At 39.2% G+C, this 144,179-nt stretch overlaps 2 protein-coding genes across 2 annotated transcripts in view; one reads left to right on the plus strand and one right to left on the minus strand.

Annotated features, from left to right (window-relative positions):
* Positions 1-32,198: 32,198 nt before the first annotated feature.
* Positions 32,199-103,921, minus strand: LOC126947460 (X-linked retinitis pigmentosa GTPase regulator-like). Its single transcript, XM_050778096.1, is given in 20 exon segments — positions 32,199-32,859; positions 36,777-36,868; positions 44,783-44,840; positions 46,591-46,776; positions 57,931-58,082; positions 58,698-58,878; positions 61,792-61,857; positions 62,214-62,305; positions 67,775-67,943; positions 69,499-69,684; positions 72,105-72,229; positions 75,482-75,635; positions 86,607-86,776; positions 93,396-93,527; positions 93,530-93,544; positions 94,896-95,054; positions 97,096-97,160; positions 98,962-99,052; positions 99,498-99,623; positions 103,515-103,921. Coding segments are annotated over 20 exon segments (2,454 nt in total). The 5' UTR covers positions 103,543-103,921; the 3' UTR covers positions 32,199-32,652.
* A 23,258-nt stretch (positions 103,922-127,179) lies between these two features.
* Positions 127,180-144,179, plus strand: part of LOC126947461 (ornithine transcarbamylase, mitochondrial-like) — an 18,013-nt gene continuing 1,013 nt past the window's right edge. The window contains exons 1-2 of the mRNA XM_050778097.1: positions 127,180-127,465; positions 142,398-142,536. Of these exons, the coding sequence (XP_050634054.1) occupies positions 127,389-127,465; positions 142,398-142,536 (216 nt within the window). The 5' untranslated portion in view covers positions 127,180-127,388. The remainder of the gene's footprint in view (positions 127,466-142,397; positions 142,537-144,179) is intronic.

Here is a 144,179-nt window from a genome sequence, read left to right on the forward strand (position 1 = left end):
CAGCATGCTGACTGTTCCTACTATGCCTATTTCCCAGTGCTCCACCCCTACCCACTCAAAGCTGCCCCTCTTTTGCCTGCTTCCAAACCTTTTCTTCTGCCTTCCTGTCCACATTGCGTACTCCTGAAATCCTGCTCACATTTCACCAATATCCATTCTCTCTTTCTTTAATAGTACAACTCCTGAGCTTTAGCTAGGCACATGAATTCCCAGCTCAGGATATTTCACCCTCCCTTGCAATCTGATGTAGTCATAAGACTAAGTTCTGGTCACTGAATGTAAGTGGAAGTAATGTATGCTACTTCCAAGTTATTCCTTGATAATGGAAGGTTCACATGCTATCCTGAGCCTCTCCCTTTAATCTTGGCTGGGAGATGAAAACTGGGCAGCCATCTTGAACTATGAAATGGAAGCATGTTGAGGATTGCAGAGTGGCTTTACTAGCCTTGGATTGCACGTTTCTGGACTGTGATCTGAGAAAGAAATATGTACCCTGAATCAGCCAATCTACAGTGGGTCGCTGTCACAGCATCTTGGCATCTACCCTGAATAATTTAACTTCTAATAAGTTCTTAATTTATGAACAAACGTATCTGACATGCCTAATTAATTAGTGTTAATAATATGAAAATATTAATAAAATTAAAACTTTAGGGGTTTTGTAGTTCAAATATTGGCAGACATGAAATGTTTAAATGATTCCATAGCCAAGAGAAGCTGTGCAGACACTGGAATATTTATAGAGTAAGACAGTAAGAATCATGGTATTTGTGTTTCCGTAACACTGAAGAACCATTTTCACCTTGGATCCAATCTAGAAGTTATTTTTTTCCTGCTAAAGCCTAACTTGGATAAAATCCTCTTCTTCACAAATGTGGAGCAGAAGCCATAGGAGGAGAAAACTGAGTTTCCATAGAACAGAGGACAGAGACACAGCACAGAGAATAAGATTTTATTTCCAGAGTTGTACAATAAAAGCAATGGGATTTTTGTAGAATGTTGGAGGAGATGAACTAGCCTAGTAATATAATTGCTACATCTCAAAACTTTAATTTTTGAGCAATTACTCATGTAGACATAGTTTTCTATATGTTTTCAGAAAGACCCTATGGCATAGACATTTACTGACCACCAAATATCTATGTGCTTCTCTACATTTTCTAGCCTTCCTGCAATTAGGTAGAACCATACGGCTGGTTCTGGCTGTGAAAAGTGTGATATATTATTCCTAGGCTTAAGCATTTAAGAGCCAACATATGTAGTTAAAAGCCTCCCACAAAGAAAATGCCAGGCCCACTTGACTTCACTAGTGAATTCTATCTAACATTTAAGGGAGAAATCATACCAATCCTCATAAAATCTTAGAGAAAATTGAAGAGGAGAGAATATGTTCCTCTGTAGTCTATGAGGCCAGAATTACTCTGATAGCAAAACCAGACAAAGACTACAAAAAAAGAAAACTACAGCCCAGTTTCCCTCTTGAACATAGATGTAAAAATTCTTTAAATTTTAGTGAATTGAATCAAGCAATATATAACATAAAAAGTATAATGTATCACAACCAAGTAGAGTTTATCCTAGGAATACAAAGTAGTTTTAACATTCAAAATTCAATCAGTGTAATTTATCACATTAACAGATCAAAAAAGAAAAACAGTATTATCATTTCGATAGATGCAGAGAAAGCATTTGACAAAAATTCAACATCTATTCCTGGTAAAATTTTCCGCAAACTAAGACTAGAAGGAAACTTCCTCAAACCACTAAAGAACATTTCAAAAGAACTGCAGTTAATATCATACTTAATGGTGAAGGTAGAATAATTTTCCCTAAGGATATCTGCTCTTGCCACTTCTATTCAATATTGTACTGGAAGTTCTAGTCAATGAAATCAGGCAAGAAGAGAAAATAAAATGTATTCAGATTAGGAAGAAAAAAATAAAACTATCGATTCAAATATGGCATGATTGTCTATATAGGAAATCCAGGTTGGGTGCAGTGGCTCATGCCTGTAATCCCAGCACTTTTGGAGGCCAAGGCAGGAGAATCACTTGAGGCCAGAAGTTCGAGACCAGCCTGGGCAACATGGTGGACCCTTGTCTATTAAAAAAACCCAAATCCAATAGAATTTACAAAAAAGTTGTTAGAACTAATAAGTAAGTTATATATACCATTTACTATACAAGCAATCAGAATTGAAATTTTTAAAATAATGCTATTTGTAATAGCATTAAAAATATGAGAGATTTGTAGACAAATCTGGCAAAAGCTGTGCAAGATCCGTGTACTAAAAACATTTAAATATTGAGAAAAATTAAATTTCATGGATCAGAAGACTCAATATTTTTGAGATGTCAAGTCTCCCTGAACTGATCTTTACATTCAACTCAGTCCAAATCAAAATCTCAGTAGGCTTTTGTCATGGAAATTAACAGACAAATTCTAAAATGGATATTGAAATGGGAAGAACTAGAGCAGCAAAAACTACTTTGAAAAAGAAAAATAAATTTGGAGAAATAACACTCCCTGACTTCAAGATTTATTAAAAAGCTATGTTAATGAAGATAATGTGGTATTGGCGTAAAGGCAGACAAACAGATCAATGCAACAGAAGAGAAACTCCAGAAATAGACCCACACATACAAGATCAATTAATTTCTGACAAAGGTGCCAAGGCAATATAGTGAAAAAAAGATAGTATTATCAACAAATGATACTGTAACAATCACACATCTATATGCCAATAAAAAGAGCACTTTGATCCATGTCTAGAAGAAAACGTACAAGAAAATCTTTGTGATCTTGGACTAGGCAAAGCTTTCCTAGATATGACACCAAAAGCACGATCTATAAAAGAGGAAAATAATGTGGAATGAACTTCATTGAAACGAAAAATGTATGCTCCTCCAATGATGATGTTAACAGAACTAAAAGACAAGCCACAGGTGGAGAGAAAATATTTGTAAATTACATGTCCAGTATATATGAAGAACTCTAAAACCAATCATAAGAATATAAAGAAGCCCCCAAAATTTGGAATAGACACTTCACGAAAGTAGATATATGGATGACAAATAAGCACAAAAAGATGCTCAACATCATTAGGGAAATTCCAATTAAAACCACAATGTGATATTACTACATACCTATGAGAATGGCTGAAATTTAAAAGGCTGGTTATATATACCAAATGTTGGGGAAAATATGGAGAAACTAAAATTCTCATTCCCTGCTGGTAGGAATATCAAATGGTACAACGACTTGGAAAATAGGCAGTTTCTTTAAAAGTTAACCATACATCTATCATATGAGCCAAATCAGAGTTATGCTGAATGAATGAAGCCAGAACAAAGGGTACATACTGTATATTATTCCAATTCTATAAATTCTAGACAAATTAAACTAACGTATAGTGAGAAAACATTAGTAATAGCCTGGGGATGGAGAGGGGCAGAAAGAGAAGTTACAAGGGGGTACAAACAAACTTTTGGGTGTGATGGATGTGTTCATTATATTGAATGTGGTAATGGTATATATACTTGTTAACATTTGTCAAACTGTACACTTTAAATATATGCAATTTATTGCAGTTCAATTATACTTCAATAAAACCATTTTGTCAAAACTGCTGTAAGGTAAAGATCAGATTAAGGGTGTAGCCCTCAATAAAATCTCTCACCTGTACAACATTACTCAGGGAAAAAAATATAATTAAGATGATGGCCTTCTCTGCCCTCTTCTAGATTCTTTCATTATTAAATCAATAGAGAGAGAAAGACGTGGGATTTACAAAACAGCAAAAAATGTGCCAGATCTGTTAATTATGTTCTCAAAAGAACTATGGGTGTGGCTGTTACATAGCATTGACTACAACCATATTTTAAGAAGTCTAATAAGGCTTTATTAAGTTTATTTTTAAAGTGTCAAATTCAGCGGTTTTAGTATAGTCACAAAGTTGTACAACCAATATCACTAATTCCAGAGCAGTTTCATCAGCCCCAAAAGACACATCATACCTAATTAGCACTCACTTTTCATTCCTCCCTCCTGCTAACCCCGGGAAACTAGTCTACTTTCTGTTTCTATGGATTTGCCTATTTTGGAGATTTCTTATACATTGTATTATATAAAATATAGCCTTTCGCATTTGTCTTCTGTCATTTAGCATAATGTTTTTAAGGGTCATCCGTGTTGTAGCATGTGTCACTGCTTCATTCCTTTTTATGGATAAATAATATTCCATTACATAGATGTACCATTTTTATTAATCAGTTTACCCATTGTTAAGTCTAATAAGTTTTTAAGAATCTTGTGGCTGGGTGTGGTGGCTCAAACCTCTAATCCCATCACTTTGGAAGGCAGAGGAGTGTGGATCATTTGAGGTCGGGAGTTCAAGACCAGCCAAGTTAACATGGTGAAACCCTGTCTCTACTAAAAATACAAAAATTAGCTGGGCAGTAGTGGCGCGAGCCTGTAATCCCAGCTACTCGGGAGGCTGAGGCAGGAGAATTGCTTGAGCCTGGGAGGTGGACATTGCGGTGAGCCCAGATGGGGCCACTGCACTCCAGTCTGGGCAAGAGAGTGAGACCCTGTCTCAAAAAAAAAAAAAAAAAAATCTTGTACTGCTGGAGAAGCCACAGGTCTGGGCAATAACAAATGAAACAAAATAAGACGACTATTCAAGCCTTAAAATCCTCCAAGGACCTTGAGTATATACAACCTTTATTTAATCAATCAAATTTTTTTTTATATAAAACGAAATAGGCCAGGCGCAGTGGCTCACGCCTGTAATCCCAGCACTTTGGGAGGCCGAGGTGGGAGGATCACGAGGTCAGAAGATCGAGACCACCCTGGCTAACACCGTGAAACCCCGTCTCTACTAAAAATACAAAAAATTAGCCAGGTGTGCTGGCGGGCGCCAGTAGTCCCAGCTACTCCGGAGGCTGTGGCAGGAGAATGGCGTGAACCCAGGAGGCGGAGCTTGCAGTGAACCGAGATTGCGCCTCTGCACTCCAGTCTGGGTGACAGAGCGAGACTCCATCCCCCCCCCCCCCCAAAAAAAAAAACAAATAAAACGAAATAAACCATCTTTGGGTCCCCAGTCTTCTAAGGCCAGCAGACAACACTAGATAGACTGAAGGAGGGTATGTATGTTCTTCAGTAACTAGTTATTGCAAGAAGTGGAATAGAAAAAGGAGAGCTGCTAGAGGGCAGGCCAGGGACCACCAAGAACAATGGACAAGAGAGTTTCTTCCAGAGAAAAAATCAGGGCCTGATTTAGAATGTTCTTCACTCTCAGGATGGGGGCCTCCACTCACACACAGCAGAGTTTTGGAACTGCTACATCCGGTAACTGCTGTGTGTCTCTTTCTTTCCCTTTCCAAATGAGAGTGCTTATTTCCACCATTATATGTTAGGTGTGTGTTGGAAGGGGAGGCCAGACAATTTGTTGTTTTCATTAGGCTTTTGGACCAAGAAGAACCAGGACTGGTCCAGAGGTGAAGGCTATCATGCATTGCCCAGAGATGCAGAATTATAAACTATATTAATAGATTACATGGGACTTTGGGTGGCCTCCTTTGGGGAATGGTGGAGGGTATTCTATACATGGGAATGTATTTAGATCAGGAGGAGGTTTCCCTTTGGCTAAAGGACAACTTTCCAGAAAAGGAAGCAGCTGTGAGCCACTGGCCAACACTAACAGCAGCTGGGAGATGTATGCACCTGCCTGGTGAAAGTCATCAAGGTGGGGAGCACCAATAGCATCTACTACAGGGTTAATGGAAGCAAGGGGATATTTGGTAAACAGAAGTGTGGACCGTGGCAGAAGCATTTAGTGCACATTGAATATCCATGTGTTTCCCCACATTTCCAAGCCCTCTTTACAAATAAATGGGGTCATGCGGCCAAAGTGCTTGAAGAAGTAAAATTTGTCACTTTCAAGGCAAAGCATTTAAGAGTCTCCTAGTTCTTCTCTTTTCCTGCCTCAGCAATCATGAAGCTCAAATGCTAAGATATCAGCGTCGGCACGATGGCTCACGCCTGTAATCCCAGCACTTTGGGAGGCTGAGGCACGTGGATCACCCGAGGTCAGGAGTTCAAGACCAGCCTGGCCAATATGGCCAAACCCGGTCTCTACTAAAAATACAAAAATTAGCCAGATACAGTGGAGCACGCCTATAATCCCAGCTACTCAGGAGGCTGAGGCAGGAGAATCACTTGAACCTGGGGAGTGGAGGTTGCAGTGTCGCCTGGGCGACAAAGCAAGACTCCATCTCAAAAAACAAACAAAAACAAAGATGTCAGCGTCTCCATTAGCCTGTGTCGCTATGTGGAACAGAGCTACCCGCAATGCTCACCTTGTTGGCCCACATTTAACTTATATCCTGAGCTCAAAATAAACCTTTGTTGTGTTAAGTCACTTGTTTGGATGTGTATTTGTTATATTTTGAATTGGTTTATCCATTCGAGTTGGATTAGGAAAGCAGAGATACTGTAAGTGATATGGAATTTTGAATTTATGATAAGGATTACATCTTATGGAGTTGTGGAAGCTGGTGAAGAACCATATAGAAAGCTGTTGTCCATTGAGTACACAAAGAAGGAAGCAATAGATACAGGGACCTCCTTGAGGGTGAAGGGTGGGAGGAGAGTGAGGGTTGAAAAACTACATATCAGGTACTATTCTCACTACCTGGGTAGCAAAATTATCTGTGCACCAAACCCCCAACATGCCAACATGTAAAAAAATTTAGTGTACCCCCTGAACGAAAATAAAAAAATAACTAATAAATAAAATCTGCAGTGTACCCCCTGTAAGCAGGGCCAAAATCAGAAAAAATTGATATAAAGTGGGAGAAAGCAAGGCCAAACTGGAGCCCATAAGGACAAACTGGAAACCATCCATTACTGACCGTCTCCAGTTTCAATGATGGCGTGCTGCAGAAGATGGCTTTTGTCAAGCTGCATATGCATCTGGCCAGCACTTTGGGAGGTCAGGAAGGAGGTAAAGAACTGGGCAGCTGTTGTCCCGTATCAAAGTGACCCAGCATATCCCAGCGAGTACATCGCAGGATTGCCTGGCCACACTGAGCTGCTGGCTACTACCTCACCTTTACCTTCATGTGCCAAAACCCCAGGGAAGGAAATTCTGAGAAAAAAAGCTAAGTTGACTAAAAAACTACATGTAGCCCGTAATACAGCGAAAAGGTGGCAGTGTGACACCCAGAACTTGAGTAACACAACAAAGTAAGAAAAAAATCAAAAGACAATTATCTCAGCCACACTTGGCTAAAAATATCCATCAATTCATAGAGAAAACAATTAAAAACTAAATGTAGGAAATCAAATGATTATAGTCAGTGCTGCACACAATTTAAAGTATAGTGATTAAGAGCACTGATTTTGTAAAGTCAAAAATCCATTTACAAGGGAGGCGGAGCTTGCAGTGAGCATAGGGTTGTTGGGTTAAAAGAGTTGTAAAAATAAAGCCCTTGTAAGATGCATAAGTTGCATAAGTGTTATTACATATAACCCATGCTTTAAATGAGATATTACATATAACCATGCCTTTATGTAAGATACCACTGTACTACCAGCCCATGTGTTATGGGATAGGACTTGGAATGGGGAGAGAGTTGTAAGAGATGCTGTTGTCCAGAATGGGGAAAACCGTCTGTAGTCTCTCTTGCAGAATGCTTCCCTTTCAAAAAAAAAAATCTAAGCTCAGTAAAAAGATAAATACATTAATAACTAATGCAAAAATTAAAATTCAATAGCGACCAAAAAAAGTTTACGTGTTATGACATGGGGCCTCTGCATATCACATTCTGTGATCGAGAGTGTGAAGTCACTGTAGGTAGCAGGGCCAGAAGTCAGAAAGTACAAACGACTCAATTCTTGGATAATAAATTTGTGTGTATGTGTCTGTGCACAAGAGGGGAGAAAGCAAGGCCATGTAAAAAACTGGAGCCCATAACTTTGGGAGGGACAAAGGCTAGGGAAACCATCCATTACTGACCGTCTCCAGTTTCAATGATGTGCGTGACCTGCAGAAGTTGGCATCTTTTGTCACGGAGCTGCATATGCATCTGGCTCAGAACTTAAAGAAACTGAAGGAGGTCAGGAAGGAGGTAAAGAATCTGTGGGTCCAGCTGTTGTCCCATATCAACAAAGTGACCCAGCACCGGGGAAGCGCAAGGGGGAAGGGAATCCCTTTTCCTAGCCAGGGGAACTGGGACACACAACACCTGGAAAATCGAGTAATCCGCAGCGATATGTACAGCCTGCAGGATTGCCTGGCAGCTTACACTGAGCTGCAGAGAATAATGGCTACTACCTCACCTTTACCTTCTAAATTCTCATGTGGCCAACCACAAAAGAGAACCACACAGGGAAGGAAATTCTGAGAAACATAGTTCCAAGTTAGCTAAGTTGACCTACAAAACCACTACATGTAGCCTAACATCATACAGACTCAGAAAAGTGATGGCAGTGTGACACCCAGAACTTGAGTAACACAACAAAGTAAGAAAAAAAAAAATCAGAAAATGAAATTCCAAAAATAAGACAATTATCTCAGCCACACTTGGCTGGAAAAATATCCATCAATTCATAGAGAAAACAATTGAAAAAAAAAAAACTAAATGTAGGAAATCAAATGATTATAGTCAGTGCTGCACACAATTTAAAGTATAGTGATTAAGAGCACAGATTTTGTAAAGTCAAAAATCCATTTACAAGCTGTATGATATTACACAGTAACTTCTTTTCTCTGTGACTCATACTCCTCGAGAAGAGCAACTCCAAGACACATAATTGCCAGATTCACCAAAGTTGAAATGAAGGAAAAAATCTTCTAAATCTATAAAATGGGGATAGTAAAACTTTTCTCATAGGGTTGTTGTGAAGATTAAAAGAGTTAATAAAAATAAAGCCCTTGTAACTGCGTTTGGTGCATAAGTGCTTATTAAATGTTAATATTTTAGTTATTACATGCCAAAATGTAAAGACCAAGGCTAGGAAGAAACTGCATCAACTTAAACCAGTTAATATCATAATGGCAGGATGTTCACACATAACAATCTTAACCTTAAATGTAAATGGACTAAATGCTCCTAAAAGACACAGACTGGCAAACTGGATAAAGAGTCAAGACCCCTCAGTCTGCTGTATGACATACATAGGCTCAAAATAAAGGGATGGAGGAAGATTTCCAGGCAAATGGAGAACAAAAAACGGAGGTTGCAATCCTACTCTCTGATAAAACAGACTTTAAACCATGATCAAAAGACACAAAGAAGGCCATTACATAATGGTAAAGGGATCAATTCAACAGGAAGAGCTAACTATCCTAAATATATATGCACCCAATACAGGAGCACCCAGACTCATCAAGCAAGTCCTTAGAGACTTACAAAGAGACTTAGACTCCCATACAATAATAATGGGAGACTTCAACACTCCACTGTCAACATTAGACAGATCAATGAGACAGAAAGTTAACAAGGATATCCAGGAATTGAACTCATCTCTGCAGCAAGCAGACCTAATAGACATCTACAGAAGTCTCCACCCCAAATCAACAGAATATACATTCTTTCAGCACCACATCGTACTTACTCCAAAATCGACCACGTAATTGGAAGTAAAGCACTCCTCAGCAAATGTACAAGAACAGAAATTATAACAAACTGTCTCTCAGACCACAGTGCAATCAAACTGAACCAAGATCACTGTCTCTCAGATTCAAACTAGAACTCAGGATTAAGAAACTCAATCAAAACGGCTCAACTACATGGAAACTGAACAACCTGCTCCTGAATGACTACTGGGTACATAACGAAATGAAGGCAGAAATAAAGATGTTCTTTGAAACCAATGAGAACAAAGATACATCATACCAGAATCTCTGGGACACATTTAAAGCAGTGTGTAGAGGGAAATTTATAGCACTAAATGCCCACAAGAGAAAAGGAGGATCTAAAATTGACACTCTAACATCGCAATTAAAATAACTAGAGAAGCAAGAGCAAACACATTCGAAAGTAAGCAAGATAACTAAGATTGAGCAGAACTGAATGAGATAGAAACACAAAAAACCCTCCAAAAAATCAAGTCTGTGAAAAGTCTCTCTAATAAAGAAGAAAAGAGAGAAGAATCAAATGCAGAATGCTTCCCTTTCACAAAAGATGTCTGATATTTCTATACTCTCAGTAACATGAATTATTATCACTTATATATTAAGTTGGTGCAAAAGTCATTGTTGGTTTTGCCATTGAAAGGGTAATTGCAAAGCCGCAATTACAACTTTTGCACCGACCTTATCGTGCATATATGTTTATGTGTGTCATTGACATGGGCTTCTCACCTAGCAAACAGTGATCAATATTCACATTCTGTGAATAATTCGAGAGAAAGCAGAGACCATCAATACTTTGATGGAACGTACCTCAAAATAATAAGAGCTAAAAAAAGAAATCATACTTCTAAAATTTTTCCTGTGTCTTCTGTTAAGGCATCCTCTTAGGTAAATAAAGCCAGTCAAATTGTCCCTCAAGATAAACAGGTATTTCAAGCAAGCAAATTGTCCCTCTTTGCAGATGACATGATTGTATACAATTGTGGTTTATCAGACTCAATTCTAGAACATACCTGCTGATAATTTTCCCTCGAACATCTGTATGTATTTGTGTGTATGTGTCTGTGCACTGGAGGAGAGGCTATTATCAAATCAGAGTTTGTATTAGTAGATGTTCACAGCCAATTTGGTTGATGGCATTTTGTTAACAGGTATAGAAAGCTGCTGGGCTTTTCCAATTTCTCTTATATGAAAAAAAAGAAAAAAGGTATTCAATGACATGTAAAAACATCATAGAGATGGTTAGGTGTAGTGGCTCACACCTGTAATCCTAGAACTTTGGGAGGCAGAGGCAGGAGGATCACTTGAGGCTAGGAGTTCAAGATCAGCCTGGGCAACATGGCAAGACCCTGACTCTACACTTTTAAAAAAAAAAATTTTTTAAAATTAAAAATTAGTGGAGCAAGCTGAACATGGTGGCACATTCCCATACTCGCAGTTTCTCAGGAGGGCTCAGGCACAAAGGATCACACCTGAGCCATCAGTGACAGATTGGATTAAGAAAATGTGGCACATATACACCATGGGCCATCAAAAAGGATGAGAGTTTGTGTCCTTTGTAGGGACATGGATGCAGCTGGAAACCATCATTCTCAGCAAACTATCACTAGAACAGAAAACCAAACACCGCATGCAGTGGGAACTGAACAATGATCACTGGACTCAGGAAGGGGAACATCACACACCGGCGCCTATCATTTGCACTGATGTAAATGACGAGTTGATGGGTGCAGCCAAGGCACAAGTATACATATGTAACAAACCTGCACATTATGCACAGCTTAAAGTATAATAATAATAAATAAATTAAAAAAAAAATTTGGCTGAATGATTAAAGAAAAAAAAAAAAATCATACAGTTGCATTCATTGAGACTTATGTCTGCATTCTTTTCAAGGTCTCTAGGTAGTGAGTGGGCTCTTCCTGATTGTCATGGTTGATTCCATGCCATCAGCCCTCTTGTCTCCAGGGGACCCATATGGAAAAAAGTTACCCACATTCCTCTCTATCTGACCATGCTGTTCAACTTAAATCAGATCAATGTAGATTTTTTTTAAACTGAAGGATGTGTGGCAAATAATTCTGTTTAATAAGAGAATCCTGATTTTTAGCTAGGCATATTTCTTCTAAGAATAAAGGACTACATTTTCTGGCTTCCCTTGTTGCAGAAATGTGATCAAGTTCTGGCCAATGGGATTTAGTGGAAGAGGTGTGTCCAACCTTTGGGAAGGCTGTTTAAAGGAGCTAAGTGTTTAAAGGAGGGCTTTTTGCTTTTCTTCCTTGTTCTTTCCTAGATGGAATACAGATATAATGGCTGGAGCTCCAGCATCCACTTTGGGATGTGGGATGACCTAAAGGACAGAAGTTGCATGGTAAGAATGGCTAGGCAAAAAGTTGGGATGATCGTAGATTCCCGATGACTTTGTGAAGTTATCATACCAATTGTCGTCTGTATACCTATGAGCTTGTTTTGTGCAAGAGAATAAACTATTGTGTTTTTAGCCACTGTATTCAAGTCTCTGTTACAACTAGCTGAATACAATACTTAATACAATCAGGAAGTCCTGGAAGGTTTTTAGAAACATTTTCTTTGTCAGAATGGTATCTCCTATGGATCCTCCTTCAGTTCCAAATCTAGCTTTCCCACCTCAGGTTGGTGACAACTGCCCAAATTCAAATGACCATTGAATTCTCCCTCATTCCTTTCTACATGAGGAACTTCACCCTGGGGTCCCTTAAAGCATTAAGCAGTGTCTTTGATTTCAGCCAATAGGCCTGGACAGAGACTAGCTGGTGGCTCCAGCACAATCCTAGTTTTATAAATGATGATAATGTGGATCATCCATTCTAGTTTAGACATCCTATCAGTGACAACTGCAGAGTTGATGGCCCATTTAACTATGACACCAACTGTGTCATGTCAGTTTAGGCCCTCTGGAAAGCAGATGTCAATATGGAGTTAGATGTACAGGAGATATATTAAGAGTAACACCTGTAAAGGATAAAGAGGAAGGTGAAAACCCATAGATTTTGCAGATATAAGTGGTGGGCTTAGTTTGTAATAGATGGGGAAAGCCTCAGCTTTGCTTGTTTCCCAAGGCTGAGGTCCTGGTTCGAGGTGAATGATGATTGCAGCCATATATTTAACGGGAAGAGTCTGGAAGTCAGAGAACCATAGAAGTGCTGAGATAAGCTCTCCATACTTCCAGGTGGATGGCCAAATTAAACACATGGGAGAGACCCAAAAGATCCTGGGGAAAAGTGAAAGCCAAGGGAAACATGAAAACTGGCTGCAACTTTGAATACATTTTTTAACCACACATAGTTCGATCAGCAGAGGGTAGAAGCCTTATAAGCTCAAACTGTTTCAACACAACCTCAGCCAAATTAATTGGCAATCACTAAGTTATTCAGAGATGGGGGCAATCTTTAGAAAGTTGGGCTGAAATGTTAAATAAGAATTAAAAATGTGAGCAGAGACATCAGTGACTGCATACTAGGAGTGAGGTGAGTGAAGGCAGATGCTGCAGTTTAAGTTCAGAAAAGGTGTTAAACACCAAACAAGCAAAATAAACAAAGAAAAAGGCTTCAGAAAAATAAAACAATCGAGAATCATTATAATATATTCTATAAAATATTATCTGAAGTGTTCAATTTTCTTTTTTTCTCTCTCTATTTTTTTTAATACTGCTCCTTGCAGAGCAGGGTTACCCTATAGGCAGTGTGCCGAGAGTAGCCTGAAGTGTTCAATTCTAAACTAAAAATTGATAGACATATAAAGAAACTGGAAAGTGTAACCTAAACGCAGAGGGAAAAGTAGTCAATAGAAACTGACTCTGATTGAACTCAAATGTTGGATTTAGCAGAGACTGTCTTCAAAGCAGGTATTATAAATTTGCCAAAGAAATTAAAGAAAACTATGTTTGATAAATTAAAAGGAAATATGTTAATAGTGAGTTAACAAATAGAGAATCTTAATAGTGAAATAAAAAAATTCTAGAGTTAAAAAGCACAATAACTGAAATGAATTTTTTACTTTTTATTTTACTTTAAGTTCTGGGATACATGTGCAGAATGTGCGGGTTTGTTACATAGGTATACGTGTGCCATGGTGGTTTGCTGCATCTGTCAACCCATCATCTAGGTTTTAAGCCTTGCATGCATTAGGTATTTGTCCTAATGCTCTCCCTCCCCCACCCCCCAACAGGCCCCTGTGTGTTCTGTTCCCTTCCCGGTGTCCACGTGTTCTCATTGTTCAACTTCCACTTATGAGTGAGAACATGTGGCATTTGGTTTTCCGTTCCTGTCACAGTTTGCTGAGGATGACGGCTTCTGGCTTCATCCATGTCCCTGCAAAGGACAGGATCTCATTCCTTTTTATGGCTGAATAGTATTCCATGGTGTATATGTACCACATTTTCTTCATCCAGTCTATCACTGATGGGCATTTGGGTTGGTTCCATGTCTTTGCTCTTGTAAATAGTGCTGTAGTAAACATATGTGTGCATATGTCTTTATAGTAGAATGATTTATATTCCTTTGGGTATATACCCAGTAATGGGATTGCTGGTATTTCTGGTTCTAGATCCTTGAGGAATCACCACTCTGTCTTCCACAATGTAAATTAAGCTAGTTTACATTCCCACCAACAGTGTAAAAGCATTCCTATTTCTCCACAGCCTCACCAGCATCTATTGTTTCTTGACTTTTTAATAATCGCCATTCTGACTGGCGTGAGATCGTATGTCATTGTGGTTTTGATTTGCATTTCTCTAATGATCAGTGATGTTGAGCTTTTTTTCGTATGTTTGTTGGCTGAATAAATGTCTTCTTTTGAGAAATGTCTGTTCATATCCTTTGTCCACTTTTTGATGGGTTTGTTTTTCTCGTAAATTTGTTTAAGTTCCTTGTAGATTCTGGATATTAGACCTTTATCAAATGGGTAGATTGTCAAAATTTTCTTCCATTCTGTAGGTTGCTTGTTCACTCTGATGATAGTTTCTTTTGCTGTGTAGAAGTTCTTTAGCTTAATTAGATCTCATTTGTCAATTTTAGATTTTGTTGCAATTGCTTTTGGCATTTTCATCATGAAATTTCTGCCCACACCTATGTCCTGAATGATATTGCCTAGGCTTTCTTGTAGGGTTTTTATGGTTTGGGGTTTTACATTTAAGTCTTTAATTCATCTTGAGTTAATCTTTGTATAAGGCATAAGGAAGGGGTCCAGTTTCAGTTTTCTGCATATGGCTAGCCAATTTTCCCAGTACCGTTTATTAAATAGGGAATCCTTTCCCCATTGCTTCTTTTTGTCAGGCTTGTTGAAGATCAGATGATTGTAGATGTGTGGTGTTATTTCTGAGGTCTCTGTTCTGTTCCATTGGTCTATATGTCTGTTTTAGTGCCAGGACCATGCTGTTTTGGTTACTGCAGCCTTGTAGTATAGTTTGAAGTCAGGTAGCATGATGCCTCCAGTTTTGTTATTTTTACTTAGGATTGTCTTGGCTATACGGGGTCTTTTTGGTTCCATATGAAATTTAAAGTAGTTTTTTTCTAATTCTGTGAAGAATGTCAGTGGTAGTTTGATGGGAATAGCATTGAATCTATAAATTACTTTGGGCAGTATGGCCATTTTCACAATATTCATTCTTCCCATCCACGAGAATGGAAAGTTTTTCCATTTGTTTGTGTCGTCTCTTATTTCCTTGAGCAGTGATTTTTAGTTCTCCTTGAAGAGGTCCTTCACTTCCCTTGTTAGCTGTAGTACTAGGTATTTTATTCTCTTTGTAGCAGTTGTGAATAGTTCATTCATTCATGATTTGGCTCTCTGCTTGTCTATTGTTGGTGTATAAGAATGCTTGTGATTTTTGCACATTGATTTTGTATCCTGAGACTTGGCTAAAGTTGCTTATCAGCTTAAGGATTTTTGGAGCTGAGATGATGGGGTTTTCTAAATATAGAATCATGTTGTCTGCAAACAGAGACAATTTGACTTCCTCTATTCCTATTTAAATATCCTTTATTTCTTTCCTTGCTTCATTGTCCTGGCCAGAACTTCCAATACTATGTTGAATGTGAGTGGTGAGAGAGGGCATTCTTGTAATGAAGATTTTAACAAAGCTGTTTAAACTGTCAGTTTGGTCAATTTATTTGAGCCCTATTTTATTTTTTTGGCAGCTGTAAAGAGTAAATTACTTAATGACATACTGTTGATCTCTGAAACAGAGATTATTCATAAAAGGCAGAGAAAATAATTATTTTCAAATGTTATTATGCTTCTGCTTTCTTTCTAAAAGGTTTTTTGTGATTAACAATTAAGTGTTGAAATATAAGCCAGGCACGGTGGCTCACCCCTGTAATCCCAGCACTTTGGGAGGCCGAGGCCAGTGGATAACCTGAGGTCAGGAGTTCGAGACCAGCCTGGCCAACATGGTGAAACCCCGTCTCTATTAAAAATACAAAAAAATTTGCTGAGTGTGGTGGCGGGTGCCTGTAATTCCAGCTACTCAGGAGGATGAGGCAGGAGAATCACTTAAACCTGGGAGGTGAAGGTTGCAGTGAGCCAAGATCCAGATGGTGCCATTGCACTCTAGTCTGGGCAACAAGAGTGAAACTCTGTCTCAAAAAAAAGAAAAAGAAACAAAAACTATTTGCCAACTCCATTGAGTCTTACATAAATACAAGAACAATGTTTCCTGCAGTTGTTTATGGAAGGTTATATTTTTACTCTGGAATTATTATTGATAACATAATTCATATTATTTTCAGATACTTGGTCACGACAGGCAGTTGCTTTAAGCAAAGTGTACTATGTTTGCTTTAAAAAAACAAGTTTCTTCAGTTTTTTCAGCTGTGCTCAAATCCAGATAGTTCAGAGGGAGGTCCATGTTTCTCTGTGTTGTTTGGATTTCCATTTCTTTCAACCTTGGCCATTTCAATCCCTTCAAGATCTCTTTTTAATGTGTCCTATGGTTTACTTAATGTCTAATTTCTTCCAACCCATCACATTTCTCTTTTATGGTTATTTCCCTTGGTATTGGATACCAACCCTTAGGAAAGTGCTCTGCTAGGTCTCGAGAATGCAAAGTTTACATCATGGAGGAACTTTAGAGAATAAGTAACATATAGGCATGTAAATTATACACCCACTGTCTAGTTGACATCAATTTTATCAGTTTACACATGTACCTTCTTACTCCTTTCTGCATTGCTTCACCCACACACTCTCTGAGCCCTGTGTCTTATATTTCAATCCTTGATGAAAGTAGACTTTGCTGGTTTTATAAATATGAAATCCTGTCACTAAGAAGGCATAATCTTATAGTTCTGACACTGACCCCATGCTGAAGACTGGGGTGCAGTCTTTTGGAGTATTTTCTCTTCTGACTCCTGAAATCACTGACTTAGATATATTTGTGGCCTGAGTAATCCCTTTACTAATGATTGTGAAAAATGACTAAAATATCACCCAATTATGATGCTCTATTCAGGTTTTCAAGAAGAAGGCATAAAATCCCTTGCAAGTCATCTAATCTTGGAAACAAAACTTGCTTTCAAATAAATTCAAACATAGTCTGTTACAGCCTTAGGGAACAAACAGAATGCATTGATTATTCCATTTATTTGATGTTTAGGCCCATCTAAGAAAGTAGTGATAAATTCATGCCTTAGTAAATTGTAGACAATTTCCATTATTCTGTTTCCTCCTCTACCAACCCCTTCCCACACATACCCACTAAAAATGTTGCTGCCACCACTATCCTAAAAGCCTAAGAATCATTTTTTGTAGCACTAAAGTGGAGCGTGAAGAATGGGATAAAGGGTATTCCATGTGTATGCCATTTTCTTGGAGTAGTTCTGTGATACCCATCCCACGGCCCACATCCAATTTACTGGATGTGATAAGACTTAGAGTACATATGTTACGGTTAGGGATAATATTTGTACATACTGTAATAATGAATGTGCACTGCGTGGATTTTTTTGGAGTCCACACTATTATCAGTATGGGAGGTGAAGAGAAAACACATGTGTTTGGATCTTCACTGAATACTCTGGAGAAGAGAAAGAGCTGATGAACAAAACATGGAGAACAAAATCGTTCACTCGGGTACAAGAGAAACAATCGGGGTGATGTTCGCAGGTCCTTGTGATCAGAAGTAAGAATGGGGAGGGAGGCTTCTAAATATTTTTAAAAGAGAGTTATAGCTATGGCACCAGTCTTTGAATATATAGGAAGACCAAATCCTGGGTTATTAGAGGTCAAATGGGGGAAACTTACTGGGGATGAGAAGGGAAAGGGTCAAAGAGCCTTGCCAAGTTGTGTCATCATATGATGCTAGAGTGTACTTACATTAGCAAAAGGGAATTTGGGACTCAGTTAAGCTCTTTTACATATTTTTCTCCTATTCTTAGGACTACACATGTAGTGAATTTTTATACTATGTTGTCTCAGCATCATTTTGAATATATTGGACTTTCTCATACCAGAAGCAGGGCTTAGTCACCCTTGACACAGTTTCCAGCTCTCCACCTCTTCCCTGTTCTTCAATGTGGTCGATCCAGATATCCACCTTATACAGTCACCTGCTGGTGACCACCTCCCTACGGGACAGCTAGATACAACCTACTTGACTGGCCCCATTGACCCCCCACACTCTGCATGGGCCGCACGGATCTGCCACAGTGACCCCTTCTCAGTCACAGCGTGCCTCCGTGGAACTCCTGCCTGCTGGCTTTCAACCCACCGAGGAGAACTCCCCACGGGAAAGCGGCCTGGGAATGCCTGGACCCGGATTAAGGCCTAGGCCCACAGGGCCCTCACTCTCTCTTGCTCCCCACCTGCTGGCTAAGCATGGATGGCCCAGAGGGTTTCTTCCTTCCTGCTGGCCCTGAGAGGAATCTGTAAAGAAGACGCTGCCTCTGGTATTTCACGCGTTCTGTGGAGCTGCCTCTCTGTGTCTCACCCCACCCGCACACCCGGACCTGACTTCCTTCCCAGTCGGCGTTCTCCTAGAGAGTGGCTCTCTTGGCAGGAATACACCGGACACAGGTCAGACAAGGGTCACAAGGGCGTCTGCGACTATAAACAACTTTCTTGTGAGAGGGACACCTGGTCATGAGTTGATCACTTAGGAATGAGACTGTCTACCAGGATAAAGAAGTGTCCCGAGGCCCCGTCCCCACTTCAGGGGCGCTCGCGCTCCTCCTCTCCACCCCTCGCTGTGGGCTCACGCGGCGAGGGTCGTGGTGACCTGGGGGGCATGGGGCCGGCGAGCTCTGGGAGGTTCGCACCCTCGGGGACTGGCAGCCCAGTGCCCGGACCCAGGCGAGGCCCCCAGCTTATGACCCGCCCCCATCGCCGTGATCCTCAGGGCCGGGGACCCCCGACTCCACGCGACCGTGACCACATCCAGGTCGCCCCAAAAACACAGACACGTCCTTTCTGACCTGATGATTCCACTCCCGTCATCTCAGAGACTGTCCAGCACCCCCCTCCCTCGGCCTGGGAGTTTGTCATGGCAGTGCAGCAGACAATCCATGTACACACGCACGTCTGGCCTGGGTACACCTGAGGTCACCTGACCACATAGAACTCCTCCCCATCTCTTCTGACCCGAGGATTCTCCCACTCGCTCTCCCTGTGACGGTGTCTGGCGTGGGGGAGGGGGGTTGTCCCTTTTCCCCAACCTGGCCACGATGACCTTGGCATTGGGTTTAGCAGAACTCCCTCCCACATACACCAGCCCCCGTCAAACCCCTGTGACCAGTTTCACTACCACCATCTTGGTGAGTGTATGTCTGACCTCTCCAGAAATACACATCGACCCCTAGCCAGCCTGAGGACTTTGTCACCTGTGCTCAAGTGATGGCTCCCCTTCTCTTCACACCCACCTGACCTGGGGACACCTGAGGCCATTGTGACTCTATCTAGGCCTGCCCCCTAACCTCCAGCACACATACACCTGCTTTCTGATCAGTCCCACCATATCAGTCCCTGACATCTTGTCATCCTAGATCAGCACCTGTCCCGCTCCACACACACCTGGCCTGGGAACACTGTGACCACATGTAGTCTCCTGGCTTTTTCCCTGAAGAGCCTGGTTTCTAAATCCTCTGGGCTGGAGGCAATCAGATTTTCAAACCCTGTGAACACCACCCCCGACCCATGATCCTTTTTGTGTCTTTCTTGACCCAGTAAAATGCTTTCAGGTAAAAAAAAAAAAAAAAAAAAAAAAAAAAAAAAAAAAGTGGTGTCCCATGAAAAGCTGTTTGTAACCTTCCCCTGGAGTTCTGTCAGGGCAGGGCTAGAATCTATAGCCACTCCCCAGAGAGATTCCTCAAGACTGAATTAGAGGAAAATCAAAACACATTTACGCTTTGGAGAAAACTTGACTGTTTTATGCTGTTTGAATTGTCTTCTAAAAATGAGTTTTAAATTATAAAAAGTATTAAAATAAATATTTCATGTTCCTTCACTGAGTTAATTGTGAAAGCATGTGGATTTGCTCTTCACTGGCACACAGAGTAGGTATATTCCATTGTGGTAGTTTCCTTGTTTTTCTGGGATCACAACTAGCCTACACTTTCCAGTTTCCCTTGTAGTAAGTTGGGCACATGTCACTGAACGCCAATGGAGTGTGGGCAGAGTGATACATGCCACTTTCAGGCCTCGAAAATGCCAAGGCCCAAAGAAAATGTTAAAGCCATGAGATGATACATGCTAAGGTCCCTGAATGTGTGGAGCAAAGCCAACTACTCACCCTTAGAGTACTATGATGTGAACAAGAAATAAACATTTATCATTTAACAACTCGTATTTGGAGTATCTTTGTTAGAGCAGTTAAACTCCCAGACTAACACAACCGTGACTTTCAGAGAATATAACCTGGAAATTTCTGCTAATTATTACCAGAAGCTTATTTGCAAGAAATAACATTCTGAAGGTGTATAGTAATTTTTAAGTTCAGATCAGTTATTCTCAATTCTTAGTGTTGTATCAGAATTACTAGGAAGCTATTTTAAAAGACGTATATCCCAAAAGACTAGCCTTGACCTAGTGAATCAGAACTAGATAAGACATAGGCAGTTATATTTGAAAATCTTCCTTGTGTTTTACATATACCCTTGGCTAGGAATCACTAAGATAACCCAGATTTTATCTTTAGATGAAGCCAGATTATCTGACCTCATTGTTTTGGGGCCATATAATTTATTTTCCTGGATTGGGTTGTTTTAAAGTATATTTTGATTGTACTTAAAAAAAACTAACATGTAATAACACTGATCTTTTTGTGTAAACAGTTCTACAGTTTTATAAATTTTACACATTTACGGTTTCATGCTTTATCACAAAAATTAGGACACAAACCATTCCATTATTTCAAAACACTGCCTCATAATACTCATTTGAAGTCACACCCTTAACCCCTTGAAACCACTGATCTGTCATCCATCATTAACAGTTTTGTGTTTTCGCGACTCTCATAGAAATGAAATCATACAGTAGGTAAACTGTTGAGATTAGTTTCTTTCACTCAGCATAGTGCCTTTGAGATTTATTCAAGTTGCTGCAGATATCAACAATTTATTTCTTTTTAAGGCCGAGTAGCATTCCATTATACAGACCTAATATAGTTTGCTTTCCAATTACTATCGAAGGATATTTGTGTTGTTTCCTGGTGTTGGAGATTGTGAATAGAGCTTCTATAAAACATTTGAATACAAGTTTTTGTGTGAATCTAAGTTTTCCTTTCTTGAGGGCAGGCATTTTTAACTTCAGTATTATTAACACTTAGGAATGGAAAAGTCATTTTCAGGGTTATCCTGTGCATTGTAGGATACTGTGTCGCTGGCCTCCACTCACTACATGCCAGTAGCATTCTCCTCACGACCTCCCCACTCCAAGTTGTAACAACCAAATATGTCTCCAGATATTGTCAAATGTCCACTGGGGTGGGGAGAGGGAAAATCTCTCTGGTTGAGGAATACTGCCTTAAAGGTATTGAAACATCTAATATTACTTTAGTGTGAGACTGCTAGTGACAAATATCACCTTTTGTATTTAAAATTTTTACTGATACATATTTGTGAATATTTATGAGATACATGTGGTATTTTATTACATGCTTAGAACGTGTAATGATCAAGTCAGATTTAAGGGATCTATCACCTTAAGTATTTATCATTTCTATGTGTTGGACACATTTCAAGTCCTCTCTTCTAACGATACGGAAATATACAATACATTGTTGTTAATTATATAGTCACCCTACTCTACTATTGAAGATTAACACTTGTTCCTTCTATCTATATGTTTGTACATCTGATGTCTATATGTTTGTATCCATTAACTGACCTCTCTTCATCCTCATTCCATGCACCTGTCCCAGCCTCTGGTAACAATCATTCTACTTTCTATCTCTATGAAATCAACATTTTTGTTTCCCACACACGAGTGAGAATATGTGAAATTTGTCTTTCTGTGCCTAGCTTATTTCACTTAATATAATGACCTCCAGTTCTATCCATGTTGCTGCAAATAACAGGATGTCATCCTTTTTGGTGGATGAATAATATTACATTGTGTATATATACACCACATTTTATCTATTCATCTGTTAATAAACATTTAGGTTGATTTCATATCTTTGCTATTGTAAATAGTGCCACAATAAACATGGGGGTGCAGGCATCCCTTTGAAATATCACCTTTTGTTTTAAAATGTTTCTGCTACCTACATTTCTGAAATAAATTTTCTCTGGATCTGAAATTCTAATTCGGCAGGGGTTTTTTTTTTTTTTTTTTTTTTGACAGGGTCTTACTCTGTCACCCAGGCTGGAGTACAGTGGCATGATCTTGGCTCACTGCAGCTTTGACCTCCCGGGCCCAAGCAATCCTCTCATCTCAGCCTCCCAAGTAGCTGGGACTACAAAAGCACACCACCACTCCTGGCTAGTTTTTGTATTTTTTGTGGAGATGGGCTTTTGCCATGTTGCCCAGGCTGGTCTCGAACTCCTGGGCTCAAGTGATCCTCCTGCTCTGGCCTCCCAAAGTGTTAGGATTACAGGCATGAGCTACCACACCTGATCTGTTTTCTTTCATTACATTAAAAAATAATTACATTACCTTTTGGCTTTCACAGTTTCTGTTGAGAAGTCGGTTTTGTCTTCATAGTGTTCCTTTCAATATGCCATTCTTCCTGACAGCTTTAAATATTTTTATGTTTGGTGGTGCTGTGGTCACCTCACAGAGGTGAAATGAATTTCCCCCCAACACAAGATTTACTTATGATGATGTCACATACACATCCAGAAGGTATGAAAATGTTTATTACATACATGATGAGTCTTACTGGGGAAAGCAGGCATGCACGCATCCTAAGCTGGTCGAAAAACGTCTTGAGAAAATAGAGAAAGAAGACTGACTTGGGATTTTTATGGTAGTTGAGGGGTGGGGCTGGGATAAATGTTCCCACATGCAGGCTGAGGCTTGAGTGTTTTGAACTTCCAGATACTACCAAAGGAGGGAGCACCTGGGCTTTCTTATCAGCTTGCCCAGATGTAGGGCAGAGGAAAACAGGGAGGAGTGGGCTTAAAAATTGTCAATGAACATCACCAATGGAGTCACACTCTAGCACAGGTGTTAAGTAATTTTATTATGGATTAGTGTTGTTTTATATTTTTCTTGCTTGGGGTTTTTAGTGCCTCTTGAGTCTTTGGGCTATGACCTTTCATTTTGAAAAGTTCTCAGAAATTTTTCTTCAACTATTGCTTTTGTTCCATTTTCTCTTCTCTTTTTGGGATTCTAATTACACATATATTTGACCATGTCATACTACTACAAATATCTCAACAACTCTCTTTTGTATTTTGCATAATTTTGTCTCTCACATCATATTTTCTTCTGGACTCTTTCAGTTTACTTTCCTTCCATCAATATATGAGTAAATCCACACATTGATGTCTTCATTTTACTGTTTGTATTTAGTTCTAGAATTTAAAATTTATTATTTTTTCCACAGCTTCCATTTTCTACTAAAGTTCTCACTGTTTTGTATTAATTCCTTGAAAATATTAAACTTCAGAAACAACCAATACCTCGTGGTGAAAAGCAGCCCCATGTGCCAGGCGCATCTCTTTGGGCTTCATTTCTCTCCCAAATTTTGACCTCATAATTCTTCTTCTTCTTCTTCTTATTTTTTTAGATAAAGTCTCGCTCTGTTGCTCAGGTTGGAGTGCAGTAGCTTGATCTTGGCTCACTGCAAACTCCGCCTCCCAGGTTCAAGCAATTCTCCTGCCTTAGCCTCCCAATTAGCTGGGATTACAGGCACATGCCACCACGCCTGGCTAATTTTGTTGTATTTTTAGTAGAGACAGGGTTTCACCATGTTGGTCAGACTGGTCTTGAACTCCTCACCTCAGGTGATCCGAACCTCATACTTCTTTACTGTTCTGATAGCATTCAGATACTTTCAAATTTGTTTCAATAGATATACTTTAGTCCAACTTTTCTACCTGTTCCCAGTGGTAGGATGGTCTGGGCCACTTACTGGGAATTATTAGAAATCTAGAGACTTGCTTTTAAATTCATGATTACATTTTACAAGACAACTGTCCCTATTTGTAAAATGTCAATGCCATGAAAAAAAAAATGGGAAGAGAACTCTTTTAGATTGAAAGAGACTTAAAAGACTAACAAACAAATGCAGGGCATGGACCTTGATTGATTTCCAGTTTAAATGAACCAGCTTGTAAAAGACATTTTGAGAAGAGCAACGGAAATGTGAATATGAGATTGGGTAGCAGTTGACATTAGAAAATTATTGCTAAATTTGTTAGGCAAGATACGAGTATTGTGGTTACACAGGACAATGCACAAAATGTCATTTGTTGACATGCATCCTGATGTATTTAAGGTTGGAATGTCAGGATGTCTAGTTAAAACATGAAGCAAACATAGCAAAGGATAAGTGAAAGATCTATGTGATGGGTTCTTGGGTATTTACTATATTATACTTTCTTGTATATTTGAAATATTTCAAAATAAAAAAGTTTTTAAAAACCACAACAGACTAATTTTAAACAAACAAGTTTAATATTTACAGTAAATTTTCCAGCTTTAATTTCTAAAGTCTTATATTATCTAGTAATTACTGAGAAAAACAATTTATACGTCTATCTTTTGCTTAAAGTTTTCTCCAATTGGTTTAAACTTTTATATTAATTTTCTAATTAATTGCTATATGCAGTAAATTAAATAATTGTAATAATTAAGAAGTGAATATAAATCTGATGGCAAGTTGTAACATATGTTACCTATAAATATAAAATCAAATGTTCACATGCACAGAGTTTTAATGATTTTTAAGTAATTATAGGCTAAAAACAATACAACAGAAAACTTTTCTGCTGTAATAACCTTTGTGTCCACAGGGAAAATTCTGTAAAATCTTTAAAAGTAGTGTACTACTATTTTGACAGGTTCTGAACAAATTACTTGGACAGACTGCTTCTAAAACTCAAAAGATTTTCTAGAATATTAAAAAGGTGAAAAGGTGTTCACCTTGGGACAGATTTTTTTTTTTTTTTCAGATGGAGTCGCACTCTGTCACCCAGGCTGGAGTGCAGTGGCGCGATCTTGGCTCACTGCAAGCTCCGCCTCCCAGGTTCACGCCATTCTCCTGCCTCAGCCTCCCGAGTAGCTGGGACTACAGGCACCCTCCACCATGCCAGGCTAATTCTTTTGTATTTTTACTAGAGACAAGGTTTCACCATGTTAGCCAGGATGGGACAGATTTTTACCACTGAACCAGATAAGATCTTTCTTAAGTAAAAATAAAAAGTGTCTTATTGTCACTTACACATTCCTTAGAGTTAGATACAGTTCTCTAGCCCACTGCTACTTAAGACATTTCATCTATTATAATAAACACAGTATACATACCAGATGAAAATAGAAGCAAGTGGAACTATTTGGGAATGCAGCTTGCTGTGGCCAGATACGTTTTCACGTTGTAGTTTTAGTGAATATTTTCAGGGTTAGGATAACATTTCCTGATGTTTTTGGTGATTAGTATTGTACAGTAACACTATGCCAAAGTACTCCTCTGTCACAATTGTTAGAGGGACTGCTTATCAAGTCTGTCTGCTGTCTCTGAACTTTCCTGTAGCTTCTTCCAACAGAAACATCCTACTTCACTGTTGAATACAGTTGCACTACCTCATGATCCTGACTCCCCACACTCCAAAGGCTTAGTATGCATCTGTATGCAACAGGAAACTTCAATTACCTTAGTAGAATGATCACTTTTCTAGTCAATTCTTTAGCTCTCATTTCCTGCTTAAAATCTGAGATCAAATTAGGAAAGATTACAACTGAGATAAATCCAGGGTCTATTTCAACATGTTTTTCTTGTAAACTACTTTCTCTTGCCAAAATAATGTACGTTGTTTAAAACAGAGGTCACAACTTGGCCCCCTGAGAGCCAAATTCAGCCTGTAGTTATGGTTTGGCCCTAAGTTTACACACACACACACACACACACGCATGCACACATGTGTATGTGAATGAGTTATCCATATAAAAACCCAGATTTCCAGCTTCTTTTTAAAACAGCTGAGGGGCTGGCAATCAGAGCACAATACTGGGAAACAGAGCAATTGCCAGCTAGAACAGACTGGCAGCAGCTCCAATGTGCTTACCTGCCCAGCCACTGAAAACAATTTAGTCATGTGATTCCTAGTTTAAATGCATTCTTTGTTCAATTCAATAAAGTATCTCCCTCATTCCTGAGAAGATTTTTCCAACCTTTTGATTTGCCTCCTCTTTTTAGTTACTAGTTTCTTATTCTTACAAGGTAAAAAGGTAAAGCACATGTTAAAGTTCTGTCTAAAAAGATACTCTAAGCCTTTTTTTGTTTTTTTGAAACAGAGTCTTGCTGTCACTCAGGCTGGAGCGCAGTGGTGCGATTTTGGTTCACTACAATCTCCGCCTCCCAGGTTCAAGCAATTATCCTGCCTCAGCTTCCTGAGTACCTGGGATTACAGGCGAGCACCACCATGCCTGGCTAATTTTTGTATTTTTCATAGACATGGGGTTTTGCCATGTTAGCCAGGCTGACGTCAAACTGCTGGGCTCAAGTAGTACCTCCCCCTCGGCCTCCCAATGTGCTGGGATTACAGGTGTGAGCCACCACGCCTGGCGGGTATTCTATGCTTTTTAAAGAACTACTATCAGATGAGAAATCTTTAAATCATGGGCCCCAGCAAAAGGAAATATTAAGTACAGAAATACTTTCAATTTTGGTTGCCTCACAAAATCAAAGTGGGCAGAAAATCTCTGAACTGAAGTTGACGAACATAGTACAGAAATCAGTACGGCTCTGTCCCATAATGCGTATTCTGCATCTTATCTCTAATCCTGTGGCCACTTGGGTCTCCTGTGGGTAGCGGTCTGTGACAATAACTTCTTTTTTGTTGCCACAACCCTGATGATTATAATACTAGTTGACCAAATATTCCCCTTTTGGATGCCTCTGACGGTGTTCTGTTGGAACAGACACGGTCTTCCCTGCTCATGGAAAGATTTTGTTTTCCCTCTATGGATTTATAATAGCGTATGGGTAACAGAATTGTACCGCAATGAAGCATATGGCAAATATTTTCAAAAATGGAGTTTAACCTTAATGCATGTGTGCACAAATCTCTGAGAAACAAATCCTTGTCCAAACACTACAAGTGTAAATGTGATCATTTGTTTAGTCATCACTTAACATTTAATACTTGCTCATTGTGTCTAGGATACTGAAAAAGATAACCCTGGCAATTCCTGCCTTGATGTAACTGGAGATACATTAAATGAAAGTTTTAACATCACAAAGTGCCTCCACGGGAGACATATCATTAAATATCCAGGATTTAGCAAGAGTTTCTAGCGAAAGAATTTAGGAGACCAGACACTATAAACAATTGAAGGGTTTTCTTGGTATGATGTGTAGCTGTCAAACTGAAGCACTGATATGGGCTGAATTTTGTTTCCCCCAAAAAGATATGTTGAAGTCCTAACTCCCAGTGACTCGGAATGTAATCTTATTTGGAAACAGGGTCTTTAGAGAGGTAATCAAGTTATAAGGGAATACTTAGGGTAGGTTCTAATCCATTACGACTGGTATCCTTATAAAAAGAGGAAATGTGGACACAAATACACACAGAAGGAAGACAGTATGAAGACAAAGGACTCCAGTGATACATCTGTAAGCCATGGAATGCCTGAGACTGCCAGAAGTTAGGAGAGACACCTGGGAGAGATCCTTCCCTGGTCCCTTCAGAGGGAGCATGGCTCTGCCAACACCGTGACTTCAGACTTCCGGCCTCCAGAACTGCGAGGCAACACATATCTGCCGTTTTAAGCCACCCAGTTTGTAGTACTTTGTTAAGGCAGCCCTGGGAAACTAATATTATATAAAAGCACCTTTCAAAACTACATTTTCTTATTGTATAAGGAGGAACTTTTTGAATACCAAATTTTCTTTGATCTTAAATGTTTTGACAAGGATTTGCATGCTTTTTTATAAGACCTAAAAACTTATCACTGCTGATATTTAAAAAATTAATACCTATTTAACATTTGATCCATAATATATCGGAACAATGTCAATTGTTCATAATATATCTGAACAATGTCAATGATTCCCTAATGCTCAAGTCAATGGATTCTATTTTTCAGGTCCCATTAAGGTCAGTAAGAAAGTGTAAAGTCATACCATTATAGAGAGGAGAAAGGAATGAATAGGAAAGATAACAAATATGAATAGTTTGGGGATTAGAAGAAATAATTTAACTTTTTGTAAAGCTATAAAGTTATCAGTAAGGGCAGCCAGGAGCGGTGGCTCACGCCTGTAATCCCAGCATTTTGGGAGGCCCAGGCAGACAGATTGCTTGAGCCCAGGAGTTTGAGATCAGTCGGGCCAACATAGCGAAACCCCAACTCTACAAAAAAATACAAAAATTAGCTGCTTGTGGTAGTGTATGCCTGTAATCCCAGCTACTTCGGAGACTGAGGTGGGAGGATCACTTAAGCTCAGGAGGTAGAGGTTGCAGTAAGCTGAGATCACGCCACTACACTCCAGCCTGAGTGACAGAGCAAGACCCTGTCTCAAATAAGTTATCAGTAAATGCAACTCCATTTATTTTTGAAACTAGTATAAATTGATCATTATGTTCAATTCTATCGATTATCTCTTCTGTGTTTTTAAAGAGTTCTCAGATATATTTTAAGTTTAGTGTCCATTCATTTAGAAAATAGGTTTTTAAATTGCCATAATATCTCTTATTGATCATCAGAGTCACACCCCATTTTCTTCATTTCACTCACATGTAACTGTAGCTTTGTTTTCTTAGTTTCTGGCATATAGGAGATACTTGGTATTTCTTCAATGTAAATGCCAGATAGGGAACCAAATCTAGAAAAGAAATATAATACAAGTATTCAAAGCCCAAGGGCAGATGGCTGGTATGTTTTTATAGTGGTTTTTATAAAAATGTGTACCCTTATTATTAAAATGATCTCTTGGTGTTGATGATTTTCAACAAATCACCTTATTAAAAAGTATCCATTGTTTTGAGGCCTCTAACAAAGCAGGGAGACTTCATCTTCTTGGTAAGGTTTGTCTCATGCACCTCCTCCAAGTGTCTGGACTTAATCCTTTCTTTGGAAATAAGCTATTTGCCTAAAAGCTATTTGATTTCCTTGGTCTCTAAGCTGTCCCTTTCTCTCTTTGAATGACTGGCCAAATGACCAGTACAGTGGGGAGGTTCTAAGATGATCTTTATGATCCTTGCCTTCTGGTATTCATGCCCTTGTGCTATTCCCTCACTTTGAGTGTGGGTGGGACCTGTGACTTGCTTCTAGCCAGCAGAATTTGGCAAAGATGGATGTCGCTTTCATGATCATGTAACCTAAAATTATGACCTCTGTCTTGTTAGCAGAGTCTATTGACCCTTCCCTGTTGGCTTTGATGAAGGAAGCCACCATACGGACAGGTTCGGTCCCATAATACAAGTGTTATTAGTTTGTACTGCTGCACAATAAATTACCATAAATTTAGCGGACAGATACATGTATTTATTATCTCACTGTTTTTATGGGTCAGTAGTCTGAGTACTGCCCAACTGGGTCCTCTGCTCAGGGTCTCGCAAGGCTGTAATCAAGGTGCCAGCCAGGGCTGTGGTCCAATCTGAGGATCAGGTTCCCCTTCCAGGCTCACTGGGTGCTAGCAGAATTAAATTTCTTGCAGTTGTAGGACTGAGGCCTTCCAATCCTAAAGGTTGTACACCACTCCCTGGCACATGGCCCTCTCCATAAATATGGCAGTTGGCTTCTTCAAGCCCAACAGGAGAGCATCTCTGTTGTTTTGAATCTCTCTGACTTCTTCCATGTCAGACCTTTAGAGTCTCTTAGAAAGGGCTCATCTGATTAGGTCATGGCCACTTAGGAGTATCTCTTTTTTGCTTAACTTCAAGTCAACTAACAAGGAATTTTAATTACATCTGCAAAATATTTTCTCTTTTCCACAATATGTAACCTAAGCAAAGACATGACATGCCATCATATTCACTGGTCCAACCCACACTCATGAGGAAGGGATTATTGAGAGCATGTGGCACCAGCAGGTGAGAACCTTGGGGGTCATCTTAGAATTCTGCCTACCACAACTGACATATCTTACTACCACTTGTGAGCTTTACTTCAACTTGACTCCTGTAGTTTATATTTTAGTATTTTTGCAATATTGTACTGTCATTGCAATAGCCACTTTTTATTATATTTACCTTTAATAAAATTAAAATTCTACTAAATGTAACATTTACACAGAAGACTACTTTTTAAGATTTCAAAATCACATCTATTCTGAATTAACATCCTTACAACCCCTGTGCATGAAATGCAAAGACAAAGTTTCTTTTTCTTTGTTTAAATGGAGCAATGGTCACTGTGACTAAAGAAGAAAATGTTCTATTCACAAGTTAGAATGGGGAAAATGAAGATAGTTTGCTCCATTGAATAAGTAGTACCTGAGAGCATAAACAAACAATGTTTCTATCAGAGTAGACCTGATATGGTTTGGATGTTTGTTCCCTCTAAATCTCACCTTGAAATGTAATCCCCAATGTTGGAGGTGGGTCCTGGTGGGAAGTATTTAGGGTCATGGAAGCAGATCCCTCATGAATGTCTTGGTGCCTTCCTCTCCCATAATGAGTGAGTTCTCACTCAGAGTTCATGTAACATCTGGTTGGTTAAAAGAATGTGGCACTTCCACCCTCTCTCTCTTGCTTCCTCTTTCGCCTACCATGTGACGTGCCTGCTCCCGCTTTGCTTTCTGCCATGAGTACAAGCTAACTGAAGCCTCACCAGAAGCTGAGCAGATGCCACTAAGCTCCCTGTACAGCCTACAGAACCATGAGCCAATTAAACCTCTTTTCTTTATAAATTACCCAGCCTCAGGTAGGTATAGCAACACAAAAATGGAATGACACAAGACTTAGGAGCTTTATCATTCCTATTCTTTGTGGCAGAGCACTGTGTGACTGAACCAAATGTGGTTACTACTGTCAATGCCAGAGACAGTTGAAATGAGCAAGCCTAGCTATGTTCAACTCTCCTATGGTGGTGATGGGTGGAATGGTCAAACGCTCCAGATGATACCACATAATCTGCAATGTTTTCATGGCAAATCACTTCCATAAAGAAAGGAGTAGGGGCTGGGCACGGTGGCTCACGTCTGTAATCCCACCACTTTGGGAGGCTGAAGCAAGCGGATCACAAGGTCAGGAGTTCGAGACCAGCCTGGCCAATATGGTGAAATCTTGTTTCTACTAAAAATACAAAAATTAGCTGGGTGTGGTGGGGTGTGCCTGTAGTCCCAGCTACTCGGGAGGCTGAGGCAGAAGAATCGCTTGAACCCGGAAGGCGGAGGTTGCAGTGAGCTGAGATTGTGCCAGATGGGTGACAGAGCTTCTGTTTAAAAAAAAAAAAAAAAAAAAGGCCGGGCGCGGTGGCTCAAGCCTGTAATCCCAGCACTTTGGGAGGCCGAGACGGGCGGATCACGAGGTCAGGAGATCGAGACCATCCTGGCTAACACGGTGAAACCCCATCTCTACTAAAAAATACAAAAAACTAGCCGGGCGAAGTGGCGGGCGCCTGTGGTCCCAGCTACTCGGGAGGCTGAGGCAGGAGAATGGCGTAAACCCGGGAGGCGGAGCTTGCAGTGAGCTGAGATCCGGCCACTGCACTCCAGCCTGGGCGACAGAGCCAGACTCAGTCTCAAAAAAAAAAAAAAAAAAAAAGAAAAAAAGAAAAAGAAAGGAGTGGGAAGCAAAGAAACTTCTGCACTCAGTTGTCCACAAGATGTATTGTTTATACAGTTGCAATGAAATTTTCTTTACTCAGGGGTAAATGCATTTTGCATACGTCTATATTTTAAAATTATTTTTGCCCCCATTTTGTCAATTGCTAATGCCAAGCACCTCGTAATTTTATTAATACTCATCAATTTTAACAGTGGAACTGACCAGATACAGGTTATTAAAATATGTTCATTATAAACAATTTTACCTCAGTTTTGTAAAAACTGTAAATACATCAAAAACTGTTACAGTGTCATGAGATTGCAAATATTGCCTTATAAAATTATAAAGAAGTCAAATTGTTTAGTAAAAACTATGAAATATCTTATTTCAATTTTCAATGTATAAAAATATATTTTTTATTGCAACACCGAACAGTTAGGGCCACAACACTTGAGGGAGAAATTGAGATACACATATTTTGAAACAACTTGTTAAAAATATTAGCATAAATAAATATCAAAATTGGTCACACTGATAGAAGCCGAATAAAACATGTTGACTTATATCTTTAAAAGATTACCATCAGAAACTTTCCTTCATAAATTATAATGTTTTTCAAGTATAAATTACAGTACACTTGGTGACTGTGAAAACATAAATATATATTTATTGTATTGTACAGGATTTTGATCTTCTCTCTGTATTTGCTGGTGGAATATTCTGATGATTCTGACTCATGTGGTTCTGGTCAGCATCTTTATTATCGCTTTTTAAAATGATCTGCTCTCCTATGGATTTTATCTCTGAGAGCGGCTCATCGTTATCCTTGACCATCTTTTGATTCATTGAGGGGACCCTTTTGAATAGAAAAATCTAGGAAAAAAACACACACACAAATACTCATTTCCATAAGTGAAACATTCACTTAACAGTATTTAGGGGATATCATTTTCAACAAGTATGAACATGATTTCATCATCTCTTTATGGGTTACCACATGTATTAAGGTGCATTCTTAGCACCTGTATTTTTCCTTTCACCAAAAGGCAGTCAGGATTCCACCCTAAAACCACAAGACCTCTCAGGGTCTAACATTCAACACCATCAACACCTTGGTGATATATTATCTTTTTCTTCAAAGAACAAATTTAATGTTTCACTTTGTTAAGTTTGTAAGAGAAAAAATATATTAAAATTAGAATATTACCTATTGTAACTTTTCAATGTATCCAGGAGGGGTAATTTTCAGGACATGTCTGTGATTCTCAGTGTATGGCAGCTACAGTGAATTTCTATTGTAATATTCTGAAGGAGAACAATGTACCTCCCCACTCCTGTAGATGAGAACTTCTGGCAAAAAGTTAGTGCTGCTTGGCCCGGCGCGGTGGCTCACGCCTGTAATCCCAGCACTTTGGGAGGCCGAGGCGGGCGGATCATGAGGCCAGGAGATCGAGACCGTCATGGCTAACATAGTGAAACCCCATCTCTACTACAAATACAAAAAAAAAAATTAGCCAGAGGTGGTGGCGGGCGCCTGTAGTCCCAGCTACTTGGGAGGCTAAGGCAGGAGAATGGCGTAACCCAGGAGGTGGAGCTTGCAGTGAGCCAAGATCGTGCCACTGTACTCCAGCCTGGGCGACAGAGCGAGACTCTATCTCAAAAAAAAAAAAAAAAAAGTTAGTGCTGCCAAACGATGGCTGTGAGCCTGTGTGTGTGGGTCTGAGTAGGCAGTCGAATATGTGGAGCTGCTGCTCAGGGGAGGCTGGGGCTACAGATACGTAGAATATAAGCAAGAGATGAAAGTAGCCCTGATAACCCAGAGATTCCAGGCAGGTAGAAAACAGAATATAAGAAAAGAGACAAAAAGAGCAGAGTGAGAGGCAGGCAGAAGAGGAGCTAGAACTGAGGACCAAGGTTTGTACGTACAAAATCGGGAAAACTAGGCAGCTCTGAAGTCAGGAGAGAAAAATACATCAAGAAGGGAGTGGCCAACAGGGCCACATGCAGAAGAGATGAAGGTGACAAAAGTTTCATTTGATTTAGGCCCTTTGAGAATGTAGCCAGGAAGAAAATAGGATTCTTGAAGAGCGGTAACACAAATAATGGTTTTGACAAGATGCCAAAACAAAAAGCAGGAAACAAAAACCAGGTGAAAATTTGGCTCTTCCAGAAATAAAAATAGTGCTAATGATAATAGCTTACCTCCAGCTTTAAAGAGTGGAGAAACTAGGGCAAAAAGTGGTAAACCAAAAAGTAAGAGTCTAGAAAAAGGATCTATGGATTAAAATGGAAGAACTCCTGTTCTTGCTATGGTGAAGAAATACACAACTTCAAAAGGTGAAGAAATATACAACTTCAAAAAGTCTGCTACTATAAAATACCAAGAAATGCTGATTAAGTATAAAAAATAAAATTTTATAATGTGCAGGCAATCTCCCCAAAAACTAAGGGAAATTCTTGTTGACCAAAAAAGAAAGAAGGAACAGGAAGCCCCAGAGGTGATTAAGAACTGAAATAGCGGGCCGGGCGCGGTGGCTCAAGCCTGTAATCCCAGCACTTTGGGAGGCCGAGACGGGCGGATCACGAGGTCAGGAGATGGAGACCATCCTGGCTAACCCGGTGAAACCCCGTCTCTACTAAAAAATACAAAAAAAAAAAAACTAGCTGGGCGAGGTGGCGGGCGCCTGTAGTCCCAGCTGCTCAGGAGGCTGAGGCAGGAGAATGGCGTGAACCCAGGAGGCGGAGCTTGCAGTGAGCCGAGATCCGGCCACTGCACTCCAGCCTGGGCGACAGAGCGAGACTCCGTCTCAAAAAAAAAAAAAAAAAAAAAAGAAAAGAAAAAAAGAACTGAAATAGCATCTGCTGACTCATAACTTAGACCTTTAACTTTGAAACAATTTGATCTCACAAAATGAGGGGAACCTTACATAATGTGAGGACCTTCTAAGTACTATGCCCTTAATATAAGTCTACCTACAAACATTGTGGTCAACCCTTAAATGAGAAATGAACTTAAAGTGGTCCCTCAGTCACTCCAGAGCTAATAAAGGCTAATGCAAACTCTCTAGAGATGGATTTACTCTGAGGCCTTAAAGGATTTCCACAAAAAAAGTCCCAGTGAAACATGAACTCACAATACAAATTTCAAAACACATATGGAAACAAATCACCATTAGCAAGTCAGCCAAAGCAACACACATGTTTAGACTCCTAAGAATGACATTGGAATGACTAAATATAGAATGTAAACTAAGTGTGCTTAAAGGACTAGAATTAAAAAAAAAAAACACACACACACACACAAAACAAGATACTGATTTTAAAAGACCAGATTGATTTAAAAAAGAACAAAAATACAACTTGACTTAAAATGTGAAAGATGTTGTCACTGAAATTAAAACTTAATAGGTAGGTTAAATAGCCAAGTAGTCTCAGCTGAAGAGAAACTATGGAATTGATGAAGGCCCTGAAATTACCCAGAATATCACTTACACATAGAAAATATGAAGGTGATATTAAAAGACATGTACCATAAAATAAAAAGTTTTATATCAGAATTTGAAAGGGGGGAAGAGAAAATATTCAAATATATAATGGATGATAATTAAAAAAAAAAATGACAAATGACATGAATTCTCAGATTCAAGAGTCATAATAAATTCCAAGTAAGTTAAAATTTAAAAATCCATATCTGCTGGGCATGGTGGCTCAAGCCTGTAATTCCAGCACTTTGGGAGGCCAAGGCAGGCAGATCACCTGAGGTCAGGAGTTCGAGACCAGCCTGACCAACATGGAGAAACCCCGTCTCTACTAAAAGTACAAAATTAGCCAGGTGTGGTGGCATATGCCTGTAATCCCAGCTACTTGGGAGGCTGAGGCAGGAGAATCGCTTGAACCAGGGAGGCAGAGGTTGTAGTGAGCCAAGATCGCGCCATTGCACCTCCAGCCTGGGCAGCAAGAGTGAAACTCCGTCTCAAAAACAAAAAACAAACAAACAAAAAAAATTCCATACTCAAGCATCTCTCATAGTGAACTGAAAACATCAAAGACAATCTAAAAAGCAGCCATAGAGAATGGTAGGTTATATACAAAGTTATCAGCAATTATACTAAAGCGAAATTATAGACAGCAATAATGGGAGCAGATACTAAGAGAAAGTAACTGTCAACCAGTCACACTATCATTCAAGAACTATGGTAAAATAAAGATATTTTCAAGTGAACAGAAACTAAAAGTTTTAACTATCAACAGACACCTGTGATAGGAACTTCCAAAATATTTCTTCAGGAAGAATAAGAATTCCAGAAAGGACAGCTGAGTAAAAAAGTAGTATAAAAATTATTAAAAACATATGATTTGTGATGTTAAAAAATTTTAAATACTGGGTAACATAACTTCTAAAATAAGAAAGAAGAGGTGATAGGCAAGAATATTCTTCTAAGGTCCTGGCATTATTTGGGAAAAAAGATAGGAATACTGATGAGCTTTAGATTTTAGGTATGCATGTTAAAAATGTCAAAGACAAAATCCAGCTGTATAGGTCATTTACAAGAGACACATGTAAAACATAAGTTAAAGTAAAAGGATGAAAAGAAGATCTTCATTCAAATGCTAACCAAAGGAAAGGTAGTATATTAAAAATATGTGACATCACCTGAAATTCTTCAAGTTTCGGGGCCATAAAAACTCATATTAAGATAGTTACATTATGTGGATCGCCATATGAAAAGTAAAAGGAACAATTCAATACTTTGGTCTTAGCATTAAAAAAGACAATTTATTTCACTTACCTTCTGTGTTTTTTTCATGTCGTTGCTTGGTGTTGATTCACTATTTTCTAGGATTTCTAATGAACTGCTCTCTGCATCACCAAGCATGTATCCTACAATTGGATCATTCAGAAATACCAGTTTTAACGAATAGGGAAAAGAAAAGACCTGATGCTCTCAGTGAAAGTCTATGAACCCTGAGTTGTGGGGTAATACGAAAAGAGCTCACCCCTGGAGTAGTGGACAATATCTACACTGCATATTTCCTGAAAAGTTGAGGTAAAGTGAAAAGCCCAGAATGACCTCAACAAAGTTGTAAATGTTTAGATGACCAGTATCCAAATACAGCTACAAAGGTAATAGTAAATGTTAGAGACTTCTGTAAAATACGAATTACTTTAAAAATTAACCTAGTTATAATTACATTCTTTGTACTCAAATGGATATGCTATTTTTTGTTTCAAATTAATCCACATGTTCTATATCTGAATAATTATCTTTAAAGTATACTTGTGAAGCATATGCATTGTTTTAATTTTATATTATCAACTACTTAAAGCTTATATTTAATTTCTTTGTAGTGCTTTAGGCTATATGTTAAGTATACTTACAGGTGATACATTTTATAACACTTGCTTAAAATATTGTATAACTCTTGTGGCAGAAGTTAAAAGGAATAGGATTAAGGAAACTATTCATTCTTCACTTAAGTTTAGATCAGATATCCAATATTACAGATAGTTATTTATTTTTATTTTTTTAACTGGGTTATATTTTTTATTTATTTTTAATTGGCATATTTAGACCATCTGCATTTAAGGTAATTTGCCATTTTATTATTTGTTTTCTATTTGTTTCTTGTGGTTCTTATTCCTCTGGTTTTCTTTCTTTCTTTTTTTTTTTCTTTTTTTTTAAATTTATTTATTATTATTATACTTTAAGTTGTAGGGTACATGTGCATAACGTGCAGGTTTCTTACATATGTATACTTGTGCCATGTTGCTGTGCTGCACCCATCAACTCGTCATTTACATCAGGTATAACTCCCAATGCAATCCCTCCCCCCTCCACCCACCCCATGATAGGCCCCGGTGTGTGATGTTCCCCTTCCTGAGTCCAAGTGATCTCATTGTTCAGTTCCCACCTATGAGTGAGAACATGTGGTGTTTGGTTTTCTGTTCTTGTGATAGTTTGCTAAGAATGATGGTTTCCAGCTGCATCCATGTCCCTACAATGGACACAAACTCATCGTTTTTTATGGCTGCATAGTATTCCATGGTGTATATGTGCCACATTTTCTTAATCCAGTCTGTCACTGATGGACATTTGGGTTGATTCCAAGTCTTTGCTATTGTGAATAGTGCTGCAATAAACATACGTGTGCATGTGTCTTTATAGCAGCATAATTTATAATTCTTTGGGTATATACCCAGTAATGGGATGGCTGGGTCATATGGTACATCTAGTTCTAGATCCTTGAGGAATCGCCATAGTGTTTTCCATAATGGTTGAACTAGTTTACAATCCCACCAACAGTGTAAAAGTGTTCCTATTTCTCCACATCCTCTCCAGCACCTGTTGTTTCCTGACTTTTTAATGATCGCCATTCTAACTGGTGTGAGATGGTATCTCCTTGTGGTTTTGATTTGCATTTCTCTGATGGCCAGTGATGATGAGCATTTTTTCATGTGTCTGTTGGCTGTATGAATGTCTTCTTTTGAGAAATGTCTGTTCATATCCTTTGCCCACTTTTTGATGGGGTTGTTTTTTTCTTGTAAATTTGTTTGAGTTCTTTGTAGGTTCTGGATATTAGCCCTTTGTCAGATGAGTAGATTGCAAAAATTTTCTCCCATTCTGTAGGTTGCCTGTTCACTCTGATGGTAGTTTCTTTTGCTGTGCAGAAGCTCTTTAGTTTAATGAGATCCCATTTGTCAATTTTGGCTTTTGCTGCCGTTGCTTTTGGTGTTTTAGACATGAAGTCTTTGCCCATGCCTATGTCCTGAATGGTACTACCTAGGTTTTCCTCTAGGATTTTTATGGTATTAGGTCTAACATTTAAGTCTCTAATCCATCTTGAATTAATTTTCATATAAGGAGTAAGGAAAGGATCCAGTTTCAGCTTTCTACTTATGGCTAGCCAATTTTCCCAGCACCATTTATTATATAGGGAATCCTTTCCCCATTTCTTGTTTCTCTCAGGTTTGTCAAAGATCACATGGCTGTAGATGTGTGGTATTATTTCTGAGGACTCTGTTCTGTTCCATTGGTCTATATCTCTGTTTTGGTATCAGTACCATGCTGTTTTAGTTACTGTAGTCTTGTAGTATAGCTTGAGGTCAGGTAGCGTGATGCCTCCAGCTTTGTTCTTTTGACTTAGGATTGTCTTGGAGATGCGGGCTCTTTTTTGGTTCCATATGAACTTTAAAGCAGTTTTTTCCAATTCTGTGAAGAAACTCATTGGTAGCTTGATGGGGATGGCATTGAATCTATAAATTACCTTGGGCAGTATGGCCATTTTCATGATATTAATTCTTCCTATCCATGAGCATGGTATGTTCTTCCATTTGTTTGTGTCCTCTTTGATTTCACTGAGCAGTGGTTTGTAGTTCTCCTTGAAGAGGTCCTTTACATCCCTTGTAAGTTGGATTCCTAGGTATTTGATTCTCTTTGAAGCAATTGTGAATGGAAGTTCATTCCTGATTTGGCTCTCTGTTTGTCTGTTACTGGTGTATAAGAATGCTTGTGATTTTTGCACATTAATTTTGTATCCTGAGACTTTGCTGAAGTTGCTTATCAGCTTAAGGAGATTTTGGGCTGAGACAATGGGGTTTTCTAAATATACAATCATGTCATCTGCAAAGAGGGACAATTTGATTTCTTCTTTTCCTAACTGAATACCCTTGATTTCTTTCTCTTGCCTAATTGCCCTAGCCAGAACTTCCAACACTATGTTGAATGGGAGTGGTGAGAGAGGGCATCCCTGTCTTGTGCCAGTTTTCAAAGGGAATTTTTCCAGTTTTTGCTCATTCAGTATGATATTGGCTGTGGGTTTGTCATAAATAGCTCTTATTATTTTGAGATACGTTCCATCAATACCGAATTTATTGAGCGTTTTTAGCATGAAGGGCTGTTGAATTTTGTCAAAAGCCTTTTCTGCATCAATTGAGATAATCATGTGGTTCTTGTCTTTGGTTCTGTTTATATGCTGGATTATGTTTATTGATTTGCGAATGTTGAACCAGCCTTGCATCCCAGGGATGAAGCCCACTTGATCATGGTGGATAAGCTTTTTGATGTGTTGCTGAATCGGTTTGCCAGTATTTTATTGAGGATTTTTGCATCGATGTTCATCAGGGATATTGGTCTAAAATTCTCTTTTTTTGTTGTGTCTCTGCCAGGCTTTGGTATCAGGATGATGTTGGCCTCATAAAATGAGTTAGGGAGGATTCCCTCTTTTTCTATTGATTGGAATAGTTTCAGAAGGAATGGTACCAACTCCTCCTTGTACCTCTGGTAGAATTCAGCTGTGAATCCATCTGGTCCTGGACTTTTTTTGGTTGGTAGGCTATTAATTATTGCCTCAATTTCAGAGCCTGCTATTGGTCTATTCAGGGATTCAACTTCTTCCTGGTTTAGTCTTGGAAGAGTGTAAGTGTCCAGGAAATTATCCATTTCTTCTAGATTTTCCAGTTTATTTGCGTAGAGGTGTTTATAGTATTCTCTGATGGTAGTTTGTATTTCTGTGGGGTCGGTGGTGATATCCCCTTTATCATTTTTAATTGCGTCAATTTGATTCTTCTCTCTTTTCTTCTTTATTAGTCTTGCTAGTGGTCTGTCAATTTTGTTGATCTTTTCAAAAAACCAACTCCTGGATTCATTGATTTTTTGGAGGGTTTTTTGTGTCTCTATCTCTTTAGTTCTGCTCTCATCTTAGTTATTTCTTGCCTTCTGCTAGCTTTCAAATGTGTTTGCTCTTGCTTCTCTAGTTCTTTTAATTGCGATGTTAGAGTGTCAATTTTAGATCTTTCCTGCTTTCTCTCGTGGGCATTTAGTGCTATAAATTTCCCTCTACACACTGCTTTAAATGTGTCCCAGAGATTCTGGTATGTTGTATCTTTGTTCTCATTGGTTTCAAAGAACATCTTTATTTCTGCCTTCAGTTCGTTATGTACCCAGTAGTCATTCAGGAGGAGGTTATTCAGTTTCTTGTAGTTGAGCAGTTTTGATTGAGTTTCTTAGTCCTGAGGTCTAGTTTGATTGCACTGTGGTCTGAGAGACAGTTTGTTATAATTTCTGTTCTTGTACATTTGCTGAGGAGTGCTTTACTTCCAATTATGTGGTCAATTTTGGAGTAAGTACGATGTGGTGCTGAGAAGAATGTATATTCTGTTGATTAGGGGTGGAGAGTTCTATAGATGTCTATTAGGTCTGCTTGCTGCAGAGATGAGTTCAATTCCTGGATATCCTTGTTAACTTTCTGTCTTGTTGATCTGTCTAATGTTGACAGTGGAGTGTTGAATTCTCCCATTATTATTGTATGGGAGTCTACGTCTCTTTGTAAGTCTCTAAGGACTTGCTTTATGAATCTGGGTGCTCCTGTATTGGGTGCATATATATTTAGGAGAGTTAGCTCTTCCTGTTGAATTGATCCCTTTACCATTATGTAATGGCCTTCTTTGTCTCTTTTGATCTTTGATGGTTTAAAGTCTGTTTTATCAGAGACTAGTATTGCAACCCCCGCGTTTTTTTGTTCTCCATTTGCTTGGTAAACCTTCCTCCATCCCTTTATTTTGAGCCTATGTATGTCTCTGTGTGTGAGATGGGTCTCCTGAATACAGCAGACTGATGGGTCTTGACTCTTTATCCAGTTTGCCAGTCTGTGTCTTTTAATTGGAGCATTTAGTCCATTTATATTTAAGGTTAAGATTGTTATGTGTGAACTTGATCCTGCCATTATGATATTAACTGGTTATTTTGCTCGTTAGTTGATGCAGTTTCTTCCTAGCCTAAATGGTCTTTACATTTTGGCATGTTTTTGCAATGGCTGGCACCAGTTGTTCCTTTCCATGTTCAGTGCTTCCTTCAGGGTCTCTTGTAAGGCAGGCCTAGTGGTGACAAAATCTCTAAACATTTGCTTATCTGTAAAGGATTTTATTTCTCCTTCACTTATGAAACTTAGTTTGGCTGGACATGAAATTCTGGGTTGAAAATTCTTTTCTTTAAGAATGTTGAATATTGGCCCCCACTCTCTTCTGGCTTGTAGAGTTTCTGCCGAGAGATCTGCTGTAAGTGATGGGCTTCCCTTTGTGGGTATCCTGACCTTTCTCTCTGGCTGCCCTTAAGATTTTTTCCTTCATTTCAACTTTGGTGAATCTGGCAATTATGTGTCTTGGAGTTGCTCTTCCTGAGGAGTATCTTTGTGGTGTTCTCTGTATTTCCTGGATTTGAATGTTGGCCTGCCCTACTAGGTTGGGGAAGTTCTCCTGGATGATATCCTGAAGAGTGTTTTCCAACTTGGTTCCATTTTCCCCCTCACTTTCAGGCACCCCAATCAGATGTAGATTTGGTCTTTTTACATAATCCCATACTTCTTGCAGGCTTTGTTCATTTCTTTTTCTTCTTTTTTCTTTTGGTTTCTCTTCTCGCTTCATTTCATTCATTTGATCCTCAATCGCAGATACTCTTTCTTCCAGTTGATCAAGTCGGTTAGTGAAGCTTGTGCATTTGTCACGTATTTTCGTGTCATGGTTTTCATCTCTTTCATTTCGTTTAGGACCTTCTCTGCATTAATTACTCTAGCCATCAATTCTTCCACTTTTTTTTCAAGATTTTTAGTTTCTTTGCTCTGGGTACGTAATTCCTCCTTTAGCTCTGAGAAGTTTGAAGGACTGAAGCCTTCTTCTCTCATCTCGTCAAAGTCATTCTCCGTCCAGCTTTGATCCGTTGCTGGCGATGAGCTGCGCTCCTTTGCTGGGGAAGATGTGCTCTTATTTTTTGAATTTCCAGCTTTTCTGCCCTGCTTTTTCCCCATCTTTGTGGTTTTATCTGCCTCTGGTCTTTGATGATGGTGATGTACTGATGGGGTTTTGGTGTAGGTGTCCTTCCTGTTTGATAGTTTTCCTTCTAACAGTCAGGACCCTCAGCTGTAGGTCTGTTGGAGATTGCTTGAGGTCCACTCCAGACCCTGTTTGCCTGGGTATCAGCAGCAGAGGCTGCAGAAGATAGAATACTTCTGAACAGCGAGTGTACCTGTCTGATTCTTGCTTTGGAAGCTTCCTCTCAGGGGTGTACTCCACCCTGTGAGGTGTGGGGTGTCAGACAGCCCCTAGTGGGGAATGTCTCCCAGTTAGGCTACTCAGGGGTCAGGGACCCACTTGAGCAGGGAGTCTGTCCCTTCTCAGATCTCAACCTCCATGTTGGGAGATCCACTGCTCTCTTCAAAGCTGTCAGACAGAGTCGTTTGCGTCTGCAGAGGTTTCTGCTGCGTTTGTTATTGTTTACTGTGCCCTGTCTCCAGAGGTGGAGTCTACAGAGACAGGCAGGTTTCCTTGAGCTGCTGTGAGCTCCACCCAGTTCGAGCTTCCCAGCAGCTTTGTTTACCTACTTAAGCCTCAGCAATGGCGGGCGCCCCTCCCCCAGCCTCGCTGCTGCCTTGCCGGTAGATCACAGACTACTGTGCTAGCAATGAGGGAGGCTCCGTGGGTTTGGGACCCTCCCGGCCAGGTGTGGGATATGATCTCCTGGTGTGCCTGTTTGCTTAAAGCGCAGTATTGGGGTGGGAGTTACCCGATTTTCAGGTGTTGTGTGTCTCAATTCCCCTGGCTAGGAAAAGGGATTCCCTTCCCCCTTGCGCTTCCCAGGTGAGGCAATGCCTTGCCCTGCTTCAGCTCTCGCTGGTCGGGCTGCAGCAGCTGAGCAGCACCGATCGTCCGGCACTACCCAGTGAGATGAACCCAGTACCTCAGTTGAAAATGCAGAAATCACGGGTCTTCTGTGTCGCTCGCGCTGGGAGTTGGAGACTGGAGCTGTTCCTATTCGGCCATCTTGCTCCGCCCAGATAGTTATTTTTTTATGAGAACACAGTAAAATGCATACTGCAGCGTGATGGTGTGGAAACAATGTGGGAGTCGTACTACAGAAACACAGATGATTTGGGTCTAGATTATATAGATCGCAAGGGCAATCACAGTTGCTTCTATTCTACAGCACCTGTTCTCTGACACTAATAGGTAGGCTTGGGAAAGGACTTCTCTTCAGTGTTTACGGTAAAAGACTCAGGTCTGGGCCCTCAGGGGTAAATAACTGGGTGGCCATTGTAGCTTTAGGCCAGCCCAGTAGTCCCAACTTGGTTGGGCAATGGAATCTGGCAGTGTGCACTAGAGATACAAATTGGAATTTGGGGCAAAATCTTGATTTAATAATACTGATTCAATAAAGAGAGAAAAGGTAGTAAAAAGGCTGCTTAAATTCCTTAACACCAGCTGGGTACGGTGGCTCATGCTGTAATCCCAGCACTTTGGGAGGCCGAGGTGGGAGGATCACCTGAGGTCAGGAGTTCGAGATTCGCCTAGCCAATATGGCGAAACCCCATCTGTACTAAAAATACAACAATTAGCCAGGCGTAGTAGCACGCGACTATAATCCCAGCTACTCGGGAGGCTGAGACAGGAGAATCACTTCAACCTGGGAGGTGGTGATTGCAATGAGCCGAGATCACGCCATTGCACTCTATCCTGGACAACAAGAGTGAAACTCTGTCTCAAAAAAAAAAAAAAAAATCCTTAACAATGACACATAAGTAGCCATGAATAATGCAAATATTTGTATGTGAAGAAGCTGTGGTGGTTATATATAAGAACAGATAAGTCTGTATCACATATTTCATAGCTTGTTATGAGGATCATATGACAGTAAAAATTATAACATATATGTAAACTTACATGTAAGCTTATAATTACTCAATTATGGCATACACACACATATATATTTATGCATGTATGTATGTATGTTATCAAACATGCTCATACCTTTTGGGTTTTCATTGTATTCACAAATGGCCCGTTCCTCCAGGTTGGCTTTTTCTTTCTATAAACAGTAACAAAGCAATATAACAAAAACCATTTCTGTGCTGTTCTAGAAAACTTAGTCTGAATCTTTAAGCAGGTTCCAGAGTCCGCCTCTAGCTAACGACATAAACATGTGACAATTACTTCACTTTGCTGAGCTCTTGTAAAGCGAGGGGTCTTAGATGCTGACTGATTCCAAATGTCCTCCTGGCTTAAAATTGTGTGATTAAAAGCACTGTATGACTCAAGAATTCTCCTCAAAGAAGATTCATGAACGCTAATTGGCATATGACTCGTCTCAACATTTTACAGTGTCAAATTGGTATTTAATGATTGCTGTGTTAAATAATCTTAGGGACCACCCTAACCTGAACTCATAAATGTTTCCTATAAACAGAATCATTTTCTTCTTCTGAAAGAAAACAGTAACTGCTAGAATATTTTTTTTTCTTAGTGAGAGAAAGGAGTCTTGGATAAAGAAGGAACCAAGGAGAAGAATGACCTTTAGCACAATGCCAATTTGTAAATTAAACATGTATGCACACATGTTTCACAAATACACATTCAAATAAAACGACAAAAATGTTTCAGTGGTTGTCTATGTTAGGGAAAAAGGGGAAGGGGAATGGAGCTAAAAGAGAATACATTTACATGAGAAGAGCCTTGCACAGACCAATGATGACAGTGTTTCATCAACTAGAAGGTATGACTAACTCAGTGTTCTGCATGAGAGGCTAAAAAAATGAAAACAAAAATGAATGAGTACAATGTCATTCAGTTTTGGTTGCGGAATTCCATACTTCTGAAGTTAATCCACAGTAATGTTAGCAAATAAATGATTTCAAACCTACCAACTATCTCCTAGCAAGGTCACTCTTGGTCAAAACTGACAATGGAAGAGATTATGTTTTGGGCATCTCTAGCTCCACTTTCAGGGTGATTTTTGCTTCCTTAGTGATATCTTCTCCTATTCCTTCTATACATACTTTTTTTTTTTTTTTTTTTTTTTTTTTTTGAGACGGAGTCTTGCTCTGTCACCCAGGCTGGAGTGCAGTGGCCGGATCTCAGCTCACTGCAAGCTCTGCCTCCCGGGTTCACGCCATTCTCCTGCCTCAGCCTCCCGAGTAGCTGGGACTACAGGCGCCCGCCACCGCGCCCGGCTAGTTTTTTGTATTTTTAGTAGAGACGGGGTTTCACCGTGTTAGCCAGGATGGTCTCATCTCCTGACCTCGTGATCCGCCCGCCTCGGCCTCCCAAAGTGCTGGGATTACAGGGTTGAGCCACCGCGCCCGGCCTTATACATACTTTTGTCCAGGCTGCACCTTTGAAGAACTGATCACAACTTCAAATACTGCTATCACCAACTTTCATTCATTCACACATGAAAACATACACAAGTGTGCATACACATACACACCCATTTCTGCCACCAGTGCCAGGGCTCCTAACTTTGCACTTTCAACATTTCAAGGACTGAGTGTTGAACTTCTTGGTTAATTTCCCAATACTGTACTATCCTGGCCCATACCACTCTACTTCCACTTATGCAGGAGGCAGAATGCTACCATGCAGCATTCTAGAAAGTGTGCTAGAGACAAAGTTTGCTTAATTCACAAATAAGACAAAGCCTTTCTCCTATGGCACATGAATGAAGATATTCATGGAAGTATTTCTGATTCCAAAGGCAACTGGGATCTGTCCTCTGCAGAAACTAGAGAACCTGTATGTTTTCTCCCAGGATGTCAGGATTTAAGCACCTAGCATCATACCTTTTCAATGGTTTCAGCTGAGCTACCATCACTGGTTCTTTCTGCTCCTTCTGTTTTACTGTGGGAACCTGTAGGAACACTTTCATCATCTCCCACAATTTTCTTCTTGCTTTCCAGATTTTCAGCATTAATTTCCTCATCCACATCTTCCAGTTGTAGTTCCTCAGTTTTAGAAAATTCATCATCCTGTGACAAAATTAACCATCAGAGAAGAGTAAGACTTTCTTTTTAAAGAACTAGGGATTTGATATTGCTGTCATAATTTGTGTCATCTAAAAAAACCATAAAAATATTAATTCAAATATTGAAGCCAAAGAACACTGCATAATCTATCCTGAATATCAAGTTACTATATTAACAAGGATTTTACGCATGCCACTCTATTTCAATGACTAGGATTTCCAAAATTCTTATTAGCACCCATGCCAAGGTTGCAATGGAAAAAAAATTAAATACTCTTTCTTGGTTGTCTCAGAGTGCTTTTAACCTTGAGAAAAGTTTAAAAAGCTTTCTGTCTACTGTAGCATTATAACATAATCATATCTATATATTACGTTCATTTTCCAAAATATAGGGATTTAGAATCACTTCAGAAGAACAATTCACTGATAGTCATGAGGAAGGTAAGTATAATTATTTACATTCCAGGATAAAAGACAAAGGAACATAGATAGTTTAAATGGTTTGCTCATGGTTATTAAAAACAGAAGGAAAACCAGACAGAGGCAGAAATTGTTCTATCTGGCTACTGGCCAGCTAATCCAAATGATAAAAGAAGCTGTCTATGGATTTGATAGACTGATAGTAAATCATGGAATGCTTATTAAATATAGGCAGAAAATATTAGTTTTAACCTTTATTCTACACTGAAATTTTTTTTTTAACTTTCAAATTTTGGGTGAAATACTCTTATTGTCATTAAAATATTAGGTTTCTCATTAGATTTCCCCCCCATACTTTTCATTTACACACTTAAATTATAACTTTATTTATAGTCTATTATAACTGTTTCCAAAATATGTGAAGCAGTAATCAGTGCCATTTACTCCTTCAAATAACATTTGTACAAAGTTCACCTCGGCAATATTTGCTTCAGACCATATCCCCTTCAACGCTGTAATTAGCTTTCGGTGGTCAGCTTTCTAGTGGCTGTTTGGCTAAGGATAAAGCCTGATTGATACTTGACAGAATCATGGTTGGAAAACAATGCCTCTAAAATTTACCTCACCTTTCTTCTGGTAAAAATATAAAATGCGAAATTCCAGGCTAGGAAGAGGATGTTTACATAGTACACCTTAGTAATAAACATTAGTGTCATCCTCAGGCCAATTTGCAAAGGCGTGGCCTAATAGCATTCCCACTGAGGACAGGAAGTCCTAAGTAAGTGAAGCTTTGAGATTTTAAAAAGAGTTTCAGAAGTTACTCAGGAAGAACTAGATTTAGGTTAATCCAAGGTCATGGGGCAATGTATGCAAGAGAGGAATGTGGGAGAAAGGAACATGGTACCAGGGCAGACAGCTATTTCAAATGATGATTGATTAGACTGCGTAGGGTTAACACGAGGTAGTTACTATTTACTTTTAAGCTTTGTTTTTGTCTGCATGATTCCAACCGCCCGTTTTTTGTTTTTGTTTGAGACAGGGTCTCGCTCTGTCACCCAGGCTGGAGTGCAGTGGCACAATCTTGGCTCACTGCAACCTCCACCTCCCGGGTCCAAGTGATTCTCCTGCCTCAGCCTCCCGAGTAGCTGGGATTACAGGCACCCACCACCACACCCAGCTAATTTTTGTATTTTTAGTAAAGACGGGGTTTCGTCATGTTGGCCAGGCTGGTCTCAAACTCCTGACTTCAGGTGATCCTCCTGCCTCGGCCTCCAAAAGTGCTAGGATTACAGGCGTGAGCCACCATGCCTGGCCTGATTTTCCCCTTTGAGTGACTTGTATTGTGTATCATGCCTAGCCAGGTATACATTATGGGTAGCTAAAATTATCAGAAACAACTTCACTTTGAAAGGGAATGGGAAGATTACTAGATTTAAGACTTATGACTGATAGTTGTCTTCATAAATATACGTAAACGAAAGGTTAACTAAAAAGAACAGTGCTCCTGAGACAAAGGATTTCAGATTATGCCCCTCTTTTCACAGAGGGAGGGATCAGTGAGCTGTGTTCCCAGCATAATCCTCAATTACTTGGAAAGCTTGGCTAACCTAGCATCTGGGTAAACTCCAACCGGGCTTGTTAACTGAGGTATTCATGTAACCACAGGATAATATCATGCTATTATAGAAAGACACTTGGGAGTTTTACCTTATTTTAGAAATAAGTAAAACACTCATAACAAACTACAATTTTACTCATTAACTTTAAGAAATCTATAACAATGAAGAACTTTTGGAACTATATCATTTTCTAAATTTGAGAAAGCTATTAGAAAATGACATTTTTACTAGAAATCACATAGCACTCACACTAAGCACATTTAAAATTATTCTAAACACATCTGGACGACTACTTGAAATCACAGAAAGCACTTACCTTTAAACTGAAACAATTTGGGAGTGACTGGCAGAATACTGTCATTTTATAAAAAGAAAGGGTAAAGTTTAAGTACATTCTGGGCACTAGAACCATATAAGACGTAAACAGGTAGTCTGAAATGGTCAGTATGCATCTGTGTCTTGTGTTAGGATCACGGTAAAGAAGTGAATGGGCCTGACCTCTCACAAAAGGACCCTTTGTTTCATTGGACAGGCATGGCACAGTCAGGTGCAGACTCTGGTCTGGTCCAAGGCGACACTTTTCATATTTCTTAAGGAACAGATCAAGAGAGCAAAGGTTCCTACTGAGGTTTCCCTTTACTTAAGAACACAATTACTTTGCATGCTTTAAGAAGGAGAGATCGCTGGGATGGGGGCTGGGGGGTGGGGCTGGGAGTGGGAAATGACTGATGGGGGTTTCAGTGGAGCTTCTGGGGGAGCTGGTACTGTTTTTTCACTTGATTTGGATGCTGATCAGTTTGTGATGGGTGTGTTGACTTTGTGAAAAATACATTGAGCAATACATGTATGAGACAGGTACTTCTGTCTGTGGGTATTATAATTTTTTTAAGTAATAAAACAAACCAGAACTATAAAGTATAAAATTTTGTGTTATAATTCAGAATTTCTGGTATGCTTCAATGTCATATAGGGTAGAAAATGTTTCCCAGATAGGTTAATATACCATAAAACTTTGTATTTAAGTTATATCAGGTAGAAAAACCAAAATTTCAAGCTTTTTTTTTTTTTTTTAGGACAGGAAAAGTTAACATTTAAGTTCATGTTTTAACTACACTGAAAATCATGGAAGCAGTAGTATGCGGTGGGAAGGGCATTAAATACAAAGCCCTAAGCACTGCTTTCTAAGCCTTAATCTAATCACTCATGGCCTGAGCATGGCACCCAGTGAATGTATTTTATAGTCTACCTGTAAAATGGAAAAATAACATTAGCAATACCTACCTCAGACGGTTTGTGTAAAGATTAAAAAGATTACAGAGAAAAGTAACACATGAGCAAATACTAAATATTTGTATGTAAGTATAAATAATTTTGTAAAGGCCCCTCCATAAAAAGTAAGATAGAATTCTTAGTGTGCGACTGTCGAAAAACAAAAAGTTTGGACTTCTTTTTCCCCATAATGTCCCAGATCTTATCACTGGAAAATAGTTCATTTAAAATATCCACTTATTTGTTTTTGTGTCCTCTATACATCCTTTTATTGTGAGCCAGGAGCCCAGCATCAAGGCCAGTGAGGGAAGCAGCCATGGGAACTGGGGAGAGGGGGGCCAGCCTCAGCTCAGCTTCAGGTCAGTGTTGCCACAGAGTTCGATGCTCCCAGACCCAGGCTTTCCAAAAGTCCAAGAAACATTATTATTGAGATGGGGCCTCACTCTGTCACTCAAGCTGGAGTGCAGTGGCACAATCACAGCTCACTACAGCCTTGATCTTCAGGGCTCAAGCGATCTTCCCACCTCAGCCTCCTGAGTAGCTGGGACTACAGGGCGCACGCCACCATGCCTAACTAATCTTTTAATTTTTTGTAGAGACAAGTTTTTATCATCTTGCCCAGGCTGGTCTTGAACTCCTGGTCTCAAGCAATCCTCTGGCCTCAGCCTCCCAAAGTTCTGGGATTACAGGTGTGAGCCACCATGCCTGGCTGAGAAACATTTTTTAAATGTAAAATCTCCTGACATTTCAATGTTGGCAACCAATATGATTAAAAAAAAAAAAAAATTACTGCACCAAACAAAGTAAGTCTCCAGGCCAGATTGCACCCATGGGCTGCCAGTTGTGACCTCCAAATTCTTGGCCGATACTACTACCTTATAATCTCTTAAACTCTTCCTTCTTTCTAGGCACCACTCCCTTGTGTCATTCCTAATCCTGTATTCTCACCACTGAATACATTCCAGTTTGACTCTGATAGGCAGGCCTACACAAATAAATGTTCAGAGTATAGAATATCTTGCTGGTAGGCATTTTTATTCTCATTTTCAGATTTATGCTTTATTATTTCTCCTCTTTTTCCGTAGAAGATTTTCTTGCTGTCCATAAACAAACGCATGATCCACAACTATACCTTATGTGCTAATTATTTTTATTTTGATAACAAGGTGAGGACACAGAGGGAAATGTTCAGTGACAGAAAACAAACCTACATTTTAGGCTAACCACATGAGTGTGATCAGCGTTTCAATACACTTTAAATATTTAGGGGCATTTATTGACTAATGTATGGTGTGTAATAGTTTCACTCCACCTTATACTTAAGCATTATCATTATTGCAATCTACTTTATTCCCACAGATCTATTTCTAAGCCAATTTATATTTTGCTATTATGTTACATTTAAACAAAAGTCAGGTTCACAGGACTAAACTCATGCAAATCAGTTAGTGACCTGGAGATTCATGAGTGTAGCTTTGCACCTACCTTTGTGTGACCGCAGAGTATAATTAGAGTGATACAGGTTACCATTTGCTGAGTGCCTATGTTTCTCGTGTTAGGTAATTTAATCATCAAAAGTCCCTTCCTTTATCAAACGAGGGAAATAAGACTCAGAAAGGTCAAATAACAACCACCACCACCACTACCACAACTTTTCTAGGGGTCCACACAGCTAATCAGTGGAGGGCTAGGATTTTAACTCAGTTCTACTGGACTTTGGAGGCCATGTTTCCAAACCTCCCCATTTGAGGATAATAATGGCTGTTCTCACAGATCTTTTTTTTCTCCGTCTCACTAACGTTTAAAGCATTGCAGATTTTTCTTTTGGTTCATAAGCTCACATCAATAACACTCTATTCTTAAGTATATAATTATGAACAAAATTTATCATCTTTTCCCCAGAGTACCAAAGTCCCTGGAAAACACATCTCCCTTCCTAAATTGAGAAATATGCTTAAAAAAATTAAATATCTTAAAAATTAAATATCTCTATCTGATATTTAATTTTCACAGTTCTGATTCTGTTTCTCTGCAGAGCAGATTTCCTGGAGCTCATTCTTTCCTGGCAATGTGGGTTCTGCCCCTGGGCCTCTACTAGGCTGCCTCTGAGAGGCTCTCTCTGCAGCTACTAGCACTCCTTCCCCTCTGAAACCCCTTCTTTGGCTTGGGTGGCATCTCTCTTTCCTAGTAAGTGTGCTCCCACACCTCCTCAGACTTCACTTTTTCAACCTCTCCCTTACCTACTGATATTTCTCTGAATTCTGTCTTCAATTCTCCTCCATTCACACTAGGAACACTTCCTTTCAGTCAAATCCAATTTTAACTACATCTACGAGCTGTCGATACTCAGCAGTCTCCGTGAGCTCCAGGTCCATACATGTATCTGCCTCCTGAACATCTCCTACAGACAATCTAAATTCAACAGTAAAAAACTGCCTCCCAAACCTGCTTCTGCTCCCTTATTCTCAATCTTGCTGAATAACACTCTTTCTACTCAGTTCTCCAGGTCAGAAACAAGACAAGCTTGGCTTTTTCTTCTTCCATGGTCACATGTTATTTTTGCTATGTAAGTGTCTAGCAAGTTTCTCTATAGTGACATAGCAGAAGACATGTCAGTTGCACTCACCTGGAGTGCTGCTGTTCAGCAGCAGCAGCAGAAGTTTGTGTGGTAGGTGATCCTTTGCAGCTTACCTTAAAGTCTTTTTTAGCCAGAGTCCTCATTAGGAAATGTAACTCAATGGATTCTATACATACTACTCACACTTCCCTCAATAATGATCAGTGATAAACTACTATAAAAGCCTGAACAACCAGCAGATGGGAACAAGAAAGAAGGAACCAGTTATTTTAATCTATGTAACCAAGTGTTAATTCATGAGGGACAAAGTGGTCTCATTCTTAAGCTTCCTTTTTTTTTTTTCTCCTGAGATATATAAAATTTACAAACATGTAAATCACTTCTGTCAATGAAAGCCTGGCTAGACCTGGGTCTTTTGTACCCCAACGCACCCCTAACCCACAATACACTCCTCTCCATAAACTTTTTAAGGGTACTAGACCTGCCACATGTGATTAAATAAATGTTTGCCCAACAGTGGGCATAGAAAGTTAGTGTGTGCTTAGTAGTTTAGGACAACTGCTTACTTCAGTATAACTACTAGTTAGTTTGAATGTGGGGTCACTTTGGTGACGACACTCAAGATTTTTTATTGAGGAAAAAGGAACTGCAGAAAATCTGGGTGTGACAGAGCTCTAGCTGGTAATGAACAACTGCCGTTCCTACAGAATCCCTTAGGTCACTCATTCTCATTCTATAATTTTCCAGATGAAGAAATTGAGGACTGCTAAGCTAAGAGACTAGCCCAGGTTCAGACAGCTCAAAAGTGCAAAACCAGAAGAAGGGCTTTGGTCTCAAAGTGACTAGGGAGGCCAGTGCTCTCCGCAAGAAAACAATGCTTGCACGAACTACCACTTCTAAAGAGCACAAAACGTTTTTGGTCAGGGAAATGTGAAGAAATGCTATTTAAACATGGACATACAGACCAGGTTTAATACTGAGATGGGCGTATTTTAGAACGTTGTTTCAGTATTACTGGCTGATTATCTCTTCAATAGAAGATGAATGCCCATAGCTATTACATTAATAACTTGAGTTTAAGAGTTTCTCATTTCCCTGGAGGTTTTTTTCTTTATGAACTCTGTGTCATCCATCTTATTTAATCATTTTAAGTCTACTTTTTAAATAATCATGTTCGGCATATATATTTTTATCATAGTATTAATTCTTTTCTACTAACCCTTAATGAATGCAGTTGAATTTAGTAAAGCACTGCAATGCCAAATCAGTACATTTGGTTAGTTAGGGGAAGCTGCCAGAGATCCTTGCAGCTAAGGTAAAATTTATAATTGCTCCTAGGAAATACTTTACTTAATATGATTCTAGACTTTTCCTCATATTCTTTCTCACCCAGAGAATCAAATGTGCAAAGAATTCAACTACATAAAATTCACAGGAAGTTTGTCATCAAAATCCTCCTTAATAAAACTAAGTATAAGAAATATCTCATGTCCAGGATATAAAAGGGACTATGAAAGGAAATCAGTTGAAAAAGGAGCCACACACATATACACCATGGAACACTATGCAGCCATAAAAAAGGATGAGTTCATGTCCTTTGTAGGGACATGGATGCAGCTGGAAACGATCATTCTCAGCAAACTATCACAAGAACAGAAAACCAAACACTGCATGTTCTCACTCCTAGGTGGGAATTGAAGAATGAGATCACTTGGACACAGGAAGGGGAACATCACACACCGGGGCCTGTCGTGGGGTGGGGGGAGGGCGGAGGGATAGCATTAGGAGACATACCTAATGTAAATGACGAGTTAATGGGTGCAGCACACCAACATGGCACATGTATACATATGTAACAAACCTGCACGTTGTGCACATGTACCTTAGAACTTAAAGTATAATAAAAAAAAAAAAAAGAAAAAGGAGCCACAAATAATCAGATAAATTAGCTGCATTGTGTACATGGACAATTTTAAGGGACAATTGTAATTACTCTAGTGGAAATCTAGCCTCTCTAAAATTCAGTATCTAATACTAGACGGTTTATCTTTTCACAAAGAATTTCTGACTATATACATTTAATTTTTTATTTTACTTGAAACATTCTGACAAGCAACAGACAAACTGAAATTACAGAATAGTCAATGAATACATTGAGGGCATATAACACATACCGGAAATGAAGGCTCTGATAAAGTACAGTTAAAGCTTGGAAATGACAGGAGTTTAGAAATAAAAAATTACAGAAGACAAGAGACATTAAAGCTGTCATAACTTTTCAAGAGTAAAGAAAACAACTGTATAGAAAACTAAATTAATTTTAAAGTGTAATTTTTCTTCCCTAAAACGTTTCCTACACGAATAACAATGATAGAGTAAATCTGTGAGAATGAAAAGAATTTAAGAGTTAGAAGGGACTGCAGTTATCACATCATCTCATCCACTCCATTTTAGAGATGAGGAAACCGAAGCCCAATGAGTAGCTTTGCCTGGACAAAAAATACTTCAAGTTTTACATATTTCCAGATTATACATTTAAATTAATCACCATTTCATTAGGTATACTGCCATCTGGCCAGATACTAACTAAAAGAGATCACGTTTTTGGGATCTAAGCTCTGAACACAGCTGTCACTTTGTAGATTTTTGCAAAAAGAACATATAAAAGGTAAAAGACAATACTTTCTTTAAAATGTGAATGCCTCAATTGAGTTTCAGAATACCATTCATTATTAGAAAATTATTCTATACAGCAGGTAAACTGTAATCACTAACTTAAAAAAAGTGCTAACACATTTATAAGAAATTAGAAGTTTTTATAGCCCTTAAGCATCTGTGCCATTTAAAAATGGAATGATTTATACACACAATCAAAACACTCTTGTAGTATATTCTTATTTCCTAAAGCTGCCTTTAATGAATATATAATGTTAATAATCTGATATGACCTTTTAATATTTTCTAGCTATGGTTTTATAATTTGGGGGTGAAATACACCAAAATTTTAGTCTGAGAGAGGCCAAAATTTACCAGTGCCTCCTGTTGTCTTTGGCTCCTTAACACAGCTGCATCAGTTGCTTTTTTTTACTACACATAAAATAACTGACATAAAATCAGTTTAACAACATGTAATGAGTGCCTGTTATATGCAAGGCATTTAAATTGTTTGGCTGGCCATAATCGGGTCACATTTAAGGTTTGTTACTTCAATGCCAAATAATGTGGTAATACATTATCCCAGAACTTTTTGGAACCTGGTGGCCCGTTTTCTACAAGTTGTTTTGACTGCACTGGCATTTTGGACCTCTGCTCTTTCCCATTTCCCTGTGTGTTAGTAATTGACTTTTTTTGATATGTTTTATGTTTGCCATATTTCACAGATCCTTTCATTTTGCTCACTTTTTTGTACTCTTCTCCATTCTGCCTTTCCTGCCTTTCATTCTCTTCTTCGCCTGTCTCCTGGTATTTCCCCTCTTCTTCCTCCTCCTCTTCTCTGTTCCTCCTGTTTTCTTCTCCTTCCCCCTCCTTTTCCCTTTCTTCCCCTTCCTCCTCTCCTTCCTCTTCCTCTCCTTCCACCTCCCCTTCCTCCTCCCCTTCCTCCTCCCCTTCTACCTCCCCTTCCTCCTCCCCTTCCACCTCCCCTTCCTCCTCCCCTTCCACCTCCCCTTCCTCCTCCCCTTCCACCTCCCCTTCCTCCTCTTCTCCCTCCCCTTCTTCCTCTCCCTCTCCTTCTTCTTCCCCTTCCTCCTCTTCCCCCCCTCCTTCCTCCTCTTCACCCTCCCCTTCTCCTTCCTCTTCCCCTTCTCCTTCCTCCTCCCCTTCCCCTTCTCCTTCCTCCTCTTCCCCCTCCCCTTCTCCTTCCTCCTCTTCCCCCTCCCCTTCTCTTTCCTCCTCTTCCCCCTCCCCTTCTCCTTCCTCTTCCCCTTCTCCTTCCTCCTCCCCTTCCCCTTCCTCCTCTTCCCCCTCCCCTTCCTCTTCCTCCCCGTCCCTCCTTCCTCCCCTTCCTCCTCCTCTTCCCCCTTCCTCCCTTCCTCCTCCTCTTCCCCTTCCTCCTCTCCTCCCTCCCCTTCTCCTTCCTCCTCCCCTCCCCTTCCCCATCCTCCTCTTCCCCTCCCCTTCCTCTTCCTCCCGGTCCTCCTCCCCTTCTCCTTCCTCCCCTTCCTCCTCCTCCTTCCCCTTCCTCCCCTTCCTCCTCCTCTTCCCCTTCCTCCTCTCTCCCTCCCTCCCCTTCTCCTTCCTCCTCCCCTTCTCCTTCCTCCTCCCCTTCCCCATCCTCCTCTTCCCCCTCCCCTTCCTCTTCCTCCCCGTCCTCCTCCCCTTCTCCTTCCTCCCCTTCCTCCTCCTCTTCCCCTTCCTCCCTTTCCTCCTCCTCTTCCCCTTCCTCCTCTTCTCCCTCCCCTTCTTCTTCCTCTTCTTCCCCCTCCCCTTCTCCTTCCTCCCCTTCCTCCTCCCCTTTCTCTTCTCCTTCCTCCCCTTCCTCCTCCCCTTTCCCTTCTCCTTCCTCCTCTTCTCTTTCTTCCTCCTCCCCTTTCCCTTCTCCTTCCTCCTCTTTCCCCTCCTCTTCTCCTTCTTCCTCCTCCCCTTTCCCTTCTCCTTCCTCGTCTTCCCCCTCCTCTTCTCCTTCTTCCTCCTCCCTCTCCCCTTCTCCTTCTTCCTCTTCCCCCTTCCCTTCCTCCTTTTCCCCCTCTCCTTTCCCCTCCTCTACTTCCCCTCCCTCCTCTTTTTGCTCCCCTTCCCCCTCTGTTTCCTCCTCTTCCCCTTCTCCTTGGTCTCCTTCCTCCTCTCCTTTCTCCTCCTTCCCCGCTCTTTCCTCCTTTTCCCTCTCTCCTTCTTCCACCTCTCCTTCCTCCTTTTCACCTTCTCCCTCCACTGCTTCCCCTTCTCCTTCCTCTTTCCCTTCTCCCTCCTTCTCCTCCTCTTTCTCTTCTTCCTCTTCTCTGTCTTCCTCCTCTTCTTCTCCTTCTCCATGCTCCTCCTCCCCTTCTCCCTCCTCCATCTCTTGGTTTCTTTCCTTCTGATGGCCTTGCTCCCTCTCCTTTTGCTCCTGCTCTTTCCCATCCCTCTTCTCCCATTCCTCCTCCTCTGCTAGGTCCTTCTCTCCCTCTCCCGGCCTCGCCATTTCTCCTCCACCCTTGTCTTTCTCCCCCTTCTCCTCCCTCTCCTCACCTTGCCAGTGTTCTGCTCCTGAACTACCCTCCTCACAGGTTCCATCCCCTCTACCTTCAGGCCCATCCTCTGCTTCTCCCGCTGACTTTGCCTTGCCTTCACTCACCTCTGCTTTGTCTGTAAGGTCATCTGATAGGATCTCTGTTTCCTCCTGTTTTCCTCCATGCACCTTCACATTTTCCTCATTTGCTTCTACCTCTTGCTCCTCTATTCCATTTCCTTTTGAATCCTCTGCTCCTTCCTTCTCCTCTGGGATCTCTGACAAGCAATCACATTTAAAATCATACTTTGCCATGGATTTGGATATTATGGGTTTAGTCTCTTTTTCATTTCCTTGTTCAATCAATTTCCTGCCATACCATATGTTTTGGTCAGTTTCCACTTCATCATCCTCTTTCTCTCCACTACTAAATTCTATTGCCTCCGGCTGCTGGAATCCCATCAGCTATACCCTGCTGACTCTCACTTGCACCTTCCATGTAACGTCTGGCTTTTCTACTGATTCTCTTTCACTGTCAAAGATCACATCTTGCTTGCAACTTTCCCTTTTCTTAACAAAATCTTTATTTTCTTCACTCTCAGTATTCATACCTCTATCTGGTAAGTTGCCAAAGAAAGAACTCATATTTTTTGCACTCTTTTCCCTTTTTCTTAAATCCTTCATACCTGCTATTTCTGCCAGTTTAGTTTCCTTCTCACTGACTATTTCTTCTGCTTCTGATTCCTTCTGACTGTGTCCTCCATCACTTTCCTTTTCTATTTCCTTGGCATCAAGTTGATCAACACCATTATTATTTTCATGTCTAAATACCTCTTTTTGTAAACCCTCTCCATCAGTGTCAGCCTGAGGTCCCACCTGGCCTGAGTCATTACCTAGTTCCTCATCTGAAAATGCTTCGATAGGTGTAGCTGGTTGCGTCATGAAAATCCCTCGTGACACATGTTGCTCACATGCTTTCCCTTCTTTCATTTCGGATATTTCTTCATATTCATCACTATCATCGTTTTTAGTAAGAGCTGTATGCTGCATCAGTTCTCCAATTGTTTGTTGTTTCTGTAATTTTTTGAAGTAATTATCATAGTCATACTACTATTAGTTTACAAGGACACCTTATCTACTTTAAGTACTGCCAAGATTTTACATTTTTATAAGTCTAGGAGAATAAAAATAGCAAATTTTACCAGATAGTTTGCTGAGGTTTTGTTTCTTTAAGGATCATTTGTGCCACTCTCTAGTCTGTGATACATCTAATTTTGATTTAGTATCTGTGTTTAATTTTCAACTCGTACTACCTGCCTTAATTTTGCCATTAATCACAATACCATCAATATTTATTCTCTGCCTCTTTTCTCAATCCGAATCAATCCTTACATAAAACTTCGAGATTAATTTTGCAAGATGCTATTAAAAAATGTATACTTCTTGGCCTGGCACAGTGGCTCACACCTGTAATCTCAGCACTTTAAGAGGCCAAAGCGGGTGGATCACCTGAAGTCAGGAGTTCAAGACTAGCCTGGCCAACATGGTGAAAACCTGTCTCTACTAAAAGTACAAAAATTAGCTGGGAGTGGTGGCACATGCCTGTAATCCCAGCTACTCGGGAGGCTGAGGCAGGAGAACTGCTTGAACTCGGCAGGTGGAGGTTGCAGTGAGCCAAGACTGTGCCACTGGACTCCAGCCTGGGCAACAAGAGCGAAACTCCATCTCAAAGAAAAAAAAGTACGCTTTTCTTGTACATAGTACAGCTTAGTATATTTTTCCCACTTTCCCGATCATCTCTCATTTTCAAATTTTTTTTCTTGCGACGGAGTTTCATTCTGTCACCTAGGTTGGAGCTCAGTGGCATGATCTCAGCTTACTGCAGCCTCTGCCTCCTGGGTTCCAGCGATTATCTTACCTCAGCCTCCTGAGTAGCTGGGACTATGGGTGCGCGCCACCACACCCAGCTAATTTTTGTATTTTTAGTAGAGAGATGAGGTTTTACCATGATGGCCAGGCTGGTCTCGAACTCCTGACCTCAGGTGATCTGCCCATCTTGGCCACCCAAAGTGCTGGGATTACAGGCATGAGCCACCACGCCAGGCCTAATTTTCAAATTTTCATTTGTCTTTTGAGTCCACAAAATTCACAAAATAAATAAAAATGTAAAATTTGAAAAAAATGACTAGTCCACTCCTAGAACTGAAGAAACTGCACATGAAATGTTTTTTATCTATAAACTAAATAATAACGAATATATTTTTCTTTTCTAAACAAAACCTTCATATGCGCTTTCAAATTTTTGACCTTCTTCCTTGTACTGATTATATTCTTTAATTATAATAATTTCTATAAATGAAAGAACACTAAGAGGAAAGACTATTAAGTGTAAAATGTAAGATTTGTATAAAAACTATGAAATCAAACACTGACATTTGAATAATGTATTAACAATATAAAAGTAATTTCCTGCTGGACCAAATAAGGCAAAACCAAATTGCTGATCTAAATTCTACAAACAAGCTAATGGATGCAAATATCTAATGAATTTGGGTCTCTGGATAGTAAAAACTCACTAATTCAAATTGTATAAACCGTGATGATTAGGCCTAGGAAGAGGTTCCTATTGTGCCAAAGAGATTATTAAAACATGACAAGTTAAAAATTAACAAGTTAATACACAGAAATAGTATAATAAATCTTTTATCATTTACTAAAGTAGGCCTGGTAGGGCCTACACTTAAAAGGACTATAGAAAGTATAAAATATATGTCAGCTTAAAAGCAATTGCTTTCCGTTTCTGGTTGTTCTTGGTCTTGCTCTTTAAAAAGTCATGATTCTTTTAAGAGCCCTAAGAGAGGAAGGCCCGGTTGCCAGAACTGATTTCTAAAGGCACATGCCTTTCTTTCCCTAGCACAATAAAGCAGCCCAGAAGACGGAGAGCCTGGAGTCTAAGGGAAGAGGAAGGAAAGAAACAAGAAAGGTGTCTACTTGGAAGCATAGTCAGTCAAAAATCAGTCAATATTCATTGAGCTTCTACAACTGTGTTCAAACAGCTCTCCCATATTCAAAGGAATGCTGTTATTCACCATGCCTTTCAGTATTACAGATAGAACGAATGAGGACTAGTTCTAAATTTTAACAATTTGGCATGATTCTCCTGCACTTCAGTGACTTCAATGTTAAGAGTTTTAAACTTGAAAACATGTCAAAGACCCTACAAATAGAAATTAAATATTTTTTTATAGTCTTCTTCCCTCAATTTACATTTCTCCAATTTATTTTCCTAATCCTCAAATCCCTCATTCATTCATCACACTAGTCCTTAAAGCCAGGAAAAGCAAAGGATTTCAGGGCAGGCCTTTATCTCTCTACGGTTGTGAAAACCACAGCCTATTCCCTTCTTTTGCTATTTGTTATTCATTAAAAGTCTCTCTTTCCTACCCATGAACAGTCTCTAATTTCCAAATGTTTAATCTTATTTTTATGCTATCAATTTCTTGATAAATTAAAGCCCAACCAAATATTGGGAAAGGTTATCAAACATTTTCACTAAAATCACAAAATTGTAAAGCTAAAAAAGGTATTAATATCATTCAGTAAAGTCAGCATAGTAATTCATTCAAAGTCATACTCAACCAAAGTCAGAGAGCCACTCTATCAATAAATGGTAGTCTTTTCCTACACATAAGAACTGCAATCATAACCTATGGCTTGACAGAAGGAAAAGTATGGCTAGTATAACTTAAGTTAGTGATCCCAAAGAGCAAATTTCAGCAATAAAATGCTTCCACTCTTGTTTCTTTACAGAAAATACATAACATCAGAACACGGCAAAATGGAGGTTATCTACATTGTATCCCTCTGTCTTTTAAATTCTAAAGTAAGTAAATGCTTATGTTTCTTGTGTTCTTTCCAAAAACCATCCAAAAAATTAACTTAAACTGCTCTTATCAACAATAATGAAAATAAATCTCCATATTATACCTTTTGTTTCTGAACTGGTGATAATTTTAGTGACTTTTCATTGGAATTCAGGCTCATAATGTGTGTCTGAAATAAATAAAAAATATATATTATAAAAAGAATACAGTATATATACTATGTTTGTACTATATATATAGTACAAATTTTATATATATGTGTGCATATATACATATATAATGAAGGGAAAACAGTTCAGATAGTAATAGAATCCACTCTCAATTGCCATACTAATGATGTGAGGATCAAAACAAATTTTATATGTGAATTATATCTCAATATAGTTGGTTAAAAATAACAAACAAAATAAGAAATAAGAAAGTGGTTTTCATGCATATAAGAGTATAGGAAGTATACACACATTCACATACACAATGAACTAAAATTCAAACTCATATTTAGATAAACAGATAGGAAATCATTACCATATTCAAGATATCAGTAGTTTCTCCAAGGCTTTCTACGGTTGAAGAATTATCTATCTCTGCTTCTTTGGTCATTTCATCTAGAAAATAATCTGAATGATTAAATGGGAAAAAGGAAATCCAGATTTCAACAGAAAAGTAAAAGGCAACTGGAGAGAAAACAGAAATTATTCTATAATATAAAGTGTAGGTATAATTTTACTAAAAGTCCTTTAGCCTCATGTCAGGGAAACTGAAAAGAATTCATTCACAGTGACACAGGTTTTAACATCTTTGTGAAAGTTTAAAAATGTTGACACCAATTAGATTACAATTGTTTCATTCATATGAACAGGCAAACACTATTCCTTTGGGATAAATAACTACCCAGGTATCGAGCACTGTAATAGCTAATCCTAAGAAGGGCCCCAACGACTTACATCCTCCTGGTGTTCATCCTCTTGTGTAGTTCCCTTGCACATTATACCAGGTTGGTCTGTATGTGCACAGCCAGTAAAATAAAGCAGACGTACCTGTGATAGCATTATAGCTTCTGTTTTGGTTATACACATGTATGCACCCTTGTGCTCGCTCTCTTGCTCTCTCTCTCCCCCTCCAACCCTGGCTACATATGTGTACTCTCTCTCTTTCTCTCCAATCACTTGCTCTATAGGAGTCCATGTTGTGAGCATCTCAAGGAAATGAGGCCTCCTGCCAATGGCCATGTGAATGAGCTTGGAAGTGGATCTTCCAGCCTCAGTCAAGCCTTCAGATAACTGCAACCCCATCTGACAGTGTGACTGCAACCCTATGAAAGAACCTGGGCCAGAACCACCCAGCTAAGCTCCTGCTGGACTCCTGACTCTCAGAAACTGTGTGAAATAATAAATGCTTTTTGTTTTAACCTGCTAAGTTTTAGGGTCATTTTTAAAATGTAGCAACAAATAACTAGTATAAATACCTAGAACCTTTCACAGAAAACTTTACATCATAAAGTAGATAATTAAAAGTCATAGGCTCTACTTGACTTTACATTTTTCTCAATTTCTCACTATGCCTTCATTGACCACTGATACATTTGGAAGTAGCTCCGTAATGAAGTCTTCACTAAAAAATGACAGTCCACACTGATCCCTCCCCTTTAAATCCACTGAATTGAATGAGCAAATAATCATTTGGTATTTATTCCATGTGCGGTAATATGCAGAATAGCAACCTAAGTAATTGCTAATTCTTTTTTATTTTTTATCATCTATATTTAAGGTATAAAACAGATGTTTTGATATACATATAGTAATAAGTTTATTAAGTATTAGCAATTACAATTTTGTTGTTTGTTGTTAAAAAATTTTAACTGCCATGAAGTTATAGTCTATGAGAAATTACATCCGTATGTTGGGAAGCAGGAAGAGTTTCACTATGGAGGTACATAGAAGGATAAGTAGAATTCTGAGAGGCAGAGATGGAGGTGTAAGGGGAAGACAATGAAGCCCATTCCTAATAAAGCAGCAGAACAGTAGTCTGAGCAAATGAGCAGATGAAAGGAGTTTGTCTTGAAGGCTTACCAAGTGCCACAAACACATGCTTTTATATATGTTACACTGAACCTATGACAACAAGGAAGGTTAAGTATTATATTCTCATTTTGTAAATGAAGAAATTAAGTTTCAGTGACTGTTGGTGTCCAGTGTCAATCTTAGGTGTGTCTGACTCCACAGCCCTTGTTCTTTCCACTAAGTTAGACTGAAGAGATCAGTCTGATCAAAATTAAGAATCAGCAAACTTTTCTCTAAAAGGCCATATAGTAAACATCTTAGGCTTCCTGGGCCATATGGTCTCTGTCCTAACTAACCTATGACATTGTAGCAGAAAGCAGCCACAGACAATACATAAAGGAATGGGTATGGCTCGGTTCCAATAAAACTTTATTTGTAAAAACAAGTGGCCAGCTAGATTTGGCCCAAGAGCCACTGTTTGTAGACTATCATAATACATTACTACCATAAAACTACCTATTACCAAATGAAGATTGTAAGGAAAAGAGTATTGAGAGATAAAGCTAGAATTGGGAATTATATAGGAAAATTAACACTTATTTTCATAATTAGGAATTCACTGAAGACACTGGAGCACATGTAAACTGAATTGCACCTTAGGAAGATCACTGTGGAAAGTGTTACGCAGGACAGATTGGAGAGGGCAGAGAATATAGGTTTGGAAAATACACAGCAGATTATTTAAACTGATGGCCTTGTCTCAGATTTGACTGAGAAAACAGAAGTCATCATATCTGATCCACTTGATCTCCTCACCAACAAACATACACAACTACCTATATTTGTACCCAAGTTCTCATTTGCCTGTTAAAATGTAGGATGTGTTTTTCTTGTTACCAAAGACCACTCTCTATGCTGGCCCCTCCTGTTTTGCAAGAGCTTTACAACTTTGGTTATACTTTCTCTCCTCTGTGCTATCTCCCTCTCCAGGACTACTGGCTCATTCATTACCATACAAATGTGCTCCAATATTTTCTATTGAGCCCACATCCCCCTCTAGCTGCCAGACCATTTCTCTGCTCCACTTCATTGGCAAATACACAAACGAATTATCTGCTCATCTTATCTCCTCTTCATTTCCTCATTTCCCATTCATAACTGACTCTTAACACTCTGGCTTCTTCCCTGATCTTCCCCTAGAACTGCTCTTGTCGAGGTCACCAGTAAACTCCATTATACCAAATCCACTGGATACTTCTTTGAGCTATTTTCCCTTGATCTTTGAGCAGTACTTTGCATTCACGACACTACACTGTCCTAATTTCCCACCTCCTGCCTTACTGGCTGACAAAGCTGAGGAAGGCTTCTTTGCCAGCTCTTCCTTCTCTACCTCTCAAATATTAGACGTTCTTAGGGCTGCATTCTGGGCCCTCTTCTCTTCTGACTCGACTCTCTAGCAGGTGATTTCACCAACATCCATGGATTTTATTATTATTTTAAATAGAGAGAGGGGGTCTTGCTATGTTGCCCAGGCTGGTCTCAAACTCCTAACTTCAAGCAATCCTCCCACCTCAGCCTCTCAAAATACTGGGATTATAGGCATAAGTTACCATGCCCATCTCTTTTAAATACCATCTCTATGTTGATGGCTTCCAAATGTATATTTCTAGTCCAGGGCTCTCTTCTAAACTTTAGGCTTGTGTTTCAACAATCAGCTTGATATTTCTACTTGGATGCCTCACACATATCCAAGGCTTGGTTCTTAATTTTATTCCTCAAATGTGTCAAGCTTCCTCTTGCTTAGAAATCATCCTTGATTCCTCACTTTAATTCACACCTATGTGTGGTGCATTCATAAGTTTATCAAGTCCGGTTGGTTTTTATGTCTATAATGTATTTCACATCGTCCCTCTTCTCTTTTCTTTTTCTTTTCTCCATCTACGCTGCAAACACCTTGGTCCATACATTATCACCTCTTGCAAACGGCTCACAAGTACTCTTCCTATTTCTAGTCTGGCCTCTGTATAATCTATATGGAGGTAGAAGTGATCATAATCATCTTAAAGTGGAAATAGGACTGGAATACATTAGTCTACTGCTTAAAATCTTTTAATGACTTTCTATTGCACTTAAGAAAAACATTCATATCAAGTAGGTCTTCATGGCCTATAAAACCATAAATAATTTTTCACTGTCTCTTTCTCCAATACCGCTTTGTCTTACCATTTCTCTCACTTTCTAGCCCCACTGGTTGTCTTTTTCTTCTTAACTGCCTCCAAACCTTTGCCTATATTATTTTCTTTGCCTATATTATTTTCTTTGCCTGAAATACATCTATTCTCCTTGTGTAGCCATCCCCTTCTTATCCTTTAGCTTAAATGACACCTCCTTAGTAAGACGTATCCTGATATACTTTTCCTCCATTATAAAGACTGAAGTCTGTGAATGATTTAGAAAATGTCACAGTATATGTTAGACACAACTTTCAAAATAAGTTTTATTAAGAAGAGAGTGTTAGCAGTCACAAGAAGACAAGAAAAGATGGCATTTCCTTTTGATCTAGCTACAAAATCATGCATATTTTCACATTCAAATCTCTGGGACTGAGAAACAATTTTCTCCAAACCATAAATGTCTTTTTTCCTTGTACACACTACACATACTGCTTGTCAGAATCTACTACTTTTTCCATGTCCAGGGCTGAAGAGTACCATTAGACACTGATTCTTATTTCAAAAGAAAACATACAAAAGTTGTGGGTCAGGTGCAATAAATCAGCTCATTACTAAGGTCCTAGTTAGATATAATATCCCATTCCCATAGCCCACAATTCTTACCTGAGTTCCCAATCCTATATTACCTCAACCCTTTGCCTAGCTTCCGGATCTCAAAGATACAAAAATTATCTGTTTCTAGACCCTGATTCTTAGTCCCTGATGACAGGTTCATCTTCTTAATTTCAAATTTACTACTTACTTTCTGATCTCCTGGTCCTGGTTTCTTGTCCTACCCCTATCAAATAGAGAAGTATGTTGGCTATTACACATAAAACTGCTATGAATCTTCAAAAAAAAAAATATGTTTTGAAACTTCCAGTAATTTTCAGAAAAGGAATGTCTCCTTCAAAAATTATTTGCCATTTACTTCAAAAAATATATGTCATTGGAACAATAATTTTAAAACACACGAGAATCCCTAAATTTGATTAAGAGAGACTATTCCCTCTTTAGACATCCTGCAGTAACATACCGACACTCCTAAGATACACAAATATCTGTAAAGAAAATTAGTCAGAATAGGTATAGCATAGTGAAAGAGCTGGGATTACAACTTAAAACGTGAAATCTGTATCTAACAGGTAGTGAGGTAAAGGTATTAATATTAATCATAACAACATTTACTGAGGTGTTTCTAGAGGTGCTGGGCTCAATGCTAATTATTTTATATGCCTGATCTCACTGAATCCTCTTAATCACTCTCTGAAGTCAGTATTATTAAATCAATTTCAAAGCCAAGGAAACTGAGGCTTAGAGAGGTTAAGTAACTTCCCCAAAGTCAGTCACACAGCTAGTAAATGTCAAAATTGGCATTTGACCCCAGATCAATTTAACTCCATATTCCATGCTCTTCACCATTATGTTATACTGCCTACATATAGAATTTCACATAGATCCAGAAGACCTGCATTCAAATTCTGACCACTTCATTTATAAGCTGAGTGACCTTGAGCAAGTCACTTGATCTCTCCAAGCCTTGCTTTTCTCATCTCTGAAATGAGGACTGTAACTCCCTCCTAAGTTCATCGAGTGGTTTCAGGGTTTAAAGGGGATACAGTTAAGGAAGGTGCTACGACTGTTACCCACTGCTCTATAAAGATATGCTGCTGTGGTTACGTGGCAGTCTTGGGGCACCGATGGTGCTTTCTATTTGTAAGGATATTCCTGGATTTGAGTTCAAATGAGGGATGTTAGGCTCTAACCAGGGAGAGAACAATTTAAATAACTGGAGAAAACATCTTAAGAAAAACATAAAAACAGGAATAAAAGGCACATTTATCCTGAGAGCAGACAGAGTAGCAAATGTTACCTGGTTCCTCTGGGCGCATGAGGTCCTGTTCAGATAAGACGCTCGGTAGGAGGTTACTCTCAGAACAATGTGCAAAGACCGAATTGGGGGGAAAACAAGCAGAAAGGCCAAGAGTCCCTTCTATTGGAGGTAGTGTTCTCATCATTGAAATAGAATCTGGAGACCTCTCCTTTAAAATAAGCAGGTTAAACAAACTATTAAATGATGTTATAGATTTAATATTGATATAAACCTTCCTAAAAGTTGCAAAAATATTTAAGAGAAAGAGTTCAAAGTATGCCAACACTCCACAGCATTTACTTCTCAATTCCCAAAGGCTCAAAAACATTTTGTTCTGTTGTCTCTGTATCTTAGTTGCTCTAAATTTCAATTTGGAAGCTTTATTTTTCACATAACGGGGGAAAAGTGTGTGTGCATTTTCTCCACACTCCCTAAGAAACAAAAAATTACTTAGAAGATGTAAATTAATAACAACTACAAAACACTGATGGGGTATTTGTCAACTTTTCCATATATGCTTTTTCAAACAAAACACCAGATTTAACCTTTTTACTTCAAAAGAAATATGTTGGCTATTACAAATAAAACTGCTAGGAACCTTCAAAAAAACATGTTTTGAAAAGAGTAATTTTCAAAAAAAGGAATGTCACCTTCAAAAATTATTTACCATTTACTTTAAAAAACATATGTGCCATTGGGGCGGGGCTTGATGGCTCACGCCTGTAATCCCAGCATGCTAGGAGGCCGAAGCTGGTGGATCACTTTAGGTCAGGAGTTCGAAACCAGCCTTGGAGAAACCCCATCTCTCCTAAAAAGACGGGGTTTTTGGTGAAACCCCGTCTCTCCTAAAAATACAAAAAAATTAGCCAGGCATGGTGGTGCGTGCCTGTAGTCCCAGCTACTCAGGTGGCTGAGGCAGGAGAATTGCTTGAAGCCAGGAGGTGGAGGTTTCAGTGAGCCAAGATTGCGCTAGTGCACCCCAGCCTGGACAACAGAGTGAGACTCTGTCTCAAAAAAAAACAAAAAACAAAACAAAAAAACCCCAAAAAACAAAACACACACACACACACATATATATATGTCATTGGAACAATAATTTTAAAACACAGAAGAAAAATCTCTAAATTTAATTAAGAGGGAATATTTCCTCTCTCTAATTGAAGTTCCTTTGTTTTCCCATTTCATTGTTTATAGTGTACAATCTTCCACTGCTCATGAGGCTTAACTGAAAGACAAAAGAATGTAGCATTATATAAGTCCTACAGAGTTCTGAACAACGTAACATTGTACCTATAGTCAACGATACTGTATTGCACACTTAAAAATCTGTTAAGTGGGTATATTTGTTGTATTTTTACTACCATAATAAAAAAAAGCATATAAGAAGGTGAAATTCAAGCCACATGCAGTTGAAAAAACAATTCAGCATTCAATGTGAGGTGATAAAATAGGACTATAAAAGGATGCTTTTATAACACCATTGTCTATATGCAAAGGTTTTCTATAATTTAAATTTTCCAGTTTGTGTCTTTAAAAAAAGCATTAAGCTTTTCTGAATTTTTCTGAATTAACTCTAAAAGTTTGTAAGCACTTAACTCTAATAATTTTATTTAGCAAATTTATCTGAGAAGACCCTTTGATTTAAAAAGAAAACAGATTTTTTTCTTCCAGTTTTCTTTGCAGTGCTAGATAATACTATTACACAGAATAGGCCACCACTGTACCCTCTCTCTTCGCCGCATACGTGCTGATAGAGTTCTCTGCAGTACATTTCCTGAGGTTAAACTGCCATACGGCAGAAAAGTCGCCACAGATAAGCAAGTATCACTTATTTCATCGAATTCAATTTCTTTTGCCACACCACGATGAGGAGCAGCAAAAACTACCATGTGACATCCACCACAAGCAACCTGCAGCATAAATCCACAGAAAAACGAATCAACATTGGCTTCAACACAAATGAGTTTTTAACAGTTATCAGCTGTAAGACATTTACTTAGTGATAGGCTTCCTAGACAGACTGACTTGGTGAATCTGTCTATATGTATGTGTGTGCACAACGAGAATGTGTACACAATATGTATAAAATAAGTACACAATTGGCCGGGTGTGGTGGCTCAAGCCTGTAATCCCAGCACTTTGGGAGGCCAAGGTGGACAGATCATGAGGTCAGGAGATCGAGACCATCCTGGCTAACACGGTGAAACTCCGTCTCTATTAAAAATACAAAAAATTAGCCGGGTGTGGTGGCGGGCGCCTGTAGTCCCAGCTACCTGGGAAGCTGAGGCAGGAGAATGGTGTGAACCCAGGAGGCGGAGGTTGCAGTGAGCCAAGATTGCACCACTGCACTCCAGCCTGGGTGACAGAGCAAGACTCCATCTCAAAAAAAAAAAAAAAAAAAAAAAGTACATAATTACCATACATATTCTTTAAACACTGTGATTGAAAATTAGAAGAAGTTTAATCCACCATTTAACTTTTAATTTAAAATAATATAGAGAAAAAATACTTGGCAGATTACATTTCTCCTTACAGTTAGAAAATGTTATTTTAATCTGGGAAAAACATTAAAAACGTGAAAAATTGCTCAGAGAAGTTCTACTGGAAGAATTTTTTTTTTTTAAAGTATAAATCAGTCTCTTGGGCTAATTATGTCTCTAAGCCCTCTTTATATGAACATTTTCTAAGTTTAATGCTTAAAAGTAATTCCTTAGAGGAAAATAAATGCAAATATGTATGATGACGGAACAATAAAAAATGAAATCAGCATTCAAAGAATTTTGAGAAATAAGTCATTTTCAAGAAAAATGCTTAAAAAACCCCATAGTGCAGTATTTTCTGTACATAGGTTCTAGATACTTTATAATGTTCTATTTTTCCTTCATAATACTTTAAATTTTAACATTTATATATATTTTTGTATATCCCTTTTAAAAATTGTAAGACTATAATGAATAAGTCCTCAATGAATGAGGACATGGTTATTTCATTCATCACTGTATACAGTACTTTGTATTTCTTTTTTTCTTTCTGTTTTTTTTTTTTTTTTTTGAGATGGAGTTTTACTGTTGTCGCCCAGGCTGGAGTGCAATGGCACAATCTCGGCTCACTGCAACCTCTGACTCCCGGATTCAAGCAATTATTTTGCCTCAGGATCCCAAGAAGCTGGGATTAGAGGTGCCTGCCACTATGCCCAGCTAATTTTTGTATTTTTAGTAGAGACGGGGTTTCGCCATGTTAGCCAGGCTGGTCTTGAACTCCTGACCTCAGGTGATCTGCCCGCCTCGGCCTCCCAAAGTGCTAGGATTACAGGTGTGAGCCAGCGCACCTGACCAGTACTTTGTATTTCTTATACTTAGCACACTATCTTACCCATAGTAGGCTTTCATTAAATGACTATCAAATCAATAAATGAAAGTGGTCCATATTATCAGACACTGAGTCTTTGGAGGACAAATTTCAATATTATCATCAAGTCAACAGAATTTTCAAAAGTCAAAACTTAACTGGCAAAAATATTAAGAAACAATACAGGTATGATGCATGATGGTGATGTGACACTGAAATAATACATCCTTAACCTACGAAAATTTAGCCCAAAAACCATATCTTCAAAACTCTTTATTTTTTTTTTTTTTTTTGAGACAGGGTCTCACTGTCACCTGGTCTGGAGTGCAGTGACATGACCTCAGCCCACTGCAACCTCCACCTTCTGGGTTCAAGCAATTCTCATGCCTCAGCCTCCCGAGTAGCTGGGATTACAGGCGTGTGCCACACCTGGCTAATTTTTGTATTTTTAGTAGAGATGGGGTTTCACCATGTTGGCCAAGCTGTTCTTAAATTCCTGATCTCAGGTGATCCGCCCGCCTTGGCCTCCCAAAGTGCTGGGATTACAGGAGTGAGCCACCGTGTTCCACCAAAACCCTTTGTTTATTATCAGACTTTCTGCTGAGCAGGATTTGAGAGTCTAACATTTAATTCAGCAAATATTTACTAAAGACTACTGTGAGCAAGGTACTCTGCTGGGTGCTACACAAGATACCAAGTTTGCAGGCATGGCACAGTCCCAGCTTTCAACAGATACATGACAACGAAGCAGAACAGTCAAGATTTCAGCAAAAAGGAAGATGCTAAAGGAGGACAATTAGGAGCAACACATTTTCTGACTGGCATAATGTCTGACATTTGGCTTCTAGGAAACAAGTATATTTATTCGATATATCTATGATACTCTTCCATACAAACATAAAAGTACTTATTTTCTATGAAATACTGAAAGATTCAAATACAGTAATATGAAAATATAAACAGGGAAATGTGATAGCCTTACCAATTTAACTATAAACCTCAAAAAATTAGAGCACAAAGTAGGAATGAAGTGATTGGTAAAATTCTCCAGTCCAAGTCCTAATTTTCCGTGGCGACCAACTCCAAAAGTATACATAAGGCCGATATCTAAAATGCAAAAATAATGAAGAGAATTATAAAAGTGTTACTTGTATGGATCTACTTGTAAACAGATAAATATGTTAACTCATACTGCAATTCTAATTATCCCCCTCAAATTCTGCATTGAATTTACTCTATTGATCTTTCCACACTCTCTACGGTCTCTGTGGTTCTTCATGTAACATCAGGCAATAAATATTCTGAGAATAAATCAATTAACCTTGGTGGTTTGTGAAGCTGATGATCTGTCATGCAAGGCAGTGTGTGGAGCAGCAGCAATACAGCATGAGAGCCTGAGATACACATCATATATTCCAAGAGAAGGAGAAGGAGATGCTTGTATTCTGGTCCCTACATCCCAACAGTCTTATTTTCCTTTTTCCTGAGGTCATTGATAGATCAGAGTTTCTCAACTTTGGCATTATTGACATTTGGGGCCAGATAATTCATGGTCATGTGGGTCTGTCCTGTGCACTGTAGGATGTTCAGCAGCATCCTTGGCCTCTACCCACTAAATGCCAGTAGGACAACTCCACTCTACAGCCATGACCATTAAAAACTGTCTCCAAACGTTGTCATGTGACTTGGGGAGTGGGATGTGCATAAAATCTCTACAACTAGCTTAGCGTAACTAATCTGGCTCCTGGGCTGTGGAATACTGTTGAAGTAAATGCCATAAGTGAACAATGCTAACTAATTCCTATACCAAATCTTGGGTCCCCTCTGAAACTGGGCCCACAACGATGATGAGTAATCTTGTCACTTCTCACCAGTTAGCCCTTTTGCTTACTGACATAGCAGCTACTACGAACCTTCACACTCCTTTCTTCAAGCCGCTCCTTCATATCCTCCATCTCAACTGGGGTAAGTGCCAGGGAAGCAGAAGTAAGGGGGGGCGTTAATATGGTACAAAGGAGGGGAATTTTCCTCTAGTCTGGGGATTAGGGAAGGCTTTCAAAGGGAAACCTAAAGGATGAGTAGGGTTTAGCGGCACGAGGAAGGCAGCAAAAAATCTTCAGGCAGTCAGCAGTACATAGAAAGCCTCTGAATCAAGAGCAAATGTGGCTTGGGCAAGAAACTGAAAGGCAACTAACACGCCTGGAGCACCAGAGTGGTAGGAGATGAGTCTGAAGAGGTGAAAAGGGAGTGTCCTATTAGTTCAGATGAAGAATTTTTGAACTTTTATCTTAAGGACATTAAGAAGGAAAATGAATGGTTTTAAGCTGGGAAACAATTGGGTCACCTTTGGGGACCTCTGATTTAAGATGGCAAAGTGACTGCATACTAAGCAAATCCAAGAGAACTGACTGAAAGATCATTAGAAATAATAATATAATTCAGTAAGGTGGCAAGTATAAAAATAAATTTACAAAAATAAGTAGATTCCCTGTAAATATGTAAATAAGTGATATTCAGTGTTTGGACTCTTTATTTATTTTTTGAGATGGAGTCTCGCTCTGTTACCCAGGTTGGAGTACAGTGGCGCGATCTCGGCTCACTGCAACCTCTGCCTCCTGGGTTCAAGTGATTCTCCTGTCTCAGCTTCAATAGCTGGGATTACAGGCACGCGCTGCCACGCCGGCTAATTTTTGTATTTTTTTTTTTAGTAGAGATGGGGTTTCACCATGTTGACCAGGCTGTAGACTCTTATAATTCTTACTATTAAGTATTTATGTCCTCCTTTTATATATACTCCTTATCATCTTTATCTCTTCTTTCCTCCTTCTTTTCAACCCGATTTCTTTACCCAAATGTTTTTTTAAAGTTTGCCTTTTAAATTTGATTGTCTTTTGCCTGAAAAAAACAAACCCTGATCCAAGCTGCCTGATGGCACTTCCAACTTCAGAGAGCTTTTAAAAATATGAGCCACTGGCTATAATGGGGAACTGGCAAGGCCTTGCAGATAACTCACTACGTACTTCTCATTAGTACTAGATGAAAAAAAAAAAATTCCACACCACTTGCTCTTTAGGGACGACTGATGAACAAAAAGGCAAACAAAGTTAATGTTCAATGATTTGTGCTATAACTCTTTTTATCAGGAGTAAAGGTACTATGAAAATTTAACTAAATAATCAAATTGTATGTTAGATGACAGATTAAAAACTATGTATTTACTATCAGTGGCAGTTTAGAGTTGATGAAAAATGACAGTAAGGACAGAGAAAGTGACACTAGGACCCTATAGTTAAGGGATACACATCAACAACTCTTAGTAGATGACGAACGAATAATACTTTTCATATTCTATATAATGCTATTTCATGATATGTTCTCAAGAGCATTGATACTTGATAATGAGCAGGTCATCCTCTCTGAAAGGTTCTCTGGGGAAGAAGGAACAGTGTATCTTGCATTTGCTGATTCCTAGTTTCCCTAGCCAGACACCATTAGACGAGCAGTACCTTTTTCAGGAGCTTTTTCATAGTGGGAGCTTTTCAGAAAGAAGGGAAAAAAGTAGAAATGCTAGTACATGGATTATGTCAATATACTAGATGATTTCTGACTTTCCGATGATTCACTCCATTTTTAGACAGAAATAGTGAAATTATACACCCTTTTGTTACAAAGCATTGAAAACTGAGGACTATATCCATTACCTACATATATGTGACTGAATCATTTAGGGGAGAATCTTTACTGAGTCCTACATTATTAGCAGCACATAGTTTTGAGGCTGAGAAGTGGGCTCAAAGGAACATTTCCCTGCATGAAGGAGATACCACATTGTGGAAGAAGGTATCCACTTACTGGTCTCTGAGGGGCCTTTCTCTCTAACACTGTAGAAAGAGAAGGAAAGGAGTCATTCCTGAAAACGCCTCCAGATGGCAAAAACATGAGAATCGACTCGGCCTGAATGCAGCTCTGTCAGACTGAATAGGAAGAATGTTTTAAAATAAGTTTCTGCTTGTGGGATTTTTTCCTTTTGGCCTGAGCAGAGTTAAGAGCCTTCAAACTGATATAATTTCAAAAAGATTCCTGTTTTCTGCCAAAGAATAATACTATGGTCTAACTTCTGACATCAGCAGGCTATTATGAGGTTCTAAATCTTGGGATCATTTACATGTATTCTAAATTGAATTAAAATAATAAAAAGGAGCTCACGACTTTATACTTTGGAATAGTAAACATGGAATTCCATTTTTCTCAGTCATGAATTCCTTTACTTAAGTTAGATACATTCATTCCAGATATAATTTATTTTGTAATAAAATACACCCCGTTCTATAAATATATAACAGAAATTCTAATCCCTACCTGTTATCAAAACTGTGTGATTTTCTCCACAAGAAATATAACTTATTGTATGATCCCTAATATTCTCAATGACTTTGGGTTCTGAAGTTTCAAAAAGAAAAGTGCCAAGACCCAGCTGACCAAACTGTCCCAGGCCAAAGGTATACACAGCATTCTCTGAAACGAAAGGGGCAAATACAAGAGAATCATTATGGAAGCAGACACTGGTACCATCATATCTGGAAAAATTGTGACATTCAACCTTTTCTGGTGAAGGTTAAGTGCCTCTGGGGGAAAAAAAATCCATTTAAGAATACTTAACATTGAAGTATAAATCTTTCAATGACGAAGGAAGAGAAAAATGAAAAGGTACATAATTATAAAAATTATGACATGGGTATGATTTTATCTTTTATACATAAACATAAAAGTTAGGTAAGTAACAGGTATGATACAAGGCATATAAGTCAGGGAACTACCTGAAACGTCCCCATAATTACATCGGCTCAAAAAGTACCAACTATCGGCCGGTAGCTCACGCCTATAATCCCAGCACCTTGGGAGGCCAAGGCGGGTGGATTGCTTGAGGCCAGGCTTGAGACTGGCCTGGCCATCATGGTGAAACCCCATTTCTACTAAAATTACAAAAATTAGTTGGGCATGATGGCACGCATCTGTAATTCCAGCTACATCGGGAGGCTGAGGCAGAAGAATCGCTTGAACCCAGGAGGCAGAGGTTGCAGTGGGCCAAGATTGCACCACTGCACTCCAGCCTGGGTGATAGAGCGACATTCCACCTCAAAAAATAAAAAAGAAAGTACCAACTGTCATTAAGCTAATTCACTATGTCAAATAAAAAGTGAAGAGTGTCTCCTACAGAAAAACTTCTTCCTTTTAAAAGTAGTTTACGCATCACCTAAGGTCAGGAGTTGGAGAAGAGTCTGGCCAATGTGGTGAAACCGTCTCTACTAAAAATACAAAAATTAGCCGGGCGTGGTGGTGTACACCTGTAATCCCAGCTACTAGGGAGGCTGAGGCAGGAGAATCGCTTGAACCCAGGAGGTGGAGGTTGCAGTGACCTGAGATCACGCCACTGCACTCCAGCCTGGGCAACAGAGCAAGACTCCATCTCAAAAATAAAATAAAACAAAATACAAGTAGTTTAATAATCTATTTTATAAAACCCAATTTCAGAGAATTGTCTTGAGAATTAAAACTGATAGTACATATGCTACATTTATTCACAGGTAAAGCTTCTTTACTAGGAAATGCAACTATAATAGGAGGGGAAAAGCTTTTCTTTATATTGATATTTTGAAGTGATTCCAAAGGACTTCCAGTAACTCATTAAATATTATGTCATATGTTTTCTAGAAATGAAAAAGTACAAAAACAGGATACAAGAGTGGTGATGAAAGGGTCCTTTTAGAGACATGCTCCTCGCTGCTGCATTAGGACGCGCAGTGTCGATTACATTAGTCACGTCTCCTTAGTACACTCAGTTTAGTACATTGAGTTTCTCCTATTACAGGAGGAAGGGTAAGCGCTTGGTATTCATGCCAGAACCCAAACCTTCATTATTACTAGCTGTGGCAAGCAGGTGAGTTACTTAGATTCTCTGATGTTATAATCCCTATCTAATAGAGTTGCTGACAGGATTAAACGAGAAAACATTCAGGCAGATTTGAAAACATAATATGACATTCTGTTGTAAAGAACATTTTTATAAAAAGTATCTAATCAACTCATTCTGTCAATAGGGGTTACAAATGAAAACCTAACTGTCTATGGCCATGTGGTTTTATAATTTTTTCTAATAAAAATGTTTGCTTCATAAATAAGACAAATAGATATTACTCCTTAAAGAAAATATGCTGTATTAAGGATATGAAGCCATATTGAGGCAATGGCAAAACAGATCTTTATTTTAATATTAGAAGGAAAACTATCAAACAGGAAGGACACCTACACCAAAACCCCATCAGTACATCACCATCATCAAAGACCAGAGGCAGATAAAACCACAAAGATGGGGAAAAAGCAGGGCAGAAAAGCTGGAAATTCAAAAAATAAGAGCACATCTCCCCCAGCAAAGGAGCGCAGCTCATCGCCAGCAACGGATCAAAGCTGGACGGAGAGAATGACTTTGACGAGAGATGAGAGAAGAAGGCTTCATCACCAATTTCCTTTCTCCATCAAATTTCTCAGAGCTAAAGGAGGAATTACGTACCCAGCGCAAAGAAACTAAAAATCTTGAAAAAAAAGTGGAAGAATTGATGGCAAGAGTAATTAATGCAGAGAAGGTCCTAAACGAAATGAAAGAGATGAAAACGATGACACGAGAAATACGTGACAAATGCACAAGCTTCAGTAACCGACTCGATCAACTGGAAGAAAGAGTATCTGCGATTGAGGATCAAATGAATGAAATGAAGCGAGAAGAGAAACCAAAAGAAAAAAGAAGAAAAAGAAATGAACAAAGCCTGCAAGAAGTATGGGATTATGTAAAAAGACCAAATCTACGTCTGATTGGGGTGCCTGAAAGTGAGGGGGAAAATGGAACCAAGTTGGAAAACACTCTTCAGGATATCATCCAGGAGAACTTCCCCAACCTAGTAGGGCAGGCCAACATTCAAATCCAGGAAATACAGAGAACGCCACAAAGATACTCCTCGAGAAGAGCAACTCCAAGACACATAATTGCCAGATTCACCAAAGTTGAAATGAAGGAAAAAATCTTAAGGGCAGCCACAGAGAAAGGTCGGGTTACCCACAAAGGGAAGCCCATGAGACTAACAGCAGATCTCTCAGCAGAAACTCTACAGGCCAGAAGAGAGTGGGGGCCAATATTCAACGTTCTTAAAGAAAAGAATTTTAAACCCAGAATTTCATATCCAGCCAAACTAAGTTTCATAAGTGAAGGAGAAATAAAATCCTTTACAGATAAGCAAATGCTTAGAGATTTTGTCACCACTAGGCCTGCCTTACAAGAGACCCTGAAGGAAGCACTAAACATGGAAAGGAACAACCGGTACCAGCCATTGCAAAAACATGCCAAAATGTAAAGACCATTGAGGCTAGGAAGAAACTGCATCAACTAACGAGCAAAATAACCAGTTAATATCATAATGGCAGGATCAAGTTCACACATAACAATATTAACCTTAAATGTAAATGGACTAAATGCTCCAATTAAAAGACACAGACTGGCAAACTGGATAAAGAGTCAAGACCCATCAGTCTGCTGTATTCAGGAGACCCATCTCACACGCAGAGACATACATAGGCTCAAAATAAAGGGATGGAGGAAGATTTACCAAGCAAATGGAGAACAAAAAAAAGCAGGGGTTGCAATACTAGTCTCTGATAAAACAGACTTTAAACCATCAAAGATCAAAAGAGACAAAGGAGGCCATTACATAATGGTAAAGGGATCAATTCAACAGGAAGAGCTAACTCTCCTAAATATATATGCACCCAATACAGGAGCACCCAGATTCATAAAGCAAGTCCTTAGAGACTTACAAAGAGACTTAGACTCCCAAACAATAATAATGGGAGACTTCAACACTCCACTGTCAACATTAGACAGATCAACGAGACAGAAAGTTAACAAGGATATCCAGGAATTGAGCTCATCTCTGCAGCAAGCAGACCTAGTAGACATCTATAGAACTCTCCACCCCAAATCAACAGAATATGCATTCTTCTCAGCACCACATCATACTTACTCCAAAATTGACCACGTAATTGGAAGTAAAGCACTCCTCAGCAAATGTACAAGAACAGAAATTATAACAAACTGTCTCTCAGACCACAGTGCAATCAAACTAGAACTCAGGACTAAGAAACTCAATCAAAACGGCTCAACTACATGGAAACTGAACAACCTGCTCCTGAATGACTACTGGGTACATCACGAAATGAAGGCAGAAATAAAGATGTTCTTTGAAACCAATGAGAACAAAGATACAACATACCAGAATCTCTGGGACACATTTAAAGCAGTGTGTAGAGGGAAATTTATAGCACTAAATGCCCACAAGAGAAAGCAGGAAAGATCTAAAATTGACACTCTAACATCGCAATTAAAAGAACTAGAGAAGCAAGAGCAAACACATTCGAAAGCTAGCAGAAGGCAAGAAATAACTAAGATCAGAGCAGAACTGAAGGAGATAGAGACACAAAAAACCCTCCAAAAAATCAATGAATCCAGGAGTTGGTTTTTTGAAAAGATCAACAAAATTGACAGACCACTAGCCAGACTAATAAAGAAGAAAAGAGAGAAGAATCAAATCGACGCAATTAAAAATGATAAAGGGGATATCACCACCGACCCCACAGAAATACAAACTACCATCAGAGAATACTATAAACACCTCTACGCAAATAAACTGGAAAATCTAGAAGAAATGGATAATTTCCTGGACACTTACACTCTTCCAAGACTAAACCAGGAAGAAGTTGAATCCCTGAATAGACCAATAGCAGGCTCTGAAATTGAGGCAATAATTAATAGCCTACCAACCAAAAAAAAGTCCAGGACCAGATGGATTCACAGCTGAATTCTACCAGAGGTACAAGGAGGAGTTGGTACCATTCCTTCTGAAACTATTCCAATCAATAGGAAAAGAGGGAATCCTCCCTAACTCATTTTATGAGGCCAACATCATCCTGATACCAAAGCCTGGCAGAGACACAACAAAAAAAGAGAATTTTAGACCAATATCCCTGATGAACATCGATGCAAAAATCCTCAATAAAATACTGGCAAACCGGATTCAGCAACACATCAAAAAGCTTATGATCAAGTGGGCTTCATCCCTGGGATGCAAGGCTGGTTCAACATTCGCAAATCAATAAACATAATCCAGCATATAAACAGAACCAAAGACAAGAACCACATGATTATCTCAATAGATGCAGAAAACGCTTTTGACAAAATTCAACAGCCCTTCATGCTAAAAACGCTCAATAAATTCGGTATTGATGGAACGTACCTCAAAATAATAAGAGCTATTTATGACAAACCCACAGCCAATATCATACTGAATGGGCAAAAACTGGAAAAATTCCCTTTGAAAACTGGCACAAGACAGGGATGCCCTCTCTCACCACTCCTATTCAACACAGTGTTGGAAGTTCTGGCTAGGGCAATCAGGCAAGAGAAAGAAATCAAGGGTATTCAGTTAGGAAAAGAAGAAGTCAAATTGTCCCTGTTTGCAGATGACATGATTGTATATTTAGAAAACCCCATTGTCTCAGCCCAAAATCTCCTTAAGCTGATAAGCAACTTCAGCAAAGTCTCAGGATACAAAATTAATGTGCAAAAATCACAAGCATTCTTATACACCAGTAACAGACAAACAGAGAGCCAAATCAGGAATGAACTTCCATTCACAATTGCTTCAAAGAGAATCAAATACCTAGGAATCCAACTTACAAGGGATGTAAAGGACCTCTTCAAGGAGAACTACAAACCACTGCTCAGTGAAATAAAAGAGGACACAAACAAATGGAAGAACATACCATGCTCATGGATAGGAAGAATCAATATCATGAAAATGGCCACACTGCCCAAGGTAATTTATAGATTCAATGCCATCCCCATCAAGCTACCAATGAGTTTCTTCACAGAATTGGAAAAAACTGCTTTAAAGTTCATATGGAACCAAAAAAGAGCCCGCATCTCCAAGACAATCCTAAGTCAAAAGAACAAAGCTCGAGGCATCACGCTACCTGACTTCAAACTATACTACAAGACTACAGTAACCAAAACAGCATGCTACTGGTACCAAAACAGAGATATAGACCAATGGAACAGAACAGAGTCCTCAGAAATAATACTACACATCTACAGCCATTTGATCTTTGACAAACCTGAGAGAAACAAGAAATGGGGAAAGGATTCCCTATTTAATAAATGGCGCTGGAAAAATTGGCTAGCCATAAGTAGAAAGCTGAAACTGGATCCTTTCCTTACTCCTTATACGAAAATTAATTCAAGATGGATTAGAGACTTAAATGTTAGACCTAATACCATAAAAATCCTAGAGGAAAACCTAGGTAGTACCATTCAGGACATAGGCATGGGCAAAGACTTCATGTCTAAAACACCAAAAGCAACGGCAGCAATAGCCAAAATTGACAAATGGGATCTCATTAAACTAAAGAGCTTCTGCACAGCAAAAGAAACTACCATCAGAGTGAACAGGCAACCTACAGAATGGGAGAAAATTTTTGCAATCTACTCATCTGACAAAGGGCTAATATCCAGAACCTACAAAGAACTCAAACAAATTTACAAGAAAAAAACAAACAACCCCATCAAAAACCTACAAAAGAACTCAAAAATTTACAAGAAAAACACAACCAACAAACAACCCCATCAAAAAGTGGGCAAAGGATATGAACAGACATTTCTCAAAATAAGACATTCATACAGCCAACAGACACATGAAAAAATGCTCATCATCACTGGCCATCAGAGAAATGCAAATCAAAACCACAAGGAGATACCATCTCACACCAGTTAGAATGGCAATCATTAAAAAGTCAGGAAACAACAGGTGCTGGAGAGGATGTGGAGAAATAGCAACACTTTTACACTGTTGGTGGGATTGTAAACTAGTTCAACCATTATGGAAAATAGTATGGCGATTCCTCAAGGATCTAGAACTAGATGTACCATATGACCCAGCCATCCCATTACTGGGTATATACCCAAAGGATTATAAATTATGCTGCTATAAAGACACATGCACACATATGTTTATTGCAGCACTATTCACAATAGCAAAGACTTGGAATCAACCCAAATGTCCATCAGTGACAGATTGGATTAAGAAAATGTGGCACATATACACCATGGAATACTATGCAGCCATCAAAAAGGATGAGTTTGAGTCCTTTGTAGGGACTTGGATGCAGCTGGAATCCATCATTCTTAGCAAACTATCACAAGAACAGAAAACCAAACACCGCATGTTCTCACTCATAGGTGGGAACTGAACAATGAGATCACTCGGACTCAGGAAGGGGAACATCACACACTGGGGCCTATCATGGGGAGGGGGGAGTGGGGAGGGATTGCATTGGGAGTTATACCTGATGTAAATGACGAGTTGATAGGTGCAGCACAGCAACATGGCACAAGTATACATATGTAACAAACCTGCACGTTATGCACATGTACCCTACAACTTAAAGTATAATAATAATAAATAAATTAAAAATATATATATTAAAAAACCATCTTAGTTTAATTAATAATCACATGGCATATTTCCAGTTCTAAATGTTCAGCTTAACCGTAGAATACTGGGTACATTAAAACAACTATCTATCTCTAGCTAACCAACAATTACTCTACATTTCTTAGGCTGTCTGACTTCAATTAGCCTGTGAAATGAGGCTGTTTAGGCAGTCTGAATCATGTTACAAAAGTTTTGTTCCGTATCCTGGTAGGTTCCCATTCAGGTGCTTGGATATTAGTGATGACAGTAGTTTCTATTTTATAAAAATGATCTAAGGTGCTCTTATTTAAGGACATTATATTTAACAACCAATAGAATTTTTGGCCATATCACCTTTGTGACATTTAACAACATAATTTAATGTTAATAAGTAATATTACATTAGGAAAACAGATTTGATCAGTTAGCTTCAGATCAATATTACTGTAATTTCACAGAATATATTTGATTTCAGAACGAATAATTTGTTAACCTGTAGAACACTTAAGTTTATCCAAACATAATCTTAGAAGTTAAGATAAATTCTCATTTGCCTCAGGACCCAGACTTCATTGTGAACCCCATCTTACAACTGGCCTTTCTTATCTGTTGGTAACTGCTGTGGATGACTTACAAAATTACAAATATCACTCTGCCTCACTTAGTCTGTACCAAGTTCCAGCCTCAGACTTTTTCCACAGTGGTCCATGGTTTCCCTGATCCCAAGGCGAAACTATAATCACCCTATCACTACAACCAGTTTTATTTTCTAAACTATCGTGGTCATGTGCAAATATTATATTTGAAATAAATTCATCAGATATGAACTAAATTGTTTTAAAAATAGTTTAATGAATGATCCTCTAATAGATTTTAAGGTAAGAGTTACAGACATATAGAAAAACAAGGCTGGGAAGGCCCTTCATAGAATAATCTAATCCAAGTGCTTTTCTTTAGTGAAAGAAATTGGAACAGGTGATTAGCTATTCTTTCCTTAAGGTCTTACAAAATATTCCATAACTCTCTTAGCAATCCAGTTTAGTATTTAGTCACACTGATGATCAATATACTCTTCAGGTCCATTTCTTCATCACCGAGGACTAAATATTTTTAATATTCTGCCTATACTGTGTTCCAGAATCAGGTTCCTCACCAGGGCTGGCTCATAATAAAGCTTGCACAGGTCCATGGAGAAATGTGAAAAACAGGCAAAGTAGTGAAATTTCCATACAGATACATTTATACAGTTGAAGGAGGTGTCCTTTATTATACAATTAAGAGCTTTCTATTTTGAAAATATTCCTTATTTTATGATATGATAGTGCAAACAGTCATTTTTTTCAATGCCCATATTTAGGCAAATGTGAATCAGAAGCTGACAACCATTTATTGGTTCTCATAATTTTTTAAACTCAAATTTTAGGTTATTCTCTGGATTGTAACACAAGCTCTTCACTGTTTACAAAATTATTTTATGAATTGTAAAAATTCTCTCTTCATGTTTTTTTCCCTGTATTGCCAAGTTTTTCTCCTGTATTCCCCCATTCAATGTTGGCTGCCACAATCAGACAGGAAACGCAAGGACACTTCTTTCTTGCATCTGCAGTGGAAATCTTAGTGGCAAACAATAACTATTCCAGGTCTGTCAAATAGATGCATCTCATAATTTAAAAAACTTTCCTGGTGTATGAGATCCCAAAGCTTGCAAAAATCTGGAGAGAGCAATCAGTTTCTGGAAAGATTATACTTAGGCTCAGAACAAAGACCACAGAAAGCTAAATGTCTTTAAAACCACAAGAAAACATCATCCTTAAGTGTGTTTATTTTAAATTAAGAATATAAAAGAATTAAGCTTTCATTAAAAGTATCATAGATTATCTTGTTGCTCACTTTATAGAAAAATATTTTATAATGAATGGTTGAAGACACTATTATTATACAATCAGCATCTGTATCTGTTAAAATAACCCTGAATGACCTATTCATTCTTTCTATAATCTTTGCATAAACTAGAGAAAATACGTAACACATCAAGTTGCATTTCTGTCTATAGAATGAATTTTCAGATAATGTTTAAAAATTAATTTCAAAGTTTAATTTTTAGGACATTTTTGAAATTATATAAAAATTCACTTTTTCAACAGGAATTCAAAAGAAATCTTAAACCTCAGAATTATTTCCAAATTTAGAGTATAAGTTTTGAAAAAAAATATATTCTAACTTAGAAAAGATTCCATCTAGTAACTAAAGCTTAATAACCATGACTGGGGCTGGAACAGGAAGTTGAGGAAAAGTAACATCAGAGAGAAAAATATAAAGATAAAATATTCTTCACTTACCCGGCAACATTAGGCATATCATCTTAGAATTGGATATTATTCAAAATTTATCTGCAACATTTCTAACTTTGGGCTACTAAAGATTAAGTGGTGACTTCACAAACTATTAATTTTTGTGCAAAAAATATAATAATTCACTACCTAATTTTATTATGTACATTACTCATCTAAAATAAATCTAATGTCAAAAAAAATTTGGAAGCATCAATTTAGTAAACATATTAGCAAGTAGTGAGTATATTTCAATACAGTGATTAGAATTGTGAGAAATGACATGTCATAACAAATATGAAATTCAGATTCCAAAAGTAACATCACTATTAAGGTCCTAACTTTATTTTAGTATCTGTAATTTAAAACCTTACCACTTTTTAATAAATTACTATAACAGAACATACAACTACAAAGAAATTCCCAAGTTATACACTGTAAATATCACAAAAAAAAGAATTATCAATGTCATGTAGAAAATAGCTTGAACAAAAAGCTTCTCCAAAAGAAGGCATTTCAGGAAAAATGTCGATTTTAGATAAATATAGAAAACATATATATAAGAAAAATTGTTTGTCCCTGAAAATGAGCTAAAAATAATGGAATATGTTGCCATTAAAAATGTTAAGGTCAGGCCAGATGTGGTGGCTCACGCCTGTAATCCCAACACTTTGGGAGGCCGAGGCGGGTGAATCACCTGAGGTTAGGAGTTCGAGGCAGTCTTGCCAACATGGCAAAACCCCCTCTCTACTAAAAATACAAAAATTAGCAGGGCATGGTAGTGGGCGCCTGTAATCCCAGCTACTCAGGAGGCTGAGGCGGGAGAATTGCTTGAACTCAGGAAGCAGAGGCTGCAGTGAGCTGAGATCGGGCCGTTGCACTTCAGCCTAGATGACAAGAGTGAAATCCGTCTCAAAAAAAAAAAAAAAGTTAAGGTCATGAAAATATAAATTACATTAGCAGAATTCATTTTTTTCTACTTAAAAAAATTATTTCATAGACCAGAAATATATATTAAGTATAGAAATAAAGGGTGAGAATCTTTTTGGGTTTTTTTTTTTTTTTTTTTTTTTTTTTGGAGACAAGGTCTAGCTGAGACCACACCTGGCTAATTTTAGTAAAGTTGGGGTTTCACCATGTTGCTCAGGCTGGTCTCAAACTCCTGGGCTGAAGAGATCTGCTTGCCTTGGCCTCCCAAGATGCTAGGATTACAGGTGTCAGCCATTGCACCAGGCCCCAAAAGTGAGAATCTTAATAGAAAGAGATGCAAAGCCACCTGACACGAGGTGTCTAAGAGTCAAACTCATAGAGGCTACGAACAGAATGGTGGTTGCCAGGAGCTGAGGGGAGGCGGGAAAGATGAGTTACCGTACAGTGGGCATGAAGTTTCAGTTATTCAAGATAAGTTTCAGACACCTGCTGTACAATAGTGGTGCCTACATATAAAAATACTGTATTATACACTTAAAAATCTATTAAGAAGGTAGTTCTTATAGCAAGTATTCTTACCACAATAAAAAAAAATGAACACTAAAAAAATTTCATTAGTCTCCACAGAAAGCAGGGAACAGAACAGTGGACTGCATCCATATCTGTGAGAACCACAGTGTGCTCTCCGCCACAAGCTACTTGGATCACCTTCTCAGGAATTTCAGACACCAGCTGGGGTGTTCTGTGATTGCTCAGGAGCTGATTAGGAAGACCTAACTTCCCATTCTCAGGTTCTCCAAACATATATAGCTCACCATCTGCTATTGAAGGAAAAGTACAGTGATTAGTGATGACATACATATGAACAAAAAGCTGATCTTACCTTCAAAAAAATGTTTTGACAAGGATAACTTAATACATTTGACCTTTCTTGAGATATTTTCACTGTATGATAAGGAAATAAAGCTAGATTTTCTTTTCCCCTTGATTATTTTAATCCAGTAATTTTCATGAAAAATTCATGACTACCACTACTAATAAACAACTAGAAATCATTTTAGTGCTTTCACAAAAGTGAAGAATATCTTGTGTCTTCTACTTACTTAAAGCTCCCATAAAAACACGAATTTTGTCTTGCTCCCTACGGTATCCCCAAAACCTAGCAGTGTCTAGAACAAGCATTTAATATTTGTGGAATAAATGAATAAATAATTGCTTTATATGAAACTGGTTTAGAAAACTCACTTATGTGTGTAGTAAATATGTTAAGTAAATCCTAACATAGCAGATTTTACCCATTTAGATGGTATTTCCTCCAAAGACGCTTACCAAAGAGTTCCTGACACTTAATCACTGCCCTGTCCATACTAACACTATTAATTTGCTTCTTTATTACATTTATCACATTGTATTATGACTGTGAACTTCTTGAAAGCAAGAACTTTCTTATTCATTTCTATGCAATTAACTGAGTTCTATAAAGTAGAATTTAAAAATCTTGTGTAAGTATATGGTCCAATCTCAAGAATGACATAGAACACATCACCATTGGTATCAGCAAAGAGACAACAGAGCAGATCTGCTTGCTTATTCTTTGTAAGTCTCTGAGAGAACCATGATTGATCCTTGCCCAACCCCTGAGAAGGTGGCCCCTGGAGTGTTCTTTATATGAATGATTAATGACTTTGTTATATATACCAGAGCAATGAACTATGCCAGATTAGGTTTCTCAGGGCTGCTTGCACAAACATTAACATTGATGATGCGCACCTGGCTTCATTATTGAGGGTCCTGAGTTTCAGCTGCTGTGGCCAGTTGCTAGCAGGTGGTGCCTATATGACCAGCCTGCTAAATCCCCTGGAAGCACCAGAATGGGTTTCCCTGGGCAGAGACATTCCACACATGTCCCTGTAGTTCACTGCTAAAAAGAAAACATGCCCTGTGTGGTTTCCTAAGAGAAAGTACTAGGAAGTCCAAGCACGACTTCTCTGGACTCCACTGTAGATGCTTATCTTTTCCCCACTTTTTCTTTTTGCTTTGTATCCTTTGCTGTAATAAATCTTATTCATAAGTATAATCTGCTATTGAAGACTGTGAGTCCTTCTAGAAAATCACAGAACTTCGGGAAGGTGTGGGACAGCCAATGCACAAGATATGCACCACTTGAAACTTGCTCAAATACTGTAAACACAGCTATATTGATTTTCTGAATTGATCTGCACAGAAAATGAAGTTTTATGGACCACAGTTTTCTATGAAGTATTTAGCAAACACTGACACAAAAGTGGTGTCCAGTAAGTTAGCACCCTTCCATTCTCCCATGCTTGTTGCCTCCCATAGAAACTGGTTCCTAAGTCCTGATGAGTCTCTCTCCATTTCTGTCTATAGATGGATTCCTGATTCCCTTTACACCTTAACATGAATTTTCACCTGGACCAAGTTTCTCAAATGTCTTTCCTACCTCTAGTCTAACATATCCACACAATATCAGATATATCTTCCAAAAACAAGGCTCTAATTATGACACTTCCAAATAATAAAAAAAAAATACATGTATCAAGTATAAACTGCAGACTGTTACAAGAGACCTTCCATATTAGGTCCCCGGACTACTAACCAGTCATATTTCTATCTACTCCCAAGCTGGTGACTCTCTTTTGAGTCACATCCTCCCTTGAGAATTTGATGACAGCTCTATAAAAAAAAGTACACATCCCAGCAGGGTGTGATGGCTCACACCTGTAATCCCAGCACTTTGGGAGGCCGAGGCTGGCAGATGGCTTGAGTCTAAGAGTTTGAGACCAGCCTGGGCAACATGGTGAAACCCATGTTTCTACAAAGAATACAAAAATTAGCCGGGTGTGGTGGCATGCATCTTTGTCCCAGCTACTCAGGGGAATGAGGTGGGAGGATCACTCGAGCCCAGAAGGTCTAGGCTACAGTGAGCCGTGATTATGCCACTGCACTCCAGCCTGGGCAACAGACTGAGACCTGGCTCAAAAAAAAAAAAAAAAAAAAAAAAAAAAAAAAAAAAAAAAAATGCACCTACCAATTTTAGCATATCATTTTAGGGGTTCACATTCCTTTAGGATCCATGATCCCTAACCTCTAAACAAACAACCTCTAAACAAACTCAACTATGCAATAATCTCCAAATACATGATTTACTTTTCTGTCTCTTTATCTCTGCACATGTTTTTGTCTCTGCCTGGATTGTTCTTCCCTCATCTCTGTCTCTCTCAGAGTTGCTTCCATCTTTCATGGTTAATCTCAAATACCACCCTTTCTCTGAAATATGTCCTGATGTCCTTAACAAGAAATAGTATTTTTTCTTTCTTGATCTCACGTAAGACTCTGCTATCAAATGTCTTATGTTACCAATCATGGTCTGCTGTATATTGCAGTTATTGGTCTAGCACAGTAGTGAAAAGTATGTGCTACCGAGTCAGACTGCCTTGTTTGCATCTGGATTCTGCCACTTACTCAATCATACTGAGCAAGTTGTTCAATCGCTAGGCCTGTAACATGGGGATAAAAGTGCCTATGTGATAGGGTTGTTTCATAGGAATAACTGAATTAATGCATTCAAAGGCACTTAGAACACAATCAGTGCCTGGTCATTAGTAGCTGCTACCACATCCTCCTCTTCCTCTTGTACATGGAGAGAAACTGCATGTCAGTAGAAGTTGTTCTGGCTTTTAGAGCTGGAAGACTGGAGTTCAAATTCTGATTCTGCAACTCAATTGCAGCATCACCTTGAATAAAGCTGTGTTCGAATCCTGCCTGCATATACGGAATCAGAGATACCACCACCTCTCTCTCAGAGTGGTTGGGAGATTAAATGAAATCTATTTGTACTTGAAAATGCTTTGTACATGGAAAACTATACATCCTATAGTTTGACTGTAAACTCCAGAAGGGCAGGTACTACATTTTAATCAACTTGGTATTGTAAGAAATAGCATTTAAAATGACTTTTACATAGTAAGTTGCTGAGGTTTCTCACAGTGTCAACTTTTTAAAGTAAAATGTTTTACCTATAAAGCAGGGGTGTCCAATCTTTTGGCTTCCCTGGACCACACTGGAAGAACTGTCTTCGGCCACACATTAAATACACTAACACTAACGATAGCTGATGAGCTAAAAAAAGAAAAGGTCTGTGCATAAATCTCATGTTTTAAGAAGGGTTACGATTTGTGTTGGGCCACATTCAAAGCCATCCTGGGCTGCGGGTTGGACGAGCTTGCTATTAAGGGTAAGAAGATATTTTCCTGTAGCTTATCAGTAGGACCTTCCTTAAAGGGGAAGGTGAGTGCTTTTAATCCATATAAAATGTTTTATTTAATTTCAAGGTCTTTTTCTTATTTATATATAAAAAATAAAATAACATTTATCATGAAGAACAAATAGGTCATTTCATATCAATTATATCTACTTCACTTAGGTCTATTAATTTTTATAAAATCTGGATTCTTCAAACTATCTACCTGGCTCTGATAGCTACCTTCCCCAGGATTCTGATCTTAAGCACACTGCCAAGTCTCTATTCTCCAGTCTCTGAAGATTGCTCCACAAATTCCTGCCCCCAGTTCCCATGACCCCAACTCATTTGCTTATATCCCCTATTGTACTACACCTAAATCAGTGAATCATTGGTTGAAATGCTCAGACCCAACCATTAACATATCAGATGAAAAGACACAGAAATCAGGGATAATACCTGAAAACTCCATAGATTTTACCTATAACATCTAAAAATTGAATATTTTATATAATTTATAATATGAACTTGAATTGAGAACATGAATTTAAAATACGAACATGAGCATTTAAACATACTAGTAGGTGAAAAATCTGTAGGAAGTCTTAAACGTAACTATCTTAGTAATATGTTCTGCATTTTTATTAGGAAATAAACTATTCTGTTTGGAGGTTCCTCAAAAAACTAAAAACAGAGCTACCATATGCTCCAGCAATCCCACTGCTGGGTATATACCCAAAGAACAGAAACTGGTATATCAAAGAGATATCTGCACTCCCATGTTTGTTGCAGCACTGTTCACAATAGCCAAGATTTGGAAGCAACCTAAGTGTTCATCAACAGATGACTGAATAAAGAAAACGTGGAGCTGGACGCGGTGGCTCAGACCTGTAATCCCAGCACTTTGAGAGGCCAAGGTGGGCGGATCACCTGAGGTCAGGAGTTCAAGACCAGACTGACCAACATGGTGAAACCCTGTTGCTACTAAAAATACAAAAATATTAGCGGGCATGATGGTTGGCGCCTGTAATATGAGCTACTCAGGAGGCTGAGGCAGGAGAATCACTTGAACCCGGGAGGCGGAGGATACAGTGAGCTGAGATTGCACTACTGTACTCCAACCTGGGCAAAAGAGCAAGACTCTGTCTCAAAAAAAAGAAAAAATGTGGTACTTATCCACCATAGAGTACTATTCAGCCATGAAAAAGAATGAGATCCAGTCATTTGCAATGACATGGATGGAACTGGAAGTCATTATGTTAAATGAAATAAAACAGGCACAGAAAGACATATACTGCATGTTCTCACTTATTTGTGGGATGTAAAAATCAAAACAAACTCATGGAAATAAAGAGTAGAAGGATTGTTACCAAAGGCTAGAAAGGGGAGTGGGGTGTGTGTAGGAGGGTAGGTTAATGGGTCCAAAAATTAGAAACAATAATATCTAGTATTTGACAGCACAACAGGATGATTACAATCAAAATAATTGTACATCTTAAAATAACTAAGAGAGTATCATTGGATTGTTTGTAACACAAAGGGTAAATGCTTGAGGGGATGGATACCCCATTCTCCACGACGTGATTATTACCCATCACATGCCTGTATAAAAAATCTCAGGTATTCCATATATATATACATAAAATGTACCCACTACATATATATATATAATGTACCCACTATATATATATATATTATGTACCCACAAATACTAAAAATTAAAAATAAAGAATCTGCTTTTTCTGATCTACAAATTCAACAGAGAAAAAAAATGCTTTTCTATGTAACACTTTCATCTATCATGAAATACATATTAAGTAAAACCCCTTATACATGAGTTATTTCCAAAATTTGTAAAAAGTTGCTTTAAGTGATTAAAGTCATAAAATAATGGCTAGTGTGAAAATTACTGACAGTTCATATCAGCTGATGTAAATGAATCTCAGCAAAATGCTTGGTATAAAAGTTCATTTTATGTACAAACCTGTGAATATGCTAAAAAACATTCCATCATCTACCTTAAATGGGTGAATTGTAGGGTATGTGAATTATACCTCAATAAAGCTGGGTTTTAATTTTTTTAAAAAGCATAAAAACACACCAAAAAAAAAAAAAAAAGCTCAATGTAATGCCTGTTGGTTAAGATGAACTATTCCAAAAAAAAAAAAAAAAGCTCAATGTAATGCCTGTTGGTTAAGATGAACTATTCCACTTGTTCACCTAATGGCTAATGCAGAGTTCATTCACACAATTCATTCTGGCAGTTTTCTTAAAGTCCAAATACAAAACAATACTTTTGCTTGGTATTTTTATCATTTGGCTGCCTTTTTTTCCCATTTGTGTTTTTGTTTCCTGTTTTTTGTTTCATGAACAAAGCAAGTACAGACTATACCAACCCCAGGAGCCAAAAGTTGCCAATAAGTTGGTAGGTAGTGTTGCCCCAAGGAATGCAATCAATTCATCATTCATTCACTTTCTCCTTCATTCAATAATATTTATTGATTATCAGTTTGTTCAAGACACCAGGGATGCAGTGGTGACAAATACTGACAAAGTCAGGTTTACTCTCTCTTGGTATCATGCTGCTGCCAATTCACTGGTAACTTTGGGGGGCACTGAGATGGGTGAATTACCACTTTCTAACCCCGAGTCTGTGGTACATGAAATAAAGAATAAATGCTTAAAATAAATCTTTAAAGATTTGTCTAAGAGGGTCCATAAACTATTTCCTCTAGGTATTTTTACTATTAAAAAATCCCATCAATTAGATGCAAAGTCATAATCACACTTCCTCTGTTATTACTAGTGTAGATATAGACTATAACAGCTAGAGCCCAACATTTCAAATATTTTAACTAAGATAGAAAAGGTTGCCAGTAGGTCCAGGAAAGGGAGAAGTTGGGAATGCTGAGAAAGTCCTCCCAAAGGAAACCATATCCCACGCTGAGCTCTCTATATTCACCTAAAAAGTGATCATGTCAGACACAGTTTGAAATTATGAACTCTTATTATATAAATGGGGAAATACTGTGACCTAAAACAGACCAAAACAATTTCATTACATGAACAACCATGGCATTATTTCTATAGAACCAGAGAATATGTTACATCATTTCATTATTAATTTAATAATAACACAGATGTGGGAGATAACATGATGACTTCAAAATGTGTCTTACTTGTTACAAAAGCTGAATGGTAATATCCACAAGAGATCCAGGAGACAGGTTTTCCAATGGTCACTTGATGAGGGACACCGACATTAGTTACATTTTTTAAACCAATTTGCCCTTCAGAATTGTCACCCCATTAAAAAGTCTTCCATCCTCTACAAATAAAAATACAAGGGGGAGAAAAGGTTTTAAAAGGTAGTCAGGCTCTGAAGCTATTATACTTCCAAAAGACCATTTATTTTATAGTTCATAAAAATTATGTATCTTAACAATAAAGTACTACTAAGACATTTACACCAGTTAGCTACTTAAGAGTTCAATTTATATTGTGAAATACTTCTATAATGATAAAGAACACAGAACAGCCTGATTGTAATCACTTTAGTCCTGGCCATATTTTTATCTCAATAGCAAAGACAGAATGCCCTTTCCTACCATCACCCTTTCCCATTCTAATGTCTCTAAACAGAAATGTTCTCCTCCTTCCAAGCAGTCTACCTGCAACTGAACTGAAAGACAGCACAGGTCACATTAGACACCTGCAGGTCAAAAAAGCCTGGAAGACCTTGCTCTTGAGAGTGCTGTGGAAATGTTTTGGAAAAAAAGAAGAGAAGAAATGTATTCCACTACATATTTTTTTCCTTACAATTTAAACCTGAAAACACAGAAGCTAGCCTTAGAGGATGAAGATATAATATCATGTAAAACATCTCAAAAATAGGTAACTTATATAATTTCTGATAAGGGTTTTGATGTCAGAAAAAATCTAGGAAAAATATTTTAGAAAGGAATTCTCAAGATTTATTTATATATTTTAAATAATTTAAATTTTGAAGTGGTTTAATAATGCAAAACAAATAAATGAAAATAACAACTGAAAGGATGTCAAAATGCTAACTTAAGGGCTGACAAAATCCAAAGGATAGAGCTTCAGATACAACTCTGACTTTCCTGATAGAGTAACACCGGATGTTACATAGTCTCCTGCTTGAAACAAAGCAGCTAACCAGCAACTTCAGTGAGATCAAGCTGATCTTGGCTCCAAATTTTAAAGAAATGTCTCATATGGGCTTTTGGTAGGGAGGGTAGAGAGGTACAATGACTGTTACAAATCACATTTTAACACCATATGCTGCAATAGATTTCTGTGGATGTTTCTGATAGCAACTTCAGCTAAAACTGTAAGTAGAACTTTAAGAGCACACAATGAAAATAATATTTAAGAATATCTAAAGGAGTAGATGGAGAGCATAGCTTAGAGCTTATTTGCCAATTACTTTTAAAATGTATATTTAAATAAGCACAAATAAGCATAAAATAAGCATAAATAAGCATAAAATTGCAGTATGTCAAGATTTAAAGTTATATTTTAAATGTTTTCTGAAAACACATAGATAGTCAATGAAAGAAAACTAAACAGCAATGCTCCCTTCAGTTTACTGAGTTGGCATATATTGATCTACAGGAAAGGAATGTGTCCCAGACTGAAAAAGAAACAAGCCTCACCAGTTAGGGGAGCTGAAGTATTAGATCCAGCAGAGAGCTGTTTAATCTTATGCTCGGATGTAAAAAAGCTAATTACATGAAAAGTATTTCTTTCTTCAGTGTCACCCAGCCCCAACTGTCCTTCATCATTTCCACCAGTTGCATATACATTGCCTCCTTCTGCACATGGAAAAGAAAACATCAACAGACTATAGAGTCCCCCTTTTTATGAGACAGGTCAGTGTATAGCAGCAATTTCCTCTTTTAACAGTGAAGAAAGTTGAAAGCTATCATTATCCTATTATTTGGGAGACAACTTCATTTCATCGTCAAAATACAACAAAACAAGCAAGGTCACATATTTTTGTGAGATGTTAAAAATCAATCTAGAATGTAACTAGCAACTGAAATGAACAGAATGAATGGAACGTATTTCTTGCTAATATAGTACTTTATTAATTCAGAGTAAAAACAAGGAAAGTAACTTCCAAACTAGTTTAAAATGCAAATCTATTTTAAAAGAGATGTGTCCATTAATTTTAACTTCTGTACCCATTAAAGCTAAGATATAGTATAAATAAGTAAAACGAGGCAAATCCAAGAAGAATCTAATTAGAAACATGATAATTCTATGTTGTATTCATTTTAACTTCCTAGCTAAATAAGAAGTCACTATAGCACTCTGTTTAGGAGGAAAGACTCCAGAGCCAGACTGCTTGGGTGCAAATTCTGGCTTACCACTTACCAAAGCTGTGGGACTTTGGGCAAGCCATAACCTCTGTGTGCCTCATTTTCCTCATCTATAAAATGGGAATAATAATAGTACCTACTTCATAAGAGTTGTTATGAAGACTGAATTAGCTGAGATTTGTAAAATTCTTAGAACAGCATTTGCCTCATTTAAAGTACGTAAAAATGTTTGTTAATTACTCTGTTAATTAAATAAAAAGTACATCATGCCTAGATTATACACATTTCCAGTAAGTTGTAAATTAATGAAGATTTTTAACACATAATTAGTTAGCTACGTCATAAACATATACACGAAGTTAAAGCCTTGCTAAATTATAGGGTAAAATGAGGGCAGAATCAGCCTGAGTTAGTAAAAATTTTAAAGTTATTGTTATTTTTATTTTTTGTTTTTAAGAAAAGAGGAAACCTAATTGGGGAAACAAGATTAGCTTTCAAATGGAAAATACATACAAGGTCATGAGAAATTGGAGTGCACAATTTAACACACATGGAGCAAACCAGAGTTGGTGAGATTGAAATAATTCAAACAAATAAATGAACACAACGTTGAACAGTCACAAAATGTTCCATGGAAGAAGTAACACTTAATGGGATCTCAAAAGATAATCTGAAAAGCCTAAGAGAAAGAGAAAAGACACTTCAGAAAGGGAAAGGTATGGAGAGGTGGAGAGCAGCTGACACAGTGAAAACATCCTGAAGACAGAATAAGTGGTTGGGGGCGCGGGGCAGGGGCAGGGGGAAGGTGGTAGGAAGAACTGCTCAGTGGTCAGGTCCTGGAGGTCTAGTTGTTACCGCAGCATTTGCTGAAGATACTACTCTTTCTCTATTGAATTTCGCATCTCTGCCAAAAATCAAGTGGGCATATATATACGGGTCTACTTGCAGACTCTATTCTGTTCCATTAATCTTTGTCTATCTTTTTGCCAATACCACACCGTCTTGATTACGGCAGCTTTACAGTGAGTCTTGAAATCAGGTAGTCCCAGTCCTCTAATTTTGTTATTTTTCAAAATTGTTTTGGCTCTTCTATGTCAATTGTTTTCCATATAAATTTTAGAAGCACTTTGTTAATTTCTACAAACACACATACACACACAAAAGCTGGTATGGGTTTTGATGGGAATTGTGCTCGCTCACATCAACAGCCTTCCGGGTGCCTTCCACTCAACCTTAGTAAGGAAGAGTTCTAGAAGAGCAAGAACAGGAATAACCAGCCCCTAAGGTGGACACACAGGTTAGGAGATGCTGTCCCATGATATAATCCAAGAAAAGAAGCTTTTTCTTCAGCCATTTGACATTTATGTGTATATTTGCAAAGGCAAATGTGTACTAGCCATTGACATTTTCAAAAACCCTAATTTTACTGTTGCCAAAGTATAATCTCTATTAATTTTACAAAACCACGTTACTGGAATGAGACCTCAGTTCTCAAAGTCAGGCAGGAAATCATACAGGTTGAGCACTATACCTGTTGACACCAGGGTGTGGTTCCTTCCACAGGCAGCTAATTTCACCTTTTCAGGTTTTAGAGCTAAAAATATTTAAAAATGGGACAATTATTTTACAGCAATGAAAATGAACAGTAGTCCAGGACAAATGGTAACTAAGTGATAGAACCGAGATTTAATAGCAGGCTTGTCTGATTCCAAAGTCAATGTTCTTAACTAGCAAACCAGAGGTTTTCAGAACTGGTTGTGTACCATCATAACCAGTGGAGCTTGAATACAATATAGATATCTTAGCCCCATCCCTAGGGAATCTGAGTCAGTGGGTCTAAAGTAGGGGCTAGACATCTATATATGTATATTTTTAAACTCCACAGGTAGGCCAGGTGCGGGGGCTCACACCTATTATCCCAGCACTTTGGGAAGCTGAGACGGGTGGATGGCTTGAGCTCAGGAGTTCCAGACCAGCCTGAGCAACACGGTGAAACACCATCTCTACAAAAAAAAACACAAAAATTAGCTGGGTGTGGTGGTGCATGCCTGTAGTTTCAGCTATTCGGAGAGGGGGTGCTGAGGTGGAAGGATGGCTGGAACCCAGGAGGTTGAGGCTGCAGTAATCAGAGATCACGCCACTGCACTCCAGCTTGGGCAACAGAGCGAGACCCTGTCAAAAAAAAAAAAAAAAAAAAAAAAAAAAAAAAAAAAAACAACTTCACAGGTAGTTAATATGTGCTGAGACTCACTGTATTCTATTATGCTTCCTCCTCACCAATCTAATCCCTTACCTAACCTGCCATCACCGTTATCAAGCTCACCTTCTACCACATTCAATGAAAAACTGAAAGACCAATATTGATAGGTATACACCTATGAATCAAAGTTGTTCATTCATTCATCTACATATTCAAAAAACATTTAAAGAACATCTCCTAAGTGCTTGGCATAGGGGCTGCAAAAAGATGACTAAGATAGAATTCCTGGTCTCAAGGATCCCATAGTCTAAACAATTCTGTTAGCTTCTCTATTAGATAAGATATTTGAGAGTAAGGGTCATGGTCACTGTGAATATCCCCAAGTGCTTAGACTGTGCTCAATAAATACTTTTTGAACACATGGAATACTTTAAAAGTTCCATAACAATTCCCATAAACAGCATGAATATGACAAGCTACACTGATATTTTGAGCTGAAATTGAAATTTAGCCAGGAAGATAAAAAATACTGCTCTTACTACATCTCAAGGAATCTCCATCATCCTTTCAAGTTTAGCTGATGTTCACAGGTTATACCCAAACAGAGGTTTTGCATATAACATCCAGAAAGCTTTGTAAGGGTATTATATATCTAACATTTTCTGGAACACTCCTGATTTCAAATATTTTGTCCTGTTGTTCTTTTACACTAGTACTAATCAATCCCTAGTCTCGATGTTTTGTTTACTTCACCTAGTGACTATATAAAGCGGATAAGTATGTTTTATAAAACCAGCAACTAAATAGAAGCATAATGTCCACAACTCTATTAAATGAGAAAAGCTCAAAATTCTAACATACGTTTGTTCTCTATATATACAATAACAGTAATATGTAAGTAGTTTTACAAACAAGCAAAAAAAAAAAAAAAAAGGAGGGGGGATGTTCAAATGCAATACTGTAAAATCATTACTTCCTTTGTGGTGCCTGGACTTAAAATCAATCTGATTTTTAGACCCTAACATACAAAAGCAGTTCTGAATATCATATAAAAGATAAGTTAAATGCTAATAATATTCAAGCAAATGTCAGAAAATAAACAACTAGAGGCTTTATTATTTATGACATTAAAGAAGTACACAGTCAACATAAAAACACTTTATACAGTTTGTGAAAAGGTAAAAAGATCTCAAATCTTTGACACATGTTGGCTTGCTGATGGCTGACTTTGATCCTAATCCTAACTGACCCCAGTTGTTACTACCAAACACGTAAAGTTTATTATTTCCTGGTGGGACGGAAAAAGAAATAATCAACTGAAGCATTTTTCACACAATGTAAGATGAGTCATCACAAAGCAATAAAAAGCTATACTTTTTAAATGTCACTGCTTTTCTGTGTTGAAACAAGTTACCTTGTTCATCTATGTATAACCAGAGTCTATTAGGTGGGAAAGAGTTTCTAAAATTATACAGTAACAGTTTTTTAATTATATTGAAATAGATTCATTTCAAGAAAGTTGTGTGTATAGAAAATCATACTTAAATATACTAAAGAAACTTAAAATTTAAAAGACACTCCTGATGACTTATTTTGTGAAGAATTCTCTGGCAAAGTAAAAAACAACACTTATGATATATTTTCAACATGTTTAAAACACAGCAGCGTATCTATAACATTATATTTAGAATTTTCTAAGTATTACTGTCCTCATTCAGGATTGTAATACTAACCGGTAACAACAGCAGTATGTTCATCTCCACATGAAAAATGTACAGGGACATCATTTTTAAACCAGAATTTACTGGGATTATTTTCAGCAAATTTACTTTTCCCAAATGTAAACACAGCACCCGAATCTGCAAATATAAGATGGTCTCTATTTTATAACTTTTACTATGTTGCCTGTTATTTAAATACCTTTTCAGTAACTTATCCATACAAACCTCTTGTTTCATGACAGCTTTGCCCCCACTCTGGCAATGTTTAAGCCTTCCTTCTTCCACCTTAATTCAGTCTTTCTTATTCCTCAGACTCCATTATAGTTTTACCTCTGAAATCTACTAGATTGAACATGTATTACTCATATACTGGCACAAAGTAAGAAATACACTATCACAAGGAAGGCAGTCATCTATTACTAATAGTTCTGCTGTCACCAAGTAGATGTCTATTCCCTGGAATGAAATGGTACAATTTGTGCTAGTCTTGCTCTGGTTAACACCTCATGGTCTGGCCTCTGACTGAGAGCTTTTCTCAAAACACAAAAACAGGACAGTACTTAGCTTCCTCATTAACTTCATCAGGATATCTATGGGGAGAGTCTCTATCAGTCAATTTGGATTTTCTCTGGTCCAGTTTTTCCAAGGAACCTCCAGCTGTTCTTATGCAAGGGAAACGACGTTAGCCCAAATGGTGAACTCTTTTTATTTTTGTTGAGACAGGGTCTCACTCTGTCACCCAGGTTGAAGCGCAGTGGCCCAATCACGGCTAACTGCCGCCTCGACCTCCTGGGCCCAAGCAATCCTCCCACCTCAGCCTCTAGAGTAGCTAGGACTATAGGCGTGTGCCACCATGTCCAGCTAAATTTTGTAATTTTTGCACAGACGGGGTTTTAGCATGTTGCCCAGGCTGGTCTCAAACTCCTGGGCTTAGGCTCAGGTCTCAAACTCCTGGGTTCCTGCCTCGGCCTCCCAAAGTGCTGGGATTACAGGCGTGAACCACGACAACTGGACAAAATGGTGAACTCTTACTTTCTCTGTTGGTAATCCCAATGAATACCCATAAAACCAGAGACAGCACAGAGAGAAACAAATTACTCCACCACTATCTCTTTCATTTGAACCAAGGGAAAGCAGCTAGGAAAAAAAAAAAAAAAAAAAAAAAAAAAAAAAAAAAAAAAAAACAGGCTTTAAAGGCAACTAGGTATTCAAAGGTTGTTGTAAGGATTACATGAGATGACATGAATAAAGAACTTAGCTCAGGGCCTAGCATCCTCAAAGTGGTAGCTCATAGCTGCCTCTGTAAACTCTTCTTCCACCATAAGAGTTGGAAATGATCACTGGCTTCTCTGAACTATGTGATTTGTAGAATTTATATGGCAAATAATTGTGCTACCTAGCAATCTCTCTAATTAAACTGTTACACAAATCAGCAAAATTACAAATCTCAGCAAGATTTGTGTAACAGTTTGATTAGAGAGCTTGGTAGGTAGCATAATATGTAAGATGAGGTCCTCACAAAGCAATAAAAAGCTATACTTTAAAAATGTTGGCCAGGTGTAGTGGCTCACGCCTGTAATCCCAGCACTTTGGGAGGCCTAGGCGGGTGGATCATTCGAGGTCAGCAGTTTGAGACCAGCCTGGCCAACGTGGTGAAACCCCGTCTTGACTAAAAATGCAAAAATTAGCCGGGTATGGTGGTGGGCACCTGTAATCCCAGCTGTAATCCCAGCTACTTCGGGGGCTGAGGCAGGACAATTGCACAAACCCCAGGGGCGGAGGTTGCAGTGAGCCAAGATAGCGTCATTGCACTCCAGCCTGGGCGATAGAGTGAGACTCCGTCTCCAAAAAAAAAAAAAAAAAAAAAAAAGTCACTGCTTTTCTGTGTTGAAACACAGAGTTCACCATTTGTTACCCCAAATGTTGTTTTTTTCCAACTATTTTCTAAGGTTACAGAGGGTATAAACTGTCTGCACTACCCATACTGCCTAGCACAAAGTAGCCATTGTGTGTTCTACTTTTCACACAGAAAGGGTCCCCCTTACACACATGTATATTCGTAACTGTTCAATGTTTTGTTTAGGAATTCATCATAATGGTGAGTAGGTAGTCAAATATAACTTTCAACATTGTTAATATAAAAGACAGGTTACCCAAGTCGTCAGCAAAGGAGCACTTCAGCTTTTCCTGATTTCTGAGAATTCAGAATGTTTAGGGATCCAGTATAAAATGAAAAGATCCTCTCAACACAGCTACTCAGGAAGTTTCTAATTCTCATCTTACTCATGCACTACAGTCAGTCATAGAGATGTCTTTTTCTCTTTCCAGAAACAGTACATGGGAAAGGATGGTTTATCCTTCCCCCCAAAACAACATCACAAAATGCCACAGTCCTAGGAGATTGGGAGAGAAGTACACGGGGATGTTGAGATTTAACATTCTTACATCAAGTCATTACCTGATTTGAGTAGTATTCACAAACTGTTGTGGCACAGGATCATTTTGAAGAGAGACTAATTAGCAGTTCCCAAAAACCATTTAAACACACACATACACCAAATAGTAGGCCAGGTCCAGCTTTTGGGGAAATCCCAAGGGGGGTGATCACACATAAACTAATTTGCACCAGAAAGGAAAACATGGCGAATATAAGTATTAATAATAAATATTAATATGCAAGAGACTAGCCACTGTGGACAACTTTTTGAGAACCATTGTGAGGCATCTCAGTTCGACTAGGATCTAGAACAGACTCTGAGTTTCCCCAGAATGAATTATTTTAACATTTTAACTGTTTTGTCCTGGCTTCCCTGGCTTCCCTGATACCCTCATCCCAAGCCAAGGTTTGGTGGCTTTGCTCTGGCCCTGTAACATCTACTGTCAATTTGTATGGTCATTTTGTTCACCTTCCTGTATGTCTCACTAAATTGTGAACTGCAGGACAGGAATCTAAGTTCCGGCCAGGAGCATGGAAGAAAACATACATATTTCAGTGAGGGTATAATTCTGCTCAAACCCAGTGTTTTTTCAACATGGTCATGACCTATTAGTGGGTCAGAAAATCAATTCAGTGGATCACTATCAGCATTTTAAAAGAATGCATTATCAAAAAGCTGTGTGCGGAATCTAAGTGGTTAGAACAAGGACTGCATCACGAGACATCTATTTCTGTTACACGGTACGTATGGGGTATCGGGTCACAATGTCAAAAGTATTTCTAACTATAGAGCTCAGAAAAAAAGGCTAAAAAACACTCGCTAAAGGGTCCCTCTTCTTCCTCTTTTCCAATTTATTTCCTGTATCCCCTTTTACCCCGCAACCCTGATCACTCACTCTTTACCGCATTCAATACATAACCGGGAGCTCAGGACCTCCAAAGTGCACAAGTCTGGAGTCTGCACTTTGGGGAGTTTACAGATAGGTAAAAAGTGTCCCTGCCTGGCCGGGCGCGGTGGCTCACACCTGTAATCCCAGCACTTTGGAAGGCTGAGGCGGGCTGATCACCTGAGGTCAGGAGTTCGAGACCAGCCTGACCAACATACAGAAACCCCCTCTCTACTAAAAATACAAAATTAGCCAGGCGTGGTGGCGCATGCCTGTAATCCCAGCTACTCGGAGGCTGAGGCAGGAGAATCGCTTGAACCCGGGAGGTGGAGGCTGCGGTGAGCCGAGATCGCGCCATTGCACTCCAGCCTGGCAACAAGAGCCAAACTCCGTCTCAAAAAAAAAAAAAATTAAAAATTAAAAAAATAAAAAAAAAGGTGTCCCGCCTTCAAGAATCTCATCAAAAGCTTATTTTAAAAACATAAGAAAGTCAGGCACCCTCTTTCCCGTTCTCCTCCATCCTGTTCTTCCCGTGCGGTCCTCTGCCCTCAGTCATTCGTGGGAGCGCAACCAGCGATCCCGCCCCAGTCCGGTCGCCAAGCCTCGGGCCTGTCCCCTCACAGGGCGGATCCGGAGGCGGGGCCCGCCTGCCGGCCCGCGGACCCTCCCTCCCGGCCTTCCGCCACCGGCGCGGGCGCGACTCACCGGGCAACAGCTCTTCGGGCTCCTTCATGCCAAGGGCGGTACGGGCAGCCTGCGCCTGGGACAGGAGGCTGTAGAGGACGGTTTGGTCGAGGCTAAGGCAGCTACTCCGCCCCGACGCGGGCCGCAAAAGGCCCCCAGTTACGCATGGCGAAACTCCGTGGATCAACTACAACCGCGCTCCCGGAAGTCAACAAACAACCGCTAGGGGCAACGGGGGCGGAGCTTGGGAATGCAAGGCGGGGCAGGCGCCGCTGGGGAGGGGAACGGAGGCCGGGTGGCTAGTAACGGGTAGCCTCAGGCACAGCGGAGGGGCGGTAGAGACTACGCGCCCTCTGGCGGCCTGGAGCAGAGAGGCGGCCACGCCGCGCAGTGATGCCCTGGAGTCAACGCCCTCGTGCCGCTGGAGGTCCAGGCGCCGCAGGGACCCTGCCATGAGTGGCAGACGTCACAAATCTCATACCCCGTGACATAAGCAAACATCGACACATAATTATGACACTACTAGTAATAGTGACCAGCTGAAACATTAAAGGAGATAAGCACTCTGCTAAAGGCATCCCCAGCATCTAAACCAAGGTCTGGCCTATATTGAATGCTCATTACGTATTTATTGACCAAATGAGTACTATTACAACCCTGTAAAGTGGTTAATGTCACCCCTGTTTAAGCATGTGGAGATTATACAATAAGAGATCTGGAGTCTAGCGCAGCTAGTCCAGCCTGTAGTCAACAGAAAGTAAAAGCTGAGGTGTATGTGGTCCACTACTCACAGAACATGCACAAAGGGGTTCACCAGCAGCACAACATCATTGCTGTAGAATTTGCTCAGCGATGTTATATGATGCAGGGCTTCCCGTGCATCAACATTTGGCTATCATGAAATAAAGAAGCAAAAAGCCATCTTCCAGGATGAGCAGATTTATGTACACTTGGTAGTTGTGGACATGAGCTCTAGAATCAGACACAACTGGATTCAGAGATCCCTGAATTACTCGTGTGTGTTACCAACTCTTTCTCAGGAAGTTTGCATTAACATGAAGAGGGGACATTAAGCTATTAGTTACACAAATAATCCTTTACTTACAAAGCAATCTGGAGGTTACGAAGGAAGTGTTTAACAAGAAGCATTGACCTGGTGTAGAAGGTTAAGAAAGGCTTATCTGAAGAAAGAACATTAAATATAAGAACTGGGGAAAGAGAAGCCAGGAGGGGAAGAGAGCTCTTGGCAGAGAGTAAATTGTGTATAGAGGTTTGTAAGGAGCTTGACTCTTTAAAGGAACACCAAGAGGCGAGGCTGGTTCCTAGCAAGGTGGCAAGGTCTTGGGCCTATTAAGGATCTGAGATTTTATACTAAAGGCACTGTGAAGCCACTGAGAAGTTTTAGGCAGTAGAACAACAGAACAGGATCAGTTACGTGTGTCCCTGAAATCATTCTGCTTGGTCTGGATGCTATGTAGAGAATAAACTAGAGCAGTGAGAAGGGTTCAGAGGCTATTGCAGAATTTCAGATATGTGGTCAGGATGACTGGGAGTACAGTTCATTGGTGCCAGAGAGGAGTAGAAAGATTTGAAAATATTTTAGGTTGTAGAGTCAACAGGAAATGGTTTCTGACTATTGACTCCTAGACAGTGCTGGACTACCAAACAGTTCTAGAACAACAGCAAAGATGGGGCCCTAAATTATTTTGAAAAGGATTTGATATTCATTTTTAGAGCATCATAATTGTTACTATGGGAAAATTGGAATTTTTAAAGATTTACTTTATGATACGCAGTCATTTTTTTTTATTTCAAAATACAGTAAGGCACATTTTGGTGCTAAGCATCCCAGAAGATATTGATGCAGCCCTACTCCAAGGTTTCCAACATAAGCAAATAGCAGGAGGGGGGCACTATTTACTGAGATGGGGAACACTAAAGAAAGAACTGGTGACATTGGAGTTAGGTAAATGGGGCAAGAAGATCATAATGAGTTCATCCTTGAGCACACTAAAACATCAAATTGGAGGTGCTGAGCAGGTAATTGGTGAGCAGAAGCCCCAGAAGAAAGCACATATTCGAGGAATGACTGGGTCTATATAGTGAAAGCAGGCTTGAGATACTTGCAACACTGGAAAGTGACTGTAGAATTGAGGCAGTAGAATAGCGTTGGGAGTCAGGAAACCTAAGGCCAATTCATGCTGACTTCCTAAAACTAAATCAAAAGGAAAACCCCAACTTTCCACACCTAAGTAACAAAAGAACCAGAGGCTACTCCCTTTTCAACCACGACCCCCTTTTTTGCGTGGCAGACAGAAAGTTGAAAGATCTCCTGACCTCGTGATCTGATTAGTTGCTTTTTGCAACCAATCAGACAGTTGCTTTTTGCAACCAATCAGACATTTGCATAGGAGTATAACGCTGTAACTTCACTTTAGCCTCTGATTGGTTGCTTTCCACAACCAATCAGATGCTTGAATAGGGTGTAACCTTTGTAACTACACTTCAGCTTCTGATTGGTTGCAAGGCCACTACTTCATTTACATAGTAACCAATGGGAAATGTACCAATGGTTACTTGGGAATGGCACCAAGTAACCAATGGGAAACCTCTAGAGGGTAATAAAACCCCAGAAAACTCTGTAAAGGGACTCTTGAGCCCCTGCACTAGGGCTTGCCCCCACCATGGGGTTTTGCCACATTGCCCAGGCTGGTCTTAAACTTCTGAGGTCAAGCAATCTGCCCACCTCAGCCTTCCAAACTGCTGGGATTACAGGCGTGAGCCACTGTGCCTGGCCATCTATACTATTGATATATATGATCCAGAGCTATATAATATATATTGCAACCCCAGGCCATGAATTGGCACTGGTTCATGGCCTGTTAGGAACAGGGCTGCAGAGCAAGTGAAACTTCATCTGTATATACAGCCACTCCCCACCACCCAAGCTCCACCCCCTTGTCAGATCAGTGGTGGCATTAGTTTCTCATAGGAGTGTGAACCCTATTGTGAACTGCACATGGGAGGGATCTAGGTTGTGTGCTCCTTATGAGAATCTAACGCCTGATGATCTGTCATTGTTTCTTATCACCCCTAGATGGGAACCCTCTAGTTGCAGGAAAACAAGCTCAGGGCTCCCACTGATTCTACACTATGTTGTATATTTGTATATAACATCATGTATGCCAACATACATTTGTATATTTCATTATATATTACAATGTAATAATAATAGAAATAAAGTGCACAATGAATGTAATGTGCTTTAATCATCCCAAAACCATCCCCACCCCTCCCCTCACGCCCCATCCCCGGTCAGTGGAAAACTTGTCTTCCACAAAACTGGTCTCTGGTGTCAAAAAGGTTGTGGACCACTGATATATATATATATATGATATATATATAGCTATGCTGTAGCCCTAGATTTTTATATATATATATATATATATATATATATATATATATATATATAATTATAATGCTATCGTCTATCTCAGAAGGTGGTTGTGAAATATTAGGTAATGCATGCAAAACTTGTAGCTTGGTGCCTGGAATGATGGAGCACTCAACAGTGTTAGCTATTAATAAGGCAAAGGCAGCTCACTGTGTTAGCTATTAATAAGGCAAAGGCAGCTCACTGTATTCGTCAGCATAACCCATGCTATGCTGCAGCTCAAACAACACCCAAATCTCAGTGGCTTGACACAAAGAAGTTTCTTTCTCACTAATGCTACATTTCCAAAGTCAATTGGAGGATCTGCTCCAGCTGCTCAAGCAGGGGCTCAGGCTACATATAGAAGTTCAACTACCTTGTAGCAACACCATATACAACTCATGACCTCTTTGGTTGCTGTAGCAGGGCAAGAGAGAGAGGAAATTAGAAATGAAATGTTTAAGGCTGTGGTGCATGGTGGCTCATGCCTGTAGTCCCAGAACTTTGGGAGGCTGAGGTGGGTGGATCGCCTGAGGTCAGAGTTCAGGACCAGCCTGGCCAACATGGTGAAACCCTGTCTCTACTAAAAGTACAAAAAATTAGCTGTAGGGTACATGTGCATAACGTGCAGGTTTGTTACATATGGCCATGTTGGTGTGCGTGGTGGTGGGTGCCTGTAATGCCAGCTACTCGGGAGGCTGAGGCAGGAGAATCACTTGAACTCGGGAGGTGGAGGTTGCAGTGAGCCAAGATGGTGCCACTGCACTCCAGCCTGGGCAACAAGAAGAAAACTGTCTCAGCAAAAAAAAAAAAAAAAAAAAAATAGAGAAATAAACTGAAATGTTTCAGGCCACAAGTAACATGTTTCTCCTTCTCACAACCAATTGGCTGGATTTAGTGTCACGTGCCTCTGTGCACTGCAGAGAGGCTGGGAAACGTGGACATTCAGTAAGTAGTAAACACCTCTGCCACAATCCCCGCAGTCAGATGGTTTCAGCCTGTGGAGCCACCTCCCTCGTGTTGGAGAAGGCAGGTATAATTTTACATATATTTACATATCTTAACGGTCATGCACGCTTTTGATGTCCCCTTCATACACGGCCAAATATTCCTCTGCTCCTTAGGAAATCATGTTGATACACAGAAGCCATGACAAGTCTGACAACATGCCCAAGTCTTAGCAATTTCCTCTATTAATTCAAGTTGTTATTCATTTCTGGAGCATTGTATGTCAACTAGGAATAGAGGTGTATATGAACAAGGAAGACGTTTGATGGATTATGCTTCCTAGCTGTATTTGTTTCTTTCTCGACAGCATTCAACAAAACGTCCAAAGCTTGCAATTTTGAGTTGCATTACAGTGCAGCTGCCATCGCTGTTTATTTCTCTATGTGGAATCAGATAAACAGGTGTGTCTCTACAAACTCCACTGGGAAATCCCATAAACATATATATTTACAAAACAGATTCTAATTACCTCTTTGATTTCTAAACTTTTTAGTGCAGTTCTAGGATATATGATTTGAGGACTCACAGGTCCAAAGCCAGGGGGTTTTATTCATGAACAAGAAACAGATGGCAGGTACAGTCTACTGCACATTTTATTACGCCAGAGAAGAAATTTTGCACTTTCCTTCCTCAGGATAGAGTTTTTTTTTTTTTTTCTTTTTTTGAGATGGAGTCTCGCTCTGTTGCCCAGGCTGGAGTGCAGTGGCCGGATCTCAGCTCACTGCAAGCTCTGCCTCCCAGGTTCACGCCATTCTCCTGCTTCAGCCTCCCGAGTAGCTGGGATTACAGGCGCCCGCCACCTCGCCCGGCTAATTTTTTTTGTATTTTTAGTAGAGACGGGGTTTCACTGTGTGACCTTGTGATCCGCCCATCTCGGCCTCCCAAAGTGCTGGGATTACAGGCTTGAGCCACCGCGCCCGGCCAGGATAGAGTTCCAAAAGAAGAATTTTGAGGTATCTGTGACAGTAGTTGTATGAATAGGTAATGTCCTGAATGACTACTTTGAAGGACCATGTACTATGATGATAATGGCTTAGATTAATATCTCTTATTACATGCCAGATATTGTTCTAAGCACTCTATGTATGAACTCTTTAAATTCCCATATTACGGAAGAGAAAACTGGCATGTAGAGAGAGGTTAAGTTGCCCATGGTCTCTCAGCGAAAGCATGGCGGGGGCTGAGAGTTGAACGCAGGAAGCCTGGTTCCAGAATCTATGTTCCTAATAACTATACTCTACTGCGTCTTGAAAGAGCACAGAACAGTAGTCTTCAGACCTTTTAGCTTACACATCTTCATTTATAATCAACCAAAAGCCAGAAGACATGAGAGCTCATTAATGTAGCCCATGCAAATCAGCTTTCCTGGGTAGATATCTAGCACTAGAGGCGATCAGCTGGTGCACAGACTCAAGTTAGAAGATTGAGGAATGAGGCTGAGAAAAAAAGGCAGAGATCAAGGAAGATTACACAGCAGAAGCAATACATGTGTATTTATATATTTGTATGCATGTGCTACTGTACTACTATATTGTGTATATTGTAAAGCATACACAATAAACAAAAGATTTTAAAGGGTGTGATAAATAAACATAACTAAAAGTTATATTATTTGTTTTGATCCACCAAGATGGATTGTCTTGAGCATTTCCTAGGGCAGGGGTCCCCAACCCCCCGGGGCTGCAGACCTCTACCAGTCTGGTCCATGGCCTGCTAGGAACTGGGCCACACGGCAGGAGGTGAGCAGCAGGAGAGCATTACTGCCTGAACTTCACCTCCTGTCAGATGAATGAAGGCATTAGATTCTCATAGGAGCACAAACCCCATAGTTAACTGCGCATGTGAGGGATCTAGGTTGCCCGTTCCTTGTGAGACTCTAACTAATGCTTAATGATCTGAGGTGGAACAGCTTCATCCGAAACCTTCCTCATCCTCCCAACATTCCCCACCCTCTGGTCCGTGGAAAAATTGTATTCCAAGAAACTGATCCCTGGTGCCAAAAAGGTTGGAGGCCGCTGCCCTAGGGGACATGCACCCCAATTTAGAGAATAGGCTTTATCACTTACTGCTTTAGTAATCTGAGCAAGCTGCTTACTCTCTGTCTCTGATTCTTCATCTGGTAAATCAGGATGACACCTCCTAATTTGCAGGATTGTTGTGTGGTTTAATTGATATGATGTGTACAAAACTTGCAGTGCCTGGTTTTCAGCAAGCTTTTTACTTATTACTTAGTTTCTCCCAGAATTTTGATTCCTAATATTTGTGTTTCATGGTCTGTGTTTTTAAAATTTCATTACTTCCTACCCACTCCTGTAATTAAGCTGCAGGCAGCCCTGCAGTTAGACGTGGTGCATCTAGATGGAGCCAGATTAATAGCTTTTTTCATGCTGCATTATTGCAAATATGGCGCAGCTGTGTCTCTGACAGAACAGAAAATTGAGGAGGAGATATCTGGAAAAACCTACGTGCATTTTACTTTGTGCAAAGCACTATAGGAATTGGGAAGGGGGGAGAAAGGGAGGACTCACTGACTGTCAGACACTTAAAAATGAATGGCCCAACTGTTCAGCAATTGTATATCTGTGAACAGAAGCTCCGTTTTACATCAGCTCTTAGTTACTGCCCTTTGTGAGTGGGAATCAGGCTTGAAAATTCTGAGTGTACTTTGAGTCATTTTTATCTGTGCCTTTCTGTGGGGGACTTTTTCCTAACAGGGTCCCTTGAAAATATTCTGTCTCATTTACTACCATTCACTAAAAATTTCACCTTTGATCCCAACTCTGAGTTTTTTTCCTTCTTTAACCCTCTTTGAGAGTGTTAAATCTGTTGGGTTTCTTTGGCACAAAGTTAACCAGAAAAGAAATGTCCTTGAAGGCATATCAGTCAGATTTCCAACTAACAGATTATACCCTCTTGTTAGGATAATTTGGGAAGGATTTATTTATAAAGGAACTAATTTTGAGGGGTTGGAAGGAGACTGGGGTAACCAGGAGGCATAGTGCAGAAGATCCAGGGATAACAGCATTAGAGCTGTTACCATTCTTTGGCCCAAAGAGAGAAAGGGATGGAGAGTTTCTTAGAACTTGGAAGGAAAGAGAGTTGTGTAGAGCAGTATACCTTGAGAGAAACAGTGAATTTCTATTAAGGAGCAAGCCAACCCAAGATGTCCTTACAGAGAAGGGAGAATAAATATTCTGACTTTACTCCCTCCCTCCATTCTCCTGCTGGGATTTCACTGGCCAAACCCAACCAGAAACTAGAAGATATGAGAGCTCATTGATGCAGCCATGCAAATGAGCTTTCAAATCAGCTTTCATACATAGATACCTAGTATGACTTGAGGCTGTCAGCTGGTGCTCAAAAATAAAAAAATAAAAATAAAAATAAAGAGAGAGAGATCAAGAAAAGCTACAGAGCAGGAGCAATCTGGCTAGGACACTACTGCTGGACGCAGGTACTGCTTTCACCAAACTTTTAATTTTATTGTCCCTTTATTTTTCAATCACAGTCTTCAGAGCAAAGTCCTAGGTGGGAACATTCCATTGGCTGAGGCTAGTTCATCTGCCCACACCCTCTTTGCCAAGGGGTAGGGAGAAAGAATATTGCTTGCCTTTGCCCTCCCTGGTAGGAAATGGGCTTCTGCTTTTTTTCAAGACTCACATAATTAGAGATTTGTAGATATTAAAAAACAGCTCAGAAACAAGGGAGTTCTCTCTCCTTTAAAAAAAGTTAAGTCTCCACTAACAAATGACCTCCTAAATCTTTATTAATCTGCAACAGGAAACTAGCAGACAAGAGTACAGAGATCTGTCTTTCTATTTCCAGTTCTCTATCTTTTCTCCCTCATTTCCTTCCTTCCTCCGTTTCCTGATCTCAGAAAGCCCCTTTATCTCTCTAGATCTTTGTACAAGAGAGCAGCATTAAGATCACCAAATCTAGTTGAGAGTTCAAATTCTGTGCCGTCAAAAAACATATGTAGGCCCACCAAATAGCATGCCTTAGTCGACATTTTCCTGGTAGAAACCTCTTGGTTCATTGATACCTAAACTTCATTGAAGATGCATGTATCTCAATACAATGTTGTGTTTTTCTCAGCTGCTCTTTCTGTGGGAAACATTTATATTATATTTATGTCCTTGAAATACAATGTAACATTTTTTAACAGAGCAAAAGATGAGACACACATAAGAGACTCTTCTGCACTGTGTGCGCCTTCTGGTATGTGTTCACAAGGGACAACAAATATTCTCACTCTCTGAAAAGTCCATCTACACTTTTCTCAAAATTTCCTTGCCTCTAGTGTCTAGTCTTGTTCCTTCCATGTCCCTAAATATCTGGCCAAACCATTAACCCCGGCTCGTGATTTGGTATAGGTCTATGCCTCAGGTCTTCTCTCTCTCCAGGTAAAATGCAGTGAGAGGCACTGCTTGAAGGTTTGCTCACCAGGAGCATTTGCTGTATTCACCCCTTGGATTCAGCATAGATGCTCAACCTACAATGAATCTTGAATTGTTGGATCCAGACCAATCTATAACTACATTTCTCAACCTTCATCAATCGTCCTTACAGTCTATTCCCATACACAATTCCCTGAATTTTTCCAGTATAAACTAGAAATCTGGAAGCTCTTTGGCCTTGTCTGGCTTTTGATTTTGTTATTGCTACTGCCCTCCAAGGGCCATGCTGAAATCTGACAATCTTGGGAAATGATAGAGAAGACAGGAGGATGACGAGAATTGGCTTTCTCTTGCAAGTAACTCCCTCAGGTTAAAAAAAAAAAAAAAAAAAAAAAAAAGCATCTTCAATCAAGGGAAGAACAGTTTCATCAGACAAAGTAAGAGAGATTTCTGAAGCTGGCAAAAGAGATTTAATGAGAATTAAGGGTTCAGCATTCATGGGGTCTTCTAATTCTTCTCATATATTTCCATGTCAATTTTCCAGCTTTCAATCTAACCCAGATAATGCCACAATACGCACCTAAGAAACCTGTCAGGGCTGTGAGTACTACTGACACTGTAATTCATCAGCACACAAGATCAAATCAAAGTCTGAATTTATCTTTGACCACCTCAGATCTGCTGAGGCAAATGACTTTTTTCACCATTAAGCTATTTGTTATAAGAAATAGCCACCTCATCAGCTGTCATTGAACTCCTCATGCCCTTTATACTATTCTTGAATCATACTCTCAATGGACATTCCAGGTGACCGTAGGCAACTGTTTAAGTTGTTTTGCATGTGTGTTTCTAAGATTCAGTTTACTGCCAGTCAACCAGTCCTGATTTTTAATTTTCCCTGAGAATCAGTTGCCTGTGGCTTATTTTGTGATACCGGTTTCTGAATCAGTCAGAGTTCTTGAGAAATAAAAAGGATTTAGTGGGATCACTTTAAGTTGATCAAAAGTTTCTTCTAAACTAAACAATACATCCACACTTTGCCCCCTTTTTTTTTTTTTTTTTTTTTTTTTTTTTTGGTTATTTGTTTTTTGCAAACAAGATCAGGCATGTTTATTTTTAAACGAGAGAAATTATAAACCAGGATATTCTTTTAAAAATTAGGTAGAAGGCAAAAAACCATCAGGGAAGGCTTAGAGTTTACGGAAAGTCTAGAGATAAATGCTTGGGCAAAGGAGAGAAACTAGGGAAGAGAGGCAGCAGGAAATTGGGTTAGGATGTTGCTGCTGACTTTGCTGTAGTCCACAACCGCTACGGGACCTAAACACCATGGCAAGGCCTTGCTAGCCACGGGACACAGCATTATTTGTTGGTAAATCTCAATTTACTGCCTCTTTTACTTTAGTCCTTCAAGATCCAAAGCCCCAGGTGGGGAGCATTCCAGACCGGATCAGGTGCCCATGACCTGGCTTAGCAGCGGGTGGAGAGAGGGCGTAATACTTTACACTAAACAGACTCATAAAATGGGAACTAGTTGGGGGGCGGGTTCGGATGCCCGGCAATGAAAATTTATTTTCTCTGAATCAGTAGTAGAAAGAGCTTTCATTAGGAATCCAGAAGTTGTTTTCTATTTCTCACTTAAACACTTGATTTCTTTCTCTTTCTCCCTCCTTTACCTAATCTTAAGGAAATCACTATACCTTTCTGGTCCTCTGGAGCAGAGAGTTAAACTAAGATATTCAGGGTGCATCTATATCTAATCCATCTATGTCTAATGCTCTATCATCTTAGACCTCTCACAAATCTAGTAAGGAAGGTACTATGCTTACATGAGGAGTTTAATAAATGCATACATAGTCCAAGATCATTCCCTTTATCTAAATGGTTGCTTTTTTTAAATGTTTATTTTAGGTTCAGAGGTACATGTTCAGGTTTGTTTTATGGATAAACTCCTATCACAGGAGTTCGTTGTACAAATTATTTCATTACCTAGGTACTAAGCCTAGTACCCAATAGTTATTTATTTATTTACTTATTTTTGCTTCTCTCCCTCCTCCTACTAATGGGTAGTTTTAAATGATCATGTTGACCCAGTTTCTTATTGAATACGAAACTTTTACATATGTCAGATTCTACATATTTAGGGAATTCCCCTATAATCATTGATATTAAAGCATTTTTACTTTACTTACCCTTTAACGTTTTATGTTTATTTTAATGGACCCCTCAGTAACCACTCCACCCCAGTCCACAAAAGTTAAAATGCATATAAAAATCAAGGTGAACCTTAGGGAGAATGGTGATATAGGAAGTTGATATTCCAGGAGACCTTAGAGTCTTATCAAGGTGGATGCATCAGTTTTACTATAAAATTCTTATCTATCTAATTATTTCACCAGTTTGATTAAATGAAGCCAAAATTGGTATTGATGAAAAGAGAAAGCACAATCAAAGAAGCAGATAAGCAAATAATTGAACGCAAATAACTTTTAATTATACTCACTTAATAAAGTTAAGGAATAGTGTCAGGTGCCAACATCACTTTGTCAAATCAAAGAGCAGTGTTGGGATGAAAAAGAAGAAAATAGCACAGAATGTGTTGAAAATTGTGGTAAATTTCAAAATTATGAAACACTATTATATGAATTTGATTGAAAATAATCCTGATTCCTAGGTGGAGAATACGTTCAGACCCTCCAATGAAAACCCCATTTTTGCATCCCTCCACACATCTTAATTACTTGTAGAATTCTACTAAAGTCCAAAAACTTCCCCAGACCCAAATAAATAAGTGGGCTTCCAGGAATGGCAATTACATCTGGCAGATTTAAAATGCTTTTCCACTTGAAATTATAATGGGAATATTAGCAAATTGCTTTAACTTTAAATTGATCAAATAGTTTCTTCTAAACTAAATAATACATTCACACTTTGCACCCTTCCTTGTTTTTTTTTTTATTTGCTTTTTGCAAACAAAATCATGCATGTTTCTTTTTATACAAGATAAATTATAAACCAGGATATTCTTTTAAAAATTAGGTAGAAGGCAAAAAATACTTATTTCTCCCCATAGTATTTAATTTTTTTGTAGAATAATAACATATGTAAAACATTATGAAACTAATAAGAAGAATCAAAGTTATAATATGCAGATAATATGGTTCTTTAAAGTAAAAGTAAGGCTTCCTTTGTGCCCTCTTAATGAACATTCCATCATAAATCTAACCAATCTTGTATCCTCTTATCACCATAGATTGGTTTTGTCAGTTTCTGAACTTTTTTTCTTTTTTGAGACAGCGTCTTGCTCTGTCGCCCAAGCTGGAGTGCAGTGACACGATCTCGATTCACTGCAACCTCTGCCTCCTGGGTTCAGGCAATTTTCCTGCATCAGCCTTCTGAGTAGTTGGGATTACAGGCACCTGCCACCATGCCCCGCTAATTTTTTGTATTTTTAGTAGAGATGGGGTTTTTACCATGTTGACCAGGCAGGTTATGAACTCCTGACCTCAAGTGATCCACCCATCTCGGCCTCCCAAAGTGCTAGGACTACAGGTGTGAACCACCACGTCCGGCCAGTTTCTGAATTTTCTATAAATGAAAAACACGCTTTATTTTTTATATCTAGTTTTTTCACTCAATGTTACTTCTGTGAAGTTGTTCCTATTGTTTTTCTCCCGTCCTAACCCAAAATTATCTGGATTATTTTTTCTCTCTGTCTAGTGTCCTATTGCCACGATGCATGGCATGTAAGAAAAAATACCTGGTAGTAATATAAACTAACCAATACATACAGAAGATGATATGTGAACAACATACGCATTGGAGAAAAAGAGTATGGGGGTGGAGAGGATTCAGAGACATTATTAGAAACTGAAGATGATCTTGATGTGTTATTTTCATATGGATTTTGAAAAATGTATCACTGATGTCTCTAGAGTCGTTCTGTGTTCAAGTGATTGGGGGAACCTACTTCAGAAAAAGACTGAGCTGTTTCCATGTACCCTGTTGCTTTGAATAAACAGACTGTAATTGTACATTTTAACGGCCAAAAAGGTAGTGAAGGGATTTTATGATCCATTTTTATTATACATCTTCATTACACCGGAAGGCAATAATCACTCTTGGCATTTATAGAGTCTTTTGTATTTTCGAAGTACTTAACAATCATTTATTCTTTTATCTTATTTTCATCTTAAATGGGATAGGTTGGTTAGCATAACAGGGTCACAGAAGGACAATAACAGATTAGAAACTTGTAATATTAGACAGTTGTACTGAGGGAGAACAAAGATCCTGGCTTTCACATTATTTAGGCAAGAAGGGAAAAGAAGAAATAAGAAAACACATCATAGGTCTTCAGTGAGAAACACTGTTTCTTTTTTATTTTCCACTAGTTTAGAGGACAAGAGTGTGATTTTTTTTTTGTTGTTTTTTGCCTTTCTATTCTTTATTTTATTTAAATTTATTATTTTCTTAAATTTCACTTTTTTTTTTGGAGATAGTGTCTTGCTTTGGCACCTAGGCTGGAGAGCAGTGGCGCTATCTCAGCTTACTGCAACCTCCGCCTCCCGAGTTCAAGCAATTCTCCTGCATCAGCCTCTCAATGCGTAGCTGGGATTACAGGCGTCCACCACCATGCCTGGCTAATTTTTGTATTTCTAGTAGAGCCAGGGTTTCACCATGTTGGTCAGGCTGGTCTCGAACTCCTGACCTAGTGATCTGCCTGCCTCAAAGTGCTGGGATTACAGGCGTGAGCCATCATGCCCAGCCTGAATTTCACTTTTAATACAGCTCTGGGATGGGGTTGGGGGGATGAAAGAGAGACGGACACCTCAACACTTTTATTTCTAGGAAAGTGTTTAGAATAAGCCAAGAACTAAGCCAGGGAATGGGGCCTCTCACCACATGTGCCAATGGTAGCAGTTACCAAAGCTAACATTTATTGAACACTGAGCTGGGTACTGTACTACAGTACTCTGTATCCGTTATTACATCTCATCCTCACAACAAAGCTATGAGTAGGAGCTGCTAGTACTGCTTGCCAGGTGATTTGCTTACTTCTTAATGGCAATACATTGCATAACAGTGAAGGTGACCTGGAAATCCACGAACTCCTTAGTTCCCTGGAAGAAATGGTGAACTCCAGTTGAAAAATTCTGGAGGAATAAATCAATAATGGTGAATATGTAGCACCCATGACCCAGGCTCCAAACATTCAACAAAGCCCCATGAAAAGGGCTTGTTTCTCTTGAATCTTGAAGACAAGATTCCCATGGTCTATCTTCCAGACCCTAAATAGGTTCCATCTTTACAGGCCACAGAGTTGTTACCAGTGGAGCAGCCTTGAGAGAAGAAGGCTGTGTTTAATCTTTAGCTTAAGATGAGGGCAGAGCCCCTGCTTAGCAGATATAGCCCAATAAAGCAATCAAGAGCAGGTCAAGAGCACTTCCCAAGTAGGGTCTGGAGAGAGGCACCAACTACAAAGATGGTTTCGAGTTTCACCAAAAACTAGAAATGGGCAGAGAAGGCATTCACCAAGCAGTGACTTTTGAAGCCATCGAAGACATGTCTCCTGGGCTCAATGGGAGAATATTGCCATGAAAATTATTACTGAGACAGTGCTCCTGGACGAAGCCCTGGTAGTAGAAAGCAATGAAAATGATCTCATGGGGTCCCTATCACTCAGGCCCTGGGAGTGTCTGGTAGTCACAGGGAGCATTAGGGCTGATTGTTGAGACACTGGTGAACTTTGAACCTCTGTGATTTCCCTGTTTGCTCAGTGCCTGATAGCTTTCAGTCTGCTGACAAATCTCCTTTATGCAGTTTGACCTCTGAACTTCCAATGGGGAGGAATTGGAATCAGCCTATGGGAGAAGAGATAGCTTTAGGATTCTGTGTTGGAACTTGAAGAGATAAAAGGGCATCCTCGCCCTTTGCATCTCAACTGCCTCTGACACAAGGTTGGGTCATTAATCATATTTGTTTACCCCTTTCTTACCTCATAAATTGTCTTGTGCATTTCCTAATCTTGTCTTCTATGCAGAAATTTACCAGATCACAAAATAAAAAGAACCAGGTATGGAAACTTGAGATTTTTGCCCATATCTAAGCTCGAAAAATTCTGGATTCTGCTTAAAATCAATAACTTCCAGGGAAAATGATTAACAGAAGAATGATTTTAATGGAAATGTAGTCTATACGACAAGAGAGAAGTGAGATTATACTTGAATTTGATGATTGGCATTTCACACTCTGTTCAGAATTTTAGTCTTTATGAGGGACGCTGTCCACCTTCTTCAAATGCCTCAATTGAAAGAGTATGGCAGGATAAGGGATGGAGAGGGGATCAGAGATAATCTTCACTGATTTCACAATTTCCCCTAGGGCCCGCCTGTTTGAATAAATACCTAGTGGTGATATAGCAAGAAAACACCCCTGAATCAGTATTTTTAGACAAACTACCATTACCATTACCATCTGTTAATTAGAAAGTAACTCTCAGATCGCTTGAACCCAGGAGGCAGAGGTTGCTGTGAGCTGAGGTTGTGCCACTGCACTCCAGCCTGGGTGACAGAGTGAGACTCTGCCCCCCCCCCCAAAAAAAAAAAACATAAAAAATGGAAAATAAAGTAATTCTCAGATTCTCTGTAAATCAGGAGCTCTTTTGCTCCTGATTTATATATATATATGCATGTGGAAAGAAAAAAAGGAGCCAGCTGATAGATGATTTCCTTTACTATAATAATTCTAAGTTATTTCTTATTGCCATTTTCCACACAGGTCCAAGCCACAATACAGTCTCACAACAGAGCAGAGCTTTACAGCTTATAAAACATTCTGGGAATATTAGAATATTAACACATGAAGATTTTTAGGTCCTTCAGCACATTAGATATGACCTGGGACATAGAGGACTCTTAAGAGAAATTGGGCATCCATATGTGGAAAAAAAAAAAACCTCAATCTCAACCTCAAGCCTTAGACAAAACTCATAATGGATCATAGATCTGAATGGAAAATATAAGGCTACAACACTTTCAGAAGACATAGGGAGACAATCTTTGTTACCCTGGGTTATGCAAAGAGTTCAACAGCATGATCCGGAGAAAGGAAACAAATAGTAAATTGAACTTGATCAAAATTTGAAAATTTTGCTTTGTGAAAAACATAGTCAGGAGGCTGAGAAGACAAGCAACAGACTGGGAAAATGATTTGCAAGTTACATATCCAATAAAAGTGTTGTATCTGAAATATATATGTAGAACATTCAAAACTAAACATTAAGAAAACAAAAAATTCAAGAAGAAGAAGAAGAAGAAGAAGCATGGGGGTCAGGCAGTCTCAGTGGCTCACACTTGTAATCCCAGTGTTTTGGGAGTCTAAGGCTGGAGGATTGTTCAAGACCAGGAATGTGAGACAAGCCTGGGCAACATAGTGAGACTCTATACCTACCAAAAAATTTAGTTTGGTGTGGTGGCACACACCTATACTCCCAGCTATTTGGGAGGCTGAGGCTGGAGGATCGCTTGAGCCCAGGAGGTCAAGGTTACAGTGATCTATGATCACACCATTGTGAAATCGTCTTTGCAAAATTATGACAGACAGTGAAAGAGATCTAACTTGACCGAATCCATCTGGCTTCTAACCTTCAAACTGTCCTTGTTCATTCCTGAGCATAGGCTGAACTAATTTTGGGAGAAACTTAGTTTATAGTTTTTGATTTAAACAAAGACAGTAACACCCCTTTCCCAAAGCGACCTCCTTCCTGCCTGGGGACTAGACTTCCTTTGTAGGACTAACGAGAGCCACCAGATCAGATGAGCCAGTTTATTGACCTGGTGGTGCCAGCTGATCCATCAAGTGCAGCACTGATACCCCAAGCACTGATTTTAGGAGCAGTTTAGGGAGGGTCAGAATCTTGTAACTTCCAGCTGCATGACTCTTAAACCATAATTTTTTTTTTGTTTTTTTGAAAGCGCAGTCTTTTTCTGTCACTCAGGCTGGAGTGCAGTGGTGCAAACTCAGCTCACTGCAACTTCCACCTCCTGGGTTCCAGTGATTCTCCTGCCTCAGCCTCCCGAGTAGCTGGGATTACAGGTGTGTGCCATAACACCTGGGTAATTTTTGTATTTTTAATAGAGACAGTGTTTCACCATGTTGGCCAGGCTGGTCTCGAACTCTTGACCTTAAGCGATCTGCCCACCTTGGCCTCCCAAAGTGCTGGGATTACAGGCATGAGCCACCGTGACTGACCCTAAACCATAATTTCTACTACAAAGGCAATCTAGTCCCCAGGCAGGAAGGAGGTTTGCTTTGGGAAAGGACCGTTATCGTCTTTGTTTAAACTATAAACTACGAACTAAGTTTCTCTCAAAGTTAGTTCAGCCTCTGCCCAGGAACGAACAAGGACAGCTTGGAGGTTAGAAGCAAGATGGACTCGGTTAAGTTAGATCTCTTTCACTATCTCAGTCATAACTTTCAAAGGTGGTTTCAATTGCATTCTAGCATGGGTGACATAGTAAGACTCTATCTATAAAAGAAAAAAAAGGTAGGAAAATATTTAACAGATATTTTACCAAGAAAGATAAATGGATGGCAAATAGGACATGAAAAGATGCTCAACATCATTAGCCTTTAGGGAAATGAGAATTAAAACCACAATTTGTACTACATAACTGTTAGGGTGACAATGGAAAATATTTGCAATACCAAGTGGAACAAACGGACCTCTCATGCATTACTGCTGAGATTGCAAAATGTTACACTAACTCTGCAAAACCACGTGACAGTTTCTTCAACAGTTAAACATAACATATGACTACCAGATATACAGCTATTCTACTTCTAGTTACCCTAGATAAATAAAACTTACATTCACACAAAAACCTATATGCAAATGTTTGTAGTAGTTCTATTTACAAACTCCTCAAGCAGGAAACAACTCAATTGTCCTTTAATAAGGGAATGGATAAATAAACTGTGATGTATTGATACAATGGAATACTACTCAACAATAAAATGGAACATATTAGTGATACAACAACATGGGTAAATCTCAAAGACATTATGCTATGTCCAAAAATACTAAGGAGTCACATTCTGGAAAAGGCAAAACTAAGGGAGACCAAAAATACTACACAGTTTACGGTTCCGATGACGTCACATTCTGGAAAAGGCAAAACTATAATTAGCCGGGGAGGTGGCGGCGCCTGTGGTCCCAGCTACTCGGGAGGCTGAGGCAGGAGAAGTAACCCGGGAGGCGGAGCTTGCAGTGAGCTGAGATCTGGCCACTGCACTCCAGCCTGGGATTAGAAAAGAAGAGGATGTGATTACAAAGGAATTTAAAAGGGAGTTTTCTGGAGTGATACAACCATTCTGTATTCTGATTGTGGTGGTGGTTATACAAATCTACACATGTATTACAACTCATAGCACTGTAGGCTAAAAAACGTTAAGTTTATTATATACTAATGTAAGAATTTTTGAAATAACAAAACATATCAAGTACATTCATTTAACAAAGAAAAATTGTAAGAGAGTATTGATTTCCATTTGCAGATAAAGAAACTGACTTCCCCAAGGTTATTCAACCAATAAATAAATTCTGAACTAGAATCCACTTCTAGAACATTATTTTTTTCTGTTGTTATATGAGAAACAAACCTTCAAATACCTAAGCCAAATTGTGTATTAGTTAGCATAGATTTGATTGCAAGTAACGAAAACCCCAATTCAGAGGGATTGTCCTTCTATAAGGACATTTGCTATTTCACATAATGAAGTGGCAAGTGGTAGGAAGGCTCATGAGGCTGGTTAATTTTGCAACTCAGTGATGTCCTAAATGACTAAGAATCCTTCCTTCTTCCACTCAGTCAACCACAGCTTCCTTCTAAGGCTACCTCCCCTCATTGTCATAGGGTGGCTACTGGTCTCAGACAAGGATACAAGCTTCTTTGTCCATATCCAGTGGAAAATAGCTCACCAGCAACAATCCCACAGAACTCGGAAGACTTAACTAGTGTGTACTGCATGCAAATGCCATGGCTTCTTAGGATCTTAAAGATTCTAGGCAACCAGCTATAAAAATTATTTATGTAACTAGTAACACTGAAACAAATCAGAACTTCGCACTACAGTAATCGCCATCTGTCTTTTTTTGTATGGATCTCACATTTGCAGTATTTTTTTGATAATAACTATCTATGCCCGGGCTCTAAGACACTATACCTCATGTTTGATTAGCATGTTAAAATTCCCACAGCGCTATAATAACTCATTTTATTTAGTAGGACAGGTGAGGACTCTGAGGGTACTGAATGACTTAGCCAAATTCACCATGAGCGAGTGACTGAGCCAGAGGTCACATCTGATCTTCAAACATCATTCCCATCTTTCTTTCCTTTATATCACATTGATTCCCTCTTCAGTGCTTGGATTTCACTAGGGAAGCACACTGGCAATTTCAAAGAAATATTTCAAGTTTATACAGATACTTAAAAGCTCAAAATGTCAGAGAACTAACATTCTTTATATCCCCAATAGCAACATTTGGCTATTTGGAATCCTAGCGTCTTAGCTTCTTCATCTCCCTTCTCTCAACATCCAATCAATTATAAATAAATCTCTCTTGCATCCATCTCCTGTTTTTCGATTTCCACAGATATGTGTTAATATTTGTGAAAATCCTAGCATCTCATTAGCTTCTTCATCTCCCTTCTCTCAACATCCAATCAATTTTCCTGATGGGCAAATTCTAATGTCTAAATCTCTCTTGCATCCATCTCCTGTTTTCGATTTCCACAGCTCTAAATATGTGTTCAGGCCTTATATTTGTCACACAATAACCTCTTTGTCTCTTTGCCTCTATTTTCTTCATATTGTACTTCTCACACAATGGCCCCAGGTTAATGGTTTCAAAACCCAATGCAAATAATGACATATGTCTTCTTGTCTGCCCCAGCTCCAAAACTGTAATAATCTTCCTTTGACTACAGATTAAATTCTCAACTCTATAATCTGGCTTTCAAGGTCCTCAGCAATCTGGCTTCAATATTTTGTTCCAAACCTTGAGACAACCCTCCTTTCTGGATGGGAGTACTAGACAGTGGTATACAGGAGCCAGCTCACAGGAGCTTGCAAGAACTATTTTTATACCTCTCTCTTCATCTCTGTGTTCAGTGATGTCACATTAGTAGCTTGAAATTGGCTGTGGTGGGAATATTTACACCTTACAAGTCAGACTGCTACAATTCAGAGCTTATTTTTTTGTTTGTTTGAAGAGCTAGTTATTAAACATTTACCAGCATACCACTATTTACAGGTTAACTGGGACTGAACTTGAGAGTGAGGGTGCAATATGGTATTGGGGACCAAGTTGTTGACACAGAAAACCTAGGTACCAACTCAAAGATGGGGGGCCAGGGGGAAAAGAACAAGAAGCTGTGTTGCAAAACTGTTGAGAAGGCAGATTTGGGCAAAAGTTGAGTTTCCATAGAAGCAGCCACCGAGGAAGGGATTTGGGTTCAAGTAGTTGATTTGGGAGGTAGGCCCAGTAAGCACTAGTAGGGTAGTGAGGGAAATGAGACACGGAAGGGAAGGTGGCTAATACAGGGTAGATTGATGAGCAGGTTATTACTGTGGGCAATTGAGGTTCAATTCCACTGGGGACCTTTTGGGGAGCATGTAGAATATGCTTCATAGTTGCCACTGCTATGGTTTGAATGTCACCTGAAAAGCTTATGTTGAAATTTAAGTGGCATTGTGATGGTAGTAAGAGGTGGGACTGTTAAGAGATGTTTAGAACATGAAGGCTCTGTCCTCATGAATAGATTAATGTGGTTATCACAGGAGTGGGTTTGTTATCGAGAGAATAGGTTGTTATAAAAGCAAGTTCAATCCTCTCTGTCTGTCACTCTCACCCTCTCTTGCCCTTCTACCTTCTGCCATGGGACGGCAATGCGCAAAGACCCTCTGCAGACGCCAGAACCATTCTGTTGGACTTCCCAGCTCCAGAACTGTAAGCCAAATCAACTTTTCTTTATAAATTACCCAGTCTGTGGTATTTTATTACAGCAACACAAAATGGACTAAGCCACCCACATGAAGAGTGAGGAATATGAGAAGTTTATCCTGAAGAAAACAGCAGTGGGTATTTGCATTAAGAAGCAGCAGGTGTGTAGGGGAAGACCGAATGCCAAGGGGATATAAACAAGATACAGACACTCATGGTTTTTTGTTTTCATAGCATGCTTGGTGGTGGTGGGGCTTCATTTCAATGGCCAATGATGGAATGTATTTTTCCAGTTATGTATCATTTGTTGTTACCCTACACACTCTATTTGTTCCTTCCTTTGGGTCTACTCACAGGTTCCTTTTTTTGCTACAATATCTTTTGTAGCTCCCTCTAGTTTTGACTATTTTCTGATTCTTGCAATTCATAAAAAATCAGTGCCACCTTTTTCAGGAATCCCATCTAACCCCCACCCCCTGATGATACAAGCTGGATGATGGTCAAGTCAAGCTGGAGGTCTCCTGTGGCTTGAAGCAAGGGAGCAGGTAACAAGCCCCTCTCCCTGGTTAAGATGTTTGGGGTCAGAGAGCAGAGACAGAAATTGTATTCTGGAGTCATTCCAAATGGTGAATATTGGAAGGAACTCATCATTCCTGTTTTATCACTCTGTCTCTCAGAACCCACACAGCACAGAGGATTGGCTTATGATGGCTGCACAATTGATGGTGGCAGAGAAAACTGGATGAATGAAAGTCTAGGTGAACAAAGATAACTAGATAGGTATCCAAACAAGAAAGTTAAAATTGAATTAGAGGAATCATGGGGTCAACAAGAGCCCCTGGATGAATTCTGAGGATGAACATCAAAGCCTGTAAAGTAACACAGACTCCACATATGACACAATCAGCAGAAGATGGGTAGTTGAAATCTACCCCTCAACAAGTCCATTGAGATGTCCTGCCTTTTGAGATTCAGTGAAATTGCTTTTAACTTCATCCCACTTGTGGTGCAGCTCCCCTTTTCCAATTTCTCTGGGAGTTATTGGTGTCTTAACTTTTTCTTAGTTCCCTCTGGCTTTGAGCTCCTGCATCCGTAGCATTAGGAGGGTTTGTGAATTGCTTTGGCTTCTCAAAATGCTGCCTGTACTCTCTAGCATGGAACTGCAGACACTTCTTGATTTCTCCCCAAGCATTACCAATATGAGTTGTGTGTATGACTAGCACAGTTCAGTGAAGATACGGGGTCAAGCTATGGGCTTTATATCAGCCTGTGGTTTGGCCTCATCTCCCTCAGGCTCCATGCAAACATTCTATTTCACTTCTCTATTATGTGGAGCACTTTTGCTCTCTGAAATCTATTCAATAACTGGCCTTGTTTGCCTCTTCAGAGATGCTTTATTATGTTTTCAAAGTCACTCTCTCCCTTCTCACCTCTGTGCCTTTGCAAGCAGTTGCTTCTGCCTGGAATATCCTTTCCAGAACGGAAGATTTGGTAGAGGTTTGGAAATGTCAGTCTTTCCCCTCACTTCATCTCACATCATAGGAAATGGTGTCAATATTTATTTGCTACTAGTATTAATTATGACATCACAAACATCTCAGCTCCTGAGGTGGCCATAGTTGGTTTTTAATTAACACTTTTTGGAATCCCACCAACTTCTGGCAAATATTTACTTGGGTTTGCTAAAGTCATATAAATTGACCAGAAGAGGCAGCCCTACCCCTACCTCTCCTCTCCTTCCTCCTACCCTTCCTACCTTAGAGGTTTCCCGCTTCGATGAAGCTGGACAATTTTGTCTGGACCTCTCCTACAGGCTTGTATTATGGATATTTGTTTATAAATCATACTACCTTTACTGAACTGTGAACTCTGCAAAGGTGATGTCATCTTCCCTCTCTGAAACTTCAGTGTAGCCCAGTATCTGATACAGAATTGACTTCAAATCATCTGATTTATAACTGAGGATAAATGAATGAATAAATGTGAAGTTGCAGATGGCCCCCTAGTGATCTGAATAGGCTGCTAGGGGAGGAGTATATGGTATCCCCACTTACCACTTGTACTGACTGTGGGCTCCTGTTAGAATCAATAGGCAACTATGTCTTTTCTTTTTCTTTCTGTCTTTTTATTGAGACAGAGTCTCACTCTGTCACCCAGGCTGGAGTACGGTGGTGCAATCTGGGTTCACTGCAACCTCTGTCTCCCGGGTTCAAGCAACTCTCATGCCTCAGCCTCCCAAATAGCTGGGATTACAGGTGTGCACCACCATGCCTAGCTAATTTTTATATTTTTAGTGGAGACGGGGATTCACTATGTTGGCCAGGCTGGTCTCAAACTCCTGGGCTCAAGTGATCCGCCCGCCTCAGCCTCCCAAAGTGTTGGTATTATAGGCATGAGCCACCACGCCTGGCCAGCAATTATTTCTTTATTGAAGACTTATGTGCAAGGCACAAAGGAAGCTCCAGGACTGAGATATTTTTTACTATACCTTCTCTATCTTCTCGTACCCCCAAAATAGCTTCCAGGGCACTTGTATTTGTTTTTGTGGAAAGACTGGCAATTAGAGATAGAAAAGTGAAATAAAAGGAAATAGTACTACTCAGGGCTGTCACATCTACCTCTGTGTTTTTGCAATGCCAGTTTGCATTTTCTGAGTGAGTTACTTCTACGCATCTTCACAGCAGCCAGTACTGCAGTGCCTTGCATATATTATATGCTCAATGAGTACTTGTCAATTGATTTTGTACATGCATGTGACAGTATAAATATATTTTGAAAAATGAGGAGGCCAGGCAATAAAAGAGTCAGGATTTCTTCCCCCCCAAAAAAAATACACAGTGGTGGAGTTCGGCATGAAGTTCAAATGCTCCTGCACCCTGCCCTGCAGTATCTCTAACCAGGGGACTTTGATAAGGAAGCTGAAGGCTGATATTACCTTTGCTCCCTCACTGCAACTGAACACATTTCTTAGTTTTTAGGTGGCCCCCACTGGCTAACTTGCTGTGGAGTTTTCAAGAGCATAGAATCATCCTTTTCACTATTAAAAGAAGATGCTGTTTAATCTGAGGATCCTGTTGAACAATGCAGCTTTTAGAAATGGTCACAGCTTCGTGGTTCGAAATTTTCGGTAAGTGATGGTCAGAGATTTGGGTTTGATTTAGGAATCATGGTGATGCATACAATTCTATTCTGCAGTAAGGCCTCTTTCCGCAGAGTGTAGTGCCACGCTCTGCTTTACTCTCATCTGAGACAGCTGCCTCTAATTCCAGCGGAACTTTCATTTCTCAGTCCTTCTGTAATCAGATTTCACCGTGTGCTGTAGGGGAAGCCGCCCATGGCGGGTATAATAGACTAAACGTTCTTGACATCTTTCCTTTGTGTACATTCTAAACAAGCAAGTGGCTGAAGGAAATTAGGGGAAGTAATTTACACAGGGCCTTCCGCTTGTATCTGGGCTTGCTAGAAAACAATATATCACTCTAAGGTGTTGAGACTAATCCATTCCTTTGAAAAAACAGACTCCAAGTAGCAACTAATAAATACCGACAAAGCTGCTGCAAAGAAATCTTATATGTGATGGGGATAATGACATTTTTAAATAAAATACAAGTTTGAAAACCATCCCTGAAATTCTTGCTGGCGTGTGTAAAGCAGATTGTCTCCAATGAATTCATTATAAAAGTTTACATCCTGCTTACAACCATTGCGCATGTGGTTGAAGATGGTGTGGTGTGTCGGTGGGGAAGGGAAAGGGGAAGGGAACAGGGGACATGAGTTAGCTGGGTAAACAAGGCCATCAGGTGGAGACATCACTACCAGAAAGCTTCTAGAACAGTTTCATGTTAATAATGAAATAGAATTTCTTCAGAGCCCCTTTATAACCTAAAGCAACCTCCCTGACTTCCTTAAGGAAGAAGCTTTTGGTCTGAAGTTTTCTTTTATTATTAGGAAGTGGACCTGTGATAGTGGCCCTGGGCATCCCTTCTCTGGACCAGCTGATAGTTCTAGGTTCTCTGGACTCCACCATTAGCACTACTTCTTTAGTGACTATAAGGCTCTCAGAAGTCAGAATGATACTGTAAATAATATTGTAAATTAAGCCCATAATATTAGACCTAGCTGAGACCTCAGAACCATGAAATAATGCCCTCTCTTATTTTATTTTGGGAGGAATTGTGATTTTTATTTCTTAGACAGCTCAAATATTCAATTGAAATTGTTTCACTTCTCCAGTTTTAAGTATAAAGTAAAAAAAAAAAAAAAGCCCAGAATGATTATGGAGTTTAGCAATTAGTGCCAGAGTTAGATCAGATAACAACCTGGGGAAAAGTCTAAAGAACCAGGTTCAAGGCCTAGCACCACCCTTGCTGGCTATATGGCGTTGAACAAGTCACTAAACTTTTCTGCAGTGTTGTTTCACCTATAAAATGGAAAAAAGGATAATACCTGTTCTGACTACATTGCAGGGTAGTTCAATCATTCATTCAACAAATATTAATTGAACATCTACTTTGTGCCATGTCCTATCAAGGAGTTGGAGATATAGTGGTAAATAATGTAAAAACACACTTCAGCTACATGAATTCATAGTCTAGTGATAAAATGTACATGAAACCTAAAAAGTGACAGACCAATGTTCATTATTTATTTTAGTATTCCATTACACTGAGTTATATCAGATAAAAAAGATGATGACATTTTATTCTATAGTTTTTAACAAGGAATCATCACTGAGTTGAAAACACCCAACTGAATGAATAACCAAAGCCTGGAACTTAAACTTATACTCTTCTTTGATAATTATAGTGATAATTGATTTTTAAAATAATTATCATGGATTAAATTTTGCAAGTAAAACCTCTTCAAAATAGTTGGACTTTTTTTTTTTTTTTTTTTTTTTTTTGTATTTGCTAATACACTACTGTCTATATCCAGTAGCCAGACTACACTTCTGAAAATCCTGGCGAGCTATTTCTCACAGTGAATGGGGGCTGGCGCAAAAGTACGGCTAAATCAGCCCAAATCCAAACCTTCTATTTGAAAGTGTGAAAGCCTCGAGTCACCCATGTTGTTAGAAACTCAATAGCGTGAGTCTCAATTGAAAAATGAGATAATGTTGACATGGTTTCGACATGCATTCTCACGTGGCATAGGTATTTTTCTTTCCTACTCTATTGGTTAGTTGCACTACCTGTCAGCTAGATAAATTCAGAGTTTCTCATCTCCAACAAGACCTATAACCTTTGACAAAGCCCTCAACAACAGAGAAAAACTCCCTGTCAGCTCTGCCTGTTCTGTATTTTTACTTTGATTTTCAGCCTTTCACGGGGATTTGAGTGATTTTTTTCTCCCACATCTCTTGGGAAAGGTGGAGGGCCCTTATTATGTAACATACCACGTGAGTTTACACTCCAGAGTAATAGGAAATATGTGGTTAGAGTTTGATAGTGCCACAAAATAGGAATTGAAGTTTTGAAGTGAGCAGTCATATCGCCATGGACATGATAAAATAATAGCTTAAATGAGGCTGAAACCATCCACACAGCCCCTGGATCAATCACTTTGAGTCAGTTAAATTTTTTAAACAAAATCGATAGGATCAGAAACCAAGACTGCTGAAAACACCCAATTCACAGGCTTTCCATGTCGTAAACAAGGCTCTAAAGCCTTGCTGTGTTTGGATAATAGAGAATGTCCTGTGATTCGTTGCCTATTAGGGAAACCATTTAGAGCTTTGTAAGAAACCACTAAAAAAAAAAAATCTCTTTATCAGAAAAGACAAATTTGTAAGTGCAGTTCGATTTCAAATCACAAATAGAAATTTCTTCAGAGAATATTGAGCTAAGCCACCCAATTCTGTGGAGGTTATGGATTGGAGCCAGAGGTGACGAGTTCTCAGGTATTTCATTCCAGACCTCTATAAGGGCTCACATAACTCATTATGTTCCCCCGTCTCTCACACTTGCCCATCCATACGCACGTGGACATCCAGACAACGTGATTATAAGACATTCATGTTCTCGAATAGAGGAGAGAAAACAGCGCACTTTGATTATTCACAATGTCAAAACTTAAAATGAATGCCTTTTAAAAACATCACTTCAGCTGGGCGCAGTGGCTTACACCTGTAATCCCGCACTTTGGGAGGCCGAGGTGGGTGGATCACCTGAGGTCAGGAGTTCGAGACCAGTTTGGCCAGCATGGCGAAATCCTGTCTCTAATAAAAATACAAAAAAAAAAAAAAAAAAAACAAATAAAAAACAACAACAAAAAAAAAAAACTGGGCCTGGTGGCATGCATCTGTAGTCCCAGCTACTCAGGGGGTTGAAGCAGAAGAATCACTTGAACCTGGGAGGCGGAGGTTGCAGTGAGCTGAGATCGCACCAATGCACTCCAGCCTGGGTGACAGAGTAAGACTCTGTCTCAAAAAAAAAAAAAAAAAAAAAAAAAATCACTTCACTTCAGAAAATCATATAAGAGATGGGACCAAAAGTTGAATGAGGTCATGATGTTTTCCTTGGCCAACAGGGGAATTTGTTTCCTAGTCTATTTTTAGTAATTTAGTAATTTAACTTAGATAAAATAAGCCACTGATTTTTGACAGTTTCAGGTTTCCAGACCTTTAATAGTAGGTCTGCAGAAAGTTAGCCTTTATCTGAATTCTTCAATTTTCAGATAAGGAGAAGTTTCACAATTTTAGACTATTAATGATCTAAGGTATCTTAGAAACGACTAGTCATTCAGTGATCAACAATAACGTTGTAGGAAAAACTGAGTTCTTTTCACACGACCAGGAAAAGTTAGACTCACAGACACTTTGAAGGGTGAGGGGGAGCGGAATTTATTGGGTGAAAAGGAAAAAACTCAGCAAAGCCAGAAGGGTTCCTGTTAACAGGCCCCCATCTCACAGACTGAATACCAGGTTACCACACCGGAACAGGAGAGGCCCTGCTCCTCCCATCTCCAAACGCTGCAGTGCGAACTTCCCCAAGGCCCCACCCTGTCCTCCCAGTGTGAAGGTGGGCATTATTCAGAAAGAATCAGTCAGGGCAGTGAGGGGAAAGGGCGGGTCTCATCCAGGACAGGCAGTCCTGTTTTTCAGCCTACAGGCTGTTTTAGGCTTGAACGTGGGATTTTGCTGGGGGTTGCGGGGTGGGGGTCCCTTGGCTGCCTCCTGTCTCTATCAATAATTTATATCACATATGGGTATGTGGCAACGGTGAGGAGGGTTTCAAGTAAACTTTTATTAATACATTATTATTGTTATTGTTAATAATAATAAATTTGGAAATAATTTGTGAGTTTTTTCACATCAGTGGGATCACTGCAAGGTTTTGTGTGTGTGTGTGAAAATATAGCTCCTTTCTCTTGCATGCCTTCTAATATGCCTTTCTGAGAAGGAAAGAAAGGGATATAATTAAAGTCAGGCCACTGAAAATTCACGTGGCTCCAGTTTACAAACTTCATGAGTGTGGGGAAGACATAGACAAAGAGAATCGCTGATTTCGTTCACTTTCTTAAATTTTCAGATGAAGAATTGAGGCTCGAGATGGCAAATAACCTTCCAAAGGCCATTGTTTATTCCTAAATCTGGGCTGAACTAGGACTACAAATATTTAAAGGCACTGCTCTTTTCATTTCACTGCTTATATTACTTTGATGCCTTCAAATTGATCAAGTTGGCCAATCTACCTTTTTGCCTAATATCCTTTTTTAGGTACAGTCAGAATATCTCAGTAAAGAAAAAAAGCATACATAAGAAAACATGCCTTAGCTCTTGCATTAATGCAAGGTTAAAGAAACATAAAAACCTCAGCCATAAGGCCCATTGGCCCCTTCTTACATCTCCAGAAGTTAAAGTCTTTATCTCAAATTGTCCATGGGGATCAGAGTATCATTTAACACTGAATTTTTTCCTACTCTGGCAAAATCAGTTTCTGACTGACCACATTTTACTCAAATCAAGCACTTTCTCTTCCAATAAAATACAATTATACCAGGGAATACGTCCAAGTATCTCCCACCCCCAGTTTACCAGAGCTGGAAAATGCAGACACTAGCAATGAAAGGCTTCATTCTGCCAGTAGCGAATACTCTTCCATTTTGTAGCTAGGAAGATATTTGGGTAAAGTTAATACAAGGATCTCTTATTACCTTGGCTTAGCTTCTTAGCATTCAGTGATTTGGGGTTAAAAAATCTCTAACTATTTTTCAAGGAATAAAATGAATATAAGGAACTAGTCTTGCCTTTTTCGAGGGCTCTGGCTCTGACCAGACTGCAGTGACAGTTTTGATGGAATATTTGTACGTGCTTCTCATTGTTTGCTACAACATTGTATCCTCCCTCTTATGTGCAGGCTGAAGAATAATAATGTGGTTTATGTCTGGTGTACCAAGGAGATTTATTGTTTACTCTGATTTACTTCTTGTATACTTTGGTACAAGAAAAGCAAGCATTTTACAGGAGACTCGAATAATGCATTTGGCCCTGGTTCTGGTGCTTGTGAACCAGAGCAGGCTGCCTCCTATTGAAGAATGAGGTCTCTAGGGGAACTTAATAGCCACTGATGCCAGCAGTCTTACCTGGCTAATTCAAGCGTGGCTTTTTCACTCAAAAACAAGAAAATGCTTGATACAGACCAAAAAAAAAAAAAAAAAAAAGGAGGCGTTATGTCAGAACTGTCTTAATGTGGTACAATTGTGGAACTCTTCTAATTTTTATGTAGCTTAGGAAAGAGGTGTGGCAACTCCATTTTGGAGCCAAGGGGAGGTCTATGAGGAGAGAGTAAACAGGATAGGAATTTAAACTGGGACCATTGTATTTGCTTTCCTTCCAGTGATAAATTTTCCTGGTTAGTTTTTGATATCTATGAAAAACAGCTCTTTTTCCCAAGCTAACATTTCCTGCCCCACCTCCTGGATGGAATTGAGAAAGGTGGTGACCACTCTAATGATTTTTCGGTGGTATAAACAGCATAACCCCCCTTCACTAGCTGTGGTGGATTTTTTTTTTTTTTTTTTTTTTTTTTTTTTTTGAGATGAAGTCTTGCTCTGTGGCCCAGGTTGGAGTGCAATGGCGCAATCTCAGCTCACCGCAACCTTCGCCTCCCGAGTTCAAGTGATTCTCCTGCCTCAGCCTCCCGAGTAGCTGGGATTACAGGCGTCTGCCACCATGCCCAGCTAATTTTTGCATTTTTAGTAGAGATGAGGTTTCACCATGTTGGTTAGGTGGGTCTCAAACTCCTGACCTCAGGTGATCCACCCGCCTCAGCCTCCCAAAGTGCTGGGATTACAAGCGTGAGCCACCACCGCACCTGGCCAGCTGTGGTGCAATTTTAAAAGAAATTCTAGTTAATCGCTCAAGCCCCCAGATGCTGGTATGACCAGATATACAGTATCTACCTCTCTATTGCTTTTGTCCCTAAGAACCCTGACAAGTTAGTCTGTCCAAAAGGAGTTTGTGGCAAGAAAGAACCAAAGTATCAGTGTAGTCCACTGTTACTGTACTTCCAGCTCAGTCTTCATGGTGATATGAGCAAACACTGGCCCCATGAGGTGTTCTTACCAGTTTTCCAGGTTTTGGCCCTTGACTCACAGTGCCGTGCTTAGGATCCAAGATTAGTCCACTCTTGTTTCACATACATATGTCCAACCATTGTTCCCAGTAGTGCAAATACTATACCAGAGTGGTGGGGCTCTAGGGGATTTCAGCTTTAGCAACACACTAGGCCACAGTTAATTATCCTCCGTGATTTTCAGGCCTTGTGTTCAGCCTGGACCATACCCCATATTTGATCTTCCCACAACATACATTTTGTCTTTTTTTTTTTTTTTTTTGTCTGAGATGGAGTTTCCTTCTTGTTGCCCAGACTGGAGTGCAATGGCACCATCTTGGCTCACTGCAACCTCTGCCTTCCGTGTTCAAGCGATTCTCCTGCCTCAACCTCCCGAGTAGCTGGGATTACAGGCCCCCCGCCACCACGTCCGGCTAATTTTTTATACTTTTAGTAGAGACGGGATTTCATCATATTGGTCAGGCTGGTCTCGAACTCCTGACATCAGGTGATCCCCCCGCCTCAGCCTCCCAGAGTGCTAGGATTACAGGCATGAGCCACCATGCCTGGCTGAAGTGATGTTTTTAAAAGGCATTCATTTTAAGTTTTGACATTGTGAATAATCAAAGTGCACTGTTTTCTCTCCTCTGCACCTGGCCTATGTCTTTTCTTATCATCAGAATTTGGTCAGGATGTTGAAAATCCATCATGACAAATCTTTCGATATTCATCCCAGAAATCTGCTAGGAATTAATTCTTTCTTTCTATTTTTTTTTTTTTGAGATGGAGTTTCACTCTTGTCACCCAGGCTAGAGTGCAATCAATGGCGCGATCTCAGCTTACTGCAACCTCTGCCTCCAGGGTTCCTGCCCCAGCCTCCCAAGGAGTAGCTGGGATTACAGGTACCTGCCACCACGTCCGGCTAATTTTTTTGTATTTTTAGTAGAAATGGGGTTTCACCATGTTGGCCAGGCTGGTCTAGAACTCCTGACCTCAAGTGATCCGCCCGCCTCGGCCTCCCAAAGTGGGATTACAGGTATAAGCCACCACGCCTGGCCTGAATTCTTTCTTATACAAATAGATTTACTTTTGCCCTGAAGACCTATTATCATTTATTCATTTCCTTAAGAAATATTTATTGAATGCTTACTATATTCCAAGCACTGTACCAAGCACTGGGTATATATTAGTGAATAAAACTGGAAAGGTCTCTGCTATTTGTGGATCATATGTAATCCAGTGAGAAGAGTAAAAGTAAGCAATAAATAAACACATAAATCTATGTTAAAATTGTGATAAGTATTACAAACAAAATGAAGGTAAAGTGAAGACTACTTAGACAGTAGAGTCAGGAAAGGAATCTCTTAGGAGGTGATATTTAAGCTTACAGCCTGAGAATGAGAAGGAGCCAGCTTTGAGAACTGAGGAGTGTTTTGGACAGAGGGAATGGTATATCAGAGTCCTGTGATCGGAAAACTTTTGGAGTACAGGCAGCCCTTCCTTTGCAAGATCCCAACGTGAACAAATTTCAATTACCACAGTTTAGTTAATAACACTAGGCCACTACGAACACAGTTCAAATTTCAGTCATCGTGGCATATTAATTATAAGTAATTCATAAAGCAAAAACTTCATTGCTAACTCTTCAGTCTACAAATCACCATGTAACTAACACATACACAGTACATCATGATCAGTGACCAATTACATCACTTCTTTTAAAGTCTGTTGGTGATTGGTCACTGTGCATCTGTCATACAGTTTGCATACAGACAGCAAAGAGTATAGCTGTGCTGCCTCCTTTTCTCCCAGTGATAAACCCATGGACATTTTACAAAAATGGATAATGACAGTGCAGTACATGAAAGTGCAGCAGAGAAATAAAAAGTGACTTTGGGAGGCTGAGGTGGGCGGATCACCTGAGGTCAGGAGTTCAAGACCAGCCTGGTCAACATGACGAAACCCCGTCTCTACTAAAAAATACAAAAACTAGCTGGGCGTGGTGGCAGACATCTGTAATCCCAGCTGCTTGGGAGGCTTAGGCAGGAGAATCGCTTGAACCCGGGAGACAGAGGTTGTGGTGAGCTGAGATTGTACCACTGCGTTCTAGCCTGGGCAACAGAGTCAGACTCCGTTAAAAAAAAAAAAAAAAAAAAAAGTGATAGCAGTGGAAGTTAAATTTGAATTGAATGTAAATCGAGTTATGGAAGAAACAGCTGATTATGTGATTGTTACCCTGCTGCTGTTTGAGAGACTGTAGATATACAGCCAGAGGAACTTAGTGAAGATAAAGTTATTGACATAACTGCAGAAGGTGGTTGTGACAAAAAGGATGAAGATGTCCCAGGAGAAGTAACACCAGCAAAACACTTCACATTAAAGGAACTCTCAGAGATATTACATAGCGTTCAAAGTGCAAAGGAAAATGTTAAAAGTTTATCCAAACTTAGAAAGAATTATGACAGTTTATCACAACATAGAAAAGATGCTTGCTCTATACCATAAGTTCTATGATGAGAAAGCAAGCACTGTTCAAATTACTCTTGATAGAGTTTTACAAGGAAATAAAACACTATAATTCTCAATGCTTCTAATGTTTTAAATTGCATTGTACTAAAAAATACATCAGTTTTACTATTTTTCACTTCCCTACACATTTATAGCTGACAAAAAGTTTTTAATGTTCTGACAATTTTTTAAAAGTCACAGAACAATTACAGTTTTCCCGCTAAATATTAAGGTTACTTTGCATGGTTTCAGATTTAATGGCTATTCACAGTCCCACACACTACCATGCAAATTAAAAATTGCCTGTGTTATTTAAAAAAAAAAAAAAAAAAAAAAACTGTGGAGGACATTATGCTAAGTGAAATAAGCCAGGAAGGACAAATACGATATGATTTTACTTATATAAGAATCAAAAATAGCCAAACTCATAGATTCTAATTTAAAACATCAGACAATACCAATTGTCAGAAGTTGGGAGTGGGGGAAATGGGGAGTTTTTCTATGGATATAAACTTTCTATTATTCTAGATGAATAAATTCTAGAGATCTGCTGTTCAACTTAGTGCCTATAGTTAAAAATATGGCGTTGTGCAGTTCAAAATTTATTAGGAGACTAGATCTCATGTTAAGTGTCCTTACTGCAAAACCAACCAGCAAACAAAAACACAAAGGGGCACAAGGAAACTCTGGGGTGGGGGAAGGTTGTCTGCTAACATTTATTGGAGATGTGATTTGAGGGCAGCAAGAGTGAGGGCAACATTATCAGCTGCTGCCATGGAAAGTCTAGAGTCAGAAAGAGAGATTTTTCCGATCACTTGTAGTCCAAGGGAAAAAATATTGAAATAAAAGTTTCTGTTCTATATACATTTGAAAATCAAAGGCCTTGACAAAAAGGAAAGGTTCAAGCAGGATGTTTATGTGTTCTTTCTACCTTTATGTTCCAATCTTCTGTCAGTGGAGAAATAGAAACAGCAGCATCTCACGATGCAAACCCACAGCACAACATTAACCCTAACCCTAACTACAAGCTTAATTTCACCTCCAACTTAGAAACTTCTAAGTATGTAGGACAAAAGCTGAGGAAGCCCCAGAAACTTGTTACTTCCTCCAGTCTGTCTTCTACTGGGGATAATAAGAACTGGAAGTTGGAGCTTTTGGAGTAGTAAAAGGTAAGGTATTCTTGGTCCTCCTCTTTCCTGTTTCCTTTTATGGAAACTGGGGAGAAAAAGTTTAGTTCTTTGCAAAATTTTCATTTCCACTTCTATTTCTCTGAGATTCAACAAGAACGACACAATTCTAAGATCTACGACATTCTCTTAAATAAAACCTGTAGTCTTGTGAGCATTCAGAAGTGAGAGCACACAACAAAATCCCGCAGAGGCTGAGAATAGGGGACGGTATTGAATCCTTTAAGTATAGCAGTTTGGAGACTCAGCTTTTGTGGGCTCCAAAATAACCAGGAGTCTGAGTAAAATGTTTTACTCAAGGCAAAAAACTGAAAGCCTCAAAATTAGTTCATGAGTGGTTTTTCCTGTGGTTGATGGATGTGAGTTCAACAGCTACAGTGATGTTTCCCAAATTCCTTGAAACAGAGGGAGTGGGGTTTTCCAGCAAAGTATTCTTCCCCTTTTAAAATAATATTAGAGGAAGTCTTAAGCCAAGGAATATTAATGTGTTATTGTAAGACATGTAGTCAAGAAGGTTTATTTTCTGTAATTTTATGTTGCTTGGATCTTATGCCAGAAGAAAAGTATTTTCAAATCTGCCCTAACTGTGAATTGAGAAAGGTTAAGCTGCCGTGCCTTCATTTCAGGCCACATATGCAAATCTGTTTTACAATCCCCAGAAGATTTCAGTTGACCCTGAAAAATGCATGAATATTAGTCAGTGTTTACTCCTTAACATTATCAGTACTTGGTATTCCAAGTGTTGCTTAATATTATTACTAATTAATATTATCAGAAGAAAACACATAACCAAAATTTGTATGTAAATACAAATTTTCTGCCTAAATGCCTTACTTCCAAAGTTATCAAATTGCTGACTACGATGGAGATATTGGGCACAGTTGTGTAAGCATTTTACTAGGGTTTCAGTAGAAGGAAGAAAACGAAGGGCTGTCTAGAAACTTCTTTAGTCAGCAAAATGTCTTTGTATATCTACAAACTTATTTTTAAAATATTTGGTTCTTGGCCTGGCGTGGTGGCTCACGTGCTGTATTCCCAGCACATTGGGAGGCTGAGGCGGGTGGATCACCTGAGGTCAGGAGTTCGAGACCAGCCTGGCCAACATGGTGAAACCCCGTCTCTACTAAAAATACAAAAATTAGCTGGGCGTGGTGGCACATGCCTGTAGTCCCAGCTACTCGGGAGGCTGAGGCAGGAGAATGGCATGAACCCGGGAGGCAGAGGTTGCAGTGAGCCGAGATCACGCCACTGCACTCCAGCCTGGGCGACAGAGCGAAACTCCGTCTCAAAAATAAATAAATAAAATAAAATAAAATAAAGTAAAATATTTGGTTCTTCTTAGTCTAAACTTTTTAAATTTTTATTTTCGTTTATGTTTTGTTATGTACATAATCTTTTAGTATAGCAGCACATATAAACAAACAAAACATACATTATGAATCCATGTTTAAAATTTTTTACTGTTAGAGGTACGTACTGAAAAGTTGAGGACCACTGCTTTAAAGAAATTTCCATAAATGGAGAGCCTATGATTCACATATTTTTAAAAGTCAAAGACAATAATACATCTTTGAAATAGGAATGTTAACCAAAATTTTGTTTCTACATATAAGCTGAAAACACTTGGGCCGGGCGCGGTGGCTCAAGCCTGTAATCCCAGCACTTTGGGAGGCCGAGACGGGCGGATCACAAGGTCAGGAAATCGAGACCATCCTGGCTAACACGGTGAAACCCCGTCTCTACTAAAAAAAATACAAAAAAATAGCCGGGCGAGGTGGCGGGCGCCTGTAGTCCCAGCAACTCGGGAGGCTGAGGCAGGAGAATGGCGTGAACCCGGGAGGCGGAGCTTGCAGTGAGCTGAGATCCGGCCACTGCACTCCAGCCTGGGAGACAGAGCGAGACTCCGTCTCAAAAAAAAAAAAAAAAAAAAAAAAAAAGCTGAAAACACTAATTTCTATTTGTAGTTGAATATGTCACTAATGTCTTAGATTAAATCAGTCAATTGGCGGTGGCTCACACCTGTAATCCCAGCACTTTGGGAGGTTGAGGTGGGCAGATCACTTGTGCTCAGGAGTTTGAGATCAGCATGGCCAACATGATGAAACCCCGTCTCTACTAAAAATACAAAAATTAGCCGGGTATGGTGGCAGGTGCCTGTAATCCCAGCTAGTCAGGAGGCTGAGGCACAAGAATCGCTTCAACCCAGGAGGTGAAGGTTGCAATGAGCCGAGATCACATCACTGTACTCCAGCCTGGGTGACAGAGCAAGACTCTGTCTCAAAAAAAAAAAAAAAAAAAAAAAAAAAAAAAATCAGTCAATCAACCAATTAGCCAACCAACCCAGAAACTCTCAATCCTTATGGAAATTCTCTTCCCTATTAACTAGACCTCTAAAGGGCTCAGTCTCACAAAATGTCTACCGAAAAATATCTATTCACCTACTGAACATTAAATGAACCAATCAACTCTGCAATAAACATATGTAGTGCAATATTCACTTGTCTAAGTTACTGACATCATGCAGTGGAAACAACAAATTGAGTGAATTTGTGATTTTCCCACCTATAAGCTTATTACCATTGCTAAAAGGCCTCCATAAATCCCAACAGATGATTAACTCTTCATCCCAAGTAGCACAAGCTCTCTTATTAGGTTAGAATTAAAGCATGATCATTTTGTGACAGTTATTTTACTTCTAGTAAAATTAATGTTTAGTACATGTGGTGAACCACAATTTGCCTTTGGCTATTTATGATTTCGAATGGTAGAAAATACCAATTATTGTTAAACACAGATGACACTGGGAATGATGAGAGAAAAATGATGCTTATTTTACAGACTGATTACCGCAAATAACAATTATTGTCATAACAATATAACAAAATGTTAAAATCAATATTTTTCAGTTTTGGTTTCTGCCAGGCCCAGGCCCAGTAGATACTGATTCTTCTCTCATTCTAAAGTGAGATGCTAGACCACTACAAATGGAATTGCAAAGGAAATAGACAAAATTCAGTTTGGAATCCCTTGGGTACCACCTTCAGCTTATAAAATGTGTTGCAGAAACCAAGAAAGGGGTTGGAAATTAGAAGATAATTTATAGTGAGTGTTTCTATTGTGTATCATATGCCCCCTCCCCCATGAAGGGGATACTCTTCCTTCACTTCAAGCCCAAGAAAATGGCTCCACTAGGGCCCACAGTAAACTGATGTCAGGACGATACCTGAGAAATTTAAAGTAGGGAGGACAGGCTAGTTAGCTGTTCTGATAGCAGAACAAGATGGAGTCTATACCAGGATGGACCTGACACTTGTTAGAGCAAAGAATGTGAAGACCTTCCCGTGAACCAATAGGGAATGAGAGAAAAAAAGACCTAGCATGGTATTGTTTCAGATCATGACCAAGAGACCTCCTGGAGGGGTGGGGGAAATCTCAGCAAAATAGAGGCTGGATGTGTTCCCTTGGATGCCAGAGGAAATGTAATTGTCTGCATCAAAGACTGCTATGAGCAATTCCTAATGATAAGGGGGGGTTCTCCAAAGGACCTCCAAAAACACTCCACAAGACAGTCAGGTGTTTAAAACACCTGCACCAATGCTAGATTGCTAGAGCAGAACCAGGCTTTTGCTGGCTCTTAACTCCTCATCTTCCCTTGGCTTCACTTCGATGAACTGAAAGGAAGGAAACAGAGGAAAGAGCACACTGACCCCTCTTTCCCCATAGAGGAGGCCAGCTTTAATCAGGCATAAGCTGGAAGGGAAAAGGTGTTAACCTGCAGTAAATTTCTTAAGTTTTTTTTTTAATCACTATTATTATTATCATATTTTTGTTACGTGTTATTTTACTGAGACTCTTTGAGGTAGTAAAATAAGCAGAGGGCATTTTGTATTTTTCTGAGTTAGTAGAGAAGCTACAGTGTCCATTGTATTTTCATCCAGGGATAAAAAGAACAAGCCCCAAGAACAGATTTGAAGGGCAGTAGGGGGAAAATATGAAGTTATTTTCTATTGTGCATTACAAATGCTGCTTGTACAGCCTAATGATTTTGATAATAATAGCTAAAAGTTATCAAATGCTTATTATATTCCAGACAATGTCTGCTTTACATGTATTAAATAATTTTATCTTCACAACAACTCTATAAGATTAGTATAGTAATTTTCTAGGTGAGAAATTTAGAAGCAGAGAGTGGGTAAGTAAATTGCTCTAGGTTGTATGACTAGTAAGTGACAAAGCCACTCATGTGGCTATTTCAAATAAATAAGAATTCAATCTCTTTTTGCAATTCTTTTTTTTTTTTCTGTCAAACATCCAAAATACTGGATATATAAAATATAAATGATGGCCATATCAAATTTCAATGCATTAACACTTTGCAGAGACACATGAGGTTATATGTGATTTGCTGTGCTTTATCAAGAATAAAAAGATAAAGCATTTGCTATGCTTTATCAAGAGACCAAGGTGGGCGGATCACTTGAGCTCAGGAGTTCGAGACCAGCCTGGTCACCATGGAGAAACCCCATCTCTAGTAAAAATACAAAAATTAACCGGGCTTGGTGGCGTGTGCTTGTAGTTTCAGCTACTTGGGTGGCTGAGGCAGGAGAATCACTTGAACCTGGGAGGCAGAGGCTACAGTGAACTTAGATTGTCCCACACTCCAGCCTGGGCCACAGAGTGAGACCCTGTCTCAAAAAAAAAAAAAAAAAAAAGAAAAAGAATGCTTTATCAACAATAAAACAATGAATCACCATAGTACATGGGCTTTTTCTGAAATACATATTTCTCCTTTTTAAATCTCTTTTTATAGGTGTGGACAACCACTACAAAATAAAGTGCAGCTGAAGGGCCATGACCTTCTCACTCTAAAAAACTTTACTGGAGAAGAAATTAAATATATGCTATGGCTATCAGCAGATCTGAAATTTAGGATAAAACAGAAAGGAGAGGTATGTAACATTTTCTTTTTACCTTCCATTACTATCAGTCCGCCTTTTTAAAGGCAGCCTTCCCAAAAAAAGAGGAAAAAGAAAATACATTAAAATTCTTAAACAGTAGCTAAGTAATGAACCCTTACAGTCAAGGTAATTGATTATCATGGAGCATACAGGCATACAAAAGAACATAAAAATCAGTTATTGAATGACAAGTCATTGCACTTTTTTCATGTGGAATGCTGAAATTCATTATTAACTGGATTGAACCTAAGAAATCATTTGTCTGAAAAGATTTTATTTTATTTTATTTTTTTTATTTATTTATTTATTGAGATGGAGTCTTGCTCTGTTGCCCAGGTTGGAGTGCATTGGCACAATCTTGGCTCACTACAACTTCTGCCTCCCGGGTTCAAGCAATTCTCCTGCCTCAGCCTCCCAAGTAGCTGGGATTACAGGTGCACACCACCATGCCCAGCTAATTTTTGTATTTTTAGTAGAGACGGAGTTTCACCATGTTGGCCAGGCTGGTCTCAAACTCTTGACCTCAGGTGATCTGTCAAGATTTTATTTTTATACCCCTTTTCTTTTCTCTGTGTATTTTCTATCAAGTCAAAAATTAAGGCCGGGTGCAGTGGCTCATGCCCGCAATCCCAACACTTTGGGAGGCCTAGGCAGGTGGATCACCTGAGGTCGGGAGTTCGAGACCAGCCTGACCGACATGGAGAAACCCCGTCTCTACTAAAAATACAAAATTAGCCAGGCGTGGTGGCACATGCCTGTAATCCCAGCTACTAGGGAGGCTGAGGCAGGAGAATCGCTTGAACCTGGGAGGCAGAAGTTGCAGTGAGCTGAAATCATGCCATTGCACTCCAGCCTGGGCAATAAGAGCGAAACTCCATCTAAAAAAAAAAAAAAAAAAAAAAAAAGAAGAAGAAGAAGAAGAAGAAAGTGATCCTTTTTTTCCTAGTGACAAATTTTAATTTTGGATGCATATCAGATATAGAATCATTAGGATAATGTCAAAAAAATTCACAATGATGTGACAGCGTTTTAAAAAGCATTTAGTTTAGCAAAGAAACAATTAATGGTATCCAGGTAGGAGAAGAGATGGCATATGGTTCTTAGCTATAAGCTTAATTCTGCATTTTGAGCAATTTATCTTTGAAACACAATTAATACAGTAGCTTCATTTAGACTGCTTAATTGTGAAAGCATTTTCATATTCCAAGCTTGTTCAACTTTTTTAAAGAGTTGGTTTCAGGTTGAGAAAGTTTGACACGGCTTTGATTTTATTTAGTTGGCTGGCTTTCCAAGCTCCTAAGAGAAACTGTGGACAGGAGTGACTGCAACTGCTATGGGTTGATGTTCCTATAAAACACCTGAAATAAGGAGAAAAGGTCTCCCCAGGCTCAGGCCTATATTCTTGATACTTTGTGGATGAGGGAGGTTAGCTGGCAGGAATCTATTTGTTCCAGAACTCATTCTATCCGGAAGCCCTTCTACAGAAGAGGAAGGAGGAAGTGCCCCGCCCCACATTTCAAACTCTCCAGATTGTTTTCAAATAACTTCCAGAAGCAAAGTCTTTGTATTCCCATTAGGATGCATGATGAATGTGTAGCTAAAACACTAGGGCTTCATCATTGATCTAAGTGGAA

The sequence above is a fragment of the Macaca thibetana genome, unplaced genomic scaffold, assembly GCF_024542745.1.
Source record: "Macaca thibetana thibetana isolate TM-01 unplaced genomic scaffold, ASM2454274v1 unplaced_scaffolds600, whole genome shotgun sequence".
In the NCBI taxonomy this organism is placed as follows: Eukaryota; Metazoa; Chordata; class Mammalia; order Primates; family Cercopithecidae; genus Macaca; species Macaca thibetana.